Here is a 144,179-nt window from a genome sequence, read left to right on the forward strand (position 1 = left end):
CATTTATACTTTTACTCGAGTACGGGATCCTAATATACTTCTTCCACTTATTAGCTGCTGCAATATTATAGAGGAAAAACTTTTTTTTCAGTTAATTTAAGTAATAAGTCAATAAATTAAGTAATAAAAATGGGATTTGCATTCACTTATTTTGTTATTCCTAAAAAAATAATTGAATAATCTTTAAATAACTTTTATTAATTGAATGCATGATGTAGTCCACACTATTTGATATAATACATGATCATGTTGGAAAAAGGTGTAAACTACATAACTGCAAATAAAATGCATGGAATCAAATGATTAAAAAAATTAGTTTTTAAGTAACCACATGTGACATGCAGAAGTCAAAGGGCGATGTGGTGGAATGCAGTTATTTTGTGTAAAAGTGCGGCAACAACATAATGGCGAAGCCTCTCCCCTCCTCTGACAGCCCGGGCTCTGCAGGTGCGCTGGGCGGTAATCTCACCCCGCTGCTTTAAAGTGATAAATGAACGACAAAGCTCCGGAGCCGGTTTGTTCTCAGGGTCTCCGCGCGCCACGCAGGTGAATGGAGGAGTGCGGAGTGCGAGCTCTCTTGTTTGACGTCTCCATGGAGACCGCCCGAGCGGCGCCAGGCTGACAGGCGTCAAGGCGCGGATGAATGGGTGACGTCACCGCGCTGGCGCCTGCCAGTCTGCTCGGGCTTGTTTGGACAATCTGGGGGGAAGATTCGGAACAGAGCGATGCGATCTGAGTGTGCACACAAGGCTGAGCACACACTGCAGAAACATGTGAAGGAATCCGTGAAGCTGCTGCTCACACTGGGCTTCCTTCAGCACAAGGAACCAGGAAAAGGAGAGTCTGTGCTGCAAGAAAAAAAAGTGCAGTTTGTGAGCATAAAGGGAGCTTTGAGTTTAAAAAAAAGAAAAAAAGCAGAGATGTTGTCCTGGGAGAGAGAAGTGGTGTGGGAATTAGGTTCGCAGCATATTTTCTAAAACAATCAACAATCTGTCCTCAAATAAATTGAATAAGATGCCAATCTCTTTAGCATTCCACACTGTTATACAAAATACAGCTTTTTTTCCGACACAAACTTCATCATCCTGAACTAATTAAAGTTAACAAAAAGTGAATGTTTTCCCAGAATTGTTTGGCCACTCTATGCATCCAATTGTCTTATTTGACTGTACTATTGTCATCCACATCTGCAGCAATTGTGAGAGGCAAATCTGGGGCACGGTGGCAGCCTAATTATCATTAGCCATTCATCCTATTCATCCTGTCCCATCCCACACACATTCTCACAGTGCATACCCCGGCATTCACCACCCCTTAGCTGTCCCCAGGCTATCTACACCTGCAGAGTCCCCAAGCCATGGACAGCTGGATTCCCACATATTACCCATAAAAGACACACATTTGTTTCCATTTGTAACGCCATCCCTCAAACAGATTGTAAATCCCGATAACCAGGCGAGAGCTGTCATTGGCTCAGAGCGCTGTTGTGGACCGACCCATCAATACAAACGCTGCCGTCTCATTGGCCTGCTGTCTTCAAACAGGACGGATCTGGCACGCCCCCGACTGCTGCTCTGCTATAAAGACGAGGAGGCTTACCCATGTGGATGTTGCGAACTGTCAACATAATCTTGCCAAGATCTTTTAAGAGGAGGAGAAGCCTCATTGCTCAACTACTTTATTGCATTCCCTCGGCATCTTTGGAAACTACACTTTCTACACTAATCATGAAGGTTGTCGGATCTACCTGCGCCCTGAAGAGCAAGGTCGGCGGAGAGGAAATGGTGCGCTGCCTGTCCGAGCAGAGCTTGAGCATCGCCAAGTGCAAGATTCCGCTGCTGGACGAGCAGATGAGCGCCTTCCTTCATGACATGAACAGCTGCTACAGCAAATTAAAGGAGCTCGTGCCCACGCTGCCCACCAACAAGAAGGCCAGCAAAGTGGAGATCTTGCAGCACGTCATCGACTACATCTGGGACCTGCAGGTCGAGCTCGACGAGCCGGAGAAGAGCCGCCATCACGCCGCCAGCAGCGTCACGCGCACACCGCTGACCACTCTGAACGCAGAGATCGCTAGCATCGCAGTGGAGGTAAACATCTCTCCACATATACTGCAGAATAAACCCGAGAGTGGTTCAGTGTGATTGTTCGGTGTGTTTGAACGTCAGTACGCGTGCGTAAAAATGCCATGGCCGTGCGTAAACGTTGTTTTTACGCACCGGTTTGCTTCATATCCATGTAAAGCAGATGTACTAATCAACCATTGTTTTCCTTTCCCCCTCTGCAGAATGGATGCTCAGACGACAGGATTATGTGCCGCTAAGAGCTCGTGGAGCATCGCACCATCAACCCATAGCGCGCACCGCGAAGAACGAACAAGGCTATCTGATGTGACTTCTCAACCACATCTATTAAAAAATAAACCTTGAACTATGTAGGGACGTTTGAAACTCCCAATACTAGACGTTGTGTGGACATCCTCCGACGACGAGGATCTCTGTCACTCGAGGCTCTCGATTCATCAGAGGGCCCTGAGAGAATGAAGAAGAAGACCGGCGGTGTCCAGATATAGACTGGGTTAGCCGGGGGACCAAGACATGTTCAGTGCAACCAGCATCGCTCGTTGCTTGTAGAGTTTCTAAAGAAAGCTAATGTTTCTGTTACGCTCTTTGTATCTTTGTGTAAACCATGTAGAGATGTTCAACATTTTGTGAAAGATAAAAAAGTAAATTTCTCAGATTCCTGAGCGACAAAACTGTATTGTATATTACAATGCCACAGTATGTGAAAATATTGTTTTCTTACAATGTACCTTATTCGTGTTTTTATTAAAACAAGACAATTATTTTTGAACAAGACCTCATCTGTGTCCTGGTGTGTGTGTGTGTGTGAGAGAGAGAGAAAGAGAAAGTTATTAGTTGCTGCATCACAACAACTATCAGGAGATTCTCAGTTTTGATTTCTCTGAAAACACTAGATGTTGTGAAACATGACACAATCTGGTGGTTGTTATGGGCTGTTATAGACGTATTATTCCTGTGATTAATAGCAGACCTACCCATATTCATAGGAATGGCTTATCTTGACGCTGACTTGAGTACTAAGGGAGTGCGAAGTGGTTGTCAATAAAAAAAAGTGCTACACCTAGAAGGAGCTGTTAAGTCTTTGAAACATGAAACTAAAGCTGGAGGTCAATAAATGGCTCCCAGCCAGTTAAATTGGTAATTTGCCTCTCTATGGGTCGTTACCGTATCACATTACCAGAGGAAGTCTCACGTTAAATCGTCAAGTCTAAAGATCTTGACAAATTGAGGCGGTTTGAAATTAAGTTTAGGATTAAATAAAACAATCGCAGTCATGACAAAACGTGTGTTTTTTTCCAATTCTACATTCAATTTCCAAATGAATTAAGTAAATAAAACAAGATAACTGGTTTATTAGGCAGGACAAGCTGAAATGAATACGATTCAAAAGTTTGTTTAACTCCATAAAACAGCCATTTAAATATGGTGTTTCAATATGTTATCGTATAAATCAGCAGTTTCAGTCTCTCCCCCGGCACCGCAGGGGTTAAAATGGCTTTGGCGAAGCGATTCGTTATAAGATTTATTCTGTCTCCCTGGTGCAATGTTTTTCCCATTTCCCTGCGGTGCGATGCGCACAGCTGCAGCCCCGGCCTGGCCAGTGTGTGATTGTGTTTGTGTGATAGCTTTGTGCCAAGGGCAGGGGAGGGCGGCGGGGCCCAGACTGAGCGGCGCCTCGGCACACCTGGGGAAGTTCAGGTTAAATAGCTCCACATTCCTCAACACACAGCTGATTGAAACATTAACAAACAGTAATCCACGGGCCAGGCCGCAGATGGGCCGGGAACCACGCCAACACTCCGAGAGAGAGAGAGAGGGAGAGAGAGAGAGAGAGAGAGAGGGAGAGAGAGTAGAGATTCCCACAGTACAGTCGTATGTTCTAAATGTGCTATTAATATATAAACTTCTTTTTTTCCCTTTTTTTTTTATGGAACTCTAACATTGCCTGAGAAGTGCCCATACGTACTTCAACATACATCTTTAGCATATACAATTCTTTAATAGGTTCATTTATACTGAACAAATTATTCTCAGCGCTGAATTTTTAATCACACATAATTATCTACAAATCCCCTTTTTACGTAATCTGGCTGAGCTGTGGATAAAATGAAGACCAGGCTATTGTGGTCACCGTAAAACTCGATATTGTTTTACCATTAAATCCAATTAGGACCGTGTCTTGGATTTTTATATTCGCCCAATGCTTAATTATCATTATTACTTTAATCCCTCAGTCTATAAAAATGAATCAAACCTCATGTCCCTTCCTGCAACTCTCTTGTAGTCAGCGCCCTCGTGCGAGCAGGACGTGAATCTCAGGTTTATAAACATGTATGAGCTGCTGTGTGTGACGTTAGCGGACAACAGCGCCCTCTCGTGTTAACAGTGAAAGCATCTGTTTATATGATGTTGGGACTTCTGTGTGCCATGTCTCCCCTAAATATAATGTTAAGCTTTTAAACAATTGATATTTCAGATAAATTGTGAGCAGTTCCACTTTGTGTTTTCTTCTTTACAGCTCCATGAATCCTGTTGATGAACCCTGTGATCTGTAGGAATCACCAGATTAAACTATTAAACTGGCTCCATCTCAACCAGCTAAAAATGCTACAGATTAGGATTAATATTAACAAACCAATAATGTCTTGAACGGTCATAGAGGCAGATTGTCTAATTCTTCTCTTTGCTACTAATACTTCTGAGCTTTCGCTTGTGTAGAATTTTGAATACAGGCCTCTTACTTGTAATGGAATATATTTACAGTGCAGCACTCTGCCTCAGTATATTACATCTCTTCTGAAGTATATATACGCGGTATACGCTTCCTCCGCTGTCTGTGTTTGTAGGTCAGTGCATCACAGTATTTGGGCCTTCATGAGCATCTTCACCCGACAGCTTTGTTTAATCAGTGATTCTGTTGTCAACGTAATAAACTGGCTGATATTTACTGTTGCTAGAGTCAGGCTGGGTAAACTGCAGTCAAGAATCAGAAGACAATCAGAGAGCCAGGAGTCCAGGGTGTTTAAATAGAAATTTGTATTTACATCAATATCAACAACAGAAAAAATCTGTAATATACATCCTGTAAAATGACAGCTTATTTTACCTCCAAACAAAGAAAAACAAACCAAATGATCTCTTTTTGCACTTCATTCAAACTCTACAAAGTTCCTTTTTTCATGAAGTAACAAAAGATGGACATAAAAGTTGCTTCCTGATAGATAGAAGAGATATTGATATGTCTTGAAGTGGATTTCATTCCATTGGTATTTCTCTTTCACAGCAAAACATGCCGTGTTGTTTTTTCTTTTTTTTTTCTGGATGTAAAAACGTTGTGCTGCGGGGTTGAGTTTCCAGTCCTCTTTGCACCGATAGCCTCAGCCCCATGCTCCTTATGCTTTCAGTACACAACCATCAAATGCTTTTACAGATCTGTGATTTGTACCCATTCACCATCAGACTACGACAACACATGTCGTCAAAAATGTACACCAGAAACTATACAGAGATGTGGAAAAATATCTTTGGATTGCGCGTGTTGAGAAGGTAGATTCAGCGAGTTTAGAACAACAGTCAAAAGAAAACGGTGTGAATAAAAATACACTCGACAGACAGAGCTGGGGGGGGGGGAGGACCATTGCAAGGACCAAGCTTGTTGGTACACTGTGGAGTTTGTGTTCCCGTCTTCACCGTACTGCAGACAAAAAAAAAAACCCACACAGCTCACATCACACAGAGCCCAACAAAAAATCATATCATGTCATGTAATCGACCGTCCCGGCAGAATTCACTTCCGCACCACTTTCAGATAAAACCTCCCGACAGCGTGAAAGCTCGAAACCTTCAACTCATCAGATACTCGTCACAAGTGAAAGTGCCTCGCTTAAAACATGGAATAACATGACTTTTCAGAAAACTTTTAAAATACAGCATTCAGAAAAATGACAAAACGAAGGAAGGAAACCCCGAACACGCCTGCAATATTTGCAAGGAGCATCAAAAAAAAAAATCAACCAAATCAGTATTGACCTATGGGACACAAAAATACAACCAGGTCTCATACTTTGTGCAATAATGGGCCTTTAAAAAGCATGTTTGATATATTTTGTAGAATATTTACAATTCATATTCACAGAGGACATTTGAGACATCTAATACTGCAGTACCATTTGTTTGCTTATAACAGGTGTCATGATGCTCAGTTACAGTCTAAAGCATAGAGGCGAGAGTTATTGCTCCGATCTGCATAACATAGTTAACTGTGCTTATAGCTTCCGACGACTTCAAGAATGAGGCGCATTCCAAAGGAAAACGAAGAAGAAAAGAAACCCATCGTTGTGAAGGCATTGAATCTCTAGTAAGGCTGTAATGATGAAGAAATATTGCATCAATCATTGTTCCACACAGAAGCTTCCAGGTAAAGTGCAGCCACAGCTTGTTGTACCATAGTCACGTTCTGCAGCCCGGCCGTGACGCTGACTACTGCCGACAGCTCCAGGTCGTTCACGCTCACCCACACACGCTGACATTTTGGGGTTTTGTGCGTCACCTTAACAGGGGTACAGTATGTGAGGCGTCGGTTGTCCCTGTAGCCCGCTTCTTCCAGGAGGAGCAGTAAGTTGTGCACAGTCTCCTGCGTCATGTTTTATGCTGGAGAACTCCTACTACGTGTGTTTGTGTGTGTATGTGTGTGTATGTGTGTGTAGGTCCAGCTCTTCTCAGGGCTCAGACCGCTCCGCCACAGCTGAAAGGCTCCAGATTCTCTCATCAGCCACAGGTCTTCAGCAATACTTCTGCAGAGAGGAAAACAGTGAGATGTGCAAATTGTCCTGAGGATTGAAAAAACTGAATTTTCCTTCCCATGTCTATCATATCTCAAATGTATTTAAAAACATGAGCTGACCCTCACATAAGGCCACTTAACTCCTGTGACAATGTATTACCTACCTGATCAGGCCCCATTGGCATTCTGCCTATTCCCATGGGGTTCATGCCTAATTGGCCTTGCATCTGGCCTTGCATCTGGCCTTGCATCTGGCCCTGCCTCTGGCCTGGCATTTGGCCCATCTGACCCGCACCGGGTGCCCCGCTGACTGGCCCGGGTCCACCCATGGAGTTGTTCATCATCATGGGTCCAAACTGACCCTGGTTGCTCTGCTGGGTGAACTGTTGCTGGGGGTACGTGCTGGAAAACCAGAAAAAATAAAGTAAGTCATTTACCGTTGCAACTTTAAACGGGAAAATTATTTATTGAGTATTGTGCTAAAATGGTCATGCGTAACTACAAGCACTTGAATAATTGGTGACTCTACATAATGTAGTTGAAGGAAGCCTGCCGCTACATACCTGCTGCGTGGCATGCCGCCCTGTGGCCAGCCTTTCATGTCTCCTGACTGGTACATTGGCCCTCCCTGTGGATTGCCCTGCATCCCTGGCATCATGGCGGTCTGTGGAGGACCTCCCATTCGTCCTTGCATCATGTTTGCTGGCGGGCTGCTTCCTGGAGCCATGAAGGATGGGTCCCCCTGCTGGTTCATCCCTGCAACAACAACAAGAGAACAGAGAGAGTCACGAGTGTGACACTCGAATATGGAATATGGAGGAGGAAACTGTCTCAGTCAACTCACCATAGTTAGCTCCATAGTTATAGCCCTGCTGTCCAGGCTGGTTCATGGGGGGGCTTCCGATGGAGCCGTCCATGCCTCCGGGTGCTGTGACGTTTGGAGGGCTGAAGCCTCTCGCTGCTACCTGGCCCTGCCCCTGCTGCTGCTGCTGCTGCTGCTGCTGCTGCATCAGCATCATCATCCGCTGCCTTCTCATCTGCATGGTCATCATCTCCCTGCTGCGCTGAGCCATCATCTGGGCGTTGAGGAGACCGGGCTGCAGACCAACATCAATGTTTTGACCACAATCTCACAAATGGTGACCTGGCTGATGTTGTTAAAAAGCAAATGCACACTACATTAGATGTGAGGAAGTGCTGATCACGTACCTGACCAGCCATGCTTGCAGGCTGCATGCCGGCTTGCATGCCGGGCTGCATGCCGGGCTGCATAACGGGGTGCATGCCGGGCTGCATGCCGGGCTGCATGCCTGAATGCATTGCAGGGCTTCCTCCGGGGGCCTGTTCCATCTTCAAGACTTGTCGGGTCTGGTTCATAAACTGCCAGATGAGACAAGATTAAGCGTTAAATATGCCAGTCTGTTTGCCAATTTAAGACACAAGCTGACCTGCTCAATGTTTAACATAATAAGGATATTTGGGTCTGTGTGATCACCTGTTGTCCTTGCAGTCTCTGCTGCAGTTGCAGTCGGAGTGGCTTGGTGGCAGTAATCATGCGAGGTCGCATCATGTTTGCGCGGGGGTTGCCCATACCCGTCATGCCAGGGAAGCCCCCCGTCTGGCCCACTTGATTCATCATGGGGTTGAAGCCTCCAGGAGACTGGCCTTGCATCGTGTTGCCACCATAACCCGGCTGCATGCCCATAGAGGAGGGCCCTGGGGGCCCGGGGTAACCTTGGGTATACATGGGTTTTTGGTCCATGCCTAAGGAGGAGCCTGGCCCCGGGAAAGGCTCTGATGGTGGGCCCCGACCCTGGCCTCGATCCGGGCCCTGCTGGTGGCCTTCAGGTCTATGGTTCTAGGGTACAGAGAAGCTGCATGTCATTTACTGCAAACTAACATTAAGTCGTGGATTGAGACCCCACATACAAATCACATCAAACACAATTGTCTAATTAGAACAGCAGGGAGAATAATATAAAGTCATCTTCAACTCAATGTGCATTTAAATCAGGACCGCAGCAACCTGTTCACTTAAGTGTCGTATCATCTAATGGACAACTATACATGTAAAAATTGCATTGCATTTATAAGTTCACACATTCTGCTTCATTCGTGTTATAAATTAAAATGACTCTTTGAAGAACTGAAGTAAATTTGGGCTCATGCCCCATTGGTGCCAGCACTGGTAATGCGTTACTATTTCCAATACCAAATATTATGTTTACTGTAGTGAGTGCTGTACCTGGCCTACTATGTCAGGGATGCCTAGGGCTCGGTCTATCTCCTGCAGAGCAATGACATCAGTGGTATTGAGCAGAGAGTCCAGCTGGTCAAGAAGTGCCCGTTCATCACTCGGGCCCTCGCTGTTGATCCGGGGCCCCAGCAGCTCCTCCAGGGGGTGCCCAAACTGGTCCCTAACACGACAAACGACAGAGGAAATGTTAAATCACTTCAAGGAAACGAGACTTCAGTCACTAACACCATCAACACCATCTTCTGGGTTTAGTTTAGGGATAACCATAATCTGAGGGATAGTTTGGATGTTTTGAAGTGGGGTTGTATGAGGTACGAGTGAACAGTAGGTAATAAACTGACTATGGATGCATACCCCATTCAACCCCACTTCAAAACATCCAAACTTTCCCTTTAAAGTCCAAGTTGGCAAACATTCAGAGGGATAGAGTCGGGACCAGTGCAGGAGGTTTACCTGTTTGTTTTAGTCTTTGGCCTGTCCAGTCCCATTGCAGAGTCTGGCCAGGACGGGGACTGAGGTGGGGGCCCATGTCCACCAAACGGGCTCATGCCCATATTGGCTTCATTGGTACCTGCACAGATGAAGACGTGTAGCGTATGATCAATATAGAGTGGATACAATGAGTCAAATGATCCACCAGTCAGTTCCCAGAAAATGATTGCAATTCAGATAATTGCATTACTTTATCATATTAAGTACCAATTAAGTACAAGCACCAAACATTCACATGTTTCAGTTGCACACACCACATGAGACATACCCATATCCATGAGCTGCTGCTGCAGCATAGACCTGGTTTTCCCGGGTACACTGTTGGACCGGTTGATCATGGGTCCTCCCATTGGACCAGAGCGACCCATGCCAGGGTGGCCTGGTCCGGCCACGGGGCTGCCGCTGGACCTCGGCATCCCCCAGTCCCCTGGCCCCGACATGGGAGGCCGCTGGGGCATTACCATTCCTCTGCCCATACCTCCTGATCAACACACACACCGTGAACATTTAGTGTTTTCATCAGTAAGCTTAGCAACAAAATGAAAAGAAACAAATATCCCCATGCGGTCTACTCTTTGGGAAGTAGAAAGCCAGGCTGTGTTGGGCATGCTAAGAAATAAGTGTTTAAGTTACTTGTTGGGTTGCCCCGTGGTGGACACACACCCATGCCCCCTGGAAAGCCATTGGGAACGGGTCCAGGTCGAATCGGAGCATCGATCTTCTCTTGTTTGACCAAAGTGGGACAGGGGACATTCCGTCTCCCGGCCAGGCCTCCTCCTCCTACTGCTCCCTCTCCAGCCATGGGCTTGGCGTCCATGGACAAGGCTCTTTGATAGGCACTGCGCTGAGCTGGAGGCATGGGGCCTCTCTCCCCATCTGAAACACACACACAATACCAATGTTGGATTACATACCCTCACACATTTAGATTCTCAGACCAGGACTACCCCTGACGAGGAATCCTGTACAGTGCGATACCTCACGCAAGACTTAAAATGATCTGACATAACATGTAGGCTGTAATGCATACTCCTCTGTGTTTTTCCACAGTGAGCGAGATTTGATCATGATACTCAAATAGGCTGACTTACCATGTAAACTGTCGGGCACGTTTCCCTGTTTGTTTCCCGCTTCCTTCCCTGCTCTGGAGTCTGGTTCTGGGTAGAAGCCAGGGTTGTTCCTCGGGACACCCAGAATGGTCTCCAGGGTTTCCGCCTGAACCATCGAGACACAACGATCAGACAACAATGTTCTAGTCGGCATTTCAAACTACATCTAACAAACGTTTATTCTAACGCTTTACCTCATCTGATGGCTCCAACTTGACCTTCCCATCCAAGCAGTGGGGGTCAGAGCTGGTGACCCCTGACCCCTGAGCTCCTCTCCCCTCCAGCTCCTCCTGCTTTGGCTTGACATCACCACTTTCCTTGGAGTCGTCCTTATTGAGGAGGTAGTGAAGGAGGGCGTGGGGCTTCTCCTTCTTGGGGCTGTGCTGCTCCTGCTTTGATTCGGATCCCCTGACCCCTCCAGCGGCTGCAGGCCCAGGCTCCGGTGCCCCCGACTCCAGGCTGCTCTTCCCGGTGGCCTCGGCTGTGATGCGAGCCACCTCGTCGGGAGTGTTCCCGTTCTGCAGAAGCTTGTGTAGGATCTTGTGCTTCTCCTGCAGTGACTGGCTTGTTAAATGTCCTGCGGCGCCAGAGGAAGACACTGCGCCGGGTTGCCCACCCGTAGAGGAGGACACTCCCGTTGAGGAGGAGGGGCTGGTGACCCCGGCGGTTCCGTCTTTAGCCTCGGGCGTGGAGCCGGGCCCGGACCCTGGCGTGTGATTAGGCGGCACCAGCTCATCTGTAGGGGTGATGAGGAGCTGCAGAAGCTTCTTGTGGCACTTGGTGTCAGGGACCCGTCGGTTGGATTCTCCCCCGGTCGGTCCCGCCTCTCTGCTGGCCTGGCTGTCTGGCTTGTCAGGTGGGCCCTCGCTGGTGGGGGTGTGTGGATTCTGCTGAGACTGCTGCTCTCCTCCAGCTCCCAGTGAGCTGCCCGGGCTCTTGGAGTCGGAGTAGGCTGGGAGGCTTGGTTTGCAGGGTCCCCCTGCTGCATGGTTGGTGGAGTTGATGCTCGGGGAGCTGTCAGGCTTGTGAGGGGGGGGAGAGGTGAGGGGGGAGGGCATCGGATTGCCCACTCCCTCACTAATGGCTTGGAGGGCATTCAAGGAGCTGCTGGAGAAGGTGGTCCCTCCTCCAGAGTTACCAGGGTGACTGGAGCTCATGGGAGAGTTCATACCTGCAAAAGACACAACCAGATACATGTCACCTATTCCAATGTAATTACACAAGTGTCACAAAATGTGAGAGTTAGGAAGCTGTGATTTTGTTTGGTTCATACCTCCGGGAGAGAAGGGGCTGGCACCCATCTTGGGGCTTCCTCGAACTCTGGGTGAACCCATGACGTTGTGTGGGGGGCCATTAATACCCGGACTGGCCTGGGGGGGACTGGTCATTCCCATCCCGTACCCTCCACCTCCAGGTCCACCTCCATGGAACTGACCCATCTGCTGATGTTGGTGCTGCTGCTGCTGCTGCTGCTGTTGCTGCTGCTGCTGCTGCTGATGCTGCTGCTGATGCTGCTGCTGCTGCTGATGCTGATGCATGCCATTGTGGCCCATCTGATTCATGGGCCCCATTTGGTTCATGGGAGAGCTCATTGGATGCATGGAACTCATTTGATTCATCTGATTCATTTGACCCATGTTGTTCACCTGATGCATGGAGTTCATTTGATTCATCTGATGCATGGGATTCACCTGGTTCATGGGATTCATGCGGTTGCCCCCGGTGTACGGAGGCACTCCTCTTTGTGGCATGTTGCCCTGCTCAGCCATGCCGTAGCCCCTGTTCATGCCCATGCCCCCTCCTGGGCCCACGTTTATGGGTTGGTTGGGGTTGTTCACACCTATGTTTTGAGGCCTCATGCCTCCACCCTGGTTTCCACGATAACTATTCTGCTCCCTACAAGGGAAGACAGCAGATAACAAAAAATGTAAACAGAACAAACACAATGAGACAATCATCCAATGTAGGAGAAGTAATTCCTGAAAGTTGCACCTTTGTAGCAAGTGTGTGGAGAGGAAAGAGTGCGGTTCATTGGTGCTGGGATTTCTGCAGAGGTCGCTTCTGGTCTGGGCGGTGACTGGAGTACCATCACAGAGTGAGAAACGGTAGAGTGGGGTCTCCGCATGGCCAGTATGGAAAGCTAGAGTAGCATGCGCAACATAAAAAAGAAAACGCTTATAAACAGCTGTCCCAGGTTGTGGCAGGGACTTAAGCTGAATCTCCATACAGTTGGTTAATGCCTGCTGTTCTGTACTGTGAGTGCTGGGAATAGTCTGAGTTTTTCCCCCCATACAACCTATAGTCGCTAATGTTGGTAATAAATAAAACTGCCATGTAGCCTCCAGTGATCACCGTCTGAAAGCTGTTAATGTGAAGCTGACTGAATTAACTCAGCAATTACAGTTCGGTAAAGTGGATCGGAGGAGTAAGAAGAAAAAGAGCGTGGAACAAAACTCCAACCCACAGAGACTCGTACATTACACAGGAGTTACAACAGTACGGAAAAGTAAGTGGAGAGATTTAAAATATTGTGTTTTCTTCCTGCCACCCCATAAAGTCAAGAGTGTTATTCAATGCGTCTTACATATCCGGTAACGCTTGCTGTTGTACTAGAGATGACTCATTAATGCTTTGAGCCTCTTAATGATCTAGCACGGCCCGTGTCCCACATACCAAACGTCTTAACGAGGCGACTTGTGTTCTGGTACATTCCTTGTAGACTTTTGTCTGTGCAGCCTTCTTGACAATGCTCAAACCTGCCCACCTGATGACTTTAATAACAGCTCATGCCTTCGCCAACGTTCACTCCCAATGCGGAAATAAAGTTGCTGTGGCCTACACCTGCTAATGTAGCTGTGCCATTTGTGGTAGCGACTGAGTGGTAGTGACAAGGGAGGGTAAATGGTAGGGAGGGTCAGAATTGCATACCATCTTGATAGTGTCGTTTGTAGGACCACGGTTGTCCCTCGCTTCGATGGAGGAACATCTGCATGCAGCGCCTCACCAGGTCCTCCCAGCCTGTACGCATCGTGGTGCTGAGAGAGGTTTGCTGCTCAATTTCAATCAGCTTACCTGCAACAGAAGACGCACCGCTGGGATTACACAAAGGATAATGACCAGTGAACGTTAGATGCAGTGTGTGTGTGCCGAAGGGAATTAAGAATCTACGGTGTACATCGCTCAATATCTAAAGTGACATGGCTTGAAAGGTCACATTGTCATATCAGCACACGTAATGAGCACGAGTGGAGCATTTATATTTTAGTGTTGATTTTTTTTTTAAAGAAAGAAAAAAAGGGCAGAAGTACACAGAATCCCCAACAAAAACATTTCCAATGATAGCAACACATGTATACAACATGAATATTCTATTGGAATGTACTTGCATTTATTAGTCACAGCAGAGTGGAAACTTACCAGACAGTTCATGGCGTGTGCTAAACCTCTCCGTCCTCTCTACTGCAATGATGCGCCGTGCCACACAGATCATACATGACTGCAAATCTAAAAGCAAAGAGACAACGCAATGTTAAGTCCTCATTGGACTACGCTGGGGGGGGACAAACCGGACATGGAAAATCAGGTGCGTATAGTATTATTAGCAACATTTATGCACACATTGACCAATAAATGCAGTAGAAAGCATAGCCACACTGGCTTTTACCTTCTCCCTCCTCCATCATGGCCCGGGGCTGAGTGAGGGCAAAACACTGCATGGTCTCATAGCGCTGGCCCCCGGGCCTCTCTTCCGACAACCCATGACTCTGACCGTGAACAAAGTTCACCAGCATTCGACAGTTGAAGGTGTGGCTCTTCTGCCGGGGTGCCTCTCCACCCCACGATGCCCCATTTGGTGCTAATGAAGAGAAATAGGCAACAGGTGAACACAAGTTCAAATAGTCATACGCATGTATGTGTGTGTGAGAGAGTGACTGTGTTTGAGCGTACATCTAGGCATGTGTGATCTTAGATGCGTTTGAACCCATGACTCACCATTAGACTTGGGTAGATTCTTGTGAAACTCCTCCCTGTCCTCGTCGTGGATGATGTTGTACACGCTGGTGTTGATCAGCTCCTCCTGCTTGTACTGCAGGTACTGCGTCACGTTGTCCGACACAAACACGATGTTGCCCTCTCGGTTAACCACAAACAGAAAGCCGTCCAAGGCCTGAAGACAGCGGGGCCACACAAAGGAAGTGATGAATGGAAGAAGACGTATGAATAAAAATAAGAACGTTACATTTACCATATTTGGTTACTAATGTTTGCCCTTCTATAAACCAGCTGAGACATTTCTATCAACTGCAACTGAGCAATGATTAAAGAAGCACCGGGCAGCTAATAAGGGTTGTTTTTTTGCCCCACAGTGATTTTCCCCAAGCTGACCTGTAGGAGCAGCGGTCCCAGATGGTCCTTGTCAATGACCCCTTGACCAGTGGAAGACACGTCTGCCTTCTGGACATCGTCATCACTGCAAGAGCTCTTTCCTGAGGACAGATGAAGCACATAACACTCCTGATGAAGAGGATTGTCATTTTACAACAGCTTTCTATGTCTTTGGATTTGTTATATTTGGTACTTTGCATATTGCAAACAGTTTCCATGGTGTAACTCGGGTAGAACAGCTGCTGTTCAGAAGACCTTCCTTTTGAGAAGTGCACACGACCTGTTAAGATGTTGTTTTATTGTGTTTTTCCTGATCATACTGTTTTCACGACGTCCAGTTAGCTGTGGGAGCTGCTTCCTTAATACCAGGAAATAACATGCATTTGTTCCAGGCCAGCAGGTGGCAGCGTGAGTCACGGATGAATGACTAGCATGCCTTTCTATTTATAAAATCAGCATGTGTCTGGGGCTTTGTTAGATAGCTCTCTATATAGCAGAACCATCTGTGGCCAGAGACAACGAGCAAGACGACAAATAATATGACTCTGGATTTAATTTAATTTTTTCCCTGTTTGAGCAAACAGAGAGAGTAAAGCAAGGATTGACATAAAAAAGGAGACACGGAGACAAAGAGCAAAGATGCGTAAACACGGGGAGGGAAAAGGTGTGTTAAATGGACAACAGACAGAAAAGAGAAGAAGAAGAAGAAAACAGAGGCCCTCCATCATTCCCCTCCTGTCACTATGGCAACCTCGCGGCATAACAGCGGGGCCAGCAGTAGCCAGCTGTGACCCTCTGGATAGATTCCAATATGATTGCACTCTCTCTTCCTTACCCACTTAACCTCACAGATCTACTCTCAAGGCGAGCTCAAACAGTTGGAAGAAAATAGATATTCTTTTATCCAATCATGTCAACTGTGCAAAACAATTGGAAAAGGACCGACGGGTAGGAGCGATAAGAGGCCTGATTTCTGAGTCACCGGAGTCATTTGTCTCCCAGAGAGAAGCTCGGTCTGGCACTAACAGATACTCGCTGTCACTGACAGCCTTGAGCCGCGACCACCAAGGACTGGTCTCAATTACTGGTGTTCGTTTACCCCCAGCAATACGAAACAGCCAAACGGGCTGTCAGTGTGAAGCGGCCTGGCCGTGAACCAAACACTCCACTTCATCACCGGCATCATCTGTCCTGCAGCAGGGCGCTTCACAAGATCCGGTCTAACTCACTGTTTACTCCCCACAACAAATACAGGAAAAAAAACAAATACTATCTGAATAATAATAATATAAAATATGATAAATGATAATAATGTGTGAGTGTATGGGTGTACTTTGGTGGTACCTTGCTCTTTGATCTGTCTGATCTGCCTCACGGTCTCCTTGAGGATGGCACATTTGTCCGGCTTGACGTTAAAGCTGTCGATGTTGGAGAGGTTCGCAGAGATGAGCTCGGCCAGCTCCTCGATGTACTTGCTCTCCTGTTCCCTCCGACGCTTGTCACACCTGCCGGGGGGTTCAAGGGGATTAGACACGTTGCCGTATGGCCTCGGTTCGGATGCCTCCGATATTTTTGCGAGCAGCAGACACACGTGTGAACCAGGGGGGAGGGGGCATGTTTGGGTTGCCGGACATTGCTGACATTTACACCAAAAAACAGTGGCGGACAAAGTGGAACGTTGTGTGATCGATGCTTAACTGAAGCCACTGCACTCACCCTAAGCCCGGTGTGTCGCAGGTGGACAGTTTACGCTTGCGGTCGGCGCACAGCGGCTCCAACAAGTTGTCTCCTACGCCACTCATCTTCAGCGCATATCAGCACCTGAAAGCACAAAGCTGCACATCACATATACATGTAAACACACACACACACACACACACATATATACACACACGCATACAGGCGGTGCAACATGACCAGAGGGAATGAACCGAGAGAGAGTAGTTTTATATGCTCATATGTGTGTGGTGCAATCTATTAAAAGGATAAAGTTGTGGATTGGAAATCGCCCTCAGCTGTCGATGCTTTGCAAAGTTCACACTGAAATGACGTCAAATTCAGGCAAACGTAAAAGCTTAGTGTCAACTTATGGAAAGGGAGAAAAAAATAAATCAACAAAATCCCCGAGCTATTGAGGTTATAAGTGAAGTGATTCTTCAAGGGAAAGAGTAGATTGTGGATTCACACAGATTTATGAGGGTAGACCATCCAGTTAGTAAAGCAGCCCTGGTTCCTGCTTAGTGCTTGATGGGAGTGAAATCTCATCTGTTCCACTGCGAGGAGCGACTGATGATGATGTAGTGATTTGGAGCCTCGGGGGAGATGGGTCATCCTGCGTTCAGCCAGCCTGCCCGCTAGAACGACACCACTCTGCAAGCAGCAGCAGCAGCAGCAGCAGCACACGTACACACGTGCTTACAAACTGCTTACAGTACGCTTGCATGTACAGGCATGCCACAACACAGTCTGTGTGTGTGTGTGTGTGTGTGTGTGTGTGTGTGTGTGTGTGTGTGTGTGTGTGTGTGAGTAGCTACTGTCCCAGCAAGGCACATATCCACCAGCCTGCCTCTTTGTCTAACAGCTTGGAACAGCACTGTGGGAGAAAAATAAAAAATACACACACTGCTCGGGCTTGTGGAGCCCGGAGACAATCCAGGCGAGGCTCCACATTGCATTTCAGGGACAAGTAAAAATTATCCCTCTTCCGCATTCTCCATACTCGGCTACATCCGTTCTTTCTTTCAATAGCTTTGAACTGCCCCCCTCCCCCTCCCCATACCATACTAAGACAACCCCTCCCTTCTCTCCCTCCCTTCCCTGGGTGTAGCAGCACCGGGCTGTGGACCCTGCCCTTGTTTTCTTGCTCTGGCATTGCCCCGTGTCTGACCCTCTCAGAGTTCACGTTGGAGGAAACCTCTGAAGCCAGCCTCTAAGGGCACTGCTCTTTCCTATTCCCACCCAGAACCACACACACAGAGCTGTAGCGTGGGGCTGCACAACCAGATTGTTGCTACGACTCTGTCCTCGACTCTGCTGCACACACACACAAAATGCTCCTAAAACACACACACACACGCACACGCACACGCACACGAGTGAACTCATTCCACAGTGGAAAGCTATAGAATGGATGGGAGCCATTATGCAACTTCTGCTCGGCGACTGCAGGCTGGGACACGCAGCCCAGTCGCCCACCGCCACTACTCCTACAAGAGGAGCACCGAGTCTCAGACACACACACACACACACACACACACACACACACACACACACACACACACACACACACACACACACACACACACAGCGCCATAAATCTGCATTGCATGCTTCTCGTCTGTCCACCTTTCAGCACCCCTCTCTAAATCTGCCTGTCCTGCTCCGGCTGTGACTCTCACTGCCTTTCCCTTCTCTTCCTTCTCTTCCTTCCTTCCTTCCTTCGTGGTTTCTGTCCTAAGGCTCACCTCTGCAGCAGTGGAGAAAGATGACATCAGCCCCAAGTCCGCCTCACATCCTGAAGCGGACAAACAGCAGCGCTGGGTGCTTCTGGGGGCCTTTTTCTGAGAACAGGCAATGCATAGCACGGTTTCTACTTTGGTCGTGGGAAAACAATGTTGAAAACATCCGACACACAGCTTCACCAAAACAACCACGCTCTCGTGGGATTTAAAAGGCCGGACACAACTTACTGTGCCTTCTTAATTTCATAACAGTGCGTCTCATTAGTTCACCCACGTTGACATTTTCAAAAAGTTTGACACGACTGAAATCCGGGAACTTAAACACACACACACACACACACACACACACACACACACACACACACACACACACACACACACACACACACACCTACAGTAGAGTGAGAGATTGAGCAGCAGCCCACCAAAACCACAGCTGAGTCTCAACAGGCCTGGCAGCATGCCACTGACCTGAATCAGCTGCGTTTGACAATGTGAAACTTGCTACAGGGCCAAGACGAGATGTGTTGCACAAACAGCGGCCGCCGACGTGAGGAATACAACATCTCATAGTCAAAAATAAAATGGTTCTGAATCAGATTGTCCACTTGGGGCGTGTGTGTGTTTTCTACTTCCCCCACATGCTCAGCTTGACTAGTACAAGTCACCAGTACAAGCTCCATTCAGGGTCGAGTGCCACCTCAATGTCTCAACATCTCCTAAAAAACAGACGGATAAAAATCAAAACGACCATCAACTGGGGTGTCTTCTGAACGTCTGGACATCTCACCATGACTCTGTAATGGCACTGCTCCCTGTGAAAATAGCATGAGCTCTTTTTTGCTTTCACAGAAATTCATGGGGGAAACAACAACAACTGATTTCTAAAAATGCGCAGGAAGCCACAGCAGATCGCATCCTGTTTGTGTCCTCCCCTCAGCTCGCTCCACTGCGTCATCACTTCCCTTTCCTGGAAATGTGGCCACTCAGTCATCTACACATTTTCTGTTTCTCAGGCAGGGACCCCGCTCATCCTGAATCATTCCTGCTCACACCTGACTGTCCAAAGCTTAGCTTACTAACATCCTCACAAAAGGTCAAAACAAATGTAAACTCTGCTTGGTGAAATAGCTTTCCTCACATAATAGTTAGAACAAAGAAGCCATGTCACCTTCTTTCCCACATTTTATTTTAATATACAGTGCTTATAGACCCAACTAACTTAGAGAAGCATTTGTCTTGTGCTAGTAACCATTCTGTCAAAGCCTCCATAACCTTCCATACTTTAGTGCATTCCTATTCATAATCACAGTGAAGAAGGCCCTCTGGGGCTCCGTGTCTTCTCATCACAACAGTTGGAGCGACGGAGAGGAATCCCTCTTGAGCTCACGTCGGTGTAAAGTCTTTGCATTTCAAAATAGAAGTTACAATGTTATACTCAAAAATAATTACTTTTTGTTCATAATTTTCACGTCAAGGGATCCTTTTTTGTGTAACGTGTCTTGTGTGTTCTTTTTTTGTGTCGTTGCTTTCATCTCTTTTGACATGTCGAGGGACGAAAGATGCAAATTAGCGTAAGAAGGTTTAATCTGGAACGGTGCAGCACATTTATGTTTTAAACTGTACATGTAAATAAAATTCAAATAAATAAATGTCAGGAAACACAAAACTGGGAGGGGCTGACCTTCAGTGTTTGGGTACAAACTGTTCCCAAAACCAGTGACCTTTAGCACCATCATCCTACCGCCACAGATAAGCAGATGTCCTTTTCTTCATGAAATCTAATAATCACAAACAGATTCCTCATAATACAGAACAGCATGCGACTCTAAGATTCACTGTTCTCTAGGGACATATTAAACAATAATTACAGATTTAAAACCGTAAAGAAAAAAAATATATGTATTTTATAAATGTGTCAACTCCCTAAAAAATAAAATCCTATCATCATGCCTCCAATTAGGTTTAGTCTTAATAGTCACAACTCACAGTCGTCACAGCCTCACACAGCTAGCAGTTGCAATCATGCAACCTACTATGCTCACACAGAGAGTGTGTGTGTGTGTGTGTGAGATCCTCCACCACAGACCACTGATCACATCAGTCCTAAAGGCAGGGCTGCTACTGAGCTAATGCTGCAGCTGAATAATTTAACACAGAGAAAGAGAGAGAAGCGTTCCCTTTCTGTCAGCTGTCCAAACACACTTTAATAATTCTAAATCGACTCTTCCGAACAACAAAACAAACAATTCACAGAAACTAGCGTGAGAGAGAGCGACGCATGAATAATTCTGAGAATCTTTTTGTTTTGTTGTATCCTCAACTCTCATCCGCGTGTCCACTATTAGTGTTCGACTTTGTTGATCCCCAGAGTTTGTCTGTCAAGAGTACACACTACTACACACTGTGCATGCATGAGTGACTTCTGGTAGGGAAATGTAATTCAAACCAGAGGATATAAGCACTGGTACGAATATGGCCACAGCAGGGGGGGGGGGGGGCGGGGGAGTCAGGGCAGACTGAGTAGAATAAAGAGGGGGAGGAGGCAGGGAGAACAGGGAGGGGGAGGGGAGAAGAGAGGAGACAGCGCACCAACATAAATGGTGCTGGGGATCCATTAGAAAAATGTAGATACTGGTGGCACATTGAAACGGATCCTCAACTCCACTTGTTTACTACTTGTATTGAAATATATACAGTTTGTATTTGAAATTGCTAATTTAACAGATATAAACGATCTTGTCTATCTACACAATCTCTTGTACTACAAAGCCCTTTGACTGCTTTCTCGTATCTTCATTAAAAATATCCGCCAACATGGCGAACACTACCGATGGTGTGTTATAAATAAAACAAGTATTTAACCCTCTGAACCCAGAGCAGTTTCGCCTCGCTGTGGCCTTGATTCTTTACTGCAATAGATAAGTCCTCTCCACCTCTATGGGAACAGCACAACCATGGCTGGAGGTAGAGAGAACTCAAACATGTCTTTTGTGTAGTATAACTCAGTTACAATGTCAAAAATCGAAAAGAAATAGAAAAACAAGTTCAATTTCTTTGATAATGTATCTTACAAAAATTGGCAAACAATGTAATTTATATATCCAACATGATTTCGAGTTGCCACGAGTGTTACAAATGTTGTGGGTTCAATATATATATTGAACTATTTACATCTTTACAACCTCTACTTACAACCTCTCCTCAAAGCTCTGTGTTCAGTAGCCTGCAGTCCAAATTTCGCAGAATTTTTGTCATGTGACTGTTGGTCTCGTGGCCGAGGAACGCAGAATTTAATGTTTTTTTACAGGATGTGGTTCGAGTATTTGGTTTATTTGGGGAGAAATTGTATATGACACATGTAGGATAAAATGTTTTTGAGGAATTATCACAATTTTAAGTGTAGTTTCGGTTTGCTTTTCCTGATGGAAGCGTTGGTCACACATATGTGTTCAAGGACAAACCTGACTACATGAGGGAACACATGAGCAAGTCCCCCCCCCCCCCCCCACAAAAATGCCTCTTCTCTTACAGATACAATGCTAATGAGATTACTTAAAAAGTGGTACTGAAGGACACTGGGTTTTCTGCACTCTGTTGTATCAAAGCACTTCAGTTATTATTAATAAAAGAGCGTTATTTCGCTGCACAGGCTAAAAGGCCAGCATGGCAGCAGCGTCAGTCATTCAGGACCAGAATAGTGACGAGGACATTCCTGCCCTGTCTGAAATAAAGCCTGCAATCTGAGCTCCCTGAGACAATGAGTGGCAGGCCCAACAATAAACAGAGGCCCACCCAGCACAAAGACACACACAACTACGGACCCCCAAAAAACACACCCAAAAGCCCCAAACTCTCTTTATTAAAACTGTGTGTGTGCGATGTGGAAAGACAGCTACAAATATTGAGCTTCTGTCTTTTTAAAATCATGACTGACATGAGCTACTAGAAGCATTTAGCACCATTTACGTCCCTGTAAACACACACACACACACACACACACACACACACACACACACACACACACACACACACAGTAATAAAGCAACAAAAGGTATCCACTAGAGTTCGGGACATCAAGAGTAAAAAAGAAACAAGAGGGCCGAATTACTTCCTGTTTCGCTTCAAAGAACTTCTCCTCCTCCTGCTGAGCGTACAAGCAAAGCAGCTACCGGGTTAAATGCAACTGGAGCTCACACAAACTCGAGGCTCAGTGTTTTTGTTCAAGACCGAATCCTGTGGAACAGAGAAGCCATGTTTCTGATGAATCCGAATGCCTTTAGACTTGAGAACTGGGCCCACTCGGACTACGGTCATGAATAAAAAATGATGTCAAAATGACAAAATAGTACAAATTAAAATGATTGTATAGTATAGTTTTGATATATGATTCTGTATATTTGGATCACACAAGTGAAAGGCCCTCCCTTCCAGAACAACACCCTTTGTAGTAAATCTGAGTACTTGCATAATAATGCATGTCATCAGCTCTTCACACTTTCTTTCGGTGTTTTAGCAAAGCTAAAAAAAGTTTTCGGCGAAACCTGAAATAAAGGAATCTGACTGCTGTGATGTGAGCTACAGTTAAGCTCTCTGTCCACGTGATAGGACGAAGGGTTGCCTTTAAAACCGGTTTGACGTGTAACAGGCCGAAGAACGCGTCGTCTATCACGACCCACCTGTTGTAATGAAGCACTAAAATACTGTCCACAGTTAACGAGGAGTTAACGAGGAGCACCTTGTGAAGCTCGTTAACAACACTAATTAGTGATGTGCAGCTAAATCCATCACGTTTTCATGGTGGACTTTGAGGACGTGGCATAATGTGTGAGGGGCCTCCTGTGATGTTATGCTTACATCTGTTCCTTGAACCTTTGTGCTCTGAGAGGCATTCAAAAAAAAAGATTGGACAATAAATATTCAGTGGAGAGGTTAAGCAAAGGGTAATTAATAAATGGTCTTTCTTCATGTCTTAATGCCTAATGGGGAGATATACGACCGATATGCATGTACCAAGAGTACTCTGCTCCTCTGGCCCTCAGCGAGGAATAAAGGAGAAGGAATCTACTTCGGTTGAAATCAAATTGTCATTACAAGCAATAAAAAGAGGTGTCGTGCTCCCATAACGGACTTCTATTAGTCTGAGTGAATGAAAGCATCACACCTTGAAAAAGTGAATATCTTTTAAATGGTTTTAAAAGAAAAAGGTCAGAATGCCGAGAGGAAGTAACGTCAGTAAAATATGAAAAAGGCAATTAAAAAATGTGTCCCTTTTTGGCACTTTTTAAGATCCTTAATTAGTTCTTCTCGCGATGAATCAGATTTATTATTCAGATAAATTATTTTAAATGAGAGGATAAGATAGCGTCTGACACTTGTGAACTTTCAATGCTGTGAACTCCATGTTGGAACCAATATTTTTTATTTATTTGACCCCGCGAGATTGCAGGACAAAAAAACAAGGGAACCATGGGCGACATTACTGCTCTTGCTTCACATCATTTAGAACCACATTTCACTTTGTTCAGCAGCAATCCATCATCTTGACATTCATTTTGAGGGAAGATAACTTCCAGAGGCAATCATTTTCATCGAGTCAAATGCATCCTTGTTTAGTGAATATTGTTGTTTTTTTTGCTGTTTTCCTGCCAACATTACACATGATTTTAATCAAACATGGGCCACTGGGACTAAGCTGGAGCCAGAGGGTTTAATGGCACGATGTGGAGTGTCGCCACACAATGTGACTTAGAGACGGGGACGAGGAGGACACATGTTAAGCATGTGTGTACGTATAACTGTGGATTTTTAAAGAAAAGCGAAGCTGTAAATTGTTCAGAAAAAGTCTCTATTTGGGTGCTTCGGCAGCTGTGAAATTCCAGGAAGCAAGGTTAAAATAGCAGGCTGAAAACACGTTTTGTCTGCAGTGCGTCTGTTGGTAGAATAATATGTTTTAGTCTCTTTATTCCTACGGATACTTTTAACGCAAAAAATAGACTGAAACTCTCGCTCACAGAAGCTTACTGGAGTTTATGAAGCATCAGACTGTCTTTAAGGAAGCCTTTAAGGCTCAATTTGATCGACCAATCAAGGCCTAAAATGTGTGACGAACACATAAACGTGGTCTTCTATGTTCTATACAATTAAAAAGTTAAAAATAATCCAAGTCACACACGACCTTCTGCAGATGAAAAATAAATGTGGGGTTTATTATCAATCTATTAAACGCTGCGTCGCCATTTTCGTCAAGACATTTTCTCATTAAAGAAATTCACGAGGCCCCATATAAAAAAAAAACATTCGATGTATGAAAACACAAAACAGTTATATTTGACTTTGTGGCTTTTTCCTCAAACTTGTAGTGTACAAGATGCATTTTGATGAATGTAGTGAGGGAGAGAAAATAGTTCAAAGCAGAGAGAAACGGCCTTCATAGGATTGCTTTTTCCCTAGAAAAAAAAAACATCCCCCACCCATGCCCAGCATGCGCACACACACGCACACACACATCTCAGACAGGCTGTTTGTGCATCTCCACATTTTTTTCTCACACAAACTGCATCGTGTAGAAAAACCAGGGAAAATAAATGAAGGTGAAAACAAAGAGATGGCAGATTCCACTGTCTGTGTGTGTGTGTGTGTGTGTGTGTGTGTGTGTGTGTGTGTGTCACACATGCATATCCTACAACTATCCATCATTAATACGGACAAAGAACAGAAAAAGGGCCACACGGGCACAGATCCAACCAGCCAAATCTCAAACAACCTCTTCATTTTTCTACAAGCTCGACGCGTGTGTGAGTAAAAAGTGTGGCGATAAGAGCGAGGACGCGGCAACATCCAGAGAGAGACCGCGGCGACCGAACCAGACGCCGGCGGCAGCGACCATATGAAGGCTAATATTATGGAAATGAGTTCATTAATCAATGGCAACACAGCCTTTTATCTGGAGAGCCAGAGCGCCGGGGCCTGATCAGCCGCCATACTGCCCAGTCTGATAACACACACACACACACACACACACACACACACACACACACACACACACACACATATCTTCACTAGCAACGGATGGAGATGCAGAGTGAGGAGAAATCTCATGTAGCCTTGCATAATTCTGTGTGAAGATTTCTCCACCATTGTAATTACTTATAGGCAGTATTTTCTTTAAAAGACTGTGCCTGGTTTTACCTTTGCTTCTCAGAAGCAGTGCGTGTTTGTGTTGTAGTTTCAACTGTGAAACAAAAGGCAGATATTCATTTTCAGACCACAGCGAGGCTCTGACCATTTTCTCTCTTCCCTTCCTCCCTCCACCATTGCATGCCTTTCTCTCCTCCCTCTCTGTGCTCCCTCCCCCTATTCCTCCCCCTCCTCCCCCTCCGCCGTCCCTGTTGGATTGGTGGAGTAAACACAGGAAGAGAGCGGGCTCTGTTCCACCACGCCAGAGCTGTGGCTGGGCGTTCCCGCACAGCTCCTGCGCCAGGGTCAAAAGTTTACTGTGGTTTTCATTTCACCTTTCCTCAGCCAATCACAGCTCCACGCTGCGGCGCCTGAACTCTGACCCCAGCAAAGAATTCCACTCAAAAGATGGTCTGACGCCAGTTTCACAACTGCACCCCCCTCCCTCAACTTCTCCAATTTTTCCCTTTACTACTCCCTTTCCTTTCTTTCAACCGGCCAGTTTCATGTGTTGACAGAGTCTAGGTGAAAAAGATTCCAGAGAGCAGGAGCAGCGGAACTGTGTGTGGGGGGGTGGGGGTGGGGGGGGTTAATCCTCGAGTCCTCACAACCATGCTTTGCTAGAAAACTACCAGTACTTGCTTTCTTTTATCTCCCGTTTTGACAAACAGCTAATCACGGTGCAATAAAAAAAAAATTATGAATTACAGAATTTACCTTAAAATCTGACAATCACGAGGATCATTTTGCACAAAGTGGAGACCGTTTAGTTGACTACAACCCAAAACACGAGGAGCACTGCTGGGCTCGTATAAAAAACACACTGGAATCTGTTTTGGAATCAAATCAGAGTTGCTCGGTTCTGACTGGACACAGACGCACACATGTGTACTCTCACTCTCACACACACACACACACACACGTGCACACACGCTGAGCTATAATCTAACTGTGGGTTTGTTTTCGTCCTGGTGACACTGCACTCCGACCCATCTGCTGAGTGATTAAGCCAGCACTGCCAATCAAGTCCCTGGTACTGTACTCACGCTGACCGAGCCGGCACACGCTGGTCTTTGCTTCAAAACCTCTTTCTTAGTTTTTGAGCCACAAAAAAACAATAAAGAAAAGTTCAGGGTCGATGTTGTTGCAGACCCACACGCTGCTCCAAATGAAATGCTTTTCAAACTGTCAAACCAAAAGAAAACAAACTGCAGTCTACTGCTCATTTGGTGATGTCTTCATGGAGGGGCACGTACGGTGCCTTGAATCAAAAACGACCCCATGCTTGTTCGTAGGCCAACCATTTTATTAGTTTTAGTTAAGAGTTTTGTCAAACTGATGTTGGCACCTCACACGGTCGCAGAGCTAAATGGCTCCAGTTGCTGGAATCCTTGCTAGCTCTTCTATAGCCTTACGTTTTGTTTATTTGTAAAAAGTAAAAATACAAAAATTTAGAAAACTACTTTCAGAACATGTCCCTTTTCTACTGAATTATTGAGTAGCAGTACCAATAAATATTAGTTGTGAAAAGTGTCACTGACAAAACCCATTCCCAGGAGGAAACTCCTTCCTCGCTGTTCTTGGGCGTTAAAGTCAGTCTTCTGTTTCTATTGGTTTTTGCTCAAAGCCAGGCTTTGATAACACTGCATTACTGTGGAGCACTGTAGTGCAGCTCACGGTATGTTACTGCTGTGTTGAGGAGTAAAAATGAAATGATTTATGATAACCACCATTGTTATGTGTCCTCTTCGGGGTTGAAGTTGTTAAATGGAACCTGAACATGGACTAAACAGAAAGCATCAATGCTGTGCCAGATAAAAGTTTAATTCGTCTCTGGTCTAAAAGCTTAATGGTAACGTGTTGGCACATGTTGTTTGTAGCATTGCTGTGGAAGCTTGAACCCACTCTCCCTAGAGCAGCTGCATATACATCATTTCACTACACTGAACACATAAAATATGGTATCCTGTATTTTATAACTCATGTGTGAAGTTCACCATAACAACGGACTTCTTACCGGTGTGTACTGGCGTGGAAGCTTACATGTGAACCAGGTGACACAGTATGCAGGCTGCACTGCTAGTACTACTGCTAGTACATCTAGTACCAACAACACAACATCGAAACGCAACACCGTAAATACAATTGAACTTTGAAACATGCATCGGATCTTATTTAAGCTCATATTTTCAGAGATGGCTTCACTTAAAAAAGACTGTTTTGCACTTTATGCCTATTGAAGTATGAGTAAGAAATCTTCTCAATGTGGTTTTATTTTAAAATAAATAACAAATGAAAAGTATTTAAAGCTTATAAAACCAGGTGGGTTGACTTAATTTCACTGGACTGTATTTGCGCCACAAGACTGTGAAAACCAAACTCATAAATTGCTCGAAATTATGTTTCATCCAATTTTAAGGGGGAACCGGGTGGTATCAGTCGGTGGTGCTGTACTTCTATACGTCTCCAATTTAGTCACACCGCAGTCGTATGGAATCACTCGTTCCAGTGCAGCAATTAGATGAGCAAGCATGAGCACCCCGAGAAACCAGCCCATTGGAAACATGCAGATCTTTTGCCAAAAAGTAGAGCCACCTCCGCACAACAACATGGTTCGGACTGGTAATGGCCAACTTTCGTGAGTGTTGGTATAGAAAATACTGCAACGGTGCACAGTTTTATGTGAAGTGGCAATGTCAGGAGGCAACCTTTTGATTGCCTTAACGACAAGCAGCACACACACACAGGGGTGACGTCAGCAGAGCAGCAATGGTGAGAGGAACATTTTCCACTTGTTTTCCACAGCGAGGGAAAAAATCAGTCCAATTAAGAAAGAAATGTTGTGGAAAGAAACGGGATGGTAATAAATTATCTGACACATGCGCTGCCAGTGTTGAAAGGCTGTGGTGAATCTGGAGCCTTTCACGATGGGGGGGGGGGGGGGGGAGTCTGTCGTTCACAACTTGACTTCTCACTGAACTTAAGGCCGCAATTAAAATTAAAAAAAAAAAGTAGAAATCGCACGTTGAAAAATCGGAATGCTGTGAGCGAACGTCTGCATGCTCGCTGCTATTTGTGGTCATTTCTTTTAATGAAAAGGAGTGTTTTAAAATTGCAGGTGAGCTCCACGCAGCGCTCGCACGGTCACATATACGTGCACACACACACACACACACACACACACACATCCTCCTGCAGCTGGCAAACTGCGCCGCTGTGCCAGCCACAGCTGCCTCTCAATCCACACGGACCAAGAAACCACACCCCACTGCCACAGACATCCAACGTGGAACCGGTTCATCTCGGAGATGCACGGAGAGGAAGAGGAGCGCGACGTAAACAAAGGGATAAACACAACCAACCATCTAACATTGTTCTATTTCTCCAAAGCATCTTTTTGTTTTGGTTGCAAAGTAACTACTTTGCCCGTGCTAACACACCCTTTTTTAATTTGTGTGTATATAATGGAGGAAGAGTATACACAGCTGTAGACAGGGAGAAGATGGAGAGTGTCCATGTAACAAGTTGAGAAGTTTGTGTCCTTTCTCTTCCCCTCCTCACACAGCCTCTCTTTCTCCTTCTCTCTACGCTGAATAACAGACAGAGACAGCATCTGGTAGCAGTTATCTCACAAACCAAACTTTTTTTCACCCTTGTCTCTCCCCCTTAAAGCATTTTTTCTTTTTTTTTTATAAAGGGGGGCCCTAAAAAAAAAACACAAACAAGGTCTTGCTAACATTTTACAATGGTAACAAAACTAGGCCAGGGAGCTATACCCTCCCACTGGCTCGTTCAGGTGAACCCCTTTTATGAGCATTCTTCAGCTGGGGGGGAGCGAAAGTTAAAGGGGGAGTTGAAGTTAAAGAGGAAGGGCAAGGAGGGGGTAGGTTGGGGGGGGACAAAAGCTCTTGGCACCCCCGTTCCCTAATAAACTCTTGCCTTCGTCCAATCAAGGAGGACTGCAGAGAGTGAACTGTTCCAAATCCTCGCTGGTTATAAACTGGAATTGGGTGCAATGATTGCTTCAGGCTGCCCGTTTGGCTTTTCAGAAGTGTGCATGGCTCCCATATGGCTCAGCTAAGCCCAACACTCGGGTATTACCTCAGAGTTGAAAAAGAGGCGACCGGGGTGGGGTGGGGGGGATGAATGAGACGGGACTTCAAATGGAGTCAGAGTACAAACTGTCTGGCTTCCTCTGACCAGTGAACAACAATCTGGTTTTCGGGAGCTCTCCTCTCATATCGTCACTCTCACTCGTCTGGGCGAAGTAGCTGTAAATATTTTAGCAGTGGAAACATGACTGTCTTGTTGAGCAGCGTTTTCTATATTTAGCTCCACGCAGAGGTAGGCCTACCGGGGTGAGAAGTGCCACGCCGGCGATGGGGCTGTTCACTTTTGACAAAACACAAAGACGGATCGCCGTCACCGCGGGAGTGACCTTGAGACGGCGGGGGGGGGGGGGGGGGGGGGGGGGGGGGGCTGAACAGGATGTTTTACACAGCCCGAGCTGACCACAGGAAACTTTCTCAAACCTCGGTTGTAAACTGGGAAGTGTAAAGATCTACTCTCTCCCTAAATGACAAGTTATCCGTCAGAGGCAGTAACTCGACTAAGCTCCTACCTGTACTGCTGTCTAACACAAAGGGACTGCAGAGTCATATTTCAATTAAAGGGGAAACAATCAGGCTTTGCTTTCAGCTCCGTGTGTCATCAAGACACCGCTCACCCGCACAGCCGTTCATCTTAAACGGAACACACGGGCCCGTCACATGACCGACGGGCAAGTTACTCGAAACGAAACATTTTATCTCGGTCTCCCTGCCTCTCTTTAGGCACACGGACCTGACGAAACACTCAAAGAATGCCGTATATTCAGACATCGGCGACGCAAAAATGCAGCTTGACAAAGACAGATTAGAGACAGTTATTAAGAGGCAAGCGCTTCGCTTATTTTTCCTCCTTTTTTGATGACACCACCCAGTATTTAGAACTCAATGCAACCACATAGCAGCGACATTTACCCAAGATTTTAATTATTAAAAAAAAACACAGATCCAAATTCGTAAGAACTTCATTGAGAAGCATGATTTCTGATTCAGTGTACAGACTTCAGGAATCCAGTTTGAACACTACACTACAAATACATCTGGCTGGAGACGGCACTCAAAAAGGAGAACTGGACGCAGAGTCATAATGAACAAAGTCCAAACATTACCAGACTCAGGGAGCTACAAATGTCACTGAACACATCCAAATATTTCCAGATGTATTTTGTGACATGCCTGATCCCCAGATTTATTAGCTTCCTAAGAATGTTTGGATACTATCTCTGAAACTAAATATTTTCTTTTACACTTTTGTATTGTTGACAAGAATGCTAACGACGTCAAAAGCCAACGTCTATGAGTAATAACTAAATATCAGCAGTGGCACTAAACGTACGCTCATAGAATGATCAAATCAGGGAATCCGACATAACCACAGAATCTGCCACCAGAGAGAGACTTCTCCCAGTCCCATGAGAAAAAGTGATAAGTTAATGAATTATTGAGAGCTCGGGGGCTGACAGACAAAGAGCGAAGGCCATGCATCCCCGGTCACTTCTTCACCCCATCTGCAGTCAAAGAATCCCCCCCAAAGATTGATTCATTGTTAACGCAGCCTGACACCCTGTGTGAGGGAGAAAGAAAGTGGGAGATAAAAGGGACAGAGAATGGGGGGGGAACAAGGGGGCTCCATTTGAGAATATGAGCAGAAGCAGTTCATTGGACAGGTTCCCACAGTGGTCGTTCTACCACTCACAAAAAAAAAAAATGCCACATCGGTGGGCTTTGAGTAATGGCATTCCATCGGCCCCTCAAAATAAAGACAAGTTAGCTCTTCTGACGGCAGCATCGCTCTCCCTTGTTCTTTGCCATTTGCATCCCCACATTGTTATCTAATGAGTGGCCTGCATGAAATCATAAGAAGCAGGAACGTTCATCATTCAGCGGGCAGCCAGACCGTGTAGTAACGTGACAATTACACCTCAATGACCTCAGAAACTCTCAAATGTGCATTGAGCTGTTAATAGCCTGCAAGTATTGGCAGGGATGGCCCCGGGGCGATGAGAGAGAGAGAGAGAGCGACAGCACACCTAGACCTCAACCGTTTCACAGGAATGACTAACCTCTCCTCATTGTCTGCCTCCACATGTGCACGCTCTCCAAGGATGTTCTCCTAAACTGGCTCACAAAAACTGAGTGAATGCAAACCTGGACTCTACCTGAACCCTGTGAGTGATCGTGCTCCCCCTGCACCGAAACACATCCATCTCACCCTGCCTGCCTGTCTGTCTGTCTCACACACACACACACTTACATATGATTCATCAGCGGGTGAAAACACCAACATGTATCATACTGTGACTGGCCATTATATACCACCCATTTACAATCACGGTATACGTAATCTCATTTACAGTCGTGCAGATACATAACAGATGCTGTGGATTCTCCAGAGCAGCCACGCTGCTGCTGAGCCAAGTCACTTCAAGTTTGGTTCGTCAGCAGTGAGGAATACAAGGTGGTTAATGGTGACATCATGAATATGTATAAAATCAACAAGAAAATGTGACTTATTTAAAAAAAATAAAAAAAGAAGACAATTTTGTGCGTCTATCGTGTCATGTGACTTGACTACATTAGTATGTTGCTGTTTGTTTAGATGCTGCTACACTCTTGGTGTGAAATTAAAAAGGAAAAGAAAAACTATGTGACACACACACACACACACAATGCAGGTACATTACACCGTGTGTACCCTGCACTGCATTCACGGTGGAGGCTCGACAAAACGAGCAATAAACCTTTTAATAAACCATTTTTTTCTTGTTACACAAGCCTACTACTGCGGTGTAACGTTAGCTGTGAACACAGGAGACTCCTGCAGCTCTCCGTTGTACCGAAACTGTGGAGCAAGTCCGATACAAAAAATGAACAAAAAACAGCCATTCCGCTGTGATGTGGGATAATGATACACAACCATGCGGCTCTACAAAGTTCACATTGTGATTTTTAAAAACACCAACGAGTTCACTTCTATTAAGCAGAGATGAAGAGCTAACGTTCGGCTATCGCACCTCCAGCGAATCAGAGAGCCTGTGTCTCGTAAACTTTGTAGCGAGCCGATAATGGAGAAGAAGAAGAAAAACGATACAAATGGCGCAATAACAAGCGAGACTTGACGCAAAATGTTCGTCTTATTGCTACTTTAGGAGGACGATAATTCCACAACAGACATTCCATAACAAACGAGACAGTGGTGAGATGGTTCGTTGTATCACCCGTATATAGCTCAGAAAAAACCCCACAGCCTGCTCAGAAGCGGAGCAACACACACACACAACTGTCTCTGTGACAAATGTGCACGTTGAAAACACGCGCTACCGCCTGGGTTTTAAACTTGGTAATAAATAGAATCACAAACTAGTCGCAGAAAACTCACCGGCTTCGATGCTTTCATTGAGTAGAGCAGTTTCTTTTTTTTATGCCTCTACAAACTCTCCGCCATCTTCAGCAGGACCGTGTTTGTTTAAATGCGAAACACTCCCAGAAGCGGAGGGAGCCAGCTTGTAAGCGGAGCGCAGTGACTTCTGGGTAATGCAGTTGCTTTCCTGTGCGAGCCGCAACCCGAACTGCTTGACACGTTTCTGCAAACGAACTACACGCGCACCAATACCCGTAGGCGATATGAGCAGCCAGTGACTGATATTATTAGGGGAGAGATTTAAAACTTATTTATAGGCTGGCAGAAAAGCAGCTTCATGCAAATGACTTATCATACCCCTAGAGTATTACGTTATTATGTTATTCACTTTACATGCCATTACAATTTATATTTTTCCACATAAAATGTATATAGTATGTCATATGGCCTGCATTAAGCAGGAACAAATATAATTGCCAAATATGGATTCGCAATCATGACATATGGTCTCTATATTGTTAATCAGAATATCAGAGTATGCCTTTTAATACCTTGATGTTTCAGTTATAAAGTAACTGCCACTGACTCTAATCCCAACATGTGCAGCCTGATGTCCCACAGATTCTGGGTCCAGTGTCAATTATACTAATCGGAGTGAGTGCGGAGCCGCTGTGCCATATCGCCCCTTGAGTAGCAACAGAGGATGGAAGAAGCTGTCTCCATGGTGATCCAGGCACACAAGTTTTTAAATTTGACTACGAAGGAGAGAGTGAGGGCCAATGATGGAGGGAGAGCAGCAGGACGTTGGGGGGTTAAGGGAGTAAAGAAGAGACGAGTTCAAAACTATAGGTAATTAGCTCCTTACTTGTTCTTTCTTGCCTGAACTTTCTGCAATCCTCTGAAAAACTTTGAGGTGGTGGAAAAAAAAGAGAAAGGGTGTGTTTTGTTTTGGATAAAGCGTAGCTGCTGAGGAGGTTCATTACCAAAGTCACAGCATTTTATGTTGTGCAACCAATTCAAAAAAATTTAATCAGAAAAATCTATAGCAGACTAGTAGGACTACTCCCAAACGTGTTACAGCTGGTAGTGAAGGATAATAAGACATACAAGCATTTTCACCATATTGATGCAAAACATGATTACACATAGTTCATCCAGATCAGATTGTTTGCTAATGTTGTGTTCATGACATAATCAAATCACAAAAAGTAAAACATAAAAACCTTGTGCATTATTTGTTGGGTGTTTTTGGTCTGTTTGTATGTCCTCCTGAGCGAGGGAACCTCAATTACATTCCATGGAGACCCAAAGGGGGGCCCAGTGGCCCTCTGTTTGTGCCCCTTCCCCCACAAAACACGCCAAACTGACCTTCCCCCTCAATGAGTGTGAGACACTTTATCCCATCCCCCCCCCCCTCACTACGCAGCCTCTCTACTTTGAAAGGACAGGAGATAACAGTTTGAAAGGACAGGAGATAGCCCCATAATCATTAATGCATTCAGATTAGTTTACCTGCAAACAGCTAACAGCATGCCTTTCTTTCTTTCTTTTCATCAAGCCTGTTCCCATCCCCCAAATCCGCAACAATAGATGCATAAAGCAGAAACACATCTTGCACAACATTATCAGCTATAACACAAGTTATGACTAAACATGACAGACGACAATAAAGAGTGTGAAATATAAAATCTAGGTTGACAAAAAGTGCACTTTCCATGATCTTGTGTCTAAAAATGTGAACGAGTTCAAAAGTTCAGTAAAACACATTGATTGTCTCATCAGTTGCTGGTGGAATTTTAATTGTTTTATCAAAAACAAAAACATGAAAGGGGTATAATCTATATGCAAATCGTTGATATATTTCCTCTGGCTTCTCTATTGTAAATAACTTTAAGACTTTTCAAATCAAGTCCCTTAAACTCAGTTGAAGACACAGAAAAAGAGAGAGAGAGAGAGTAGTCTATATTTTCCTTTTTGGTAACCAGATAATGATTGTGAGCCATATCATATAATCACGTATTTGTTTGTGGGAATTGAAAAACAACAACAACAAAAACCATTGACTTTGTCTCTTTTAAGATGCCCTACATGGCAACTTGAAAGTGTTTCATTGCCTCCAAAACCACAAGTCAGTAAGTCATGGGCTCATGTCTAATTCTCAACCAATGGATAAAAGAAACCTTTATCTGTAATAATAATAATGAAATATTGATACTGATAAATGAGAAAAGAGTGTTAAAGATATGAAAACAGTCTCCTAAAACCACATATACATATATTGTATTCAAGGCCTTGAATCCAAGAAAGACTTAAAGCTCTTCAATGTCTGATCGGAGCGGTCACCGTCTCGCTATAGGGCGCCATCTTGGGGACTGCGGGGCTCGTTGCCGGTCGACAACTTCTTAAGCTCACCGTCTGCAGACTGACTGGACACCAAACGGTAACTCCTAGTGGAGACAGACAAAGGGTGACATAATGTTTACAGTTACAACCTGGTAAGGCTTCTTTTTTTACATGTGTGGTGCCACCAGAGTAATTTTATTTCCTCGTTAAAACATCCAGTAAATGATCCTTAGACGACACATATGAACCTGTTTTGTGTGTTTTGTGCAGAAGCTCGTGGCTAATTACAAACAGCATATTAAGGTTCTATTACAACTCAGGTATGTTAATGTTACCATTAACTGGTGTGAAACGCTTCCCAATTACATAAAGTAACCTTGGTTGAGAGTAAGAAACGCAACTTTGATGCTAGTTTATCAAGTTAATAAGCTTAGCCACATTTTTTCACTTTAGCTACAATTTAGCTAGTTAGCTAGCAGCAGAGACTAGCTAAACCAAGCAAGTCTTACCTTTTTGTAGTTTAACAGTTAGTTAGACGTTGTACTAAAATAAATATCCTTTACTTTGCTGACAACCCACACAGACTGCCCAAGGCCATTTCACACCAGTTAAATGAGGATTTGCTTTTTACAGTAATATTAAATATTTAACAGGTAGTTCAAACTGTTATTAAAACTACAGGATGACTCCATTGATCCAGGCTTCACCCTTTATAACCCATCACACATTCTATTCTCTCATGCATTCCCCTCTTGTATCAATCTGTGGGCCTTTTTAAACTAATGTTACCAAATGGGCTCCTTGGTAAATTTATTTATTCGGTGGTTCTTTGATATGAAAACTTTTGAGAATCTCTGGGTTAGTGTGTACTGAGCTGTTATGAAGTTTTGCCACAAGAGGCCGCTGCTGTCTTTCTTCCTGTAGAAAGAGAAGCCAACAGTGCAGGCAGGTTCCTCTCAACAGCCAAGTCTTAGAAAAAGCAAAGTATACTTATCATTACTGTCAAGTGAAACAAACAGCATATGATGTTTTACCGACAGAGAAGCAATACTAAGTCTCCCCCTAAATCTAATTTACCCAATATATAAGGGATCATCTTAACGTTTCCTGCTATGATGCATGCCATGAATTAACAACAGCATGCTTTATGTCTGCATGAAGTGATAGATAACCTATCATATCAGATAATCGGTCAAAAATGACTTTAATAGCTTATTTTTAACAAAATGATTTGGTGAGAATATATTGCAAAAGCGTTGCTAACATTTGCCAACATGACACTTCCTCCTTGTCTTTTGTGAAATTATTTTTCAAAAGTAAAGTTCTGATCTGTAATAATGTTGATGTAAGATCACATTTTCTAAAGATATACACGAGGCAAACAAAAGAGAAAACAAGAAGCCTCTAAAATGGCAAAAAAAAATTGCAACAAATGTAGGCGATCTGTGCGTACAATATATTCTGAGGTACCATACAAGTCATTTAAAATCGAGTTGAATAATGCCCCGTGGCGGAACGGTATACCAGAAACTGAAAGTCACTGTTTCTTTAACAGTAGAACAGTGGCCTATGTGGAAACACCTTGGTAACATGTGACCACACAAGTTCAAGAGCCAGTGTCAGGCAAATCACATGACTGTAACTTAGTTGTTGTTAAACCTTTATAGGCCAAAGAAACAGAGTATACATTTCACCTATTGCCTGTTTACACTTTGCTTTTATTCATATAGCAGGTTGTATCTTGCCCATTGACGGTTGCTTGAGTTTGAGGGTGGGAACTAGTGAGGCAAATTCCTCCTTAGGAGCCACGGGCCTGTTCTTTGTGTGCACATCTGCTGACTACCCCTCATAGCTGCACCTACTTTATAGCAAGTTTAGGAAGCAATAACAGCTGTATACAGTCTTCTTGATAGCTGAAAGTTGTGCAGAGGCTGACTATTCTTGCTCCGGGCCTAGCTCCTCTTGCTCTGAGCACTGCGTTTTTTAGCTTGCCCGTGCTAAACAAAAGACAAGCAACCAGGAAATGCACTAGCCAATCAGCAGCCGCCTTACATGTTGCCAGCACGCGTGGCCAGTCTCAGTGTGCCTTACATCGGAGCAGTGAGTCGGACAGCTTGGAGAGCCGTGGCTGTGCTGTGAGCAGGGTGAAGGGCTGACAGGGCTGTCCTCCATGTTTTAACAAGCATTGACATATCACACAGAGTTTGTAGCCATGCATCCACAGAGGTAAGCCCTATTTTCATTCTTTTACACACACACACACACAACACTGTTGATAAGGCACCAGCCACTGTGTGTGGTCCGTGCCTGAGCAATAATACAGGTTTGTCTGACAGACTGGGGGAGGGGGAAGAGTGTTTGTCACCCCACAGCACAGGAGTGGAGCTTGGAAGGAGAGCATAGCATGGCACAGTGCAACATATACTGCCTCTGCTAACTGGTTTGGCCGCCTGGACACACACAGTAGGGGGCCCACAGGTCAAGTGTGAGGTCATTTTAGATTCATAGGATACTAACTGCAACCTGCTTTCTTTTCTCAAGATCTAAAAGAGGATTGAGTTTGTGTGGCTGCCCACTGGCCTCTGCCGTCAAGATGGCAGGCCTGGTGAGGGACCCGGGCAGGATGGGAGAGACAGGGAGCAGAGCAGAGGGGAGTCCCCCGAGGAATTAGCAGATGGTAAAGTGACAGCGCAGCAAGTTTAATTTAGGCCTCAATCTGGCACCACGGCAAGGCAGGTCGTTAATTGTTTGCCAGACCAACATGGCAATGAAGAAAACGATAGTAGGGTCACCTAGTTGTCTTCATTTTTCCCACACTCACCTAAAACCCACTTCACCTCACCTTGATTAGGTTTCTTTTACTGGGTGAATAAAAAAAAAAAAAGAAGCTTTTCACCGGCCTAAACCTGTAAGCTGCTCACCAGTTTTCTAAAATACCAATTATCGGCGGACTAAATATGCCGTAGCAGCTTATTTATCCCCGGGTTGGAGGGAATTGCCCGAGCCTAATGGTGTGCACTGCCTCCCAGTGTTGTTCTCTGCTGCCGAGTGTCAGCCATTTTAGAGAGCTTCCCCTTTCTGTCCCTCTGCTCCAAGCACACTGAGTATTTGTATGTGAGACAGAAGGAAAGAAGAGGGGAAGGACTTCCTCTGAAAAGGCTCTGCATAGAAACCTCATCTCATCCAGAGAGGCTTGACAGCCTGTTTGAAGTCGACAAGGTTGGATTGAATTATGTTTATATATATATAGATGTTGGTGTTTGGTTTTCTGTGTGCATGAATCAGATAAAGAATTTCTTTAATGATCAAAATTGTTATTTTATTCTTGAACATTTTGATATTCTCCAGGTTGTTTTTGTCATTATTAGTGGAGGATGTGTGATAAAGGCTCTGTTGTGAATACAACCAGGAGAACTATGGCCTGGATGTAATGGCGCACATAATGTTGCTTGACCAGAGTTCAGAAGCAGGCTGCATTGACTGAGACTGAAAATCCCCCTCCTCAGTGTTTTGTGAATGGTGCTTGGTAATTCGTCTAATCCCTTCATTCCACTGTGGTGTAGACCGACACTCACTGCCTCTTCAGTTGGGTGTCTGCCTTTTGAAAATATCCACCAGTTGACCTTCTTGGACCTGCGTAGATAATGTAGTTGGCCTTGATGTGTGTGTGTGTGTCTGTGGCACATACTTGCGTTGCCCTGAATCTGTACCAATGTTGAGTTCTATAGTGATTAAATGAGAGGCACACATTTGGTCAAACAGATTCACCTTCCCACAGAAAGATGGGACAATGTACAGCCACGCTCTCAGTTGTATGTGCATGTTTTTGCCGGCTTACTCTTGCTCACACTTGAATCTCCAGGCAGATATTGATTATGATACAGTATATGGTGAAGAAGCATTGCAGAGAGAGGGAGGGAGGGAAGGAGGGGGGGGGGGGGGGGGTTGTGCCGTCCATGCTGTCTGGGAGGCCTGTGACATTTTCAGTCCTTTCTTTGTGTCCAGCATTAGGCCCATGCTGCATATCAACATGCTGGGGCACATAATAAGCTGCATGTGGTCTTTTACAGCAGATTCGACTGGTGCCGTGTGTGTGTACGTGCCGTGTGTGTGGTGTGCAGAATGGTCAGAGGGAGAGAGAGGGGGAGAGAGAGAGAGAGACAGAGTGTGTGTTCAAAATGGATGCCACACACATACACCGGCTGAGAGCACAGCAGCGAGAGAGGGAATCTGATCCTCTCCCTGTCAGGAGCTGCGTCTTCCATGTCTGATAAAAGACACACGGCCGGTGTGTGTCTGCACGGGCTTTTCAACAGAGTGACAGACTCGGGTTTTCTGGTTGTGTTGTTTTTTTAAGCAACAGTGAGGAGCAGTCCTCTCTGCATTGCAGCACTGTGGCTGAGGAGAGCGGGGAGAAGAGAAGCCCGTGTGGCACACCGAGCCGAGCGCCCAATCAGCCTCCTCCGTGTGGCGCTCGAGCCAATCGGCAGCCTGCAGCCGAGGTTAAAGATTGACAATTGCAGGAGAGAGCAGCAGGGAGAGAGAAGGCCTTCTGGGAAACCTGGACCCATCGTTTCCCCTCATCCCCCCTACGCCCTCAATAATTGAAAAAAAGATTAAAAGAATAGGCTGAAGAATCTGTATGTGAGTAAGGAAGAAAAAAACAAAACAGGTATGCTTGTTGAATTTCCTACGTTGAAGCATGGATGTTGTGGCAATGGTGGGTGTGGAAAGGGTTGTGTGTAGGTTATAATAGGCTGTTTGTGTGCTCTGTGGTCTTTGGTTCAGAAATGTCGTTGTCAGGATTGAGTGGTATTGATTTGTGTCCTTGTGCCTGTCCCATGTCTCTCTCTTTGTCTTCTGCTGCTGTGTTTCCTGCCCTGGACGTGACAGGATGTTAGATTGTATGAGGCTGTCCAGACAGGTTAGAGGAGGAGGCCAGTGAAGCCATTTCACTGCACACTGTCTCTGCAGATGTGCTGTGTTCCTGTCTGATATGTTCATCCTTCTTGTAGTGATGGAGGAGCAGGAGGTGTAGGGGGGGGGGGGGGGGTCTTAGTGAACAAGATTACTGAAACGGAAGCAGTATATTTTTGTTTTCAGTCAATGCCTGACTGTTCTTCACGCAAAACATTCAAACGGGGCTTTCCTCGGGAGTGGGTGAAATAGAAATTGGCAGAATTGAAGCCAATCCGACCGACGAGGCCGGTGCATCTGCTGTGGCATCAGAGAAAATGGCAATCACAAGAACAGGATCGACAACAGGGCGAACCAAGGTGAATCGTGTTGAACTGATACTGAGAAAAAAAACCTGTTGGGCAGACTTTGAATAGAAGGTGGTTCACAGCACATTGTGGCTTGCTTCTCTATAAGGACTCGGGCTGCGATTGTGCAATCCCCTGTGATATGCTGCCTGTTATCAGGTCACATGATCAATGACTATTATGTGGTTGTTTTAAAAAAACAGCAGGGAACACTTCATTTACATGCGTTTCACTTTCCGGATGTCAGAAGGTTTTCGGCCACTGCAGATTCTTTTGTTCTGTGTTTGTCATGTTTACTATTTATAGATCTGTGGTGCCTGCTGTTTAGGATTGGGAATGCCCTGCACATCGAGCTGCATTTGTCTCAGGACCGGTCGTCTTTTGCTTTAATTGAGTTTAAAATGTTGTCAACATTTAGAAGACACCAAGTTGTGGTCTAGTTCTACTTCAGAGCTGTTTTTAAGCCTTTGATGTATGGTTTGAGTGACACCATTGCTATGTTATCAGTATTGTCTATGCAGTATGGCGCTGTCAAAATATCTGATCTTACTACACAATTATTGTGGCCAAAAGATTTCACAATAAAGGTAATATCGGGATTTTTTTGGCAAAGGAATTACACTCAAACTATGCGTTTCGTGAGGTGGAGAGAGAGTCTGTAACTATAACTGTACAAAATTAGGTGCTGCCTTGTTTACACAACATCATATGTATATTTTTTTACATGATCTCAATATTACATTTTTTAAACATTTTGGTTATTGGCGATACCGGTCTATCGCGACACTTCTAATACATTACTTGTCTGGCATAAGGTATTCTGGAGACTCTTTATAGTTGTCGTCATGCAGCAGTAGTTCTTTTATTTTGTGGTAATTGTTTGGATGTGTTTATTGAAATCATGAAACCTTCAGCAGAGTAGAAAATGTTGAAAACAGTGTTTTTGTCAACCGCACACAGTCGACATTTCTCAGTATTTCACCGTCCCGGACAATAAATGTGATCATTCACGGACACGATCTAGCACCCCGTTACTGGCGATAACTTCATTCACTGCCTTTATATCTGTAAGCCTTTGAAACCTATGCTATAAGCACAGCACTTTGTCAGATGTAGTGGTTTGAATTTTAACAGAGGCTTTATGATGCTTCTGGTACCAACTGAGCGCCAAAATCGAACCAGAATTATATTAATGTCGAGAGACATTAATATAAGACATTAAGAAAATTGACCTTTCTCGTACAGAATAACCTCATTGTAGTAGGAAGGGGGATTGCATTAAGAAGTGGGTGAGCCTGTTTAATAACAAACTTTTGAAGAAATGTATTACAGTCATAAGACTGAAAAACTGAGCATTTACATGTAGCACACAGCTGGAGGTCACTAATGATCGTTTGGATTTTACCAGACACAATCAGTTGTGTTTGGTAAAATAAAATGCTCAGATTTGGCCTTAGATGAGGAAACGTAACACTATTTGTGACTATTTTCAACTAGCCGTCAATGGCGGTTTAGCTTGCTAGGCTAATAGGCTATTATGTTGAAACGTACCTCTTAACAACGTGGTGTCCCAAAGAACGATTTCAAACAACATCCTTAACTTTATGATAATAACATTAGTAATGTATACGAGACATCTTCAGCTGTAGGTTGTGTTTGACTGGTAACCCTTTGATCTGTTCTGCATCAGCGTGGCAGAGGAAGAGGAGAAGACTGAGATCACAACAGAAGGAATGGAGATCTCAACGCGATCGAAGGGTAAGAACATACAGAGCTTAACGCGTTTGTTTGTGGCGAGAGTGCAGGAAAACGCTGGTGTGTCGCCTCTGGTATTAAAGTAGTGCGCCCTGACTGTTTTCGTGTAATTTTTGACCTCTTTGTGTGCAGTTTCAGACACGGGGCCAACAGAACGGACGACCCAAAAGCGAAAGATGCCGAGTCCCTCTCACTCATCGAATGGTCACTCCTCTGCTGAAACATCCCCCTGCCCTGTGAAGAAGAAGAAGAAACCAGGTGCTGTTAGCAGCAGCAAACACCAGGTAACAGTCACGAGAAAGAGGATTTAAACCAGCTACCACTCTCAACCTCATCCATCGACTGCCTTTTGATATTCAGACAACAACTTCTCAAAGTTTTTCATCAAGAGGTAGAGCTCTAGGCCCAAAATATATACAGTTTATGCAGTTGCTTAAAGGGCCAGTTCAGTCAAATCACTAAAAGTTGTTCTGCTCTTACCCCCAATGTGGAGAGTTTTGTTTTTACCTGCTGAAGGTCTGAGACGTCTGCGACTGAGATGTCTGCTGTCACCATCGACCATGAGACTCTGTGATGCTCGCTGCATCCAAAAAGATTCAATTCAAATGTGTTATTTTCAGTGATTACAACTGAATCATATTAAGTACTATAACATATTTAACATTGTTTGTTGTCTTTTGGGTTAGTTTAACCCCCAGATTAGATTTACAAATATTTCTTTCAGTTTCCTGCTTATTTTTTGTAATTGTGTTGTGTTTTTTATATTGTGGACATGTTGGGATACCAAATCCTGTTAAATTCAGTGTAAAACAATCTACTTTTATATTGTTAGTCATAACTGCGATATAAAAAAAGAATCAAAATATAGAAGCTGTCACATTCAGCCGCTCAAATTCAGTGAATGATAATCGTAGGTGATACAATCTATAGCATAGGTATCGGTGCTAATAAAGGCCATGTGTGATCAGTAATTCATAATCTGTCAGTATTTTAATCCAGGGTAGGTTCACTGCATGTTCTTTAGTAGGGATACTCTACATCAACACACACCTGGAAGCTGCAACAGCTGGAAGCTATAACTGTTGGCCGCTCCGTTGGAGCAGACAGGGGTTCTTTCAATAAATTCATTTAATTTCTTGTAAAAAAGAAAGAGGGAGATGTTGTGTACGTAGACAGTTCTTCTGAAATGAGCCCCTTTTGTCATAAACTTTCTCACCAGTGTTGGGTCAAAGCGATATTGTGTCCTGCTTTGTATTGTTGCTAAACATGACGGTGCATTATCTTGTGATAGCCTCCTGAGGCAGCCGTGGTTTTGTCCTTTTTACTGACCGTGATCGGTTGGATTTCTTGGTAGTTTGTGGCTGTTTGACATTTGAAAAATGGAAAATATTCTCATGTAACTGAAACTCTTTGCACTGTGACACACGTTTGATTTCTGCTGTTGTAAGTCGGACACTATCAGTGGCGAAATATTGTGATATTATTCCAATATATTAGGGGTTACCTTGTGATTTCCACCTCTCATGGAGATCTAAATATCTAAGTATTTCCTTGCACTATAGCCTATTAGCATGTTATGTCACTGTGTCTTACAGTGTTATGTTTAGGATTGTCTGCTCATATGAATCCATATTGTTGTACATTCTTATGTAATTGTTCAATCACATTGGATACTACTGGTACGAGTAACTTGGTGTATTTTCTGAGGTCTGATAGAAAGCTATCGGTGCACCTCCAATTTTAACCAATGTTTTTCTGAGAATGTGCTAAATGCATGCTGAGCTTGCTTTGTGTGTGAAGCAGTTCACAAGTGCACAGTGGGTAAATGATTGCTAGTATCTTACACTTGACGCATTAAGTTGACCTTCGTAAATGATTCGTAGCAGCTGGAACTATGTGAACCCTTGCCAGTTTAATCCAGGCTGTCCACACTGTTTACCCGTGTGCACATCGGTGATGGTTGTGTTCTAAAACCAGATAGTGTGTAACACACGTGTGCCTCTTTTCTTTTTTGATGCTGTGCATGTCTGCTTGGCTTTAATCTCTGGCTCTGATTTTGACCTTCCCCAACTTTGTCTTTCTTTTTTCGCCCGCATTCCAGTCAGAACTAAGACACGGCCCCTTTTACTACGTGAAGCAGCCAGCACTCACCACAGACCCTGTTGATGTTGTACCGCAGGACGGCAGGAATGACTTCTACTGCTGGCTGTGCCACCGCGAGGGCCAGGTGCTCTGCTGTGAGCTCTGCCCCAGGGTTTACCACGCCAAGTGCCTCAAACTACCAGCCGAGCCCGAGGGCGACTGGTTCTGTCCGGAGTGTGAGGTACTCGCCCACTTGTGCACACGTGCAGTGTAGGGTTGTTGTAAACCATATTTCACAGCCTTTAGTCAAAAACCTGTGGTGATATTTGTTTAATTACGGAGGGCCTCTCAGTACGTTTGGACGTAAGTGAGAAAATGTTGAGACCACGAACATTCTGTGCAATTGTGGGATGAAGAACAAAGTTTTCAAATATTTTCCTCTTGATGTCTTTCAGAAAATAACAGTTGCTGAGTGTATAGAAACTCAGAGCAAAGCCATGATGATGCTAACTATAGAGCAGCTGTCTTACCTACTAAAGTTTGCCCTTCAGAAGATGAAACAGCCAGGTGTAAGTACTCTGGTCCCTCTGTCTTTCTAGGGAATTCATGCTACCAAACTGATTGCATTGTGTTGTGGCAGACGGTCTAATTACAGATGGGGTACACTGTTTATTCTCAGTGCTGCCTTTTTCTAATTGTACATTCAGATGTATCACCTAGATATTGGCATGTGCTCTTTTTCTGGCCAGTCCTAATTTTTTAGATTGCTTACGCAACCATCATATTTCCATCAGTCGTGCCAGATGTTAAGATCTACACCCCGAAGATCTGCCTCTCAGTCCAGCATGATAAATTATTGATTTGCATGTGCAAAATTGTTTTTAATAACAGAACTAACAATCGTAGTCAATGTGCTATATTGGGCCTGTCATGGCTGGAAACCATGAAGGTAAACATGCTCGCTGGTGGTGAGGATACAGCTGCCCCTCTCACTCTCTTTCAGGATCATCCCCGCTTGTCATCTCGCTCCCCCCATGCAGCTTCCACGCAGAGAAAGACTTTTAATTGGGTAATCAATTACAACACTAACAAGACCCCATCATGATTTCTTCCTCCACTGGTTTTCCAGCTTTTGTTTGAAGCGGCTTTTAGATTTTTTAAATTTGTAGTAGTAGCATGGTGGTAGCATGTGCAGTCGAGGGGAAGGTTGTGCAGTGAGAGTTTATTTTCCTTCATGTTTCTTTTCTCTCCACTCAATCCTACAGACCGAACCCTTCCAGAAACCTGTCTCTCTCGAACAGCATCCAGATTACGCAGAGTACATTTTTCACGCGATGGATCTTTGCACACTTGAGAAGGTAAACCACAAGCTATCACATATTCTTCTCTGATAGTATGAATGTAACACTGTTAAAAAGTTTGTCAGTCGGGCACCATCTTGTCTTTTTGCACCGCAGAATATTAAAAAGAAGATGTACGGCTGCACCGAGGCCTTCTTGGCAGATGCAAAATGGATTTTGCACAACTGTATTATATACAATGGAGGTATGTTTCATTGTGTGGAAATAACATTTAAGAATAATCCAGCTGTTTAAATCAATGTCATGCTTTTGATAAAGAAAACATACAATGGCATGAATAATGTAATTGATCAATGAAATCAACGGTGTTCCACTGTTGATTCTCAGATGTCAGTTAATTATTTTGTGAGTTTTTAATTACAATATCCTTAGAATGATTAATTTGGAGAACAGAATTTTGTCAAATGATTATCAATAATATAACAATAATATTGGCTTATGTGTATTTAAATAGTTTAACATAAATGTATGTCCTTGTTTCAGGCAATCACAAACTCACGGCTACAGCCAAAGTCATAGTTAAGATCTGTGAACATGAGGTGGGTATAAAGAAAATACCTTTATATTTACGTTGATTGATTTGAAACACTAGACGTGACAGCTGAAACCTCTGATTCTTTAATTGCAGATGAATGAGATTGAAGTTTGTCCCGAGTGTTATCTGTCTGCTTGCCAAAAGAGAGACAACTGGTTCTGTGAGCCTTGTGTAAGCTAGTTGAGTGACTTGAAGTTTCTGTTGATGATTTCACCCGATTGTTTACCGTTTTTAGCATAGATCCCTAATATACAACCACTCAGTTCCAGTGTTTTACTGTGTGTCTGCAGAGTAACCCTCACCCTCTAGTGTGGGCCAAACTGAAAGGATTTCCATTCTGGCCCGCTAAAGCTCTGCGTGACAAAGATGGACAAGTGGATGCTCGCTTTTTTGGTCAGCATGACAGGTATCAGCCCTCCGTGCTTCAGTTACTCAGTTGCTTCGGCACATTGTCACACTTCGTTCATGATGTGAATCTTTATCCCTTTTAGGGCTTGGGTGCCTTTAAACAATTGCTACCTCATGTCCAAAGAGATTCCATTCTCCGTGAAGAAGACCAAGAGCATCTTCAACAGTGCCATGCAAGAGATGGAGGTCTATGTGGAGAACATGAGGAAGAAGTTCGGAGTGTTTAACTATGCCCCCTTCAGGACACCGTACACCCCCGACAACAACTTCCAGATGCTGCTGGATCCCTCCAACCCGTCATCCACCCCGCTCAAACCCGAGAAACAGGAGAAGATCAAGCTGAGCTTTGATATGACGGCATCACCCAAGATCTCTTTGGCCAGGACCATGCTGTCTGGGGCCGGGGTGGGAGGGAGCGCAGGAGGCCGGCGACTCCCCCTCGGTGATATGCCTCGCTCCCCCATGAGCACCAACTCCTCTGCCCACACTGGTTCGGATGGGGAAACGGAGACAGCGGACAAGTCCCAGACAAAGGCTCCAAACAGCCAGTACAGTACCGGAGAAGAGTCCATGGACTGTACAGGTACTTCACCAGGTGCATTCCAGTGTAGCAACTAGTATGTATGTGTCTAATGGCAGGGGGCTTCATTTAACAGTGAATGTCTCTTTACAGCATCGCCTGGCCATCCTCGACCTTGTCCCGCAGGCAGTTCCTTAGACAGCCCTAAACCATTCCACTCTCAAGCTCCTGGCGCTCCCAAGCAGGAGAAGACACCACCGACAGGAAGCATACTGAACCTCAATCTAGGTGAATCTTTTATGGCAATTACGTAATACGCATGAAAGAGTAATGATGTCCATTCTCTGTGAGCAAAATACAGGTCACCATTGGACACGATTCTGCTAGAAATAAAGTCTTTCTCTTGTGCAGATGTGGCCGTTTGGAACTATTTTCTGTTGTATCCTCACAGATCGGAGTAAAGCAGAAATGGACCTGAAGGAGCTTAGTGAAACGGTTCAACAGAAACAAGGAGCCACACCGGTCCTCACCTCTCCAAAAAGACAGATCAAGAGCCGTTTCCAGCTGAACTTGGACAAAACCATCGAGAGTTGCAAGGCACAGTTGGGTCAGTGGAGTATGCATGGAAGTATTTCTGTTGAGGATAGTCAGCAGAATCATTGCCCGACTGGAAAAGTCGCTGAACAGAACACATCTTGGGAAGTGAATATGTGATGATGTGTGATATATCCCTCCTTTCACTTTGTTTTGCAGGCATAGATGAGATATCCGTCGATGTGTATAAAGGTGTGGAACACAGTGACTCAGAGGACTCTGATAAATCGGACTCCAGTGACAGTGAGTATGCCAGTGATGAGGAGCAAATAACCAAGGATGGTCAGGATGCAGCATCCAGTGATGAGGCCCAGAAGGATTCTACCAAAAGTAAAGCCAAAGACCAACCTTCCCCGAGCCAAGAGGAGGGCAAAGCTGACTCGCACGTGGCGTCCGAGACTACAGCAGGCGACGCCACTGCAACAGCATCAGATGCCTCGACTAATGAGAAAATGAGCACAGATTCGGAAAAAGAGAGCCCAGAAAAGACTAAAGCACCTCCAGCATCACCTAGTCTCAGGGAGAAGGCTCAGGCGAAAGAAGAGGCAAAGCAGCCTGTGCCGGTGGAGGACTCTGACTCAGAGAGAGAGCTGGTTATTGACCTCGGAGAGGAACAGGGAGGCAAGGACAGGAAGAGGAGCAGGAAAGACAACGCCACTGTTAAAGACTCTTCTGCTGGTAAAACTGAAGGTGAGAGTTCTACGTTTTTGTGTTGATCCCACAAGAAATAATCAAACACACAGAATATAATGTCTATTTTTAGCGCATGTAAAAGTGGAAAGATCACCAACTTTGTACAGGTGGAAACTGGTAAATAGTGTACTTTCCCTTGTAGGGAAAACCCTGACCCCGTCGACACTACCGTCTCAAAACAGTACAGCTCCGTCCACTCCCTCCAGCGTTTCCACACAGTCCCCCATGGCCATTCCTGTCACCATGGTCTCCTTCACTACTCCCTCACCCGCAACCATAAGCCTCGCGAACGTGTCCAGTGCCACCGCAACACCCCCCTCTTCCTCCTCCTCAGCCTCCACCACGCCGCCGTTGAAGAAACAGCGTCCTCTGCTGCCCAGAGAGACGGCGCCGGTGGTGCAGAGAGCCGTGGTGTGGAATCCCACTGCCAAGTTTCAGACCTCCTCGCAGAAGTGGCACATGCAGAAGGTGCAGCGTCAGCAACAGAACCAGCAACCTGCGGCGACCACGGAGGCGTCGTCGCCTCCCAGGCAAGGCCAGGCTCAAGCGCTGACCCAGGCACAGGCCACTGGGAACGGCTCGACGGCAGTGTCCTCATCTTCATCACAGCAGTCTTCTCAAAGCACACGCTATCAGACCAGACAGGCTGTTAAAGGTAGATATCAAGTATGACTTAACACAGTGTGTGGGCCGGTATATGTCGAAATACCTCCATGTATGGTGTTTCGAAAAAGATTACAATTTACCCTCTACAGAAACAATGTGCTCAGCTAAATACGATCATATAATCAGTTTTTCCATAATGTGTCTGATGAATAGTGTTTTCTTATTCCAGCTGTTCAACAGAAAGACACTCCCCTCAGCATATCCACGTCGGCCATCACCCTGGTATCCAGTAGCCCATCTTCTGTTGCCACGATGGCAGCGTCAAGTTTAGGCACAGCTGCTACGTCTTCACCCGCGGTAACAGACCTGTATATCCCCACTGCCTCAGCGGACGTAGCTGCAGACATTGCCAAGTACACGAATAAAGTTAGTATAAGTTTACATTTGCTTTGTGAGTGTCAAATCCACTGGACTTCAGCACCGACTGAACATTCTCTCGCCAAATAACTTAGATGAAAACGAGCCCTGAGAGCAGTTTGGTGTATTTCTCTTGGGGTGAAATGTACAAATTATAGGTGTCTATAATAATAAGAGATTTAGTTGATACCAGTTACTTATGCTTTCAAACTGCATATTTGACATAAAATAACATATGCAAACCTTGAAGATGACAAGTAATAATAAAACCAGATAAGTGTTGGTAGTTCACAGTACTTTTTTCTTAAATCAGAATATTATGTTCTACTCTTTTCAGATAATGGATGCAATCAAAGGTACAATGACTGAAATCTACAATGACCTCTCTAAGAGTACTTCAGGCAATACAATAGCAGAGGTAGGTGTTTGCTCTTTGCCCCGTAGAGACGAAATACTCTTCAGATCATAATAGTGGCTTTGCATGTGACCCTTTACTGAACCTAACCCGTGGGTTTTTAATGCAGATAAGACGACTGAGAATCGAAATAGAAAAACTACAGTGGCTGCATCAACAAGAGCTGTCAGAGATGAAGCACAATCTCGGTGAGAACTTCGTCGATCAGCGAAATACTAAACGCGTGGTCTTCATCGCCTAAAACTGTGCAATGAGTTTCGCTCGTGTTTTGATCACGTTCATGTGTGCTTCAATGTAGAGCTGACAATGGCAGAGATGAGGCAAAGTCTGGAGCAGGAGAGAGAGAGGTTGGTGACGGAGGTGAAGAAACAGATGGAGGTGGAGAAGCAGCAAGCAGTGGATGAGACGAAGAAGAAACAGTGGTGCGCCAACTGCAGGAAAGAGGCCATCTTCTACTGCTGCTGGAACACCAGCTACTGTGATTACCCGTGTCAGCAAGCCCACTGGCCAGAACACATGAAGTCCTGCACTCAGTCAGGTAACAGCACAAGCTGTTTTTTTGTTTCTTCTATTCTTACGGCAGCTCGTAACCCTGCAAGTCTCCAATCCTTTGCTCGCCTGCATAATCACCAGCCACTTGACACCTGACAATTTCCATAGATGTGATGTATATTTTTCGCTTCTGTTCTATTCGTAGCCACAGCCCCACAGCAAGAGCCTGAGGCTGAGTCGACAGCCGACCTCCCAAACAAAGGTTTAGGGCAGACTAGCAGTGGCCCCAACTCTCTGAGAGACACGCCGGTCTCTGCACCACCAGACAAAGACTGTGATACGGAGAAGAGCTCTGACACCGTTGCTGTCACTTTGTCCTGAACAAGTTTACCGTACTTGAAAATGTAAATGTATATAGATTTTTTTTTTTTTTTCACGATAAGGACATGTCTTATGTAAATCGTTCTGTTCAAGCAGCTGTTAGGGGAGCAATCTAAATTATTTTTATTTATATATTTTTGTTGCCTTTCAGGGCTCACATACTGCCCCCAGTGCACAGTGGTCTTTACATTGTAAATGTGGAATCAAGACTGACAGCAGATAGTTAGTAACCACTAGAGGGGGCAGTTTAAAAAGTGTATACTGCATATTCACGCACTGCTTTGCAGTCTATAGAGAGCTGTCAGTATAAAGATCTTAAAAGCATGCCTGAGTGTCTCAAAACATACATCTAGTGTAAATGACAACAGTTAAATAGTTTAAGACTGCAAAAATGTAACCCATGCTAATGGACCACCCAGATTTAGACTAGACTGTTGACAGAAATGTCTGTAAATTCCTTATTTTGTATTCTATGTTAATTTATTTGTTATTCTAATGTTGCCTGCTGTATACTGCAAAGAAAATAACAAATACAAACATTTTAAACAAGTTGTTTCTATTGTTACACTGTGGTTTAATTAGTTATGAAGCAGTCTGCAATAAGTTAGCAAAGTCTCAACCCTAGGTTTAGTCTGTAAGTTGGTTTTAAACGGAGAGCTTCATTTCTGAAACAGATGATACAACTTGAATCTTGAGAAGCTGTTGTTCCATCTTAAGTTTTATCTCATAGTCGTCTTAGAAGAACTTGTTCATGTGTTGGAATTATTTTGGTATATGTAGATTTCATAAGACCATATATTATCAGCTTCATGCCGACTATGTTCTTAACTCTTTAATAGCTGAAATTTCAAGACTATGCATGTCAGGAGTCCTGAGGAGGAGGTTTATCAGGATGTTAAATACTGACTTATGAGAGGTCCAACTTGTGCGCCTCATATCAGAAGCACAGCCGCAGACGGAAGTTAGGAATTCTGACTTTTGTGAATTTGCCTAATTTAATCTTACAACTGCAACTTCTTACTCATAAGGTCGAATTGTTACCTAACAGACACATTTAAAAACACAAAAAAACTGACCTATAGTACAATAGTATGTTCAAATGTATTTAGTATATTGTCTGCTATATAACGAATTGAAGTGATCGAAATTAAGGCAAATTCCCATTCAAGTCAAGGTTGTTTCCATTAAAGTAAAGTAAATCTCTATATTAGGGTATTTAAAGTGTCCAACATACCTTGAGATTATCCTAAAAATGCTAGAAATCGGTGTATTTATTAACTTGTATCTGGTAAACCTGTGCATAGAAGCCAAACTCAGTATTGTTACCCGTGCCTGCTCAGTTGCCCTCCTGACCAGTGGGGGCGCTGTGGACATATTGAGCGTGTTCTCTAAACCGTCAGCCATCTGCCGCAGTCAGTTAACGCTAGCTTAGATCCAGCGGGAATGGAAAATGGAGGACTGACCGAAGAGCGAGGGCATATCATCGGTATTTCTAGCATGTAGGTGGGTAGAATGCAAAAATCTAATATTTTAGTGCTACTGATGATTTTTTTTGCGTGGGTACAACACTGTCTCCGTTGTGTTGCTGTTGCAGGCGTTGTCCTACTCCAGGGGTTTGAGGCTATGTTGTAACGTTACGCTGCGCCTGACATTAGCATTAGCTTGTAACGTTAACTTGTGTAAATTACAGCCAAACTACGCCATTAATTCTGACTCGGGTCATTCGCTTTGGTTAGTCTTACATAGCTCTTGCTACAGAACGATATCCCTCATTGTACGTGTTTAGTAGTGGACGTTATGTGCTTATATGTCGCGGGTTAACGTTAGCTTAACATTGTGTAGCTACAGGTCGAGTTTCCCGTTAGCTTGCCCATGCTCGTGGTGGCTAACAGCGTTAGCCTTGTTAGCTGGCTAGGAGTGTGCACGTTTTGTAACGCTCAGTTTATCGCAATATTGCACCATAAACGACGAGAAAAGAAGTGCCGATACATTAAAATGCGTGTTATCTTTACACGTGGAGTGTGTCCATCCAATAATGCAACACAATATAGGCCCCTGTGCTTGTGGTTTAACGGGACATTAAGCTAACGGTCGAGCGTTGTTTAGCAGGTTGGCTCTGCGTCGTGTGCACAGGAGGTAACGTAATAGTCTGTTGTCGCCTGATGTCGCCAATATAGTCCGAATTGTTTCATGCATAGTAACAGGATACGTTTGTGAAAACAGTGTGTGATTGTGATTAAATATGTTTTATTACTAACGTTATAATATGCGCACCAAGGCCCGCGTGAAGCCTCCCTTACTGGACCTCAATACGCCACTTACAAACCGTGTCAACATGTTACATCGCTGAATCTGTACACGTTATAAAGTGGATTTCTCCTTGTTTGTCTGCTATACTCTTGGTGTTACATCTGATGCTCGTCCCGCGCCCCTCCCACCTCTCATGGCAACAGTTCTCCTGTCATTCACGTGGCACGGTGTCGTGACACCAGTGGGAGAATCCTGATTAATCACTTTCTGTTTTTGGTTGGATTGTTTGGATGCTCACGGTGCAGTGTGTGTGCGCAAGGCTAATTTAAAAGCAGATATAATCTCAGAATTGTACATGCAGGCTTGTAACTATTAGTATATTAATGTTTTCTGTTATTACAAAATTTTCTTTGAAGTTTCTTAATTGCTGTCAACAAATTGTTGCACATTCTGGTTCTTTTAACCGTTTGCAGTTACTTTAAAAAAAACACTGTGTTCGGTTACGTTTTTGTGTCCAAATTCCCATCTGTTTGGTGTATTTTTTTTTTTTTTTACGTTAATCATATAAAGTTAAACCTTAAATTAAGCAGTTGTGGAATTGATAAATGTCCCAGTTCAATGAACATCACATCTTGTTCTTGACCTCACTGCATGTTAACTTGTGTTTTCCACTCTCTGGCAGATCCGTTCACCTTGTACCAAGACCGATGATTACTGGTGCACGGCCTTTGTTTTGTTTGAAAAACAGCTCTGTTACTCATCACTGCTGAACCACAGGTAAAGACATCGGCTATTTTCATTATCTGTTCTTAAATTAAAGGATGGCAAGTTTGGCCCTGGACGATCCTAGGTGAAGTAAAGTTAACTTGATTCTCATTTTCAATAAGACTAAACAGGATTAATTAACCAATCACAATCAACCGTAACCATTTCTAAATTGTGTTGGGCCACAATATATTTAGTTTTAGACTTTTGTTTCCTCAATATTAAAATGGTGTTCTGGTTTTCATCCCAATTTTTGGTCTATATACTCCAAAAATCCAAATGGCAAAAACGAACGCCTGTGATTTCAGTAAAACTAATATCGTAATGTTCTTAAAAAAAAGAAGATATCTGTATTCTACAACCTTAAATTGCAGCATTAGACTATTGAGGGTATACATGTGATGTGACTTTAAACACAAGTTGCTGTTGTCAGTCTGCATGAGTAACAAACATGCGACACTCAGCATACGTCCTCATACACTCACATGGAAAATACTGCCATAATAATACAAAAAGGGCTTTCAAACCTGACCACAGACTGAATATCCTACAATGTCCTTGCACACTTGAATAGGTGCGCGTACAGCGAAATAAAATCCCATATGCATAAGGATACATTTCTTTTCATTTATATAGAACAGACTGTAGTGCAAATGTCAAAAACAGACACACTCCTCTTGCTGGGGACTTTATTTATTTAAGATACACAGAATAATATGAAATATTTTGTGTGCATTAGGAGGTATTTCAATTAGTTCCACCGTGGCCAGTTAATATCTGTTGAACTAGAGCTCTATGGTGCCAATACACTTTAGCATATAAAGTATATTTACATTTATGTTAAGAAGTGGAGCAATCCCAGCACTGCCTAATTGATAAATACCCGGCAGCCCTCAATGTTTTCCATATTATAGAAATTAAATGAGTGATTCATAGCTGGTCTTTTGTGCTCTTCTTTTAATTGTAGACTATCTGTTTGAAAGTAGTGATTGACTCCATCATCTATGGAGGAGAATGCGAGCCCTGAGCTCTCTCTAGGTCCTGAGCCAGAGCAGAGCCAGGACCCTATGGATACCTGCTCTCAAGGTACCTTGGCTGAGCTTCTTTTCCCCTCACAATAAAAGGGCGGGGACATTGCAGTCACACTGGGCACAGTTTTGGTTCTATGAACTTTAAATGATTTTAAATGTGGGTGAAAATGTAGGGCAATCATTTTCGAATTTGATTTGTTTGTATGCTTGATCACAAAACAATTAGTAGTCTCTTGGCTCTGTTATGTTGCATGCCATCTGTTTTGCCCACAGCTTTTTATTTAGATTGTTTGTTCACAGGGTTTGGAGACGGGGATACAGAGCCGATTCCAACAGAAAGCGAGAATGTGGCCAAAGAGACATTAGAGGAGCCAGATAATAAATCCTCCAAAGCCAACAGTGAAGTAAAGAAGACTTGGTCTTTCCGACAGTCCACTGTGGCAAAGCGAGAGATGCCTGTGGAGGCAGCAACCGACAGCCATGATAACCGCTGTCCCGTACGCCGCAGTGGCAGGCAGCCGAAGCGCACCGACAAACTAGAGGAATTCCTCTCGACGGCCAAAAGAGGGCAAAGAAGGAGCGCCCCTCCTAGTCTGGAGAGCGGAGATCCTCCTTCCCAAACACCAACTGATGCAGAGACCGCCTCGGAGGCCAGCTTCGATGGTAACGCCGACACCAAGGCACTAGACGACAAGGTGGAGTCCCCAGAGAGGAGGACCAGAAGTGGCGCAAGGAAGCAGGTCCAAAGGAAAAGTCGACGCGGCCGACAGACCCGAGGAGGAGGAGGAGGAGGTGGTGGTGGAGTGACGGTCAAAAATGAGGGGAGCTCCGAGAATGAGGAGGACAGCAGAGACGATGCTAAGAAAGACCAGTTAATGGATAAAGACGAGGAGAAAAAAGACGAAGAGACTTCTCCCGGTCCAGAAGATTTAGGGAGCACGACTGCAGAACCGCCTCAGCCAGAGCAGGACTCTGAGAGGAAAGAGGACGTGGAGGAGACGAACGAACATGCAGATGAAAATGACAAAGCGGAGACCGAGGAGGAGACCGACGATGAGACTGACGAGGAGAGCACAGACAAGCCTGCAGCAGTGTTGGTCAAACGTGGACCAATAAGAACATACATCAATAAAAAGAGGGTGGCTAATAAGAGCACTGCCCCTGTTAAAGGTCCTGCTGCTGCTGCTGCTGCTGCTGCTGCTGTCGCCGCTCCTGTCAAGAGGGAGGCCAAAGCTACCCAAGCTGCTGGAATGACACAAGAAGACAATGATGATGAAAATGACTCCTCAACATCTTCCTCCTCCTCATCGTCGTCATCATCATCCATTGATTCAGACGAGGGAGGTTACGACCCCAATGCCCTTTACTGCATCTGTCGCCAGAAACACAACAAAAGGTATCGTATCGTTTTGAACCGTTGTTGGTGTTAATGTGATCACAGTGACTGCGGTGTCTAGTTTTAAAGGACCAGTGCGTAGGATTTAGTGGCCTCTAGCGTAGAGGTTACAGAGGGTGTTTCGCTCTCAACGTGAAGGGCTCGTTCTAAGCTGACAAACACCACAATTCTTAGTTTCAGTTGATTATACGCAAATGAAAACACATTAATGAACATATATTCCGTTTCTGCCTCCAGATCCCCCTAAATCTAACACACACTGGTCCTTTTTAACGGTGCTATACATGAGATTTGGAGTTTAACATGACTAGGGCTGAGCCCGCGGCTCACAGCTACCGGTGCTAACAGTGCAAGCGACGGCAAAAGTGCCGGCAGAGCTAACGGTGTTTACCCTGAGGGCAGGTGCAACGCGCATGCAACGACAGACGGCGGTATCACCCGTCACCGCCATATGAGCGAAGTGCAGAGCGGCGGCCATTAGCTAGCCAGTGGGGCACACTCACATGCACTAAAAGCACATGCGGCCGGCCGGCCAATGTCAACAAAGCAAGAAGAAGCTTGGATTACAACAAACACTGAGTGAAAATGATTTAATTCTCTGCTCAGGACACCGTTACTCCCACGATGTCTTTACATAGCAAGTAGCTGTTAGCTGCTATATTTATGCTCTGAATCCCTTATATTGCACCTTTTTAAAGGGTTAATAATGAAATTAGATTTTAATGAGCATATCATTGCACTTTAAACTCTACATAGCTTTGATTTTATGTCCCCTCCTTGTTGTCGGCTACAGCCACCGTTTGATTCCACGACGAGAGTTTTTGTTCAGCTTGACTTTGAAGAAATGTGGCTCTATGAATGTTCTGTGAATGTTCTGTGAATGTTCTGTGAATGTTCTGTGAATGTTCTGTGAATGTTTTGTGAATGTTCTATGAATGTTCTGTGCTCACCAGGTTCATGATCTGTTGTGACCGGTGCGAGGAGTGGTTCCACGGAGACTGCGTGGGCATCACGGAGGCTCGCGGGCGCCTCATGGAGAGAAATGGCGAAGACTACATCTGCCCTAATTGCACCGCCAAGAAGAACCAGGTGGTGAGACCCGCCACAACCATCCTCTCTGCATGTACAGACATCGGGAAGACCATAGCAACGACTCTCGCTTTTTCTGCCGAGAAAACTAACCCCAACGGGGCAGACGTCGGTCTGTTGGCTGCTCAGGCTGTGGCGGCCCCCTCCACTCCTGGAGCTGAAGAGAAGGCAACAGAGGACATGGGCATCAAAGGCCGGATAGAGAAAGCTACCAATCCAACCGGGAAGAAGAAGATAAAGATCTTTCAGCCGGTAGGTTACAACTGATCTCAACTTAAAGGCTTTGAACTGCGTTAAGAGTCAAGCCATTAAATCGTTGACGTATTTGCTCCGCTTATTGTTTTGTCAGTGCATGTTTACTGTTTATTTACTGCTTATCTTCCTGGGGTCCAAAGTACAGGACAAAACATAATAAATGATGTAAAACACATAGTTAACACGGTACAGTCAGATACAAAGTACAGTCAAAAACTAGGATGTATAGTATCATTACAGCCTATATTATTCATTGAATTCATAACTTGTGTCAACAAAGGCAATGAAGTTCTAGTCATATGTGGCATGTCGAGTGCTGTCTCGATAAGTTAATATGATGCCATTGTTAAATATTTGATGCTGTAAACAGTTCATACTTTAACCAAATTGAAGTCCATTTCACCACAGTTACTGTTAAAGGGCTTAAATGTGTAGTTTAAAAGTACATTTTCATTAATTCGCCAATCTCTGACTTGGAGTACAGTATGCGTCATGACTCCAAACTGTTAATGTGTGGCTGAACAATTTTGAAAGAATATCTAATTGCGATTATTTATTCTGATACTGCAATTGCGATATTAGAGGGAAGGATAATTTATACATCACCATTTTCATTAGAAAAACAAATAAAAATGGTATGTTTTTTTTTATGTGGGATCTGTACCAAACAATTATGCTTTCTTAAGTCTGTTGAATATGATGTGTAAGCAGGGACTTTTCTGCATAGGCTATATTCCGATTTCACTTAATTGTGCAGAGCTGTGACTGTGATTTGAGTCTTTCTGTGTTTAGAGAATGCAGATTAGGTCCCAAAAAGTAGCTTCAGATTCTAAATAAATGAAAGGTTTGGCGATGGCATCAGGCAGCCTATCGCAACTTGACACTTATTACTTAACACACTTTTTAAAATCCCTGTTATCAGTAGAATGAGTGTTAAATTCAGTAAGCTGGTATTGTTAAAATTGAGATTGCTCGTCATCAGCTGTTACTTTTATTGTGTGCTGACTTGGAGCAGGCCCTACAGCAGCCAGCCCAACCAAAAGCAGACCAGAAAGCGGCACCGACCGTGGAAAAGAAGGCGGCGACCACAGCAGAGCCGAAAGCACTGCCGGACACGGAGGAGAAAGTGGCGTCGAACGTGGAGGTGAAAACCACGCCGACGGCGGAGGCGTTGAAGGCCAACGAGGACTCCTCCCTCCCCAAATGTATCGGGCCCGGCTGTGAGAACAACGCCCAGCCGGACTCCGTCTACTGCGGCAGCGGCTGCATCCTGAGACACGCTGCGGCGGCCATGAAGTCCATCACCGACGTCAAAGAGCCCAATCAGAAGGACACGGCTCAGAAAACCAAGTCCGCACCAAAGGTAACTTGGACCACTTGAAATATTCCCTTTTGCCTGTCGTGGCTGTGTAGGGTAGCAGAGTTATAACAGTGGAGCTCTGTGTCATAGTGGTGTAGAGATTAGACTTATTGATCTTATGTCTTTGTCACCTTTGAGGGGCTTTTTGTTTGTTGTAATGGAATGTTTTGTTGTAATGGTGGCTGGTTTCAACCAACATTAATGAGTTCACATCAATCATTACCTCATTATTAACACTCCCACGGTTATTACGGTCATATTTTGAACTTTAAAAGGGTGTTAATCCCACTGTGGGATTTGTCTCTACTAGTTTCCTTGCTCTGGATTCTGATCATGTTACAAGAGTCTACATCTTTGACTAAAGTGGTTCAGAAGGATTTACTGTTGCTCTAAAATGAAGTGAAATTGCGTAACAAACGGTAACTGGCAGCTGCTACTTTCTGATGTCATCTTGATGGTTAAGAGGCACACTTTAAGAGTGGGTCAGCAGCCTAAATTCTGTGTTAATATAGGCTGTTTGGTAATAGGACGCTGCCTCACAGCTAACGATGGGATCACAATGGTAAGCTGTATGTATTGGGGCCTGGCAGTGGAAGCAGGTCAAGTTCAATGGATCAGATCAAAGGCTCATGGGAACGACTGAGTGATCACTTCCACTGGATTGCGAAAGCATGCATGCAGATTAAAGGCGTCGAGAAATGTGTTTAGACATCCCATAACTCAATGAAACAAAATGTTTTGCTTTACAAGTTCATTTACTTTTATTAGTGATGAGATGACATGTTGTAGCCCATTAGAGCTATTGATGATCCACAGTCACAGAATACGTGGTGACTTTATGAAGTGAGAATCTGTTTTCATGGGTTGTATAAGTGAATCATTATGACAATGACGGGCGATAAGCCTGTTTTTCTTAAAAACGAAATGAATATTGCTCCTAATGCCTAGTCTGCATTTCTTATGTCCTGTATAATTCATATTTATATTCTAGTTAATGGTGACAGTGCAGAGGGGAAATATCAACTGTATAGGACAGCCTTTATAATAACTATAATAAGTATTCTTGCTTTTACTGTTTTGTATAGTTTAATTTTGTGCTCTTTTATTAGCCTAATTTTGCCTCAGCTACCGCATCAAATCCCCACAGGAGTCAACCGTCCCCTGTGCAGTCAGAGCTGGATTTATAACCGTGTGGTTTCATTACTTTGAAAACCCCAAATGGACTTCTGGGATTGAACCTTCAAGCGATAAACAATGAAGTACTCTAAACGAGCATATCTTACCCTGCATGCATTGCGATCTTTAAGTATTTCAGGTCACGTGTACATTCAGGGAAACGATCTTCATACGGTGTAAACTTGATGAACTGCTATTGGCCTTGACGGTGTTGAGCTTGCTTTGTTGTACAGGTCCCTAAAGTCCATGTTGTCTGCCATTAAAATGGACCTGCCTGGAAAAATGTAGTAAACGGTGTACGTTATTCATAGAAACATGCTACATGCAGAGCGGTGTCTGCACTAATACTATTAATTTACTTTGAATTGTACTATGCACACTATGTGATCAGTGGTTAGAACGGCCAAAAACTGAGAGCAGGTAAACCGAAGAGCGTAAGAGTTAATTGGTGTTTGTTTAGCACGGACATATTTTCCTTCATTGAGGGATTCTTGTATTTCTGTATTTTGCCTGTAATGTTGTCAAACGTTGCCCGCTGAGTGCGTCTACTAAAAGGCCTGAATGTGTGTTTCTTCCTGTCCGCCCAGAGGAACGTCGGTGGTGGGAGGAAGCCGCAGAAGAAAGCCCAGGAGGAGTCGGAGAGCGAGGAAGACCACAGTGCTGATGAGGACGAGGAGGATGATGACGAGGACGAGGAGGATGATGATGATGATGACGAGGACTGCGAAGATGAGCACGCTGAGGAACACCCGCCCCCGCCGGCCACTGCATCCTGGTCCAGCGACCATAATTACATTGCAGTAACACCAGAAAAGACTACACCCATATCACCAACAGTGTTAAACAAAAAGTGTATGTATCTCTTTGAATGTCTGGGGCTGTTGTTGAAACATTATTTTTGTGCCATTATAAATGCGGTTCATGTGGCGCTAACGTAACTTAGCAGTGATCCGTACATATAGTGCTCCGGAGATGACCTCCGCTGTTTGCTAGATCAAAAGAAAAAGAAGGTATTTTGCAAAGTGTTGTGGTTTTGATAATGTAAAGGTTTTGTCACTCAATGAAATGTTGGCAGCTGAGAAAAAAAAGGTAAGTGCTATTTGTGGCTATGGGTAAGTATTTAATAATTCGGAACATTTATTTTTGACAGGTCGCACTCATCAAGATCCATTTAATAGCTTCATTAGGTACTAAGCATGGGAACACCATCGCATAACGTCTTCTACGGCTACGATGTCACCAGTTAGCTCAGCTTTCAACAGACAGCCTGCAGGGAGCATCTAATACAAGATGCTTAAGAATTATGGGAAATGTAGTAGCCAGCTTTATTTACCTTTTTTTTTTTTTGGGATATTGTCCCACGCTATGGACTAAAAGTAAGGATATCTAGGCCTCTGCTGCATCAAATGTGATCATTCCTTTTTAATAGGACTCTCCCACAACTTTTTGTGAGTGCAACACTCACATCGCTGGAGAGCCTCTTTTGAATACCTCATAGTTAGAATGCAGAGCTGCAGATGGAGACGTATACAGGATCACATGGTAGCGATAAAAGAAGGGCCAAAATCTCAAACTCTGACCTCTCGTGCTCGGCCATGAGGCGTCTAGATGTGATGGGTGGACCAGTGTGTGATTTTCTTGTTGCCCACACAAGTCTCCACTTTCTGGGTTCATCACCTCAGCTGTTGACCCATTAGAAAAGGTCCTCTCCTCCATTTCTCCAGCAGGTAGGTGTCCCAGAATCTGCCCATTTGAATGTGGACTAATGAAGTTACCAGTTCATATTGAGCTGCTCTTGTATTCTTCCCCACCCCACCCATAATTTTGTGGGTAACAGGCTGACTTCAAAGTTTTTGATTCATATTGAATATGATACTACTCGTGGGAAACTGGCTTTGAAATAAAAGGTGATATAACAGATTTTAGGATGCCTTGATTGATTATGTGAGCAATGTTGGCTTGCTGTAGGATATCCTGACCGGTTCAGCTCAAACAAAACACACACAACTGATAAATCTACACACACACTTCGGAGACTTGACACTCAAGAGCCCCCCCCCCAGATGGCGAACAGCCGAGAAAAAAAAAAAAGAATGGAGCTCTGCCACAGGGACCAGACCACCCGGAGATACTGCAGTGAAGTTCAGAAGGGAAGTCGGAGACCTGGGCCGTGCACACACATTCAGAAGAACCATACTCCAGTTTTCCACACACACATCTTGCACCCGATGAGATCTGATGTATATTGAGAGGAAAGTTTGTTGCAATGAAATGTGGACATGTTGGATTCACCTCTCCTTTTTTATAAGGGGTCACTGAAGGCATTCTAAGGACCTTAATTGATAAGATATCAAGCGTCTAAATGCCTCTCGTGTCAGGACGACCAGTGATTGTTGTGTGATCAACAGGAGGAAATTCTGGCTCATTGATCTGTTCTGATTGTTGTGACGGTCTTCAGAAGATGGTTTGACTTTGTTTGCTTTGGGTCACAGTCCTGTCCTGCACAACATAGTTGTGTTTTATGCATTGGTGTGGGTGTATCGTTTGTGTTTGAGGGGTTGGTGCTTGTTCTAAGGCAGCTTTAACATGCAACTTGGACACAATAGACGACGAATTAGCAAGACATATTTGATAAGTGTGTGATGTCATACAGGTGTTGGTGCAACTTGGTCGATATAATTCTTCTTTATATAGTTTGAAGAAATGTATTACTCATTTGTACCTGCTTAATTTACTGAAATGAAAGAACCATTATTAAGATTTGGATGTAGTCGGAGCTCGTCGTTTCATCAGCTATGGTGAGGGTTTGTAGTTAAACTGATAGAAATGTTTAAATTCACAGTTTGAGAAGGAGGGAGTTATGAATATCTAGCTGGTTCGTTTTCAGGAAGTTTAACAGAGTTTTCACAAGACATCAGTTCTCCCTCTCTCCTGTTCGGATCTCTGTGCACTGAGAAGTAGGGTTCGGTAAGCTGAGCGATAAATACTATTGCCATTAAATAACAAGTGGGAAGAATGTATTTCTTTCTCAAATGGACCTGCATAAACAGCACAATCTATCTGCCATCCACTGTTACAAATAAACAAGGGCCTTTTAACTGCCCGGTTGTCAACTTTGTGTTTATTTCAGAATGTGTATTGCGGTGTATTCAGCTTGTACACAGTTACTGATGTGTGACGTTCATTTTTTGATCAACTATGAAGTTGGGGTCATCGCGAAACAATGCAGTCTCTTGAGTTATAGACCCAAATTCATGATAATCTGCTGTGTTCAAATACTGTCGCTCTACATGTCGTGTTGTAAATGATGCCATATTTTTTTTAATGTGTGATCTGTGTTCTCTGTTTCCAGCCCCCCCTAAAGAAGAGAAGCCGAGTGAGAAGGAGCAGAAAGAGAAGGATCCAGCCCCGGCTCCTGAGAATCCTCCACCAGCATCCGCAGCACCAGTCAAAGGAAACAAGAAGTCCCCGACTGCTAAAGCAGCCAAGGTTCCCCCGAAGGCCAAGAAGCCTTCCCTTCAGACCACCAGCTCGAAGGTGTCCAAGAAACCCGCGACGCCCCCGAGTAAAACTGCAGCGAAGTCCAAGAAACAAGGCCAGACGCCGATCCATAAGCCGTCTCGCTACCCTCCTGGTCCGATCCACGTCACGGGAGCTCTCAGAGTCACCAAGTCCAACTTTACCATTCCTAAGAAGGCTCCGCAACAAAAGGAGGTTCCATCCCCCACCAAGGCCTCCCCATCCACCACCAAGGCCTCCCCATCCACCACCAAGTCCTCCCCATCCTCCACCAAGGCCTCCCCATCCTCCAGAGTCCCTCCAACTCCGGTTTCTACCGCTCCCTCCGGCCACTCCTCATCCTCCAGACCTCCACATTCGGCCGCTTCAGCACCCCCTGCGTCCCCGATGCCGCCGCCCCCCAACAACCAGATGAGGACGAACATCCGCCGCTCGCTGACGGACATCATCTATAAGAGGTAAGAGTCCCACGAAAACCTAGTCCAGGATACTTGTTTCAAAAATACTCTCTGTGAATCTTTGGCACCTTTTTTAAACCGTTTCTTACCACCAGGGTGAGCGACAGCGACGATCTGAAGAAGACCGAGGCTGAGGTGGCGAGGCTGTCGGTCGCCATTGAGAAGGAAATGTTCAACCTCTGTCTTAACACTGACAGCCGGTACAAGAACAAATACAGGTCCCTCATGTTCAACCTGAAAGATCCCAAAAACAAAGTGAGTCAGCATAAACATGCATGCACTCATATTTTCCAGTCAAGTGTTTGCAGAGTTCTGTATGTTGAGGGGGGATGCCTACAGCCCGACGAGCTTTAGGTTGATGTCCCTCATGCTGAGATGTTCAACTCACTGTGTGTTGTGCTTTCCTCAGGGCTTGTTCTACAGGGTGGTGGGTGGTGAGGTCAGTCCCTTCAGACTGGTGAGACTAAGTGCGGAAGAGTTGCTTTCCAAAGAGATATCCGAGTGGAAGAAGCCCGACGCTGCAGAGGTAAATGTTACTTCCCTTTAGCTGAAACACCGAGCACAGGGTCAACTTCAGCTTTAAAGAGCTCACTGTTGAGAGTTTTGGGAGTAAACTGTTCTCCAGGATGCATACAATTGCTACAGCATATATGGTTGTCCCCTTGCAGGCCCAGTCTCCCAGTGCCAGGGCCCATTCCAAACTGGGCAACATGGAGGATGCTCCGCCAACGTCTGATACGGATGTATGTATCTCTGCCACTACTTCTGCCTCTCGCATGGCTTCTGCTGCAGTAAGTGGTGGCATGCTGTCTTTCTCTAGCTTTCACACTTTTCCTTTTTTATCTTTGCATGAGGTGCTTAGGAACAAACTGTTACACATGTCTGACAAAGTAAAGACTGTAGCCAAGATATCGCAGGTTCGTCATCTTGCCAACTATCCTGTTTTTCCAATGCTGTTACTTTCTGACTGAAGCTTTGTCTTTCTCTCTTCATTGTTAGGCATTAAACCTACTCGCACCTACTACAAAATACAGAGTTGTACTTATTAGTAATCCAGAATTCTGTGTGTTATGGGAATGACCATCCAGTTCACTTAAGTGTTGACGGAGGTCTTTTCTGTGTCCACAGGACCAAGATGAGACTTGCGCCACTCCTTCTGCTTCGGCTCAGCCCACTGCCGCGGAGGGGAACGGTGGCAGCGGCATGCTAGACATCTTCGGTACCATGCTCAAAGACACCACTTCTCAACACAGGACCCACCTGTTTGACCTCAACTGTAAAATATGCACAGGTATATGAGACACGCAAGACAAGACAAGTGTCAGGTTAGAAGTCATCCGGTGATTGAGTTTGTTTTACAGATATAAAGATAACTCTTTTAATCTTGCCCTCTAGGTCAGAAGACAGAAGATGAGCCTGCAGCTAAGAAAGCCAGACTGACCAAGAAGCCTGAAACTCGGCCTGCCAGACAAGAGCAGCATTTGTCGAGGTCGGGGGATGTCTCTCCTGCGGGCCATGCTCAGGTCCCCACAGCTCACCAGCACCAAGACCCCTTAGCCTACCCAATCCCTCCGTCCTACCCGACTAACATGGAGCCAGCCGTGCCAGAATCGCAGCAGCAGCAGCTGGAGCTCAACATGCTGGCACTTCCGGCACAGGCCCCCGCACCCATCAACCCCACCATGTCCTCTGTCAGCATCACCCGCAGAGACCCGCGCATGGCGAGGCACAGCTCCGCTGTGACTGTCACCTACCCTGCTCCGGAAAAGCCCATCAACAACTCGGCAGAACTCCTCCCAGCTCCTGTCATCACTCTGGTGGAAGTTGCACCCAAGGCGCTGCTGCCGATGCCCCCAGCTCCACCGCCTTTAGTAGCTGCGTCCAAAACGGCAAAAACAAGGTGCTCAATCTCATCAGGCTTTTATAAATCTACATTAAAACATGTGTTCGCGATACCTTTTTACATTGAATGCTAAAATTGCAAGTATATACGTAGATTGGTGGTGCTACAGTAGAGTATGATAGGGCAGCTCTACAGCTCATTGTTCTCCATCTTTCTGATTAGCCTGAGACTTGGATTTTGGGTTTTCTCTAAAACGAAGACTGTTTCTGGTTTTTACAGTACATCTGAGCCTCCTCCTGCTGGTGAGACAGCAATCTTCCTCCACGGTCAAGAGAAGATTTGGAAAGGATTAATCAACATGCAGTCTGTGGCCAAGTTTGTGACCAAGGCGTATCTGGTGTCTGGTGCCTTTGAGCACCTGAAGGAGGTTAGCAATTTACTTCATTTCAAACTTTAATTCAAAAACTTTACGCATACATAAAAGCAAAGAGTGTCATGCTTAGTGTTGTCAATGTTGTGCAGGATTTGCCGGACACCATTCATGTCGGAGGACGGATATCTCCAAGCACAGTGTGGGATTACGTCGGGAAACTCAAAACCTCGCTCTCCAAGGTTTGTTCGGGGGGGCAAAAAAATAATTTGTGTAAAAGTGTTTTCTTTAAAGGCCTTTCCATCACTCACTCACATACTGGTTTTTGCTCTCTTTGTGTTCGCAGGAGCTGTGTCTGATCCGTTTCCACCCAGCCACAGAGGAAGAGGAGGCGGCCTACGTCTCTCTGTTCTGTTACTTTAGCAGCAGGAAACGGTTCGGTGTGGTGGCGAACAACAACCGTCGTATCAAAGACCTCTATCTCATCCCACTGAGCTCCACGGACCCATTACCCTCCAAACTCTTACCGTTTGATGGGCCAGGTAAGCGTTCACAAGGAAACACAAATATACCTTTTTTTGGTGACATGAGTGTAATTTTATTTATTTAAATTGTGTTGTTTTTTGTCTTTGTACCTGCGGTGAGTATATTTAGTGTAAGTTCTGTTGATGGACTCAGGTTGAAATGAGAGCTTGTTGATTCATGGGTTTGTACTGTAGGGGGCACTCATATTCCTTGTTGAGTTCCACACTTCTGTGCATACAACAGCTGCTGTGTATCTGACTCTGTATCACAAGTTTCTAATAAAGGAAGTTTGCATCGCAGGTTGGTGCCATCTGAGTCCAGTCTCAGCCTGTTGTTTGTTAAGACTTGGCTCCTACATAAACATAATTGAACAACTGTGTAATCGAAAAAATTACAATGGCGTAACGTCAATCATTTTATACCACACTGGTGTTCATATGGTAGCATGCTGCACCACTGGTGCTTAAGATGTCCTAATAAATGAAGCACAAGCGCTTAATGTAAACTTTGCAACCAGTGATTGTGCAACACTGTGAACAGTACCCGCATTGCTATTACAGCTGTGGTAAGTAAAAAGGTTGTACGTCTGACATATTGTGCCCCAGAAAGAGAATATTAGATGCAAGAGGGTTTTTCCTTTTATTAATTGAGTAGCTTCAGAAAAACTAAATTGGACCCCTTGATTTTGTCTGATGTTTCTGTGACCAGGCTGGTTATGATCCTATATCAAATTTTCATGTATGCACCTGACAGTAGAATGACCAGAATTAAATTACAGTTTACATGTTGCGGCCTTTTCTTGCAGTCATGTTTTAGCCATTTCCAGATCCAATCTAGTGATGTCAGTGAATGATTTAGTGATTTCATTTGTTCATTTTAACTCTTGGTTACATCTGACAGGACATCTACAAAATAATCACTTCAAACACAAACACAATATAATAACTAATGGTTCTTTGCAGCTGGCGCTCATTTACTAATGTCAGCATATTTTTTTAAGTTTAATGACTACCAACTAAACTGCAGTACTACACATTTCTACCATTGCCATTTGTCGTATAAAAGGATATACTTGAGAGAACTTTGGTTTTATATCTGATAACGCCTTTTGTGCTACTAATTATTTAAAATGTATTGGGGGGGGGGGGGGGGATTTAGAGGCTCTCATTTCACCTGTTTTTGTGTCTTCACTGCGCAAGTCAGAAATACTCAGTCAACTTTTGTTTTAGTAGTTTAATAGAAAGAATGTCCGTCTGTTTTGTTAAATTGTATCTGTTAGTTCACATGCAAATGATTTAAAATATTCTTGTTTGATTTGTCCCTTTTGCAGGGCTTGAACCAGCTCGTCCCAACCTCCTCTTGGGGCTGCTGATCTGCCAGAAGGACAGAAAGCGTTCCGGTGCTCCATTGGAAAGTGAGGAAAAACGGTCCAAGACTCAAACCAAAGAAGCCGATGACACTGGTCTTCCAAAGCCATTTCCTTCAGTCAGAACAGAAAGAAACACACGGCAGAGTATTGAAATCCCCCTCAGCACAACTCCTCCCGGGTCACCTCCACCCAACTCCTCTGAGACCTCAAGCAGCAGTGTGGCAACCTCCTCGGTCCTTTCCTTTTTTCCCTCTTTCAAAGCTACAAGTACATCCACGACCACCGGCAGGGACTCCCCATCCTCATCCAGCTCTGTTGCTTCCTCTGCAGCAACTCCTCTTCAGACCATCCTCAAAACTCTTTTTGGGAAGAAAAAGCATGACACGGAAACGTCAAACTCTCCGTCTGACCAGGGTGGTGAACTCTCTGTCCAGAGCACTACAATGCTAGACCCTATTGTGCAGCAGTTTGCACAGATTTCTAAAGAGAAACAGGTGGAGGAGGATGAAGATGACAGACCGTATGATCCAGAAGAGGAGTATGACCCCAGTAGGGGCTACAATGGGCCTAAGAAGCCTGTTGAGTTAGTAAGCAAACCTGAAATCTCTAAGCAGTCTGATATGGTTACAAATGAAGGTGATGATGTGGCGTATGACCCAGAGGATGACTCAATTTTTGACGATGTCAAACCGGTAGTACCAGGTCAAGTTCAGGTTGCAACTGAATCTATAACTGATCCACAAAAAATCTTGGAGAGCCTTAAACAGATCGGGGAACAGGCATTCCAGAAACAGGGAGAACAGCCAACGTCTTCTACGGGGACACTTGCTGCCTCATTGACACTTTCAGACACACTCCTAACTCAAACTACCCAATCTCTTTTGGCCAATACTCAGCTCCTGCAGCTTGGCAAAAAGGTTGAGGAACTAGTGAAGTCTTCATCGGTTTCTCCCTTGATCAGCCAGAACAGAGATCCCCGACAGAGCAGGGATCCTCGCCAGGCTGCGTCCGGCAAGAAACTGACTGATGAACCTGAGGATCAAGAGGAGACGCCTGCTCCGTTGGTGGATTCGACTCCTTTCTTACAAACTGTGGTTCAGGAACATCAGCTGTCTAATGTAACTGAACTCCCAGACTCCTCACAAGGCCCAGATACATCCCTGCCTCATGAGGAAGTTAAAAGTGAGACGCTACCCTTCCTGCAGTCGGATGAGGCGGATGTAGCAATTCCGTTATTAGGAGAGGAGGTGGAACCTGATATGGAGGTCAACTACATGGATGACACGGAAGTGAAATCTGAGGAAGCTGAGCCGATCAAAATAGAAACTGAGATGGACATGTATAGTATTTGGCCGAATGCTGCCAGTATTTTAAAAGCTAATGAAGACTCCGATTATGAGGAGAATAGTCAAGATGCATCAACCGCTAGTTATTATGATGAGCCAACAAACACAATACCTTTGACAATCCCAGTACTCACTCAGAGCACAGCAATGGTTGACACTCCCAAATCGCTAGAGCCTTATCACATGCCGCGTCACATGTCGGCGTCAGTCTATGACAGCGAGTATAGACCTCCAGCTGACATTCCCCCACCATCCAACTTCCCCCCACACCATCTGATGCAGGGACAAAACCTGATAAGACCTCCTCCGATGTCTATGCCTCCACCAATGCAAGGTCTTCCTCCAATGTCAGGCCCCCCTCCTATGCAGGGACCCCCTCCGTCCATGCATGTTCCTCCCCTTGTACGTGGTCCTCTCCCCATGCAGGTTGACAACAGCCAGCAATACGGTCCGCCTTCGACTGCATACGCTCCCTATCAGAACCAGTGGCCAGGCTCCCAACCACCACCGCAGCAGCCTCCTCCTGGACCACCTCCCCAGAATATCATGCCACTCAGAGGACCACCACCATTCTCTCCAATGGCCCAGAGGGGCCCTGCTCCTCAAATGTTCAACCCCTCCATTCCCCCACAGCACATTGGACAGCAAGGCCTCCCTCCAGGCCTTCCACCACCTCCTTCTTTTGATGGACAGAACAGTTTACCTCCACAAAGATTCACTGGTCCTCCACCACCATTTAATTTCCCTGCAAACAGAGGTCCTCCACCTTTCACGGGGCCACCTCCCAGTCACTTTGAAAACAGACTCCCTCCTCCGTCCCACTTCCCAGGGCCCAGGGGTCCCCCGCCATCGCAGTACGGTGACCATGGGGCTCAACCCCCGATTGTAGACCAACCTCGAGGCCCTGCAGAACACTACAACAGAGACAATTCTAACTCTTTCAAGCTAAGTGTGGACCAGAATCCAAACCCTCTCCATATTTTTAAAGACAATCATGGTCCCCTGCCAGTTCCAGCATACCGAGGACCTCCATCTAATCAGTATGAGGACAGAAGAGGCCCACCTTCTAGCAGCGAGATGAGTGGACAGCACTTCAATCCACATAACCAATACGAGAGCTCCAGACCACACTCCTCACCACCACATCGAGGATCGTTTGATGAGCACCGAGGTCCTCTCCCTCCGGAGAATAGACCCCACCCTTCACAGCGTTTTGGCGGATCAGAGCGATACCGCTTAGATAGGCATTCTGATGAGGCTAGACCTGTTCGTCACAGTGGGCCCCTACTGCCAACTCCTCCAGAGGCTCCCATAGGTCCCCCAAGTCGCATGGGAGCCCATAGTCCTGATATGCACCGGGACGAACCCTGGCGCCGCCACTCTCCTGAAATGAGGAGGAGGAGCAGCACCACCCGAGAGGAATCAGACCCACGCATCGGAGATCTCTTCAGTCGCTTTGAAGGAGGGCACAGAGAACCTGCTCCTGGTCCTTCTCAACCCTCTGAAGAGAGACAGAGGGAGCTGTCCGAGGACTGCCGGAGAGAAAGAGAGCGGGAAGTCCCCCACGCCGGGAGGCCATCATGGGACAGGGAACAAGGCAAGCGGTGGAGCAGAGAGAGAGAGTGGGATAGAACCAGAGAAAGGGACCGCGATCTGGAGCGAAGCCGGGGCAGAGATCGCGATCCGGAGCGAATCCGAGAAAGAGACCGCGATCCTGAGCGAATCCGTGAAAGAGATCGCGATCCTGAGCGTAGCCGAGAAAAAGAGCGCGATCTTGAGCGTAGCCGAGAAAAAGACCGTGATCCTGAGCGAACCAGAGAAAGAGATCGCGATCCGGAGCGAACCAGAGAAAGAGATCCCGATCCGGAGCGAACCAGAGAAAGAGATCCCGATCCGGAGCGAACCAGAGAAAGAGATCGCGATCCGGAGCGAACCAGAGAAAGACATCCCGATCCGGAGCGAACCAGAGAAAGACATTCCGATCCGGAGCAAACTAGAGAAAGAGATCCCGATCCGGAGCGAACCAGAGAAAGACATCCCGATCCGGAGCGAACCAGAGAAAGACATCCCGATCCGGAGCGAACCAGAGAAAGACATCCCGATCCGGAGCGAACCAGAGAAAGACATCCCGATCCGGAGCGAACCAGAGAAAAACATCCCGATCCGGAGCGAACCAGAGAAAGAGATCGCGATCCGGAGCGAACCAGAGAGAGAGATCGCGATCCGGAGCGTCCTCGAGAAAGAGATCAAGATTCGGAGCGTCTTCCAGAAAGAGATCACGATCGTAGCCGCGAGAAAGACCGCGATCCAGTGCGTGGCCGAGAAAGGGACCGCGATCTGGAGCGCACCCGAGAAAGAGATCGCGATCCGGAGCGCACTCGAGAAAGAGATCGCGATCCAGAGCGTGGCCGAGAGAGAGACCGCAGCAGAGCGAAGGAGGGCGAGAGGCACCGGGAGACGGAGGGAGAGCGACATAGGGATCAAGACACAGATAAGAGGAAAGACCGGGAGAGAGACAGAGTCAGGGATTCTGACAGGAGGGATTCTGACCGCGATAGAGGGAAAAACCGGGATCGAGAACGGGAACGAGACAGGAGACGGGACAGATCCCGAAGCAGAGAACGAGACAGGGACAGAGACCGTGGGAAAGACCGGGCCAGAGACAAGGAAAGGGAGAAAGATAGGGACAAGGACAAAGACAAGGATCGTCGGGACAAGAGCAGAAGCAGAGAAAAGCGAGAGGAGAAAAAAGACAGTAAAAATGATACAACCAGGAAGGGAGAGAAAACTGCAGAAAATGACAAGAACATGTCCTAGTCTGTTTTATGGACACTACATAATGGTTTTGAGACACTTCAATCTATCACCAGTTGTATCACTGTAAATGTAGATGAGCAGTATTTCGTTAAAGTTCCACATTTGTGTTCGTACTAGAAAAAAAAACATTGATAATGTTTGTATTCTTTTTGTCACTTAAAGGTTTCTAACTTCGTTTTATCACATTTGAAAAACAAAAAAAACGAGGGTCATCTAAGTTGCTTGTCTACTAAATGTATTAAGTAGGCTACTGAATCCTATTATGAACCTTTCTCCTGTCCAGGCAGGTTTTTTTTTAAGAGCATAATGTAACCGAGTAACGCACCATTTGCAATATGTAAATATGAATGTATTTGTGTATATACTGATGTTTTTAATCATACTTTTCTAAGTAGAGAAAATAAAAGCCATATATCTGAGATGGATAATGTGACGGTTAAGGAAACACTGTTTACACACAGATGTGTGTTTATATGTCCAGCAGCATTGAACTTAAAGGCTCCAACTATCTACAGTATACATCCCATCTATGGTTGTTCATGAAATGTCCTGATTTTGTTTGAGCTCGACCAATTAAACACGGTTGATGAAATGCGTGCGTCTGTTGTCATAACATTTTTTTAAATGGTAAAATGTGAATTTGCTTAGCTTTCACATTGTGATTGGATAGTGCAAGTTCTTCGTTTCATGTCAAATGCTTTATGCCAAAAACACCAGGATGTTCTACTGTATCCAATCGCATTTTGCAGTATGCAATCCAGCCTGGTTTTCTGACCCACAATCCTTTGCACAGCAGATATATGAGCAAGAGGATTCAAGGTCGAGGTGTAATGACAAGGTAGTAGGTCCTAATTAAATGCATACTGCATAGTTTGTAAAGCTGCAGTATGTACAAAAAGAATGCAACTTGTAACACAGCTCAGAGCAGTTCTTGGTTGTAAGGTGTCACATGACATCCAGTTAGACCAATGGCAATTGGTCTAGGCTGTTGCAGCACCGCCAATATAATTAGCTGCTCAGGAGACGTATAATATGTAATCTTACGTCTGAAAGGTGGAGAAACCTGGTGAGGGGAAGACATAAATATTTCTAAAACCAAATCCTTTATCAGGATTAATACATGAAAAAAAAGTTTATCCCTGCTCCTAAATCATTAGGTCACTTTACTGCAGTTAAGCAGAAACAAGTCCCCCAAACACAGAACTGATGGTAGAATCTACCTTCTCTTTCAGGTACTACCAGTACACAACCACTGTTTGACATTGTTTTTTGCTATCTGTATTTTAGTGTTATGTGAATCTAATCCTAGTAAAATGCATAATGCTACTACTTTAGGAACAAATGCAAGGGTGAGAGATCAGGAAAACAGGATGTGACCCTACAGATATGAAAACAGAATTCATCAGACAATAGAATCGGACAATTGTTTACAGTTTATTAACCACAAACTGGTGAGCAATTCCTTCAAATTCATTTGCCCTACTTATCCACACCCTGACAGAAGCCCTTTTATTACAATTTACCTTTTTACAGGTCAGAATATTGCTTATTTTTCTTTGTGAAATTCAAGATTAAAGAGAGAGAGAGAGAGAGAATGAAACTGAATAAAACAAGAATAAAACAAGAATAGAAGTCCAGAAACCTAATTGTGAGAATTAAAGTAAACAAAATAATTTGCATACATAATTGCACAATAAACCACTGCATAGACTACTGAGGAAGATCAGCCAGTATTTGCATCGGTCTCTACATCGCTGGATAATAATGAATCATCACTGCCCCCTGTCTAGTCTGCCTTTGCAGCTTTGAATCTCTGTGACATTCTCTTCAGGGCTGGATATTTAATCTGCACAAGGCGTGTCCCAAATCCAAACTACAAACTAGAAAAAAAAACATGTTTGTGTCTATTTGTGAAGCGGTCTGATTGACAACCAATATCATGTATCGAATCATTTCCTCTTCCTGTATCTGTGACGATCTGTATGCCGTACATGCTGTATAGTAAGAGTATACATTAGCAGATTATGCTGTCTCAGCTTAATTTTCTCCATCCTGGCTTTCGTCTTCATTGTACAGACTCACACGATTCAGGTCGAGCTCACAAGCCTCTTTCCTGCCTTCCATTCCCTGCTGTGACCATGTCGTTTGAATCTTCTTGGGGCACCATACAAACTCCTCTTTACGGTCATAGCGAAAATAGGCAAACTTGATGAGACTCCTGCGTTCTCTCTTATCGAGGACGGCGAACACAAAGTAGTTGAGAACACTGATCTTGACATCTGGGAGTTGCCCGTGGACGAGCGTCTCCTCCAGGAAGAAGCGGACCAGGGGGGCTTGATAGTGACGGTACCCAAGGGTTCCCAGGCACTTCAGGATGCGGGTGATGCGCAGGTTGTTATGCAATCGGCTGTCCAATGACAAACAGTAAAAAGGCAAAAAAAAAGAAAAAGAAAGACGTTTCTTAGATGCTTTTGTTACTTCTAGTGAACAATTTGTTTGATTAAAAATCACCTGTTGAGGTTGTTGAATCGGTCTCTCCAGTTAAATGCTCTCTTGACTTCTCCGGTTTCTTCGTCACACAACTCGATACCGTAGAAGTCCAACATGAGCTTGTACGACTTCACCAGGTTCGCCTTCGCGGTGTCGCTTTGACAAAACTCCTGAAGAAGAAAAGGAGACCACCTTGTCAGAATATGTGAAGAATTTCTTTTTGAGATTTGAACTCGCTAGCTCTTAGCAGTTTACCGTTATTTCTTCTTTTGTCAGTGTACTGGCCTCATAGTTCATCCCTGGTTCCTGCAGTGGGAACAACCTTTGAGAGAGACAAATTACTGGTATGAACAGGAAGTAATCATTTTAAATTACACCTGTGATTATAGAGTAACTTACCACTGAATGTAGGAGTGTACAGACTCCAGGCTGTTATACTGGCCATACCAGTCTGTGTGGAAACCGCCTATATAGACACCTGATGACAAATACAAAGAACCACAAGGAAATCCATTAGTAGATAGATGTTGGAATAGTTTTACAGATTGAGATGAATCCAGACCAGATGTTCCTGCTGTACAAGATTATGTTTTGTCTTTCCTTACTTTTCTATCGTCATCATTGCTGCTCTCTAGTGAAATACCAAACTGTTTTACTTCTTCAATGCTCTAAAAGTTATTCAAATGTAACAACGTGAGATGCTCACAGACTTGTCCTGTGATGAGTGGGGACATGCAGACACCACAGCTTGAATTAATCCTTATTCTTAGTTTAAAAAGACTTGGTTTTTCAGATGCAGATTTATAATGCAGGACACTTGATTTGACAAATGTAGAGCTTGCTTGAGTCATGTGCTTGTAACTGCCGGCCTACCGTCAGGTACTGAGCACTTCACTCCGAGGTAGAACTGCAGATTAGGCTTGGCGTCCTACTCAACAGAAAAGAGAGTTGCACTTACATTTTTTAAATCTCAGAAATAACCACGTCATATGATAAGTCACAGAGACACACAATCACCATTTGTGTACTTACAGATACTTGATTCCTGCGTTGCTGCCTGACCGGAGACTGTAGGGAAAGATAAAAGAAAAACAATTACACATGGGACAGTGTGTGTGTGTGTGTGTGTGTGTGTGTGTGTGTGTGTGTGTGTGTGTGTGTGTGTGTGTACTTACAGGGTAGTCATGCCTGTAGTTCTGCATGTCTTTTGCGGCGTTTTCAAATCTGTCGAACATGTACTGGTACACAGAAAATAAACGAAGGTCAGTTCAGTTTAAACTCAAGACATTCAATGGTTATAGGAGGCCTAACAATGAACACTGCAGTAAATATTGCCAAGTCACCTTTGCCCCCCCCCCAAAAAAAGTGTTTAATAAACAGTCTTAAAATGACAGTGAAGTAATACCCCACATGAGTAGAAGGAGATTATATTATATATAAAACAGATTACATATAAAACTAAATAAGGTCACAATTAGATCAATAAAGACGCATCAAACAGGAAGTGATACCAGTGCAGGCCTAAAATTAGAAAAAGCAGCAGGCCTCTGGTTCACTCACATTATACACTGCTGGTCGTTTGGTCCTCGTGACCTTTCCCCTCTGAGGCTCCTCGGTCTCCCATGTCGAGTCATAACCACAGTACAACTCGTCCGTGGGTTCAACTCGATACTCGTCGCCGTCAAACTCATCGCCGTCTTCCTCAAACCTCGGCCGCTTGCAGGTGAGCTCCCGGTGGGAGTCCGCGGTCCTCTCTCTGCAGGCAGCCTCATGTTGACCCTCAGGGCTGTGAGACTCCTCGTCCTGGTCTGAGAAACGTCTCTCCGTAGGTCTGTCTTCGGCGTTTACTCCGAGCTCCCCTTGGCTTCCGGTGTCCTTTCGCCAGGGTATGCGTAAAAATAAATATTCGCATATAGGATTGAATATTCTTTTCGTGAAGCGCCAACAGAAACACAGTGTGCGCCGAACCCACCCATACGCAGAATAAAGCAGGTTGAAGTTAAACATGGCCATGAAGAGCCGGACGAGCAGTTTGACTAAGTAACACAGCAGCGACACACTCTTCATCTGTCCACGGGTGGACGAGCTGTAGCTAGTTTCACTTTCATTTTCTCTGAACTTCTCTTTGCGTAAAACAGAAACTTTGTGGACATCTGACTAACACCCACCAGCGGCAGGTTCAGGCTGCTGGCTTATGGGAGAAATGGCTACAGTGAAATAAACAGAAATACTTAGAGACGTATCCATGTCTTATTGTTGGTATTTTGCTGGTTAACGTGTGAAAAGTGAATGCTTTAAACCAGAGGTCTTCAACAGGGGGTCCGCGAAATTTTTGGTTGATTAGACAATTACATTTTTTTTTTCTCTAAACATGAATCTGTCCATTATTTGAATAGTTCAGTATTGTTATTGTATGCAAGATAACAGGTATGTTTATGCATGGCAGTGGCACTAATAGGCCATCACTCATTTTTGTTTCCACATTTATGTTTAAAATGAAAACATCAGTTTGAATAGCTTGTATGCATGATTATCATGCAATTGACAGACAATGTTGATATTGGCATTGGTATCAGCTGACAAGGTATGTTTATAAAAGGCAGTGGCAAGGCCACCCTACTCACTGTACCATGCACATGTTTAAAATAAAAACATGAATATATGAACCTGTGTATTGTTTGAATAGCTTAGTATTGAATGCACAATAAAGAGGTATGTTTATACATGGCACTAGGCCCAGTTTAATATAAAACACAATTTTATACAATATATATAGTCGGGGGTCCCTGCTCCATCTCTCTATCAGTTTGGGGGTCCTTGGCCTGTAAAACGTTGAAGACCCCTGCTTTAAACGTTACAGACGTTAAGAGCCGTTACGTAACAGAGACGTCCAAATAACTTTCACAAGTCTAAAACAGGGAGGACATCAGGAGGGCTGGTCTCACTGACAGAGGTAACGAGTACTGGGACTCAAGCAACACTCAAATCTGAGCACACATCTTTGTATTAAATGGGAACAAGCGAAAAGTAGCAGGACAAAGGGTTCAACAATTAGCCTTAATGCGGAACACTTGTCAACCACTTGAGCCTGTGTGGCTGAACATCAAGAGAAGGCAGTCAGGAAGCACGAAGCAGCACAATGACAGTACACAAAATACTGCAAAATACTGTCGATAATGAAACCTCGTATAAAGTATTAACAGGGCGACTGTGGTTAAGTGGAGAGCAGGGCCGTCCTTCAATCAGAGGATCGGCGGTTCGTTCCCCGGCTCATGTCGATGTGTCCTTGAGCAAGACACTTAACCCCAAAAATTGCCATAGCTGTGCCTACGGTATAGAAATGTGATAGAATCTGAATTGTAAATCGCTTTGGATTATAATGTGTAACCTTACGTCTGAAAGGTGGAGAAACCTGGTGAGGGGAAGACATAAATATTTCTAGAACCAAATCCTTTATTGCACTTACATTTTTTACATTTACAGTTCTTACATTTTTTAAATCTCAGAAATAACCACGTCATATGATAAGTCACATAGACACACAATCACCATTTGTGTACTTACAGAAAATGTGTTCCTGCGTTGCTGCCTGACCGGAGACTGTAGGGAAAGATAAAAGAAAAACACTTAAAAAGTGTTTAATAAACAGTCTTAAAATGACAGTGAAGTAATACCCCACATGAGTAGAAGGAGATTATATTATATATAAAACAGATTACATATAAAACTAAATAAGGTCACAATTAGATCAATAAAGACGCATCAAACAGGAAGTGATACCAGTGCAGGCCTAAAACTAGAAAAAGCAGCAGGCCTCTGGTTCACTCACATTATACACTGCTGGTCGTTTGGTCCTCGTGACCTTTCCCCTCTGAGGCTCCTCGGTCTCCCATCTCGAGTCATAACCACAGTACAACTCGTCCGTGGGTTCAACTCGATACTCGTCACTGTCAAACTCATCGTCGTCTTCCTCAAACCTCGGCCGCTTGCAGGTGAGCTCCCGGTGGGAGTCCGCGGTCCTCTCTCTGCAGGCAGCCTCATGTTGACCCTCAGGGCTGTGAGACTCCTCGTCCTGGTCTGAGAAACGTCTCTCCGTAGGTCTGTCTTCGGCGTTTACTCCGAGCTCCCCTTGGCTTCCGGTGTCCTTTCGCCAGGGTATGCGTAAAAATAAATATTCGGATATAGGATTGAATATTCTTTTCGTGAAGCGCCAACAGAAACACAGTGTGCGCCGAACCCACCCATACGCAGAATAAAGCAGGTTGAAGTTAAACATGGCCATGAAGAGCCGGACGAGCAGTTTGACTAAGTAACACAGCAGCGACACACTCTTCATCTGTCCACGGGTGGACGAGCTGTAGCTAGTTTCACTTTCATTTCCTCTGAACTTCTCTTTGCGTAAAACAGAAACTTTGTGGACATCTGACTAACACCCACCAGCGGCAGGTTCAGGCTGCTGGCTTATGGGAGAAATGGCTACAGTGAAATAAACAGAAATACTTAGAGACGTATCCATGTCTTATTGTTGGTATTTTGATGGTTAACATGTGTGAAAAGTGAATGCTTTAAACTTTACAGACGTTAAGAGCTGTATTCCAGTTGTTTAGCAACATAAACAGCTGCCACGCTGTAGTTATTCTACTTCAATGCTGTTAAAACATATATATATATATATATATATATATGTATATATATATATATATATATGTATATATACTGTATATATATAATATATATGTATGTATATATAATATATATATGTATGTGTGTATGTGTATATATATATATTTATGTGTGTATATTTGTATATATGTGTATCTATACTGTATATGTGTGTATATATATATCAAAACACTCCGAAGGGGTGGATCCACAACAGCGCTCTCTGATGTAACCTTTCACCTTTCACCTTTCCTTCCCTTGCTACCTGTTCTTGACATGAAAAAGGTCTCTGACCGAAAGCTCGCTTTATAAAAAGATTTTTGCACAATTTTGAATTTTCTCCCCATTAAGCTTAATAATCAATAGTTCCAGCTCCTCAGCTCAGTCTGATACCGGGTGAACGGTGTTCTTATCTCTTCTCAGGCAACATTCAAAAGCACCGTCATTTCCTGATGAAAAATCATTGTCGTTATGTCATTTCAGCAGGACAGTCATTGCAAACACAAGAGGTATGTTTTAAACCTCGAGAAATATGAGCGTTCATGAGCTCATTCCTCTGTCACTGTGAAACTTACCTTAAAGCTCCGTTCATTTACACATGCATCATTTTGTAATTATAATGTGGGCCTAAGCAAGGCATTTTATTGAGATATATTTGGATAATTCAAGAATATGTTAATGACTTACAATATTTAAAATCATTTTGAAAACATCCTTTAATGTATAAAAAGGTTAGTTTTCAAGGATGAGGTTTTGAACCCCTTAAATTATGTAAACAAACTATTGAAAATACCTTTATATATTACAAGCCATCAAAATGAACCCCACATTTGAGGTGAAGCCATGAATTTGCTCGTTAAATGATACACAATACACAAAAAAAGGGTTACTTGTCCTTTTGTCATTTATCAAGGAATATATCTTTTTTTTAATTAATCCTTTTTTCAAATTCACGGATAAAAGAAAGGATCTCTGGCTAGCCATACAAAACTCCTTGATTTAGATATTTGGTGTATTTTCAGGGGTACATTTAGAACTACATCTTGTTGTTACAGTACATGAGTCCACACTGTCAGGAAAATCACATATGAGCCTTCCAAATGTTGTTTAAACACAGATTTGTATTATTTAAATTGATTATCTGTGTGCATGTACACCTACTACTTGGGTCTCATTTATGGAAAGTAAAAAAAAATAGACTTCAGCGGCTCTAGTTGTATTTGAGTCTGAACATGTTTTCTAATTGTCCCTCTATCACTTATGCAACAATTACGTGAGTGTTCTGACCTTTGGTAAGTGCTTATCATTTAATTAGAAAAGAGCATAAAACTGCAAGGGGCCTGTATGTCATTGCCTCTTTTCCATCTGGGCTAATATTTAAATGTGAAACTTTACATTATCCAGCCGTCCAATACGATATCAAAATAATACATCTGTTCACCATAACAAGATTTTTTTGTAAAAGACATTCAATGTGGTCCACTCACCAGGACATTCACAGGAAGAAATGACCCTGGTGCCAAAACACAGACCTCTATGACCTCAAACAGTAAATGTCACTATGACTATAATTCAAAACACACAAAGGCTGCAGTCAGCTACAATTTACTGTCATTTGAGAAAACAGTGATGCACATGAAAAAATAAATACAGCACTCCATCTTCACACCAGGTTCCTCAAGCTGAAAGAGGCCCCTCTCCCTTAAGGTGACGGAGACTAATGGAAGACCACGTCCATGCCCTTTTGGCTAATAAGGCTCAAAGGACTGCTCACATTAGCTGCAAAGTTCAAGCCTGTTTCCCTCTATGACACAAATGACTTGACACCCAAAAGATACTCGCCTGCAAGCTCACATAAAGCCTTTTTTAATTCATTTTTTATTAAATAGGCTTTGAAAAGATGCTGCGTTTTTGTATTTAGGACCAAAACAGACAAGAGTCTCTGTAATATATGATCATCATAACGACCGTAATCTCCACTGTCACCCGCTGTTATCAGTGTAAAGATAGTATCATGTTTGCAGTATATTCCCCCGCCTCATTTTCTACGGGAATAGCACTTGGACATGATGAGTGTCTCGACTACATGTCAGTGGGCATCCTGCTCTTAATGTCTTCCTGTGGAAGATAAAGGGATGTATGAAATGTCCTGTAGAGCAGAGAGATATGAGATGAGCACATCAGATAATGCAGCATCATTACTTCATGGCTGGAGAGTTGTTTAACCACGGGATTCATATTAAATAAATAGTCCCTTGTCCTTTGCAGTGATTGCACAGTAGCCTATATTGCTGAATGGGGGGGGGGGGGGGGTGCAGCAGGAATGAGTCCGAAAACACGGAAATGAGCATTTTAGCACTTCCGGTTCCCTCGTCATGAAGTCAATGGGGTTTTTTAAATGGGCTTTTGGTTTGATGCCTGAATTTCTTTGGTTAACATAAGCTTAAAGTGATAGTTCATAATTAAAAATACATTTCTTTGCTCTTAGCTGAAGTGCTATCGCCGCCATACAGATGTCTACCTTCTCTCGAATAAAGTCTTGTGGCGCTCAAAGCGCTAAAAAACAACATTTGAAAAACTCAACAGTCTCCTACCAGAAATCATGACTATAGGTTACTCAAGATAATTTCAGAAACAACGCGCTTCGAGCGCCACAAGTCGAGGGCCATAGTCCCGTTACATTTGAGAGGAGACGTCTCCACGGACGATATCTCCAAAACTAGGCAACTCGCATCCAAACAATCTAGATTTATAGCACCGGTAAGAGGAAAAATATGTATTTTTGAATTTGGGCTGAACTGTCCCTTTAAGAGAATTGAATGTTTTGTTCTACAATATAAAATGTGTCAGTAAATACCCCCTCTTGTGCATTTTGAAGCTTTTACGTGTCTTAAAAAAGGCAGTTGCTAACAAGTGGCTAAATGAGACACTAGTCCGCCTTTGGCTTAGTGGTGGTGACACAAGCCCATATCTTTTTTTCTGCATTTATGCGAAGAAAAATCATAATAGTGGTTTCATTGTGAAGGTTATGTTGCTGAACAAAAAAGCTTAACATATATACATATATCAAAATCCAATAGAAAATCCCATTGGCATTTTGTCAAGGCAACCGATGCAATGCTTCTGGGTTCTACAAAATACTTTGTCGCCAATCCTATTGATGTGACTCTTTCTTCTGTGGGTCTATTTGTTTCCTGCAAACGATGTGAAATCTACATAAAGAAGTGATGGTGAATAATACTGCTGTAAGCACCGTGTGTTCTCATTAAGTGGACTTTGGCAAGGCTATTATCTCCCAGGGACTCCTCTCAAAAGGAGTTAATTGCTCTCAGCGCCAGTGGAAAAAATCGAGACTTGTCTGCATGCTACACTGTTAACATCTGCTCGGCAATAGATTCATTTGTATTTACTAAAGCGGGATGAGGTCCATGCGCTGTCTCTGGAAGATAAAAACACAGCGCAGAGATAGCCATATGTTTTCTATGGAATGGAGGCAATAAATGTGGATTCAAATGACAGATCTCGGGCTCTTTACGGCCTGGTTTAGTGCATGAATGGGTCCCACAAATTGGAATGTCTTCCTGAAATAGATGGGAACTTCATGCAAGATATGAAACTGAAATATCTTGCAGCATTGAGCTACAGCAGTCAGCCTATTTTCTGGTTTCTCTGCTGTGACGCTGAGCGAAACAAAGCAGCAGATGCCACCGAGAGCCTCCATGAACCAGGCCTCTGTGTGTCTTCACGGATACAGACACTCAGATGGTCTCTACTGTCGGTCTGTCTTTGCTCCGTCTGTGTGGTGGACTTAGTTAATGACGAAGGCTTGCTGAATCACTCAGGGACTAAGTGTGCGCGATAAAGGTCAGCGCCGCCACCAGGTAATGCTTCATCGCTCAGAGTAATACTTTAGCCGAGCGTTTATTGTGAATACTCCGCACATGAACGCTTCACAGGGCAAAATAATCAAGGGAGTAGAGTCTGGAAAGCACAGCTGTTTCTGCTGTGCTTCTCTGCGGCAGCCACAGCAGACACAACCCGCACACACACACACGCACACACACACACACACACACACACGCACACACACCACAAACACACAGAGACACTCTTGACACTTGTGGATCCCAAACCTCTCCAAACACAGGATCAGTGATTAACAGTTGGTCGAGTCAGCCTGAAAAGTTTGCAGCATAAATACTTTACAACATATGCACAATATTTATATAAAGGGGGACAGAAAGGGACGATAATGGAGAACTAACACATTTTATTTGACTGTGGCTGCCTTGTAAATTTATAGAAAAGGAAAACATTTGTTTGAATTAACAGTGCAAGAGGAGTAAAGTGGTGGAAAAATCTCTCTAGGCTTCTATAGCCAGCTGGCACTGATTTATTTTTGCTTACTGAAGTCCATTAACATTTTTACGCTTTATTTCTTTCTGTAAAAGCTCTCTGCAAATTCATAAGTACTGACAATGCTTGTGTTGAGAATACCAAGAATATAATGTCACGGACACCACGGTCCTTTTAGATGCCCATGCAATCAAATTACTAAATAGTTTTACTTATTTATTTAGTTATTTATGCAATATTTTGTTAAAAACAAAGATGAAGTACAGTACCTTGAAAAACAATTTAGAATTTTTTTTTTCTATTTCACTTTACCAAATTTGACTATTTTGTGTCTGTCCATTATATTAAAGCCAAATAAAATAGGATTTTAATTCCAGTTTTGTAATGCGGGGGGGGGGGGGTTGTTGAATACTTTTGCACGGCACTGTATTGTGTTGTGATGTCACAAAATCGTACTCGTGCATGTACATCTTCAAAGTCAGGGTTTAAGGTGAGCGCAGTTCCCTCTTCTTCGTGCACACTCGTCATTTTGCGCGGTGAGGGTCAACCATCAAAGTGACGTAACAGTAAGCGCAACGCACTTTGCGTGGAGAGGAACGGACTTCTGTAGACCCGGGTCCACGTGTGAGTGAGTTCACCTGGACCCCCCCCCCCCCCCCCCCCCCTCCACCCCCCCCCCCCCCTCCACCCCCCCCCCCACCCCCCCCCCCTCCACCCCCCCCCCCCCCCTCCACCCCCCCCCCCCACCCCCCCCCCTCCACCCCCCACCCCCGCTCCGCGCGCACTCCGGAGTTGAGGATGAAGACGCAGAACATCAGGACCGTCTCTCTCATCCTCTCTATTGTTTGCTACCTACTCATAGGAGCCGCCGTCTTTGACGCGCTGGAGTCGGACAGCGAGAGTTCCAGGAAAAGGGCGCTGGAGCAGAAGCTGGACGAGCTGAAGAAGAAGTTCGGCTTCACGGAGGAGGACTACGGAGCCATCGAAAGACTGGTCCTCCAGTCGGAGCCGCACCGCGCCGGGAGGCAGTGGAAGTTCGCCGGCTCTTTTTATTTTGCCATCACTGTTATCACAACAATTGGTAATTATGATTTCTCTATACCCGCTTCTTATCTGAAAAAAACCAAACATAGGACAAGAAGCGTGTTTGTGTTTGTCCGCTCTGTTTAAAGGTGGAGCCCTGATATAGGGCCCCTAAGGGGCCACTTATTAGAGGAGCAGATTGAAACTTTAAAGGGCTGCGATGCACTGTGAGGTGTTACATGATGCAACATTCAAGTTGTGTGTGATTTTGCAAAGAGGAACTGAACTTTGCCCTTGCCGTTTAACGACTTCCCATCGATTAGCACCTTGTAAACAATGAACGACATCCCAGGGACATTTACGGTCCCTTAAAGGGATATTCCACCCAAAAATCTGTTCTTGTGAAACATTACCCCCAGTAGGGTTGCAAGTTAAAACGTAGTGAACAAAGATTCACACTGGTTACAATGAATTCTAATAGTGACCAGTTTTCACATTGGGTTCAAAATATCAAAACATTATAATTCCTCAAAACTTCTCACACAATATGTTTCGCTTCTCTTCTTTACATGCGTACGTTGGAAAAAAATACACTGTTTCCGTCCTAAACCTCAAACTTGAGAATAGCCACTTGTGACAGTAATATAGTTGTAATACGTTCAGTGTAACAGGGTCCTGAGTGAGGATTGAGATGGTAGGCCTTTTTAATGTAGACCTATTAAGCCACGTTTTGATGAAGATATAACTGGAACAGTGAGCATATGGAGAGTAAAGTACATTATACTAATTTTGATATGTTTCTGTGGACTTTTCAATACTTTTTCCCACAGAGAACTGGTCACAGTCTCTGTGCTGTATAGATTACGAGATTTATCTCCTTGACTGTTCTTTTGTTTGTTTGTTGCGTAATGCATCTAATGCTAATGGCACAACAGCAGCTGAATTTCCTTTTGAAATACCTGGCAAAATATTGACCCCCAAGAACTTCCGTTCAATTAAATGATCCCGCATGAAATAAGGACACGATGTTCTGATGAGGAGTTCAGATGAATGATGATCAGACTGATCATAAACTGTAAACAGTGTATGGGAATGCAGTTAGTAGTTTGGTGGCGTGATAATGTACTAAACATGGTGTTAAAATGTGCTAGAAAAATCCCTTCTCCAATCAATAAAAGTTGAACAAGTGGGAACATCTGACAGTGTGAGTCCGCTAAAACAGGAACCGCTAGAAGTGAATGGAGGACGGAGCAAATATTGGTAGGACACCAGGTGTAACTTCGCCGCACCATTAGGGTGGGAGACGCTACACATTTCCTACCTTACACTCTTCTTTAAAGCTGCATTCATCACGTTTTGGCCAGTAGGGGGCAGAAAAACATCAAAACACACAGACCGTTGTTAGTCTTTCTCCACCAGCTACAGTTGGTGCTAGCTTTGGAAATGCCTGTCTGGGGAAAAAAACGAGTTTGGTGTTAAACTCTCAGTGATTGTGTCACAATGAGCAGGTTCACATTAAGCAGAGGCGTGTGATGATATGAAAATATTGATTCATGGAGGTTTAACCATGGAAGCAGCTACATGTAATAAATCAAACTTGCTCAGTGTTTAAGACCTACTTTGACACTTGGTGGTGACTGTGAATCCTTCTAGACATTAAACAGTAGTACTCGACATTATGTGACCTGCAATATGCTGTGACTTTGTAGGTTATGGCCACGCTGCTCCACGCACTGACGCTGGCAAGGCCTTCTGTATGTTTTACGCAGTCTTGGGCATCCCTCTGACCCTGGTCATGTTCCAGAGCCTGGGCGAGAGGATCAACACTGTTGTCCGCTACCTCCTGCGCAGAGCCAAGCGGGGCCTGGGTTTACGGAAGACCGAGGTGTCCATGGGGAACATGGTCCTGGTGGGTCTGCTGTCGTGCATGAGCACCCTGGGCATCGGAGCCGCGGCCTTTTCCCACTTCGAGGACTGGACCTTCTTTAATGCCTACTACTACTGCTTCGTCACGCTCACTACCATCGGATTTGGGGACTTTGTGGCCCTGCAGAAGACAAATGCCCTCCAGAAGCGACCACCCTATGTGGCATTCAGCTTCATGTACATCTTGGTGGGGCTGACGGTCATTGGGGCTTTTCTTAACCTGGTGGTCCTGAGGTTTCTCACTGTCAGCACGGAGGAGCCTGACACGAGGCCTGAAGCCGTGGTAGAGGAGCAGGCAACGCAGCCTAAGGACACGCAGGGGGATGGGGAGGTGTCGGGGGAGGAGGAGGAGGCAGAAACTGCTGGTGTCAGCTATAAAGACGACGGCGAAGACGGACACAGCAGCCTGTGCAACCTGAGCCTTCCCATGGAGGCGGGCACCAGCTGTGTGAATCTCCTCGCCTCTCCCCTCGAGGAGCGCAGACATGTTTTATCTGAGCACCCAAAGCTCTCAGAACCCAGCAGACTCAGGGCCTTGTTCTCCTGCGTGTGCTGTGGCCCGGACATTTACGAGAGCCCCTCCCCGCCTCGCAGCGACCAGGCGGGCGGCCACAGCAACCCCGTCTTTTACAACTCCATCTCCTACAGGGTGGACCGTGCCTCTTGCAGCTCCTGCACCGCGTCGTCACAGGCCTCCCCGAGCAGCGTCGCTCTCTGTCTGGGCAAGAACCGTCCTCACACCAGGAGGAAGTCGTTATAACTCTCTGGACCTTTTGACTCAGTGGCCTTTTCTTCTGGACTTTTTATACACACCACAGACCTCTGATTTTCTGCTCGATGGCTTTCGTAGTTGTGAATGTAGCATTGAATGTAGCAATGTAGCATATCATGAAAATGCTTTACAGTTTATAATATATTTTTTCACGTGAACTATTATTGTAAAGAGAAATATGTTAAAGAAAATGATTAAAGTATGTGTTACCCATGTTTTCCACTATTACTGTCTCAAAAAGCCGTGTTATGTAAATCTGCAGGAAATGTGTGTAAATGTCCCTGAGAAAGGTTATCGGCATTCATACTTTAAGGGTCATACTTTCTGCCGTGTTGTCACCTGTGACCTTCAGTTATTTCCACTGTGTAATTATCAGCGTCTCCCGTTAGAAACGTACACTCCGTCGCTCCGGCTGGTTCCCGTGGTAACATTTCCATCCTCATTGCTCAGTGCAGTGGAAAACTGGACACTGACACGTACGGTACAGTGAGCGGTGATTGTCTGAAGGCGGCATCCAGTCCAGGCCGCGTTCTCTGTGATGAATGAGTGTGTCAACAAAGCATGGAATATGAGCAGTCGCACTAGAAAGTCGCAAATTAGAAATGTCTCCAAATGAGTGTTTAATTGCCTTTTTTAGATGTGTGGTTGAATCACACAATGCTATTATTCACACTAGATTCTTAATTCTAACCATGAGACAAGGAAATTGTGAATTTAATCAGACTTTTTAGATTTAAAAAAAACGTTCTTTTTTCGTTTCATGCTACTCAGCCTGTGAAAATGGCCTCTGTGGCTTTGGAGGAGCTTTGTAAGGTCTGAGATAAAAACATGATGACATCATCAGCTGATTACATCATTAGAGTTGACTTGAACTGGGCTTGAGGTTAGAAAATGGGAAAAGGTGGGCATTAATTAACCAGGCAGGGATCAAATCAAAATAATGCTATTGGTTGCATTATTGGAAATGTAGGCTGCGCTGTTTTTGGGGCTAGACGAACAATCAGGAAATCTTGGCATCTTCAGTTTGTGACTTACCTAACGTTCCTGAAATGCAATATTAAAATTGTGTGTCAGTGACCCGTTAAATCTCTGATTTGTAGCTTAGTGTTTAATCTGGCACAAGAGAAAATAAGAAGACTGTTAATTGTTCACAGTTTGATCTCGGGTCTTCAAAACACATTTTAACAGTTGTAGTCATATTTGCAGAATCACATTAACATTTCTTTTCTTTCCACTTAAATCAGCAGGGTAGACACATTGTTGAGAGCAGCAGCTCTCAGGTTCTTGACCTCAATTACAACAACTGTGCTGGTTGTTATTGTAACAATCAAATCACAAACCAATTTACACCTCACATTTGATGCACCGTGAAGAAGAACCAGTGGTTAAGGGACTGTCCATTAACACGAGGAGCCATATTCCTGCATTGTAGGCATCTACATCTGCCCTGATGAAGAACACCACTGACAATAAGTCACTGAAGCTCGACGGCTCATTTTAAAATCAGAAGAGGTTGCCTACTGCCAACTCCCCAAGATGGCTTCATTTGCAATTATTATCTGCTTCTGTTAATATTTCAGTAATCTGCATCTGACCTGTACTTTGACCTCCCTGTGGAGGGTCAACTGGAGGATCACTTAAGTTTTGCATTTCATTATATTATTAACAGGAACCTCTAGTGGTAACCAGCAGTGACTTGCGTTTAATTTCCTCCTGCTCCCAGCTCTGACACTAGGGGGCAGCATTGGTCTATGTGAACACCAGGAGGACTTCTGCAACACAGGCAGTCCTGTTTGCTTTGTCTTCGCATGATAAAGTGATGATGAATTATTTTGGAATTTATGGAACCACAAGAATAGCAGTAATGTAAAAACGCCTTATATTCTCATATGTGTGTGTGTTTCAGCACACAGGAGATGGGACTTTGTCCTCAGAGGTGCGTGCTGGCACCTTTGCATAAGGAATTAAAGCATGAACTCTGACTTCAGCGGGAATAGATGTTCGGATGCTGGATACGCGAGCACAAGCTTTTTCAGTCAAGCGTGAAGACGCGTGTGAGCTTCCACTATCAACCAGAAAGGATAGGCCTGAACAACCAACACAAAGATCACTATTTTGTAAACGATGAAAGCTGGTCTCTAATTTCCATAATTACCCCATTACTATTGCAGATAGTGCTTCACTTTATTCTGTTGTGAGGCATAATATGCCACCTCATATCTGTGACTGTTGCTTAAAAAGTTTGTACACAGGCCTATTTGCAAAAAACCCCAACACAGAAGAGGCATATGATAGTGTAAAATGAATTTCACATGCAGAAAGAGTGGCTTTACTTTGACACAAAGACCTGTGTATGTTGTTACAGGTGGTGAGCTGAGGGTGGTGGTAGTGATCTCTTTAAAACAGCCATATCCTGTCGGCGAGTCTACTTTCCACGCACACACACACAACCATCTGTTCACATTTACAGAAAAGCAGTCCTGTGGGAAGTCTGGTCATTTTGATATTATGTTCTTGCTTTCTTTAATGATGAATCTTCACACAGGTTCCTCGGTATAGCTCTGCTGAGGTTGCCGAACATTATGCTCAGCTCTGTGGGAGAGAAAGTGACTGAAAATCTATAAACTTGTAATTCAAAATGTTAAAGCCCACGCAGCAATGCTCGAGTTCATTAAAAACAACAACAATAACCTTCAGTTTACCTCACTGTTCATTGATTACAGTGTTGAATTCATCACCAAAGCATTGCACGCATGTTTATCCTCTGCTGTATCATAGCTGTTCAGGGCCGAGAGAGTGGGGGAATAATTGATTATATTGTTAAAGATTTTTCTTTGTGAACACACCCTGTTAAGTCATTACCGTCCTGTGTTGAGGGGCCTTTCATGTGCAGTTGCATGGTAAGGGATACCAGAATAAATAGGAAACAAGCTGTCGGTTTGAGCAGAGTGCAACTCTTCTCTTTGTAAAGGGTAAATAATACATTTTATATGGCAGAAATAGGGGGCAGGACGTTCATAATACAAGCCGCATGCATATTAAGTATTCATGAATGTATAAATAAACTGAACCAATAGCGGGTGCCATGTTTTGATTATGGAGAAATATGTTGGTGTGCGCTGCATTCACAGTCTTTCAAGAGGAACTCGGAGATTATTCCTGGATGTTTATCAGGGTGCAAACGCAGATTCTCCGTGGCTCACAGTGAAAACAATGAAAGATTAAGGAACCAAAAACAAGTGTCGTATTTATTCAGATTGATTAAATAAGTAGAAATTAGGATTCAGTTGGAGAGCATTGAGAAAACAGACATTAATAGGAGTTCATTGGTTGGGTAATTGCTCATTAGTTTTAATTTCCAGCCAATTTGCTGCTGGTGTCGAACAGTGTAATAAAGGCTGTTTTTACTCCGTGGTTGTCTTCTCCAATCAGATGCTGTGTTTGACTCTGTGTCTCTTTGCCATTTTGTGTCAAAAGGATCCCGCTGCTTGATCACTTGTAGTTTAATTTAGTATAATATATATATAAACGAGAGGTTGAATCACCCTCTAATTGATGGGCCTACATCTCTGCAATAATGACATCCCAATTTGATAACAGTTATCATAAGTAAAGTGAATAAAACCACTTTCTGTGTTTGTTCATGATGTCCATGTCACCTCCCAGCAAGGAGACCCAAGCCTTCATGTAACCACATTAGTGTGCTTTGGGTGTTTGACTTACTAGTCAAACAAGACACTCTCAAACACTCCCTCCTTTTTCCATTTTAAGGTAAAATGCTCCACTGAATTTATGTCCTATAGAAGTGTTTTCACAGGTATGTTTGGCAGTGGTTGGTCCAGACTGAAATATCAAACTACTGGGTTTATCGTAATATAATTTTGCAGAGCACGTGCATCAATGATTCTTCTTCTAGCGCCACCCTGAGGTTGACATTTGTGGTTCAGAGCGGACGGTCACCTCCGGGTCTGAAAAGTAGAGCCAATGTGGAGGTGCCTTAAAGACAGATTGCATAGAAGTCTATGAGAAAATGACCCTACTCCTCACTTGATTTACTACCTCAGTAAACATTGTAAACATGAGTTTATGGTCTCGAGTCTTCTTCAATAAATCATTTAGTAAATTATGGTCCCATTTAAAATAGACCATAAAGCAGAGTATGCTTTAGGGCAAGGCTACCCTGTCAGTGACAGGTCGCTACCACGGCGTTGTTTTTGTCTTACAACTCTAACCTTTCACAGTGTGTTTCAGTTTATGAAAGTTAACTGTAACATTTTGGTTGCTTACAATTGTCTTAATCAGTTTTTGTTTGTACTTATCTCTCCCTCTTATGTCAGTTTTGGTTACAAAAAACCAAGACAGACAAAATGCCAAACTCAAGGCTTCTAAACTGTAACCATGGGTGATGTCACGGTGACTGCCTCCACTTCTTAGTCTATGGTTCAAAGTGAAATGACTTGACATTTACTGGATGGATTGAGGAAAGATTTGCTACAAATATTCAAGCACCCCTCAGGATGAAATGCAAAGACATGCAAATTTCTTCAAAACTAATGACATTCTCAAGCTCAGCTGTTCTTTGTGTTGAGTGCTAAAAAGCCAAAGTTAGCATGCTAACAGGTTAAACTAAGATGGTGAACATGGTAAACATTATATCTGCTACACCTCAGCCGGTTAGCAGTCAATGTTGACATGCTGATGTTAGCATTTAGCCTCACGCAGCAACTAGGGGGTCTGTGGGGGACTCTAGGGGGGACTCTTGTTTGTCACATAATGGGGAATTTGAAGCAAAGCTGTATAAGGCACGACAGCGCTACCTAATAAAGCCGCCTAAAAGGAGAGTGGCCTCTTTGAGCCAAATCATTCCCAGTGATTGAGTCTGTACAATTACCAAGGTTGGCTGTTATCCATTTCCTCCTCAGTTGCACCATTTAACAAGACAACAGCTTCTCCGAGCACACGGCTTCCTGTCTAAACAGTGGCTCGGAGATGGAGGGAGAGATGGAAGAAAGAGAGATGGGAGGAGGTGGTGAAGTGAGGTTCTCATTCTCCTTTGACAGTATATCTCTGCCCATAAAGCAAGGCTGCGACCAGTGGCAGATTAATGTCTGTGTGAACGTGTCTTCATTTGGGTCTGAGTGCCCCTCAGTTCGAGGACAGATGTGAGGTGGGACAAAGTCTTATCGTGACAGAGAAGGTACACAAGAGTCTCAGCAATGTTAAACTACACAGATGTCCAGTTTGAAGAGGTACGTCATCGCGAGATGAGGACAGTTGTCTATTCGACTGAATCTGTGGCTGGTATCCTCCCATTGTCGTACAGGTCACACTTATCTGCTGTCCGGCAGCGGCGCCATATTTTTTCTCATTATGTGCAGCTCTATATGGAACTTGCACAAATGTGTTTCCTCCTGTAATCAGTAAGACCGATTCAGAAGTTGCTGTCGGGGCAGAATTTGAATGAGTGAGATAAGGCCACAGAGAAAAGTGCAACACAATGGCCCTCAGTCGAGTTGGATAACAAATGCATCCTTTTTTATTTTTAGACATACTGTGCAGGGAAGAGAGGGAAAGAGGAAGATATAAAGAATAGTTCCCAGTGGAGATATGACATCCGATTTATTCATAGTTCTTCAGCTCGGAACTGTAAAAGATTGACAGCAAAGTGATTTGCCACATCTGTTAATCTTCCTAAATGAGCAAGTAGTCAGATCTTTGCTACGGCCTCTGCACTAAATAATTCACAATACTGCACTTCAGTTTAATTCCATTTTCATCTCTTTTTTCCCCTGTCAGGAGCCTAAAATCATTGCTACTGTATCTCGAGGCAACTCTGTATATTTTTTCCATATAGAGCCTTGCTCATTAGGGGGGCAGACGTTTGGGAGTGGATGATAACATTAAAGAGAAACAATGACAAGAGGGATAATCTTTTTAGCCATTTAAGTCGCCGTCCACACGGTGACATAAAAGTGATGCGGTTTACTGTGGCAGATTTTCCTGCATGTGTTCTTCCATTAGGACCTTATTGAGTCTCACAACCAATTAAAATAATCTTATATTTCAGCAGAACATTCAATCGTCCACCAACGAATACGAATACGTTTTACCTGCACTGAGAAGATCAGCGATGACCACAGCAGCGTCTGATCCCGGGGCGGATGAAATGGTTCCTTTTGAACAATCACTGCTGTTTATCGCACCACCATTTCCCGCCTCCAACACTCTATTACTATTTTATTTTCATTTTCTGATATAATGATTTTAATATTCCATTGACTGCGCCTTTTGCTGGTCTGCTGAGCAGGAAGCAGACGTTTCCATCAGCAGAGCTGCGTCTGGCATTCATCATCAAAGGTCTGCCCAGGAAACCGACAGCTTTACACTCATCTGCATCTGCTTGGTATGCCAACTGAGTGAACATCCGCACCGTCCTACCCACACTGTTATTTCTGATTAGCATATAATGCATCAATTACTTCACTTTCACTAAACAGACAAGCTACCGCAAGTTTTCGTTTCCAAGGCAACTATGAAGAGTGCTGGTGGCAGCAGTAAATTAGTTTGGCAGTGGAAGTTTGGATATGCGAAGCCAAATATTGGATAACACGATTGTTGTCCGTCACGGATGATCTCAACATATGGAATGTGATAAGTGAGTGTTCCTGAGGACTAAGTGGCTTAACTAAACATAAATCGGTGGATAAGGTCCTGAACTCAAACAGGTTGTCACAGAAAAATGAAACACACACCTAAGATAATATTAGACACCGTCATGACATTTCCACATTTAAAAATGTGAGTGTTTAGCACCTTGTATACACTGTCATACAACACATCCATCCCATTTTGACAGTTTAACAAAAGATGTCACTCGCAGGTTGTCATTATTCCTTCATGCTGTCTAAGATAAAAACATGCGGTATATAATGACTCTATTTAAGTGCCTCCCATATGGGACATTATGTCAGTTACAGGCACTTCTTATCGCGTTACCATAATATTGCTGCTATTAAAAGATCAGAAATAAATGTAAAGTTCTGACTCCAGTTCATAAACTCTCCCGCTCATTCAAAGTAATCGGAGGGTGTTTTGTTTGTTTTCTCATTTTTTTCTCATAATAGTAAAACCAATTTATGGAAGCGTTTATCTTTGATTGAACAACAACTTCAAATAAAAGAGAAGAACTGTGTAGTATGAGCACAGTGGTGGAACAAAGGGGGAAAAAATTATCTTAAACTCTATTAAAATGAATCAAGCCTCTCAGGGATTGGTATTGTGATTAACCAGTTCTCTTGAAGGACATCATACAAAAACGCCAGTTCATAGTGTTTTTGTACTGATGGTGTCCATTAGACTTCAATTCATTTTTATAATAGTTTTTTTTGAAGTGGACTTGGAACAGCAGGATTTAAATGGGCTTGCCAAAATGTGAATATATGTGACGCTGGGAGTAATCAGATTAGCAGGTAAATGAGATTGCACAACGTTTTATTCTGATTTGTGTTTCTTTTATGTGCTTCCTTTGTGTTTAAATCTCTGAGGTGAGCTGTCTCCGGGGGAACATGGGAACCGCTGTACATACAATTCATTCGAGCACCTGCAGTCTCGCTCCAATCATACCTCTCCTTGCAGTTCCCTTCAACCCCCTGAAGGATGTCTTTGTTTTGCCGGTTAGGGAGCGCTGGATGATGGCCACACACACTTCAGCTAGAAGACCAGAATACAAGACACCGTGTTGGTAAGTGTCCACATTCACTGAATTTCTATAAGCTCCTGCTTTTGCCATGAAAAATGTACAAAACGATAAAGACTCACACAGAATGGGATCCAGCCTTGTAGAGTTTATGTGTTTATTATGGTAATGAGGGCTTGTATTGGTGGTGTGTTATGGTGTATACTATGAGGGCTTGTCTTTCTGTATGACGGGCCAAAGAATGGCAATTATGAATGTTCAAAGTCCCCAATAGATGATTCCTGGTTGGTTTTGGTCACCCCCCTGATTTCCTCTATCACCACCATAAAGTCAAAATGTCAACACGATATCCTATAATATAAATGATCAGATTGCCATTGAATTTACTGAGCACATTTTAGTTTCCAATGAATAGAAATCTTTTGATTTATATGACTTCTTGACCCTCTTCTTCTGGCAGGATTAATTTCAGAATTTGAAATGACACTACCAGGCAAGTGTCGGGATCATTTCTTTTTAAATTTTGTGTGCATGTATTAGTAATTTGCGCCGGAACTAAAGTTAAAGGTGGTTCCCCTCTTCATATTCATATACTAGGCTGTAGCATGTGTCATTTAAAATACAGTTGTTATGCTTCTTCAACTGGTTGGTTTCTGGGGCTCCAAAATGATTCTGCCACGTGTTTGCCTGTAGTCGTGACAGGTCCCTGAAGTTGACCCAATGCTCAGAGAGTGAGAGGAAGAGGGAGAGGAAGAAGCTCTCTTTTTTGCCCCAGGGCCCTCTTGTAGGTTTGCAGCCATGTTTATTATGTATCGAAAGTGTCCTTCACTCGACAAATTCTCAAATATTGATTTCACCTGTATTTGATGTTAATATGTCAGCCACAATTCAGCACAACCAAACTCATAAAAAGACAGCGTCTGATGTGATTTACGAATAAAACAACCAAACCAGACAGCCCGGGCGATCGATTCGGAATGACATATGAACCGCAAATCTACCGCTTCTATTGTTGCATGATGCCTCAGCTGTGTGAGTCACACTGGCTGTGCATGCCTCCCACTTGAGCATCAATCTTGTATCTTAAGTCTCTTGTTTTCTCTCCACCACCGAACCGTGAGACATCTGAATTAAAGATGGGCCCACGACACACCATCGCTCACCGTCCCCAAAACGGCTCCGCCACCTGCAGAGATCCTCCAAGTCACTCACTCTCTCTAACAGGAAGACGGACGAACCCACAAGAAACTCAAGAAAGCTGAGATCTTGTCATTTAGGGCTGAGGATGCTGACTTTGTGTTTTTAAATGTGTGGCTAAGAGATATTTTTTTATGTTTTGCATAATGGCATTTGAATTTGACACTAACACATGTAGTCTTGTGGAGGAGGCGAGAGTAAGAATAAGAATCAGGTCTTGTTTAGCACAAGGTCAGTGCCCAGCTATTATCTGTTATAACTACAGAGAGGAATGTGTGAACGTGTCAGGGGAAAACAATACAGAGAACCTGATTGTTATGGAAAATTACTTGTTATATAATAGCTTCTTTGACACGCCACATAATTGCTATTCAGAACACACAAAACACCAGTTGTTCACCAGGTGCAAGTCATTAAGAGATAAAAAAACATCTTACACTTTGAAACACCAAAGAAATGCAAGCATGCCTCGGTTTCGGTTTTGTCTCGTGGTTTAGCTGTCTTTCTTTGCAGCCTTTTGATTAGCTGCGCTGCATCGGAGAGCGCTAAACATCAGATTTAAGGCCACTGCGGATTTGTTAATCAAAATTATAATTTTATTTTATATCCAAATCACTTGAAATGTATTTTATAGAGGGGCTAAATTCCAAATTCTGACCATATCTATAACTGAGGGATTGCCTCCACACGGGTTTCAACATGGCGACAGCTAGCTCCCAGCAGGGCTAATAGTGCTAACAGTACAAACAACAGCAACAGTGCTGACAGAACTAACAGTGTTAACGTGGGTTAGGATGGCGTTGTCTGCGGTAAACACTGTATGAGCGCAGTGTTGAGCAGCGTCCATTGGCTAGCTAATGGGGCACACCCACGGAGGGGGGGTTCTCAAAGTCAAAGAAGGATCCTTCAATGGCTGAATTTCAAGGATGCTTCGTCATCCAGTCACGCCGAAGGATTGTTCAATGAGTTCCGAGTATCCTTCAAAATTCTTCCGAGGACTGAGTCCTCAGGGCTTTTAAAACACCCACAATCCTTTGCGCACGATGCATTTCCTTTCCCTCGATTAGGAAACAGGCGGAATATTTGAGTAAACTTTTAATTATTTCACCTCAGCAGTCTGCCAACATCACATTTGAGGTGAGAAAGTTGCTGAATCTTCACTCATATTAGATCTAAAGGGCTAGTAATTTAAAAGTTTGTTCAGACTTTTGTCGCACAGCGGCAGACTTGTTCAGCGAACTCGGAATAGCACTGAGCAACAGCAGAGAGAGGCAGGGGGGTCCAGCAAGCATATTTTCACATCTAACTGTGAATTTGTTTTGACCAGACCAGGGTTGGAAGTCTGGTGGCTTTGAGGAGAGCTTACAGCTAATGTAGTTCAATCAAGAGGGAATTAATTGAAAACAGGCTTTATGAGTAATTCAATTAATTAATAATAAATGTTTGTCTATATCATGATGACATTATTTTAAGGGGTGGTGATGCCATGAGCTGAACAGGAATATCTCCCCGATGGAGTCTAGACAGTGCTGGAGGTGAAGGGGTGAAGAGCAATGGCTGAACATCTGGATGGATGTGATGTGGAGCGGGAATTCTGATGAGCTCACTGGAAGGACCCATCGGTGATTAAATCTGGAGGTGAATGAGGTGGAGGGAGGGTTGCATGAATCCAACACTGAAATGACAGTTGATGGCAGCAGAGAAAAGAACAGTTTCAAAAATTGACGGCAACTAGATGACTGAGGTCACAGAGGTCGCGGCTAAATCTGATTGGTGTAACTGCAAGAGTGACCGCCCTCAGTCAGCTGATTGAGTTGGAAAAGAAAGAGAGAGAAATATGTAAGTAAATAAATAGAATAGCATAAAGACTTTATCATTGAACTTCCGCTAAGCTTCATTTGGATTTTGAATCAACTTGAAATCCCATGAAATGTTGAATGAATCCCTCGTGTTGATCTGTTATGATTTCACACAGATGATCAGATTAAGTGGACAATTTTCACTTATTGAGTTGATCAAGTGCTGAGCTGCTTTTGTGTGTTTCTCCAGTTTAGCTACAGACAATCAGAGGACTGTTGAGGCAATGTGTGTGTTCCCCGTCCGTCTGTTTCAAGCTGCTATAAGCAATCATTTTTATCATAATGTATCAATGACAATGTGAAAGGGCTCACTCTTAGTTATAAACCTTCAGAGAATCATCACCCAAATCTGCAACTCCCCATGCCTTTACGTAGCTTTATAGTAAGTTTCAGCTCATTGTTTTCGTTCATTCTCACCGCTCTCATTCACTACCTTCTACATTAACTGCTCAGCACCAGCGCATTTAGCGGCTACAGAGCCAGATATTTCCCTCAGGAGTTGGTAGAGACCAAAAATGAAAGGAACAGAGAGTGAATATTGGAGGTGACCATATAAACACAACTCCAAAAGAATGATAATGACTGTCAATCACTCAATTGTCCATTTGATGTTCCCACAACTGGACCTTTTTTTTGTCATTGTGATGAAATCCAGCTCAACTGTTTTAAAACCCAACGTCTTAGCCGGGGAATAAGATGATCCAATTTAATGCTGTACTAATTATTATTATCATTAGAGGAAAAATGGCAATTTGTAATGCAAAGCAGCTCTCACCAGGGTCATTTCAGTAGCAGCCGCCACCTTTTTTTCGGCAACCAACTTTATAACGCCACTGTATGCTACCTGCCCAGCAACGGCAGACAACAACTAACACATCATTTAGCCATTGAAGAAGAAACAGAGTGAAGAGAGAGAGAGAGACTTTAATTCAGGGAGACAGAAACACAAGTCGAAATGAATAACGACGCTGCTCCGTGTCTGCTGGATGTGTATATTAGTAACTGTTTGCTAACAAGTTCGTCATATCAACAGACGGACTTTATGAAGAGGATGAACTACCTACATAAAGGGCTCATTCTAAGCTCACGAAAACTCACCGATTTCTAGTTTCAGGTGCACTAATGCCCAAATGAAAACATAGTTATGCATATTATATTACATTCCTGCTAGTAGATCCCCTTAAATCCCACACAGTGGACATTTAAAAGAATATAGCACTAAAGTACAATGGTGAACTCAAATCGCTCACAGGCTTCTCTTCATTTATGTTGACCGCAGTTTCATTTAATTCAAATGTTTCGGAATCATAAGCAACGGGGTAACTTCACCAGTCAGCAGCCACTAATGTACATCCCTATTGCTTTGCAGAATATCCTGCTTACTGCTGTGTTATGTAGCTAAAGGTTCTGTTACTGAAGTTGCTGTTTGTGTGTGTGTGTGTGTGTGTGTGTCACCTGCAGCTCAGTGGAGCTGTGTATTCCTTGGAGAGGTGATTAAACAGAGTTGAGAGCCAGAGGTCTCTCTCTGTTGGAGTCCAGCAGAATACGTATATGCCGCTGTTCTGCTTGATATCAACCACACGTCCCACATACATGCTGACTCACTGTCTATACATGTTTATTACCAGCACAGCACAGACATTTGCTCGACCACCTGTGGAATATGAGCTGACAATCTGTTTACTTGACTCCTCGGGACATCTGTTGATCGTTTATGAGTGGTCAGGGCTACTGCGGCGCTTATCTCAGAAAAGCAAGCACCGCTTAAACGAAGATCGCAAATGGCGGCAGCGTCACGCTTCACAAATGGTTGCCGCTGATACATTTGCGATCCCAGAAATTCGTATTCTTACACTGGCACAATTCAGAAATGGCAAAAATCCTTTTTTTTTATCACTTTTGAATCAACACAACGGTCTGTCTCCTTCTCGCATTACTGACTTACTACAGTGCTGCATCTTGTCAGCGGGTCACTGAGGTCATCCGGCCAGGACTAGTTTCGTGTATCAAACTCCAGACTTTAAGACCATCAAAGGCAATCGCTCTTTTGAGGTTGTAACTCCCAGACTTTGGAACTCACTCCCACTGGACTGTAGACACTTTTAATAAACAGCTCACAGCCTATGTAGACTGGCTTTTGTTCAAGTTTATAGCTTGTTGAAGAACACTTTGTGGTTGTTTTAAATCTCATTGTCTTACTACGTTATATGCACTTTAATCTTATAACTGTGAAGCGCTTTGCGATATCTGCTAATAAAAGGCGCCATATACATATATATATATATATATATATATATATATACATATATATATATATATATATATATATATATATATATATACATATATATATATATATATATATATATATATATATATATATATATATATATATAGTCTTTGCTCCTTTAGTTGGGTCTGATGTTGCAAAGAGGTGTTGCCAGTGATTAAAGTCTGTTTTTCCGATAATCCCACTATCACTAGATCAGTCTTCTTGTTTACTTCTGTGGTATTTAGAGGAACAGTCCTATGTAAGGGGATGTAGTGTGTGTGTGTGTTATTTTTTTTATAGAACAGCTGTCAGATGCTGACTCTTACAAGCAATTGAACTCCAGGCCCTCATGAATCAATGCCAAGAAATACTTGTTTTAAAGTGTCTTGGCCAGAATTCACATCTACAAGAAGTGAAAATGCAGAGCAGATTTATTGGGGGTGGTAAAAAAGAAAAGAAAGAACATTCTATATTTCAGCCAGAACCACAATCCCAATCTGAAAATTAAACAGGGCACATAAATTTAGACTACGCTGTAAAGCCTTTTTACAGGAAGGTTGAGGTGGCGTTGCTCCATTCCTGCTGCTTTTTCATCTCACAGGTTTAGTTTTTAACAGCGCATCTAAAAAAAGCAAAACACACTTTCCTTATAGAATTTAATGGCAAGAGATGCTGACCATCACTTATCTTGTCTTATGATCAAATGCTTCCCGCTCACCAGTGCCAGCTGAGTGTTAAGAAAGGTGTGTGCTAACAGCCTTCAGAAGCAGAGCTGTGAGCTAAATGCAGCCTTTCTTCTTGGCTTTTATCTTACAGATTTACACCAGGTGCTGAATATGTACAAATAATCAAAAGCCAGTTTTTGTACCTTGGTACAGTGTGTTCACAATATGAAAAACGACTTGCAGATGGTTGTTTGAGATATTTAGGCAATCCACTGCCTACACATAATGTTTGGGTTATTTTGCCAAAGTTATATTATTTCACATTAGTATGTATCAGTGGCGGACTCAGGCTGTCAGAGGGGCAGGGGTGAAAAGAAATAAAAAGGACCAGCGTGTAGAAGGTTTTCTAGCATGTATGGCAGCCAGTGGCACTGCATCATGTTTTCTCCATTTAAAGGCCCCCATTAGTGCACTGCATGCTGTTTTCTCCACGGGAAGGGCACCCTAGAGGGCACTTCATCATACACAAGTGCGTTTTTTTTGCTGCGTATCTGTCGAACATGCAGCCCTCCTGCCAAGTCCACCAGAGTTGAATATGGTATTCCAGAAAAAAAATCACGCTTTAAAAAAGACGGCATTAAAGTAAATGTAAATTGGCTAAAACAAGCAAACACTGTATAGTAGTAAGCGTTCTACTTCCAAGAAATAACAAAAAACACTCAAGCCATTGAGTCAAAAGGCACAGAGTGAGTGAGAAATCAATTAAAAATGTAAAAACCTAAATAATTAATAATTAACTAATGCCGAATGACTGAAAACACGGAACTAAATAAACCATAATCAAGCTAGGATAAGGCTGTGCCCGCAACTTGTCTTTTTTACATCAAACCAAAAGCATTATGCCGCTAAATAACCCCACCAAGCTCATTTATCAGTGGTTCATAAATGTAAATACTAGTAAATGAATAATAAATAAAATACTGTGTTGTTTATCACCCTGAGGAATAACTGCTCAACAAAAGAACTGAGCTTAATACTTATTGTGGGCAATTCATATGACAATGTTCAAACGTGTGTTTGTGTGTACAGAACCAGACCTATTTTATTCAACGCAATTAATAATTTAGGGTTTAATAACAGCTCAAAGGTACAGTGTGTGGGATTTAGTGGCATCTAGTGGTGACGGTGCAGATTGCCTCTCTGCTCACCCCTCCTTTTCCAAGCATGAAGGAGCACTAAGGTGGCCTTCAAGTAATGTCAACACACGAAAGGCTCTCGGTAGAGCCAGTGTTTGTTTTGTCTGTTCTGGGCTACTGTAGAAACATGGCGGTGCAACATGCAGACGCTGGGAAGAGGACTCACAACCAATGTAGATATAAAGTGCTCATTCTAAGCTAACGAAAACACAATGATTCTTAGTTTTCAGGTGATTATACACCAATGAAAACATACGAATGAATACATATATTATATTCCTTCCCTTCTAGATCCCAGTTTACAGTGAAATGTGTCGCTCTAGTAGCTCTGTGATGTGGTGACTTGCAGAGCTGGTTGGCAAACTACTGAAGCTGGCAAGCTAACCGCTAATGTGCAAGCCAGCTGGGAATATGGGGCTATTGTAAATCATTCACAATAGCTCTCCGAGGTAGAAAGCTTGCTAACTCCCATTTAGAAAGCTATTAACTCAGTTAACAAGCCAATAAGTTCACACATGTAATTCAAGAGGCTTATTTGTACCATTGACTCAGTCTCATAACAGTCTGTAAAGTATTTATCTTTCGTGTAGTTAAATAAGCGATTCTGCTGTTTTGGACTCTCAGGCTCCATGTTTTCCATAAGGTCAGTGAAGATGGTTTACTGGTCACGGCAATTCCACTGCAATCAAATTTAAATGCAGGTGTAACCAGGCCTTACTGTTTTTGTACTAGAACAAACAGTGTGAGTGTTCCTTTTTAAACTACTCTGAAACTGTTTTACATTCGAAAGGCAGACAGTTTTATGTAGTTTATTTGTCTGCAGTCTATCATGGCCAACAACCATCCACAAAGCTGCAGCTCCATGTATGCAGCAGGTACAAAGTGGTTCGGCGCAGCAGCTGCACTTCAGAAAGCACTTCAAGTTGAGTCCATTAAATTCAAAGACAATTATGTGGTAAAAAGTCACTTGAAAAGGTTTTTTGGAAATAAGAATTCCGATGTGCCTGAGAAGTACTGAGCTTTGCCCTTCACACTGTGGGTAACGCTTTCCAAAAAGCAGCGGATTCCAAAGTCAGCCTTGAATTAACTGCTAACAATATGTTTGCTCCCCATGCGAATCATTTCCTCTACAACACTCGCATAAACACAAACTGAAGAGTTGGCAGGTGTGGATTTTAGATGTGCATGGCAGCCTGAAACTGGAGCACGAACAAACTGACCGAAAAGGCAAACAGCAGGTGTAGATGAGGAAAAAAAACGTCATCATGCCCATTTGAATGATTGACTTGGACGTCATTCAATATATATTGACATAACTGTGAAAAAGCAGTAGGCTAAGTGTGTTCAAGAACAGTGTTGTTAAAGATGTTTAAGTCCCAGTTCTTACATAGGTGATACATTGCCGCTGCACTGTTCTCCGCCCTCAGGAGAAATGTCTTATTACGGGATAGATGCAGGGTGGCAGTACTTTTGAAACAGCTCCTGAAACAGCTACCACTGTGGTTCAGTTGTTTCTGACGTATGTGAAATGTGGAAGTAGTGCTATCTCAGTGGCCCAGTGCAAAGTGCAGCACTGCGAGGTTGCATACAGCAATTCTCCCTGTAACCCCATTGTGACTGGCAGACATGGGGACGCCGCCGCTCCCCGCTGGCTGTGCCGCAGATGATGAATGATGCCATGCTGAACTAGTTTAAGAGGAGCATCACACGATCGCTCATTTCAAAAGGCACTGCTTCACACAGCGGCCTGGGGAACAGCATGGAAAGTAATATCCATCAACAGCCAGCCAAGCAGCAGCGCTATCAGCAAACACAATTTAGAGCTCAGAAACATTATTGTTTTTCTCTTCCTCCTCTGTTCGACTCAGTGCAACGATGAACTGGCTGAGTGATGCTCATTTGATGAATATGATGCTGCTGTCACGATAGCATGAACCTGGTCATTATTGGGAGGAATTGAGTTTGGATGAAAAGACGTTCTGTAAAAACAAAAGGAGAAAAAAAAAATATTTTTTCATCTGCCTCATATTGGTGTCGGCCTCGTGAAGAATATTTCTTATGTCTCCAATTTTGTATGAAAGTTGTCTCCACAATATTACGGCCAGGAGGAGCTTGAAGTGCACTTCATGAAACAAATGAGAAAATCATGAAATGAATAAAGCATTTTAAAGAAACGACATGGCAAACTACAAAACAAAACACCTAATCACAGAACTAATGAACAGCTTTAATAAACAAACCACGTTTTATTGAAACACTAACATTTCATAAACTTGAAAGTATCGGTAAAAAAACGTTCTACTGCTGACTACATACGGGGAGGGTCTGAAGTAGGAGAGAAGGCATACAGGTGGTGATAAAGAAAGTTGTGTGTGTTACATTCCTGTCTCCTCATTAACGTTGTTATGTTTATTTTTGGTATACTCACCTTTGACCTTCGTTTCAGATACTTCACTTCCTGCCCTTGTGTCCCACATAGAAATAGAATAAGAGTAAAACGGACATCCCCATTCAAATCAACGTAGCCTGGATGCGGCAGCCATTTTTATTTGTACTTTTGCCATTGCAACCTTGTGGCGGGCTAACTTCTGTATGAACTAAACCGACTTACGGCAAGTCGCTGACACACTGATGCGGTTTTGTTAGCTAACTAGCGGACAGCTGGCTAGTTAGCTGTCTTGCTAGTTTCACACTGCTTCAATGCTACACTGGTTACAGAAAATGACCGAACAGCGGGCTGGTGGTCAATGGTTCCTCTGCCTCACTCCCTGCAGCTCCGGAGCTGCATCCGCTCTCTCTACGGCCCCACTGATGTGTGCTGTCACAACAACAACTAACAACAATCTCCATTTTCTTACTAGTGAAACGACCAGGGAAAACAGTTAAATTTACGTTCCACGGCTAGTCTATTCTATGGTTCCCCACGGGTAATGAGGGAGAGGTGATCACCACCTACCCCTGATCACTCTCCCCTCTCTCTCATTACCCTTCCTCCCCTGTGTATTCAGTCTTTGTGCCCATGTCTGTTTCTCATAGTTAGCGTTTCAGCCTTTTGTACCTTGTGTGATTTAGACCTTGTTTCCTTTTATTTAGATTCCGGCGAGTGTTTTGGGATACCTTTTGCCCGTGTACTGAACCCTGTTAGTAAGTAAAGACTTCTTTCTGCCCTGAGTTAGAGTCTTTCTATTGTCCGGTGTCTGTTGGCACCAGTGTGATAATGTATCCTGTACATGCACACATGGCGGGTTATTGTATTGCAATATAATGGTCATTTATCTGAACAGCAATCAGAATATTTTTTTGGTACTATTATGAGCACCAATTTTACTTTAGTGTTTGTTTAGCGTTTCCACTATGCAAAGGCTTTTGAACACATTTTTGCCCTTTGAGCGATTTGTGCCTCCCCTATTTGGCTTCCATGCTGCCACAGAGAAGTGCTCCTTTCTTACGTCTGTTGCAGATGATTTTTTTCTAAAGCCTGCCATGTATTCTAATCCGCGATTGCGAAAGACTGTTTTGTGATGGCTGGTTTGAATAGACTTCATTGGCCCTGTCAGCCAGGAAAATAATGAGCAGCTACACGGAGGTTCAGCCACAGTAAACATGCCAGTCTTAAAGGAAGAGGACGATATTTTGGGAAATGCGCTTATGTGCTTTCTTTGCTGAGAGTTAGATGAAAAGATTGATGCCACACTTATATCTGTGTGTTAAATGTGACGCTACAAGCCAAAGCCTGTTTTCTCTCTGGAAACGGAGAGAAAATCTTGGCTCTGACCAAAGGCAGCAAAATCTGCCTATCCACCAAGAAATAGTTAAACCTGTAAAACCACAACATGTTGTGAAAACAGTACATGACTTAGAGATGTTAGTGGGTAACTTTCGACAGACCAAATCTAGCTGTTTCTCCCTGTTTCCAATCTTTATGCTAAGCTAAGCTAACTGTCTGCTGTCTAGCTGTATATTCATGGCGCAGACATGAGCGTTGGTATCAACTTCTCACTTCACAAGAAAGAAAATGTGTATTTCCAAAAATATTGAAATCCAACATCTAACAGGGCTTAACTGTGTTTTTATTTGCCATTTTAAAGGAGTTAGGAGTTCTGTGATCATTGCAGAGAACTGTAATGACTGCATTAATGCAACGGAGAGTGGGATCTAATGTGTACAAGATGAAGATGTTCAATACTTCATATGTATTGGGATAATAAGACACTTTACTGTTCTATTTCACACTGAAATTCCCCTCTAATGGGTCTCTTTACGCTTCACTTATCTCCTTATCCCTACTGGAAATTTGCATCTATATGCTCAGTTTAATCAGATGGAGCCCATTTTGCTCGATATCAGGGGTCATGTTCTCTCTTTTTCTCATTTATTTTTCTGCAGTAATCATGATGTGATGGGCAACTAGGGGGTCTCCTCTGCTTTGATGATGAGATGGAGAAAAATCAGTCAAACCACTGGACAGTCTCTGGTGTCCTCCAGGCTGATTCTCCACACTTTGCCTCTCGTTCAAAAGCATCCGTCCTTTTCCACATCTAACGTCTCCTGTGTTACGAAACAGGTTAGTTTGTGTGTCATCTCATCGCCGTATATGTTTAAGGACTTTTAAGACGTTTTAATCGTGTTTGGTCAGGTTAGAAACCTTTTATTTATTGTCACTGTGACATCTGTGCCTTAACATAACCGTTTGACTATGTTTTGTGTGAAATGCAACGAGGCAAAGTGTGGTTGAGTGAGTGAGTTTCATGACTGCACTAAAGTAATGCAGTAAAACAGGATGCAATTATATTTTTATGAGGTTAAATAGTCAAAAGTGTTTATATAATGTAGGTCGACAGTATGTATTGTTGTTAATATTTTGTTTATGTATGCAGTAAAACGATAGATAGGTCAACAGGCTGGCTTAATACATCAGTATTAATATCAGTATTAAAGTCACTGAGAGAGAACATTCAGGAAGCTTTTCATAGAGATAACTGAATGCGAGTTGTGATTCACAAAGCCTTACAGCAATATTTGATAAGTTAACTATCACTGTTGAACAGATTTGCATGTATTTAGAAGCTGTAAGATGTCAGCTATCTCAGCCGTTTGATATGTGAACCCCCTCATAACTAGACGTGAAAAGGAAGGTTCAACGGTGAGAGAAAAGGAGGTGAGTTTTGTTTAGTTAAGACAGAGAACAGCATTCCAAATAAAAACAATTGACGTCTCCTGTCTTTTTTTCCTGCAGGACACATCATCGCTCCTCTACTCCTGCTTCAGGCCTGTAACAAATGCACACGTGTGCCTGTTTGCAAACTTATATCCTGCCATAAAAAAAACCTTGAGCTTGGACCCATTATATTATTACCACTTACGCAGCAGGTATGCCTGCAGCCAGACGGTCATATGTGTTAACCTCACCGCATCTTTCCCCCGGACGCTGCCCTCACCCTTCAGATTTGTCAGAGGCACCTGAGCGAAGTTTGCTGGGTGCAATTTGACTCTGGGCCTTTTGAAGGGAAGGTGTGACTCCTGCTATTCTTCTGTTTCACACAGCTTGATTTCATGCAGGCGTCACCCTCTAACGGCGCATACAGTGTGAAACCTAAATGACGCCATCTCCTGCTGTGACCATGTCAACAGGTTGCTACAAATAGTTCTGGGGTTCTCATTTCCTGATAACAGGCCCTCTGAGAGGTAAAATGCGTTGATGAGTTTGTTCATTATTTGTCTGCATTACTCATAGCAGCAGTTAAAGTGAGGCTAAGCCCGACATAATTAAGTGTATCTTGATTAATGCTGCTCTCCTGCTGAAAGGGGCTGAAATGTTGTTCGCTTGGTTTCATAACGGCTGATTTATCTAATTGTATGTACATTTTGGGATGGTGTAAATAAATTGCGTAGCAAGAAATGAAGTAAACGTAACAAAAGTGATAATTCAGAAACAAAGCGTCAACCGTTATCTCACAGTAATTTACACATCCAGTACATTGATGGGTTCTGCGTTAATAACGTACTTGCCCGAAAGCAAGAAATATAATAACTCCAGATGTAGGTGTGATGCTTTTTATTATTAGCTCTCTGATGAAGAGAGCTGTTAATTTCAGCTGCATATTAATCAGATGCTGCTGCCTTACAGTGAGGACACCACCATGTGATTGAAAGGAGGATGAGGAGAGGACAAAGAGATTTGAAGCTGTGCATGAGCCAAGGATGCACAACTCATGGCTGGTTTCAGTGCCTGTCAATGAGTTATTGAAATTGCTTTGAAATTTTCCCTCTCTGTCCCGTCTCACCGCAGCATTAATCCCAGGATCCACCCACTCATTTCACCCACAGCACTGAAGAGTTGTTTCAAATAGAATTTCATGTTTCTGTATTCACCGTCAGCACAGTTAGTTCTTGGCAGAAGTTGTATATAATTTTATCTTTGTTTTTGTTGATATCTTTTTAGTAAATGTGAGTAGTTTAAAAGGTGGTAAATAAAAAATTCAGAGCAAACCTATATGATGGGGAGATTGCCTCCACACGGCTCTCAACATGGCGACTGCTGAGCTGGTGACTTACGGGTGGCAACAGGACGAACAGTGCAAACAGCAGCAACAGTGCAGACAGAGCTAACAGTGTTAACCTGGGGGTGAACCGTTGCTCCTTTGTGACAACGCTGTGGGATGGTGTTATGAGCAGTAACCGCTCTATGAGCGCTGTGCAGAGCGGCGGCAAACAGCTAGCCAGTGGGACATGACAGAGGGACTCACATGCACTAACATGCACACACGATCGGACCAGCTAAGTAAACAAACTGTCCTGTCTCGTTCATGTCTCCTCAGTTATGTTTTTCTTACTTGATAATGTATCAGTGTTTCCTGTGTTACTTTGCTTTACTTACCTCTCCCCTCGTTTCAGGTCAATTCACTTCCTGCCTTTGTGTTTTTTTTCCACCACTGTGATTGTCTGCCCTGCCCCTGATTGATACCACCTGTGTCTAATCACCTACACCTCCCAGGTGTATTCAAACCCTGTGTTCCCCTGTCGCTGTGCCAGTTCGTCTTTGTCCACGGTGTCAAACGCTCCAGTGATTTCCTTGTGTTTCATGTTCCTGCTTTTGATATCTCTGCCTGTTTTTTTTCCTCTACCATATTTTTGCCTGTTCTGACTGCCTACCCGTGTACCGCAGCTCTTCTGACACCCTATCCTGTGTCCTGGTGGTGCTATTGAGTCCTGCCTTTTCCCTGTGGTTCACCAGTCGTAACACAGAGAGGTTCGGATTACAACACACACAGAGAGGGAGAGCGACTTAATTCTCTGCTCAGATAGCCTTTACTTCGCTAAATCTTTTCATAACAAAGAGTTGTTTGTTGCTATATTAATGCTCATGTATTTCAAATGTCGCACCTTTTAAATGTCACAGACCGGCTTGCAAGTGTTGGATGCATATGGATTTTTAACAACATAGTTCAATCAGAAGCGACTTAATTGAAAACAGGCTTCAATAAATTAATTAATTCCACATCGCGCATAATGGGAAAGTTGGAGAAATATGAGAGAAGTCTTGCGACCTGACCCCATCGTGACGTTACTCTTTTAATTGGTGATGCCATGAGCTGAACGGGAATATCTCCCCGATGGAGTCTAGACACCGCTGGTGGTGGTGGTGGTGAAGAGCAATGGCTGAAGATCTGGACGGATGTGATGTGGAGCGGGAATTCTGATGAGCTCAGTGGGTGATGAAATCCGGAGGTGAATGGGTTGGAGGAAGGTTGCATGAAATAACATCTGAGGGCAACTAGATGATTGTCTCACGGAGGCTGTGGGTGAATCTGATTGTTATAACTGAAAGACTGACCGCCCTCAGTCAGCTGATTGAGTTGAAAAGGAAAAAGAGAGAGAGAGAGAGAGAGACTGTAAATAAATTGAGTAAGAAAGACTTGATGCATGATGACCGTCTTCTTGGTTGCACTTCCGCTCAGCTTCATTTGGATGTTGAACTATCATGATGTCCCATGAAGTGCTGAATCAATCCCTCAACCTTATCTGTTATGATTTCACCCAGATGATCAGATTAAGTTGACAATTTTCAAAGGAGCAGTCTGATACCTAAAATAGCTGCAGCAGCCTTACCAGCACTCACAAGAATGTGTTTGGATTTTTTTGTTTTTATATCTCAGTGTAAACATCTCAAATGATCTGTGAATATTCATATTCACGCTTAACATACCGTAAGTTCAACACACAGATGTCACGGTCACGGAAATCCAAACAGGATTTTTTTTACATGAATTGCAGCGACTTATTTATAAACACTTTTCTCTATCTGTCTCATTTAGATGGTAAGACCTCTGAAAACATAATTTCACAGCTCATGGGGTTTTATTTCAGCGCTGCACTCGTGTTACCTCGTTCGTCATGGTTCTCGCTGATCTCATTTTTCAAAATGACATCAAAACAGTGCTTTGTGCTCCGTGCTAATAATCAGATCTCCAGTTGTTTGTATTGCTTTATGCACACAATGAAACCTGCACATCGTGATTGTATGTGATGACTGTGTGTGTGAGCGCCATCGTTCATCGTCAGATCAGGAAGGAGGCAATCCTGTGTGAAGATTTGCTATATTAATGGCCTCTGTGTCTGAGTCGCAGGCGCTCGCATAAAGTTCAATGCCTCTGCATGTGCCTGTGTTTTAAAAAATGTAGGGATATGAGGGAGATGGAGATGGAGAGAGATAGAACAAGCGAGAGCATTAAAGGGCGGGAGATGGAGGGAGACGAGAATGGTTGCGCTGTAATCCTTGTCGTCTTGGCAGCGAAGTTCAGTGTTTGAACAGAGAGTGATGAGGCGGGGCACAAACCTCCAGGATGGATCTCTGAGATTAAAGTGCCCCGATTGCTGCTCTCACATCACATCCCCTACCATCAGGGGGGAATTCATTTACTCACACAGAAAGACGGGGCAACTGAGAGAGCGGAGGAGAACTGACATAAAATGGAGAGCAAAAGCCTGTCTGGAGGCTTCGTAGGAATTGAAAGCAGTGGAAGTCTCTGAGGGTCTGTGGTTTTGCGTAGAGACGACACACTGAGGGGAGACACAGCAGCGAAATATACTGTATGTAGGCTATACTGACTTCTGGGAATCAGTTTTCTTTCCTCTTTGGACCAAAAAGTCAAACTCAGCTGCTATTGGAGGAAAATAAAACGAGCAAATGAACTTCAAGTTCAACGTACAACACCTTTATATAGTATCACTTCCCTGCACAGTTGAAACTTTATATTGCAAATAGAGACGGATGCACATCAAAACAACCAGCACAGAGGATGGTGCACTCAGAGCTGCACTAGCTCTTCTTGGAGACGCAAAATAGGGTAAATCATCACAACCCTAGTTCTTTAAGGTACTTTGATGAGCAGGCCCAAGTGAAATATGCTTTGACATTCGTCCAGATTTGTTGTTTGTTGCATTTGATCGTTCGTATGCCTCAAGATTGAAAAAGACAACACTTATTTCCACCATGCACCCAAGATGTTAAGACCAAACACAAGACATACAACATAAAACTCAGCTTTAAAAATCACAAAAAGGAACACCCACATCAAAACACTTAAGTACAACAAGGACAATCTGGTGGGTGAAGTAAAAATTAAATTAAATTAATATAAATCTGTGACCTTATTCCATAAAATAACCTGACTGACTTATATAAGGCCATCTGGTGTTTCCAGCAACAAGTAGATGTGTGATGGAAGGCTGTTCTACAACATGACGCCTGTGTAAAAAAAAAAAAAAAAAAGAGCTTTTGGCAACATTATTACCCAAGACACTTACATGGACATACACTGGCCCTGTCATTATAGCTACTAAGCATTCCCATTAATATTACAGCAACCTGAGCTGTACTGGCAGCGGTCCTTCTAAATTCATCCCCACCAACATGAGTTTTAAGGGATGCATTTTATAAATACCAAGCACTATCATTTTAGTCTTCAAACCACCACTACCAACCAGAGCAGGCAAAAACAACATGATACAGTGATGGTACGAGAAGATTTATGAAGAGAAAAGTCAAAAAGTCTTGTTCTGCAGCCTTGTTAAGTTTGCGAGGTCGTGGTCATGGTTAGGAGAAACCAATGTTCAATGTCGGTTGCACAGTTTTTGGCACGGTTTTTATTCTGGTTGTTTTGACATCCACTCAGGTTGGAGATGAAGCTGAAGTGCGTCTTCAGAAACTAAAAATAAGTGTCGATAGGATGTTTTTGCTGGCCTCACCGTGGCTGACACAATAGCTTGTCCAGATTGGCTGCCCAGCTGCCCAGCAATGGACAGGCATGTTAGGATGGTCCTGAACCGTCTTGAGCTCCTCCTTTCATGCTGCAACCTCCTGCAATCTGCTGACCTTTCATCTCAAACCTCCCAGTTTGGGCCTATAAGAGGCTCTCCACTACAACCCCCTAAGTGAGCTCCCTTTGGTCCAGTTTTCCCTTCATGGTTTAGAGTTTGAGTCTCAGAGAGCATGTGTAGCTTATCAAATTTCCAATTTTCATATGAACGTCATGCTTTTAATGAAATAAATAAACCTATTGAAATCATGTTATAGAAGCTGGTGAATCATTCTCGGAATTCTGCCAGCCACAACAACCCAAAAGGCATCGCTCACCCTGCCCTTTGCTGTCTGGGGTTTGCCAGAGCAACCTGAAGGAGGTTGGAAAATGCAAACTTTAATATTAAACTTCCCATTTTTCTTCGCCTTACCTATGATACGAGGTTGAGCTAATTAATGGTGGACATATAGGCATTAAACAGACTTAAACATTCACATTTTCAACAGAAATATAAAGTTTTCAGTGCATGCAATACAACGTGACACAGCACTGCTGTTACTTTCACCAAAATGGAGGATAAAATGTTGATTTAGTGGGATAACGTTCCAGAGCTGTACGATTTTTCACCGTGCAGTGTTTTGGAATCTGATCCGCTCAAACCATTAGCCAGGGCTAACAGAGCTACAGCATCTTATGTTAATACCAGTGGCGGGCCGTGCATTTTATACCTGGGCCTTCACTGCTGTCCTGCAGCTGAAACACAGCTACGGTTATTATTTGTTTCGTGTAAAAATAAAGCCAACACCTATAGATACACTATCTGCCGAGAGTGCGTCTCCTCTCTGCTCTGACTGCAGCTGGGACTGCAGCGCGAGGCTTCTGTGGGCGGCGGCGGAGGGGCTCACGGCAGCTCCCGCTGCTCGTTCACGACAGTGCAGAACGTACGTGCTTTAGCGTCAAAACACCAGAAAATTCTCCAATAACACCAGAACAAGTCGCTAGATTTGTCACTAGTAGCTTTTGACAAAAAAAAGTCTCCATGAGGGTTTGGAAAGTCGCCAGATTTAGTGAGAAAGTCGCCAAGTTGCCAGCACTGGCACCTGCTAAATATGTCCCCAGTGCAACATTGGATGTAACAATGGTTCCTATCACATATTAAACCAAACAAAAATCTTCATTAAAAACAAGTTGTACAAATAATAATATATAAACAAGCATATTAAAGCTACTGCAGATGTAAAAACAAATGCATTTAACTTACCAGAGCTGCTGTTCACTTTTTAAAGACAAAGTGCATCCTCCTTTCTTTGTTAACAAAGAGTTTAATCTCACGGTTGTTCAGTACATCCGTGCGTTTTAGTTTTAGTTTAGGCAGCAGATATTGGGATTGTCACCGCCCAACATGTCAGGCTAGCCCACTGACCAATCACGTATGGCTAGGACAGCTAGCAGGCTCTGGCACGTCAAAGAATACGCCCAACATGTCAAACTAAAGATCTGATTGGTTGAAGAATATGACAATCAACAATATCGTCCCCATTCACTTAAACTGCAAAGGGATGCACTTGAGAGTCTGCAGGCCTCGGGCCTCTCTTCTTACCTAGAGACACAGAGGTGAAATCTGATTGGATGAAAGCTCTACTTAAAACAAGCTGCACTGGAAGCAGAGCAACTGAGGAAGACAGTAGCTGTGCAATGAGAAAATAAGATAATGGGAAAAATATTTTTATAAATTATAATACATGTAGTGTATTTAAGAAAAATTATAAAATAACAAAATAGATATAGCTTTGTGATTCTGTTTAGGCCAGCAGAGAAGGCCTTGCAGGCCCTGACGGCCCACCACTGGTTAATACTCATTCGGCGTAGAAGAAAGCAACATATCCAGAGTGATGTGATTCAATTATAGTCAAAGGCAGTTTCACTGATGTTGTTTTCATTGCCTGTGTTTTATCAGCACACTGCTGACTGCCAATATTTGTGTCATTGAGGCACAAATCCTTCATGGTCAAGTACACTAAAGCGGTGACACTGTGTTTTAATTCACAGGCTACTAATCTTATTTAAATGGAGTGGATTATATTATCTGTCTCCGTTTTTCATTTGGTAGATTCGTTAGACTTAATTCCAGGCCCCATGTGCTGTTCGAACAGCCTGTTGCAGAACAAGGCACGTCGTGGTTTGCATGGGACACTTGGGGGGCAGCATTAGATGTTACCAGGTCATATTTATTGGGGTTTACAGTACATGGGCAATTGTATTTACATTGCTATCTTCAGATATTTAATTAAAAGTCATGTAACAGCTTTGACGTTAACTACGGCTTTCTTAGGGGGGGCCGAATATTTCAGCTTGAGGGAAGAAATTTCCCCTTTGTTCACCATGTTAGCATGCTGGCATTTGCTAATTAGCACAAAGCGCAAAAAAAGTATCGGACAAAAGTTTGACTTGATGATGGCCCTAAATGTAAAAGTCATCGGATCACCAAAGTCATTAGAATTTATCCTGTGGGGACGATGACCGTCATGACAATCCATCACATACATAGATGGGATTTCACCAAAGTGGTGGTCTGGCAGCTCAACATTTCCATCTCTGGACCCACGCTGCTACTGTGGCTAATAACAGCACACAGCAGAATAACAATTCATATTTACAACATTTCCTTCTTCTTGTATCATCTTGCTTTGCAGCTGCTTTGTTACAGTCAGATATTCTTGGCCCTTTCGCCTCAGGCACATACATCAGGAGGTTACTGCCAAAGGGGGTGCCTGTTAATGACAGTGTCTCAATTAGACAGAGCCACCGCTCCCAATTTGCTTTCTGCCCAAGCAGTGGATGAAGCACACACAGAGTGGCAGAGCGAAAGCTAAGTTGGACAAGATGTAGTCAGTGCCAGGCAGGTTATGTCTGCAGGATCTTCCTCTGCTCATCAGCAAACAAACGAACCAAGCTTGAAGTTGCCAGCTCTAATTTTCCTGTTTTTGCATCACCTCAGATGCAGCTTTTTGTTTGGACTGAGGAAGCAGTAGTGCAATAGTTAAGGATGAAAATGCAATAATGAGCAGTGCTTGCGTGTAAACTGAGATATTTTTTTTTTAGGAAAGAGTTTGTGTTTTGTTTCCTGATGCTGGAGACAGATTGTGTTTCGGAAGCATATTATTACACATATGGTTACTTTAAAGATACAATCCTACTCTGTGGTACAATGGCCCCCAGAACCGGAAATAATTGCCCCGGCTCACTGTTTATGTTTGTTAAGCTCAACCGGGGATGAAAACTCATATGGCTGAGGGGGATAGTATATTAGTGTGTGAGTCTGGGACCCTCATATGATAACCTGACTTAAACCTGTATTCTGTATTCCTTATCCTGCGTTTGGTTCGTAAGGGAACACACAGGGAAAACTGTATGGCAATATATATATAAATATATATATATATATATATATATATATATATATATATATATATATATAAAACAAAACAAAAACAAACAGGGCATGAACCTGACTACATTAAGTAAAATTTGTCTGAAGAGGAAGTCCAACCTGGACATTGATCACAAAGTCTCTCAAGCACCTTTGTCTGAGTCACAGCCAGCATGCTGGAATTTGCTCTCAGCTCTTTGATCAACAGCAGTTCAATTGCCTTTTTGCGAGCACGCCACATATTTTGTTTGGAGCATGCTGTTGGTCACACATTCTCTCCAACAACTATGCAGCCTCTGAGAAGATTAAATGTTGTGGCCCCCACTGTGCTGCATTGATTGCAGCGTTTGGTGTATAGGCTGGCGTGACCTGCGATAGTGCTGAAAAGCCCACTTCTGGCTGCATAATCAATCTCCTGTACATTTTCTTTTGAATGTAATTGACTGAGTTTCCCTGGATGGGCAATTCTGGGAGGGGGGTGAAGAGGGTGCAGTTTCACACCACTGGCCCTCATGAATCCCAATCTATTGATCATACTGCTGCATGGGGAAGCCAAATCTGGGCCAGCTGCCTTGTCAGCAGTCTCTCTCTTGGCTCTTAGAGGAAAAACCACTGAGGGAATACAACCAAGAAATAATAAGAAAAACATCAATGGGACTACTTTTTTCCTTACTTTAAACGGTCGTTTTAACTTGACTTGTTTAATTTTGAAGTGAAGATTTAAGATCTTCAAGGAACATTTTGATCACTGGATTGTAGACTTCAGAGTGTACATTCATTTAGTTTGTGAGGTGATTAACGGATCTGTTTATCAATTAATTGTAGACGTCTTTGTAAAATAGTAGCCAGCATTCTGTGGGTGTGTCTCTGATAATATGTTTCCCGATGATTGATGCCGTTGAAGGTTCACGCCGTAGCACACCGAGACATGCAGAAATGCCACTGGAGCCATTTAACAAACGGTTAGTAAGCGGTGAGTTTCACTTCAGTGGTTAAGTCATTTCATCAAATTCCCACAAAACTGTCAATGCAAGAAATATGTGAAATTTCTCTGCAAAAGAGGCAAAACACTTGCATCATTCCAAGTCATTAATTTTGCTGAGATGTGTGTGCATAAGGAGCCGTTTTCATGTTTGAGTGATGGCTCTGGAGCAGCGGCAGCGGTTGAAGTGTGGAGTAAATAAACTGCTAAAATACACGGTCAATATACATTTTCAAAAAAGACTGACGATGTGAAAGTTGTTTGAAGAAGAAAATTATGTGTGTTTGTGGACGTGTTTACTTCTCATGGGTGCATGTATTGATGACAGCAAAAATGTTCTCAGTGAAAGTCATTAGCATCATCTCTGGAGACGTTAACTCAAATGCATGTGTTCCTCAATGGAAGAGTAATGACAGTGAGTTATTAAGGTAACAACACCAACCCATGTAAGAAGATTTCCAACTTGAAATTTAATATTTCATCAACATTAAAATGCAATGGCTTGTGCATAAACCAGAGGCATTGCCTTCATTCTGTAGAAAGTATTAACACATGAATATCTGGCTGATTAAGTATTCTAATGATCACTGCTGCCGTCAAAGAAATGAAATAACACTGATTCAATGCTGTCCATTTAAACCTTAATTTTATTTTTCACTTATTTTCTTTATATTACACCAGGCCAGACGATCCTGTTCGCATTGAGCCCAGTCACATGAAAGAGCTGAGTAAAGCCACCATTCATGACTTACTGACTGGATATCACAAGTTGCTTTGAGTCCTTTTCAGAAACTCTTTTACACGCTCATCACTTGAGTTGTGCAGCTTAAACTTTTAAATGAACATGGAAAATAAGAACGAATACACCATCAAACCTTTGGTTATTTTAATGTAATTTTAAAAAGCAGCTACAGGAAACTCAAAACGGTAAACTTGTGACCAATCTTGTAAACTTGGAACTATCAGCTCACAGAAATGTCATCACTTTCTGTTACTTGCTCCCATGTATTTCTGTATTTTTAGCAACTTTGGGGCTGTGCAACAAGCTGTAAACACAAACGTGACATAATAATAATCTCTTTATAAAGTGGTTTAGCATTTATTTGGAGTTGTGTTTTTGGCCACCTTGCAATATTGACTCCTTTTATCTCTGTTTTTGGGCTCCACCCATTGCTGTGTAAAATTCGTATCTGTCTCTTTGCTCCTCTGTGTTGACTAGCCATTTGCTAACCAGTTCCATTTAGCTGTTGTATGCTATTCAGTACTGGGCAGGCAGTTTATAGCGGGTCAGAGGTTGTTTGCTGCAGAAAGTTGGCTGTTGCTGCTGAAATGTCACCAGTGAGAGCTGTGAGGCCCGAACCAAAATAGTAAGATAAAAGATACGAAAACCAGTGATGGTGATGGAAGTATTCAGATCTCTTACTTAAGTAAAATACTACACTGTAAAAAAAACATGGTTAAAAGTATTCAAGTAAAAGTCCTGCATTAAAAATCACACTTAAGTAAAAGTACAAATGTATTGGCATCTAAAAAAGTACTCATCATGCAGAATGGCCCATTTCAGATGCGTGAATATTATATTACTGGATTATAATTAGTGATGCATTAACGTGAATATCACTTTCATGTTGTTGCCGGTAAAGGTTGGGATTAAGTTAGTTACTTTATATACTGCTGGGTAGTTTACGTTTCAATAATATATCATATTGATTTATATTTTGTATGAATAATCTAAATCTGCAAAGTAACTATCTATTAAAAACCTTGATCTTGTTGTGTACATTACTTATTTGTGTTCCGGATCACTGCGAACTGTTTTCATTGTCTTTCTGCTCTACTTGCAGCGCGTTTCAGTATTTGCATGTGATCTGTTAATTTGTGTTGAGCCCTCAGGGCCACAGTACGACGGATCGGAGGGGACCAGCGGAGGGTTTGTCAACAACCCTTTTTCACACAACACATTTTCCACTGTTAATATGTAAATATGAATCACTTCAGCTTATAATGTGTTCATCTTTATTAGCAGTCTCCAACACTGGGTTTTTAACACATATAACGTGACCCGTCTGCAGTATTTCCTCACACAAAAGTTCAGGCGACACAACTCTCACCTGGGCGAACTTATGACTCGCGGTCGTTAATATTAAAATATTATAAAAAATATTAAAAAGTGACGCGTTAGTATTAACGTGTCACTTTTTATGCCTTCATGTAGCGTTCACTTCAAGGACATTTGGTGGAGTTTTGTTCCATAAAAATTCCAAGTAGCTAATTTAAACGGACATATAAAAAGGACATTATGGAAACACACCGCAGCGAGATATTTCAGCCAACAGTGGATGCAAGACCAAGACTTAGTCGACGGTGGGACTTTGTGAAGCTCAGTAACAGGTGAGTTAAATATCCTTTTAAATAATTATCTGTAGCCTACATTACCTAGACACTCTTTTACAGCCGCATATGGTAGACGTGTGATGTAAAACAGCTCGTTTGTTTGTCCCTTTCTATCTTCATACTCCGTTACAAACTTTTCATTTAGTTTCCTGTCAGTTGAGGTCAGTGAGAGCGCATCTGTTCATGACTGTGAGTTTTTATGCGCGTGCCATGTTTGCATAAATCGCCCTAGCAATCAAGCCTTTTTTGGATTCGTTGTTTGTTTGTGACCTTAAGGTAGATTGCATTGTTTCGTGTGGTTTTTCTATGATATTATTTGCATCTAAAATGAAACGCCCACACTTTGTCCTGGCATCTGGACTGCAGAATAAACAATGGTGCTTGTTAGCTGCTCTTTGAGGTGTACAGATATGGAAAGAATTAGACGTCAGTGTGTTTGTGATATATCTATATATATTAAATTGTTCTCTATACTACCCCCTTTGTACTTAAGAAAATGAAGAATCAGAGGATTTTCTTATCTCCTCCTTACTGCCATTCACAGCAGCCTGGTCCTGATATCGCTTCCCCCTTCTTCTGTTTTGTATGCTAGCGGTCTGACAGCGACTTTCCTCGGCTCGCCACAAGAAAACAAATCTGCTGTCAGTTTGACAGCAGCCGATGTAAGAGAAAAGCAAAGTGAAAGGTTTGTCAGGGCCGGTCAAATTATTTCTCCTGTCCTGATGCACTTTCTGACAGATAAGCTGTCCTGACACACTCCCCCCCCCCCCCCCCTACTCAGCTCACCTTTGTCCTCCCCAGTCTCCATGGAAACACTCTGAAACACTGTGATTGATTGAAAAGTGCAAGCAGAAGAATAATGTCAAGAACTTGTTGCCTGACAGAGGTCTCCATCAGTGGCAGATTTAAACACAGGTCCTCCATCTGTCGTGGAGGGACTGCAGACATCAGCGGAGTCGGTCTTCCTTGGTGTTTCCATTGTGCGCGGTGTTATGAAGTTCAGCCGAGCGCTGACAAACAATCGGTGAAAGGAGACGGACAGAAGCGACGAATTTTACACAGGAGTTGAGCCTCAGTGGTGACATTTTGAAAATGCTTGTTTTGTTGTTGATTGGTGCACTCGCCCAGCCTGTAAGACCTCTGCGCCTGTGTCTGCAGAGATGTCAACACCACTAACAACGTCAAGCTTGCCGGGCCGAAGCTAAAGAAAACCCATCCAGCTTCATTAGACCTGGCGACTGGGAATAAAATTGGTAATATCAGTAAGGAAGTCTCCAGGACTGATGTCTGGCACGCCGGGCTTGAAACTGGGGTCGTAAATGTAATCAGTGTTTACAGTTTTGTGGTAAAACTGCTCCTCCAGGATCCATTTGCTCTGAGTGAAGTTAACGTGCCGCTGGTACTTTAAAACCATAATTCACTTTTACTGGGGCTACGCAAAGAAGAGTCATTTGTCATTTATTTATCATGTGACACACATGCAAAGGGATTACTTAGCCGGGCTTCAGAGTCCACTCTCTTCCTGCTCCGACTCCTCTATCCCTCATCCCTCCACTCCCACCGCCTTCTCTCCTGTCACCAGAGCTGTGCTCATATCCATTACATGGCTCCACTCCTGTGATAAATCTGTCTGTCAGCAAGACATCATAATCAAATTGTTCCAGAGGTCATTTAACATTGCAGAGGAGGGACTTCGCTTTAGCCCTTGGAGGATCCGGGCTCAAATACAATTTATGTGTCAGAGATGAATCGCGGAATGAACCATTTGCGGGGAAAATGAACTATCTTGCAGACTGAAATAGCCTTGTTATGGCCAACTGTGTCATTTTATCTGCCAACTTCCATCACTGGTGTTTAGGTGCTATTCCACTCTGCCTGTGATTTAAATAATAAGAAATAATAGATAAGACAGTTGCTGATGACAGAGCTGAGCTGGGGGTGTGGAATACCAGATGAGGCTCCCTTTCCCTCAACACTATTGCCAATATGTAACTGTAAATAATCCATTCAGTAGAAAACCTTTCATGTACACATCTTTGAAACTGTACTTTTGCATCCAATCAGGATGGGCCTAAATTATTCTTATGTGCCAGCCTTAGACTGAGATGAATTATGTAATGCAATCCAGTGGTTCCGCCCTGCAAAATGCATCGTGTACTTGTCGAGTTTGTTGCTCCAGCGTGTTGCAAGATACTGATGGTGGTCTTGTTGAATGAGGGGGCCAACGCAAGTTACCATATTTGGACTGCGGAGGAATGACGTAGAGTAGCCGTATACGGTTCTGGTGGCGGTCAACCTGTCAACACAGTGAACCAGCCCTGAAGCATAATGGGACCATAATTTATGAAATCATAGATTTTTTTAAATAATTCTTGCATGATATTTAAATATTGTTGTTACAATCAGAACCATAACCGGACAACGCTGCACATGCGTTGGTGCGTTTGCATACGTGTGCACACAGGCATTGTTTTTTGAAACACTGGCGAGGCAAATTACGTTGTTGGACTGTGCGGTGAAAAGTTGACTACGCCGTCAACATCACAAACAAATGGGGCGACTGTGGCTCACTTAACCTCAAATGGCTCCCGAATACTGTGCCTTCGCTGTATGTTTGAATGGTTCGGAAGTCCTGATGGGCAGGTGGCACCTTGCATGGCAGCCCCTGCCGTCAGTGGATGGATGGGTGAATGCCATGTAGTGTTCAAGCGCTTTGAAAAGAAAAGCACATTTACCATTTATTGCAAATGGATTCAACTGACAAAGAACCAGATGAACGTGAATGAAAAACAGAAAAGAAATGTGTGAAGTCTTGCTTCACCTCCCAGCAGCTTTTGAGCTGGACGGAAAATTACACTGCAAAGCATGTACATCAAACACATGACATGTCACATGTTCAGTGTTAAGCTGACGTATAACTGCATAGTAGCATATCTTAATTGCTCAAATATTAAGGCAAACTAAAAATGGCATCCATATTTTCAGTTTCGGCAACCAAAAGCTGATGCCTGGTAATGCTAATAACATTTAGTGTTGAGCCCTGCTGACACTGCTGATCTGAGTTGGGTCTGGATGGCCATACACAGTATACAAAACCTATATGGACTGTGATAAAGTATATTTTTTTGTGGTTGTATTCCTATAGAGGGTATCAACCTATTCTTTATTTAAACCTTTTAGCCTTACTCTTCTGCTCGAGTCTCACGCATTAAGTGTGGCAGTACGGATCAAGCTTAATTATGAGTTACTACTGCAGAATTCCCCTCTCTTCCTTTCTCCTTAATGCTGAAAATTACAAGTAAAAAAAAAAAAAAAGCCCTTACTAATCAGTAAGCTGTGCGTTGCCAAGAGCTTCTGAAGTAATGAAAATGTACCTGCAGACTCCGTCAGGGCTTTTAAGCCCATTTTCAACCACAGATATTTTCATTTATCTGAGCAGACGATCAGAGCCTCATCGGGAACTTGTATTGTATGATAATGTTGTTAAATAAAGTGGCACAATGGCTCCACGGCTAATTTCAAAAGTTCACCCGATGATTATTGTGTTTGGCTTTTGAAATTAAAAATTAGAAGGTTTGGATTTAAATCGGTTCAAAAATATCTAACACGGATGTAATTCTTTTTTCGTGATTAAGCGTTTAAAGCAAAGCATGCAACTTGCAAAGACAATCTTAGTTTTATTTAACAGGTTGGCTTACAAACATTCCCATCCTGTTTGTTTCTTGCCTATTCTTAAGCTCTTGAACTCTCTTTTTAAAAAGGAACTACTGTCCCCTGTTGTTCCTGTTTTTAGGGGTCATCATGCCCACAATATAATGTTGATGATGAACATGAACTTAAAAACATGGGCTGACTCTGTATTTGTTGGTAATCACTGTTCATTCTTGCTGTAGGACAGTTCTGTACAACTTCAAAACAGAAGTAAAAACTTCCAATGAGGGCACCGTGAGTGTGGGTTACTGAAGGAACAGTCCTTCCAACATCAAGGCCCGTGTCATACTTGTTTTTGAAGTGAAATAAACATTTACAGATGAATAATTGATTTTATCTGTATTATTTGGGGGGAAGGAATATGGGAATATGCATGCTTTTGGTTCTTCAAAGACATACCTAATGCATAAGTAATGCTTTCCACTTTCAAGTGTAAAGTCCCACTTTTGCCTCAGGTATTTCATTTCTCTGTGTTTGTATCACCCTCTCCATTCTCCACAAACACAAATCAGAATGAAATGAGGAGAGGAAAGACATGGAAATGCACATCAAAGACACGATCGTACGACACATGAAGAATCAGATGGAACTGAGGCACTTCTCCTCATTAAATGTTGCAGGCTTTCCATGTTTTGGCAGCCGAGTCTCCTCAACCATCAGTCCATTGCAGCGACAATGTTACCAATAACCCACACGCTGCTCCTCGCGGGTCATGTACAGTTATTCCACTGCAATGACAACGTGTGATTACGCGAAAAATGCTGTCCGCTCCCTTGTGGCCCGAGAACAGGTCAGCAGGTACCATGATGGCGGTAATTCTGTTGAGAAGATTAGATTCAGGCTGCTTGACCCTGCGGCAAGGCTTAGCTCTCAGCGTTGCTCATCTGTTTGGACATTAATTGGCTCCCGCGGTTCAGGAATAGTGTTTCGGAACAGAACAGCGGCGAGGGGGAAAAATCGCAATAGTAATAAATCGAGCGTGGTCTTTTCCTAATCAATGTTATCCTGAAGGCCAAACTTGGAGTTACAGGAAGCAAGAAAACAATGGCCAGGTACAAGAGTGAAGTGTAGATGGGATGGAGGCTATTAGAGAGGGAGGGGGGCCATCTGCGACCATGCTGGTGACAGAAACATATCAATCTGCTAAAGTGTACATACTCTAGCAACAATTTAGCAGCAGTAAATCTTCGGCAGGTGTCTTTGAATACACTTAGCCTAGATATTGTAGGCATATGGCATTTAACATAAAAAAAAATGTATTTTCTACAACAGAAAAAAACGATCTGTGCTTCTTTAAAAAGGCTTTGTTCTCTTCGTCTGCATGTTTCCTTTCAAACTGAATTATTGTGCTGTTCTTTTGTGATGTGTTAATTCATGTGTTGTCTCGCGCTAAAATTGTGTCATAAACGCACAACCTTTTATCCGTTATTCTTATAATTACTCTAATTGAGTAATTGTTTGACTTGAATTTCTAGTTCCTGATTTAGTTTCTGAGTTAAGTTTCGTAGGAAAACGCAGGATATCATACGAACGGCTGTATGAGGATACGTTGTTCTTCCAAATAGACACAAGACTTACTCACGGGTTGATTTTATATTAATGTGTTCCACTGTTCTACATAGTGTCAACAACATAGTATATTAATAAATGATGTCCTTATGTGACAATGTGTGTCAATATCATTTACCGGTCTACCGCTTTTTGTTTCCTTGAAGGAATGACAACACAAAGAGGGATATTTTTTTACTAAATAGTTTTTATATTTTTAGATTTCTATAAAGCAGATTGCTAAAAAAAAATAGATATAGAAGGGATTTGGTGTGTCACATGTGGGAGTGCTGTTTTAAGACAGACTTGAAAAAAAAAGTGAACTTAACCTTTAATTTGAGGCTAACTGTTCAGGGTTGAGGTTTGAGATTATGTTCGATAGGTTCAGGGTAAGGGTCATGGTTAGGCGTGGTAAGGGGCTAGGAAATCAATGAAGAGTCCCTGTAAGCATAGCGAGAGTGTGTTTAGGTGTGTGTCTTTTAAAAAGACTATTTTGAAGAATGCTGTTGATTGGACAGTGTCTGTCAACACTGAGCGCCTGCATTGACTTCTGTCACATCAGGGTTGGCTCCGGTCCTCTGGGAGCGTGCCGCGATCCACTTGGTCGATTATTTAGCTCTCCCAGCGAAGCGCACATCTTGCCAACATGAGCAGCCGAGCAGAATTTATATGGGCTGAATGTCTCTGACGGCCGCCAAAGAGTCCTGTACACTGTCAATCACTTGAGACCACTTTATGAATGACAGTCTGGTCCTCAGACCTTTAGGAACAAATATCTAAATATCACACCTTCACAGTGTTATCATTGCATTAATTCACATTGGAATATTTAATTGGGGAGCGCCACAAACCTGCAGTCCCAGGCAACGAGCCAACAGCTCCATCATTTTACAAGCTGACTTGATTTGTTAAAAGCAGACGGCTGAAGTAACTGTGACGCAGCTGACCGGCCTGATGTAGCCTGCTTCAACTTCAGCACCATGGACAGATCTTTAAAAAACGAGCTTCAGCTTTCTGTAGACTGAACACATTCTTAAATCTAAAGCAACATCCTAATCAAAACGCCCCAATAGGCAGAATTCTGTTTGTTACAAATCAAGCGGTCATAGATTCTTGCTAAAAGAACGACTTCCCTTTCATTATGAGACATTTGATAAAACATTGCCAGAACTTTATATTCATGACCTCAGTCGTACTTTTCCTGCTCAGCAAAATGATTGATAATTCTGGGATGACATTATATAATTGTATAGTTGCAAAGATTAGTCGATATGCATAAAACGATTCTGTAACTATTTAGATGAGTGATTGATCATTTAAGTCCATTGTAATGGTCTCAGCTTCTGAAATGTGAGAATATTTACGGTAGTAAAACGATCTTGCGTTACAGACTACACAAGGCATTTGACAACATCACCTTGGGCTCAAGGAAATTGTGTTCATTTTCATAGTTTTCTGATGCATTCTAGACCAAATGATCAATACATCAACCAGAAAAAAAAAATGTTTTGGCAGATTAATCGATAGCATGGAGAGTCGTTAGTTGCAGCCCTATGTTCAAAATGTTTATTCATGGGAATGTACATGAGGGTGTTTGTCCAGAACATTAAAATACCATGAAGCTGCTGAAGTGATGCTCATCCTATCGTAATGGGGGTTTAATGGGACCTGTCCCTGACCTGTGATCATACTGCTGGAACCTTACTAATATCATAGAATGATACCGTCTTGCAGTAACATTCAACATCATTACACTCAAGTAAAGAGCCAATCTGCTGAGGACAATGCTTCCTCACACAGTCAGAGAAATATATCTATGGAGAGTCTTGTAATTATGCTTGCTTATTCACCATTCAAGGTCATTTTGTCCTAAATGATGTTAAGCCAATTCAATGAATTGGCTTTTGTTACAAAATACATTTCGTGAATAGCAGCTATGTGGCATGCAAAAATGTGGGCACCCCTAATCAAAATGCCTCTTACAATGAATATCTAAGTGAACAGAAGCTATCCTGACCTCTAAAAGTTGAACATTTAGTCACATTTTAAAACTTACTATATATATATATGTTTCTTTTTTTTACAGATTGAGAAGGATTAAAAAAAAGGTACGACAGGTTCCTGGTACGACAATGATTAGTTGAACATAATTCCAGGGCTGAAATATTTATTCTGAAGTAACTCCAAGCATCCGGCTGTTCTGTTGGTGGTTCAGAACCAACAGTTATTCAAGCATCGGCAGAATCAAGATTGTTCATTTCCACCAACAAGGAGAGAAGGCTACAAAAGAACCCTCAACGTTTCAAACTACCGGAAACATTATCAGAAAATGGAAGGTAACTGGAACAGTTGAAGTCGAGGGACCTGGAAGAGCAACAAGAATGTCAGATTGAATGACCGGAGACCCACACATCACAACAACAGAGACACAGTTCTAGTTGTTCTTGTTGTACAATACAAACTGCTTTAAACAACAAAGACCTGTATGGCAGAGTTGAAAGAAAAAAGAGCCTTTCTACGACCTGCAAAAGAAAACATTCGGAAACCTGTTTGGTTTGGACTGATGTTAACAAAATAGACATTTTTGATCACATCCGAAGAAGGTGTTTTTGGAGGAAAAAAGGGCAAAGCAAAGAACACTTTGGGGGCAAAGGAAACTTTGTGCAGGTGAAAGGAAGAATGGATTCCAACAAATACAAAGACATTTTGAGGCCTAATTTCCAAAGGTCAATCCATTTGAAATTGTAGAGAGGTAAGGTATTTCAGCAAGACAATAATTCAAAGCATACCTCAAAATCAACCATGAAGTTTTGACAAAGAATGATAAAGGTTTTGTTTGGTATTCTACCAGTAAGAATGAGGGAGAGTTCCAGAAGCAAGAATTGAAAGACTCTTAGGTGGCTACAGGAAGCGTTTGCAAGCTCTTAATTGGCGTTTTTTGACATTTTTTTTTAACAGGCCTAAGAACCTGCCTTTTTGTTATGTCCACACAGCGACAACTAGCAACAATCTAAGTTCTTAGGATGCTGTTTTGAAAGACTTTTTTAGCTCCTATTTTACGCAAGTATACTGTGATTGGTCGAACACACGTGCAAATGCAGCAACGGCAACCAATATTTTGAAGAAAGAAAACCACGGTTGCTCTGTAAACACCAGACTACTCAAATCACAAATGAGGGGCTCCCAGCTAGCCCACTTGTTGGAGCGGGCGCCCCATGTACCAAGGCCTTTCCAGTCTATCTCTCAAATTAAAGCTAAACATTGGCCAAAACATAATCTTAAAACAAAAAAACCCTACTAAAAATGGAAGAAAACACGTCAAAATCACCAACAGTGCAGTCCAGCTAGTTCATGAGCATACACCTACTGAGCCAAAGAACAAGTAAGAGCGGCTGCTCAGTGACCTAACCCGGTAGCACCACAGCAACGGCACAAAGCAAACACACTGAGCCAAAAGGATATTTTAATCGTATATGATTGTGGCATGTAAAAGAGTAGCTCATGTATTCTTATATTACAAAAAAAGAAAGGCTCAGAGAGCTTGTAGTGTACGTAGCAAACCCGCTGGTTGCCTACAGAGGGGAAGTTACAAAGTACTAACTGACGGTACTCACATGTGTCATGTTTAACTTTGGACCATTGAGCTTCTGTTCACTTAGATATTCATTGTAAAAGTCATTTAGATTAGGGGTGCCCAAATTTCTGCACACCACTGTATTTGCTTGAGTAGTGAGTTCTTGAGGAAAATGATTGTTTTTCGAAAAATCATTTAGATATTAGCGAAACTTCTTCTCGGCTCTAGAGCCGATTGTTGGGAATTTGTTGCCTGCTGAGGCTGCATGAATACAAGTTTATTTTCACCGGGAGTGCTCTCCTCATCTTCATCCTGCAAGACATATATTTAAATGCAATCGATAGGATAATATTTGTTTGCAGACATTGTCAGAATTGAAAGTGATTGATAGTGATTGGACGGGGGCAGAGTATGCTTTGGCTTATTGAATGTATTACCGCGAGGCAGAGAACCTATCACCTGTCTAATAGAAAGGCATGTCTGCTTGTCATTGCTCACAGACAGCCCGGTGCAAATCAATGGATTCAGGGCTTTGCAGTGAGCAGTGCATGACAAAAAAATAGAACAAAACATCAGCAATGCATCACACAATTCTTTTTTAAATATTGCAGGGTCCAGCAGCATGTAGGTAGGGCTGATCAAATAGCATATTAGTAGTGAAGAGCAGAGGATAACACAAACCTCAGAGGTCTTGAGTAATTCCTTCCATTTAATTCTGATGCTGTTGGCTGGAGAACAATGGTTTCTGCGTAGCTGCGAGACATTGGGAGAGCAGCAGAGTCGCGAGCGGTGCGAGACGTCTCGGGTGATGACCCTCGACGAGCTTTCCAGCTATTGGCCTAATGAGGCCTGGTTCACTGGTGTCTTATCCTTATTACTTTTTGTTATAATGAGGGTCAGGCTGTTGGGCCATTCAGCTCTGATCACACTTATTAGGAACCAAGAGAGGGAGAGACGGTGAAAGAAGAAAAATACAGAGTTAGTTCACAGAAGAGAAGAGGTTTTTTTCTTCTGTTGTCTGGATATAAGATACCCCGAATGCATCTTGTGGATTCTGTTTGATTTTGTTTTGTATCAGCAATTAACAGAGGGAAGCAACTGATACACAAGAAGCCTCTGATAATTACGCTAGCGTCTGTTGTGTAGTTCCAGCTCAGACTGTGTTTCCCGATAGCGTTAGATTGGACCGGATAAAAGAAGAAAAGGGTGAAAAAACAATGAAGAGAGCTCTGCTGTTAAAAGGTCCCTTGTGGCGAAAAGCACATACAAAGTAATTATGAAATTACTGTGCTTAACACAATATGTCACCCCACTCCACTGCACAGGTCGTTATGGTCTTCGGGAATTAATTGGGCCAAATGATCACTAATGAGTATCACGGAGTATGAAAGTATCTTACAGAGATCGAAAATGATCAAAGCGAAAGCAGGAATCGAAGGAGCAAACCAGCTCATGAAAGCCGAAGAAGACGACCACGACTTCCAATTAAAAAAATACCGTTTCTTTTTTATGCAAAAAAATGTTTACTTAAAAAGATAAAACGACCTTGAGGGCCGACTTTCGAATGTTCCCCGTCGTATAAGCCGTGCATTCAAACATGCGTGAATGTACATTAGCTGCATCCACTCCCGCTCTGCTCTCAGCCCACACATCCCCAGCGCCGCTCTGAAAGCTTTTATCAATGCCACTTGATCCTGAGGAAGGTGAAAGAAGAAGCAGCAGTGGAGAGGGACTTTGTGGTCTTGGAAGGAAGGGGGACTGATACCCTCACTTTGAAAACCTGAGATCAAAACAAACTCCCCTCTCCTACATATGCTACCAACCCATGCATTATGTAACATGTTGGAAGTTCAATAGTGTTTGGCTTATGCTGGAATGAGTGCACGTTGAAAAGACAAATGAAGCAGTTAGAATTGCACTCAGGTTCAAATAGGTGAAAAAAAAGGAGACTATTTCAAGAAAGGCGTCCGATGGATGGCATACAAAGTGCATGAAGAATATTAGACAGGTGATGTAGAAGAGGATGGAGTGGAGAAGGTGCTGAAGCTGCTTCGCTTTCAAACTACAAAAGCCGTCTGAGTACAAAGTAATTCAGCTTTGTTTCCATTTGGTAGTAAAGGCAGAGGCATATGGTTAGGCAGCTGGCTGCCTTCATTAACGTGTGGAGGTGGCATGGAGCACATGGTGACAGGGTGAATTTAGGGAAGTCTGCTCTGTATCTTTGTCATGATGGGGTAATTACACTCTAATTACAACATATAAATAGTTAAATGTCTCATGATCTACTGAAATAACGATCCTATACTTCCTTTAAACCTGCATTAAGGCATCCCTTTGTCCACCTTGAGGCAGCGTAAGCTGGTTTTACTGTACAAATGATCAAATTATCACTTTTATTATCACTTTCAAAAGTTTATTGACACATTCGGCAAATACAGAGCAGTTTAAGCTTTCATTTGTGAGTCTATCCTTCTGATGTTAGCTCTAACTGTTTTGCTCTCCGCCAACTCCTGGGGGAAATATCTGCTTTAGCGGCTGAACGCTCCATTGTGTCCACTAGCTCGTTGCTAACTTTCTCCCATCTGCTGTTTTGTGCTGGTCAGGTAGGGTACAGTGGGTTTATCCGAGATTATTATTTCGCGGTATTTTGACCTTCTTCATCTACAAATAAAATGAGAAGATTTTAGAAAGATGAATGAAAATGTTACATGTGCAAGGCCAAGCACCGACCGTAGCTGCAGTGAACGGCTTTGACCGTAATGCGACATAATTGAAAGGTAGCTCTGAAGAAAACCTCATTGTGACCATTTAGGGGCTCATCTGGAAATTTTTGTTAAAAGCATAATTGGACATGCAATTGGACTCTGGATTGAATTGCTTTCAGGTGATCCAGCGATCCAAAATCCAATCTAGTGCAGAATACAAATGCAGTGTAAAGTGGTGATAATCTTTGTTATTACTTGTTTCTATACATCTGTAATTACATCTTATGTACTGAAGTTAAGTTACAATGTGCGGCACATTGTAAAATATACAGTCGATGTCACAACATCCAATGTGGAGGAATCCGATGCAAACGCAAAGTATTTCAGAGTGAGAATAGCTTTGTGTGGAGCTCGGTTTGCCTCTTGGTGTTGTGTGACCTGCGGCCTGCCTTATTGATTGAGTGTTCATTAGGTAGGTGTCTGGAGTATTTGAGCGATGAAAGAGGAGCAGGTTTTGTTTGTTCATAAAAACCTGGAGATTCCTGAGCAGCCACTGCCTGGCATATTGGAGAGAGGCAGTATGTTTAATGTTGACTAACAAAGAAAAAAGGAGAGAGAGAGAGAGAGAGAAAAGAGAGAGAGAGAGAGAGAGACTGAATCATGGACGGCGAGTGGAGGTAGCAGCCTGAGGCCAGCGCATCCTGATGTCTCCTCTTTAAAGCAGGGAAATGAAATGGGAGAAGCGATGGAGGAGAGATGCCACTCGTCAGCTGCGGCCCTGCCATCTTCTTATCACCAGCAGCAGCCTGTGGCCGGAGGGGCCCCCACGCAGATGAGGACTGTGGTGGTGCTGAGACCACAGGGCACCCAGCGAAGCACGCTCAGGGTATGAATGATGTATGACGGGGCTGAGCTGACTCGATTCAAAACCGGCTCAAACTGCTGCAAATCAAGGTCCTGCGAGGTTAAGAGTTTTAAACCAGCTAGGCTCAGGCAGCGTATGGCTAGTGTTTCAGAGAGGTCAAGGGTTAATTGCCTTTCCAGCCGTCTCTGGGGTGGACTGTTGTGTGCTGTGGCTGAATTGTATTTCGCGAAGACCGTACACTAACTCCGTCTCCCTTTCTCTTCCCCTCGCTCTCGCTTTCTGCATTGCAGACCATAGTGGTGTGGGAGGATATTACCACTGGCATGGCAATGGCGAGGTGACCAATTTCAAAACACATCTGTTCAATTATACCGGAAAACCTCGAGATAATTAACTCGCTTCCCCCTGGCTTCTGCTGAATTACTATTGATTGCAGCAACTTTAGGAGCCAGCCTCAGCTCTTCTCTGCAGTATTGTGTATGTAGAGAGATTATAGAGTCATAAACTCATCGCTTGTGTTTCTCCAGCTTCACAATCGGCCGACTTTGTAAAGCTCAATGCGTACATGAAATTATTCATAGCCGATTTTATGAAGGAGAGAGAAAGAGATGAATGGGAGAAGTTTAAAAGAGTACAATGTAACACACAGATATATATAGATAGATGCATTACGTTTTGTAATTTTAAAAAACCAAACTATTCCTCCGTACACATCTATGTCTTAACTACATGTTAAGCAGGTAAAGCAGCATGAAAGCCTTAGTGATGCATTTCAAGTGCGTTTCCACTGGCCCGGTTGCTATATCAGCCTCCCTTCAATGATGTTAATAATGGCCGATAAGTTTGAAATGCAGTGCTGACGGTGAGGGAATGGGCATGGTGGAGTATTCAAAGGCAGGGTTTTTGAGACTGAACATGAGAGCCGTCCCTTTTCAAACATCCCCAAAAGTAGATTTTAATGCGACACATCACACAGAGTCATCAAACATGGGTTTGCTTCAAGCGCGGAGTATTTTCAGCAACATAATATTTGATTTGGTCGCATCGATTCGTCCCTGTTCAGCGGCTGCACAAGTACACGATATTCTTGAAAGTAACTATTAAAAAAACAAATACAAACGTCCTCTATGTAGAAAAAGAGAACAGGGTACTCTTTACTGACATTTCTATTGCATTAATGCAAGGCTGGAGGCAAGATCAGCAGTAAAATAAATGCTGCGTCATTAATTCCAAAATGTAATGACGAATTTCAAACTCTGTCAGTCTTTCAACTCATTAAGGAGAGGGAGAGAGAGAGAGAGAGAGAGAGAGAGAGAGAGAGAGAGAGAGAGAGAGAGAGAGAGAGAGAGCATTCATCCATTTCTTGCAAGAACTAAAACTCTTGCCATTCCCCATACAGTGGAAGCTGCCTGATAAAGAAAATCCCCGGATAGAGGTTTTCATCAGCGGAGTGTCGTCATGCTGCACAACTGCTCTCCATTCCCGGCTCTACAGAAAATCAATTTGCACCCTTCAGAATTAACTGTGTCCAATTCCCACGGATATGTTTATTTCATTCACTCCAAATGAGATTATGGACCAACAGAGTGACCCTGAAAACATCCGTAGCAAATCCATTTCTTGATGCCTGGCAGAGTCTGTGTGTTGCTCTCAAGGTGGAGCATGAAAGCACTGAACGTACTGTGTTTCATTGTGTGGGGATTTCAATGAGAACCAAAGAGAACGTTTTAAGATGACAGGTTCTCACACAGCCGTCACATAATCCCTTGTTTGTATGATGTGTCTTCTTTTGTGTTTTAGGTTCTGTTGTTGTGTATGTGTTTTTTTCCCATCTTGCTGGCAGCAATGCATCATGGGATGTCACAGATTGGTGACTGCATTCAGTACGATCTCTACCTGACATCAATACCCAATTGAAAGCCAATAGAGTCAACCTGCATAGCAGCTGTTATCCATCCTGCTGGTTAGATCCTGATTTAAATAATTAACCAATTTCCACTCTGCAACTTAACACTAAATATTGTACAATAGTAGCAACTAAATTCTAAGTTCAGTACTGTCACGACCTGGCTCCGACAGCCATGACCCAATCATGGAGACGCAGACAGTTTGCCAAAAAGCACAGAGTTTATTAACCATAAACAATAGGTCCACCTAAAAAGGTGGCTGGAACAAGCCGTTCTCCTTCCTCCACGGAGTGATAGGAGAGCCGCCGCCAGGTTGCCAGGAAGGCAGAGCTTTATACGGGAAGCGCACCGGGCCCAGGTGCCTCCACTTAGGCGATCACCACCTCTGGTACCTGCTGTCTTAAAGGAACATACATAAGTAACCCAGATAGGGAACCGTCACAAGTACATTTAAGAACACTTGACAGGTTAGCATAATACCTGCTCCAACAGTCAGTTATTAGGCTTTTGTGCAGCATAAAGGGAGAACTATTCCATCTAACAAATGCATAGAACAGCTGAAAGGTAATAACTGACCGTTATATTTGTTGGGACGACAAGTCTCCCTGCGAAATTAGGATAATGACTAGCAGGCAGAATGAGAGTGACTATGCCTCTAGCTATTCAGGGTGTGAAAAACACTCCCACCGTTCCAGGAGCAGTGCAAACTACAGTCCCCAGTGATACCTCTGCTGCTTAGGTGCCAAGAGTGCTTCTACTCACATTGTTGTACGTGGGTATGTGTTTTATTTCCGTTAATATGGCCAGTGGCCAATCATAATCAGAAAACATCAGAAACCGCGAAGCAAGTTTGACAGAGCCAGGCTTTCTTTGCCTCTGCTGGCTCGACAAAGCCTAAAGCCTATTCACACAAGACGAATCCTTTCTAACCATAACCGGTCTGGAGGGTCCCCGGCGGCCTCTCTGCGGATTATAATACAGCCGACTCAGCCTAAACACTGTAAAATGTACAGCGTTAAAAATCTTCGTAGATAACATCCTCTGCGCTTAATACTTTGGTGTGCACCCTTCGCTTTTGGAAACGTAGCACAAGCGAGGAGAGGCAGGAAGCTTTTGAGCGACATTGCGCTCCACAGCTACCAAAGCTGAGAGTAGCCCTCTGTAGTTCTTCCTCGTACCAAATTGCCGGATTACAGAACAACAGATTATTTGCTGCTGCACCCCAGAGACACAGAGGACATCAGTAACAACTACAGGTGTTTTTCACACTACAAACCTAACTCGGATAGGCAGAGATAAGGTCCGAACCTGCGATTCCATAGAAGGCTTTGTTTAGATCAACAGTGGGCAAATGGTCAAAGAACACTACAAACGTATCCTGTCGTTCAGTAAGAGCAAGAACTACCTTGCCAATACAAGCAAACGGTATTGTTGCTCAGATTTTCTGCATCACCAACTTAACGCATGTAAGTTCTTGTGGCGATGCATAGTTTGCGCTTCTGCATGGCTTCATTTTGTGGCATTCGTAACGTCTCAACTTCTCAACAAGTTTTATACATATATGTATGGAGATACATATTCCCCCAGCTGAGAATCTGTATCATATTGTCAGGAAAAGCCAACAAATCTCTTCAGTCCTTCGACACTCTCTCCCTCCTAAGTGAACCTCTTACAATTCTGGCATCTAGGTCCAGGTTCGCTTTTTATAGCCAATTTCAATCAGAAACTCGGAACATAAACTGTAGGTTAAAAGAGAGCCACCTTCGTGACATTGAACACTCTGGCTTTCGGCTCAACGCACCTCGATAAACCACGAATCTCGCTTCCAGATACACCCTTCAGGTCTCGGATTTCCGTGAAATTTGCTGCGGAAACATTCAAAAATAGAATAAAAAAGGAATAAGTTCAACACCGCTGGAGTCACCAGTAAGTCAACTATTTTCTTCCGCGGATGAATTGCTTTCCAATTATAAAATGACCTGTACGGGAACGAAACAGACGCCAGAAGTCCATCGAAGCTGCAGCTTCTGAAGATTACAGTCCGAACTGCCACAGAGAACCAGAACAGGGCCACGGATCAATTCCTACTTCATTGGACACCAATTTAAAGCCACTCAGATTGATTCACTTGGCTGCAGGGGTAGGTCCAGGGGCCCTTGTAATGAGATTCATGCTGCTTCTCCCTATCTAAAGCCAGCACTGATATCCCGGACACATTTATCCTCCACACTCACTCACACGTCATTTGCCGTTGCGTCATTGCATTGGACGCCGCGTTTCTTCACGAAAAGCAGTTAAGCAGGAATGCTGACAAATATTTTCGTTACATTGTGTTCGAGCCGACTGCGTGTTCTCCAAGAGAGAAAGTAGAATTCTTAGTCATCATTAATGATAATCTATGTGTTATTCTGAAGGCGAGTGAGTGGTCTGTTCTTCTTTGATGCATTCTGAATTGATATTCAGCAGCCATAAACATGCACACGCTCAATCCGGAGACCAAATCATTTCTAAGTGAACAAATTTATGTGAAAGAAAACAATTAGTTCTTAGATCTAACTTGTGACGGTGACTCAAATGATGCAGAGCGCACAGTGTGTGTGTGTGTGTGTGGTGTGTGAGTAACCCTCAGATTCGGAAAGCATCCTTTCTACAATCGTAGAGGTTGTCAAATGTCTGGAATTGTTTGCGTGTGTGTGTGTGTGTGTGTGTGTATGTATGTGTGTGATTACTGAGACCTGCTGAGAGCACCCCGGTGCACCCAGAGGGGTGGCAGGGGACAGATGGCAGGGAGGGACGAGAGTGGAGGTTGCCAAGCAGCATTAGTCACACCCATTACTCACAGACTCTGCGCTGGCAGACAACAAGTGACTGTGCCCCTGACGTCTACATAGCAGGAAATTCTCATTAACAATTTGCTCAGGAAGGAACAATGGGGGAGCAATTAGAGACGGGCGAAGAGGCATTAGAAAGACAGAGAGGAAGGAGTGAGACCTCCTCTCTCGCCGTCGCTGGATGCATCATCATCATCATCACCGTCATCATCACCGTCATCACTCCTTGGCATGACATCAGTTTGGCTTCCCCGGAGTCTTTCTGCGTAAAATAACAAAAAGCGTGTAAGCTGCCGCCATCGTGCAGAACTGTCATGTCGGGACAGATTTGAGATGCTGAAATGTTTCCCGCGCATGCCACGCGGTGTTGACCCCCCCGCAGACGTGCGATCTAGGCCAGGCGTTCACTTTCCCCTTTTAGAAGCCTGCTAATGAAGTCACAAACAGGCCGACCCGGTGGGACGTGCTCGGCCCTCCGCCGCGAGAAGACTTGAGGACTAATTGGCAGCACCCTTGTTTCTAGCGTAATTGCACTTATCTAGCGATTCACCTTCGAGGGTCATTTGGAGGCTCCGGATTAATTGAGCAGAGCGTTGCAGAGCGGAGGAGAGAGAGAGGAGCCAAGCGGAGCAGATATTTGGCCCATTACGCTGATCGCCAAAAAAACTTTTCTCGCGGTCGGACACGTGCGCTCACACGGGACACTTTCAATCAGTCCGCCTTAATCGCTCCTCCGCTGTGACTAACAAATGCTCGCAACCGTTTTTTCTTTTTATAGAATTCTTAGTGATGATTATTTCACGGCCCTACTCCCACCAGCCCGCTCTAGTGGGTCAGATACACCGCTTTAAGAGCGTGAGGGAGTAATGGTGATGCTTTTAGCCCACTCATGTTCAAGGGAGTATGCGAAAATCAAGCTGCAGAGAAAGGCCGAGAGAAATGTTTCAGGTAGGATGTAAACTGTGACTGAGGCAGCGCGTCTGAGAGGGCAGCATAGCGCTACATGCTGTGTGTCCTGTGTAGAAATTCACATTTCTCATCACAGCAAGGGCACACACACACACACACACACACACACACACACACACACACACACACACACACACACAATGAAACTCGGAGCTTGGGGAAATGGCTATTGTGTGTGTTTTGGCTTGGTTTAATGACATACCAGTAACGGCTGGAATTCATTTTCAAGGTCACTTGTCATGTTGGAGTTTATCTGTGTCGGTGACACTCTGGCCTCGCCAAGGACGTGTTATGAGAAAATGGGCCCCTGCACGCAGAAATGTTAAAGGTACCCCTCTACTAGGAGCAAGACACCCAGACATGTGTAGTCGTTTTGGCATCTCTTTGTAGTGTTTTTATTCTCTCTTGTATTTGTCTCTTTCGGTGACTTTTGGCAGGTGAGCCATACTCTCAGACGCTGCTGTTGGTTTCAGAAAACAGCTGCTGACCTTCAGTATTAAGTTCACTCTGGAGATGAAGAAATACGGTCTGACTCCCGTCCGAAGCTTCCCGCCGCAGCAGATCCACGCTGACATTCCTCTGCACCGATGTTGTAGGAAATACAACCGGGCATAGTGTAGGGAAGCATGACAGAGAGCCTGAAAGGCAGGTTCTATTTTCCCGAAGCAGAGCTACTTGGCTCCCCTGACTAATGTCACTCTATTTTAATGAAACGTTACTGCCTCAGTATGCCGTGCAGCTGTAATATGAAAGGGGAAATGAACCTGGTAAATTTGGTTGGCGGATATTCAATATTAAAAGACTTGATATCGATCATAAACAGAAATAAACCCCAACAAAGACCGCCACAGTTTTAATTAAGCTCTGTGACTTTCCAACCCGATTGGTGGGATCAGCTCCTCACTTTTGATGACTCAGCAGGTCATAACACACTCCCGTGAGGTGACCACGACAAAAGCTCGCCGCAAGTAGACCGTGTTGCACGCCGTCAGCGTGACCCTCGGAATGTAGCGACCTGAACGTCATCGCTGTCCTTTGTTCAGTCGCGTGTGTTTTAAGCCGGGAGTGCATCGCTACTGTCGAACAAACCCAGGGGCTTAACCTTCTCTAAATGCTTTCAGATTGATGCATCTACTCGAATTCTCCCTTTTTTCGGATCTTTGTTGTTTGTTCGTACAACTGGATTAGGCTGGTGTCTCTGCCTTTCGAGGGGGGGGGGGGGGGGTGTTGATGGGCCTGACCTTTTATTTTACGTGCTCCGCCATGCATGGCGCACCAGTAGAGAGAACGCTTGTCAACATCCGGTGTGTGAGAACAATATGTTTGTGTGCACGCTGTAATCTCTTACTAAAACATCCGTAGCGTTCTCATAAAGAAAGAGGCAGACAGATGAAAAGGGCATATTTGTGTTCTGCCTCTTTTTGCAGCAGGAAAAAAAACAAAAACTGTAGAGCAGAGAGAGAGAGAGAGAGGATGAAAGAGGGAATGAGAGAGGGAGAGAGAGGAGAGAGAGACAAAATGTCAACATGATAAATCCAACCTTTACAAGCAGTCTCTGCTCTGAGTGAGCTCGTGTCCCAGAATTAATAATCAGATATATCAAATTGTTTTGGAATAATTAATTCACCATGGTCTGTCATATATTCCCACTGTGGGGTCTATAAATCCTGCTTTTAAAATAAAAAAAGTTATGGCTAATATATATTAGTGAGATGCCGGGGGGGGGGGGGGGGGGGGGCTTTTTTATTAGCAGAGAGGATGGCGTTTGTTGAACAAGCCTCGCCAGAGCTCAGCGTGTGTCAGGCCCACGTGAAGGAGAGATCAATCTCTCCGACTTGTGTGGAGCCTCTGATGGATGGGGGGGGGGCCGAGTCCACTGGCCCGCCACAGTCCACCGGAGCACAGGGAGACCAGATGCAGAAAACCAACATCAGCAGAGCTGTCAGCCGACCGCTCTCATCCACACTCTCCCTCAACCAATCCAAAAACTGCCCCCCTGATACCCGGGAGAATTGAGGGACATATTTTCCTACATTCAAGAAAACACACTGGTGAAACCTGAATGTTTTTGTGCAGGTTAAAGGTCACGGATGGAGCGTCCAGTTAATATATTTGTGGTTACCTGGAACTGAATCTCACCAGTGATTTTTAGTTTGAGCTGGTGCAGCAAATGCACTGGCTTTATGGTCACATGGCTTTTGATTTTACGTTGGGTCCTCTGCAGTCTACTAAGTGGTCACATTGAAGAGGTCTGGCCATTGTAATATTCAGCTGAGTTTCACTGATCCAGTTCCACAGTATTAATCTTCCACTAAACTTCTCTTTCTATTGTGAAGTTTTAGGAAGAGCTTTACTTGAGCAACACGCCTGTTAATTCCAGTTCATTAGAGGCATTATTGTGCACTTGAAGCAGGAACCTGTTCCTATTTTAATCTGCACACATTTTGATGATCTATTTGTAAAGAGAAGTCTCTACAACCTAACCCAATTAGAAAAACCCAACACATTTCACTTGGGTACACACACATTGATTTTTGATTTCTACATTTAATCGGTTGGTGAATAACTTTGCAAACTAATGTAATTCATTGATAATGCTTTGCTAATCACTGGTTTGATTTCTGAATTGGATATCAGTAAATGAACTGCTCTGTGTTCATGTAAGATTCAGCGCTCTGTAGGTCCTCCATAGTTTTAAAGAGCAGGATCTATACGCAGCTTAATGAGTGTTCACTGCGCCGCTCAGCAGGGGGCAAAGATTGATGGCTCGAGATAAAGGCAATCTTATTACATGGCCATTAATAAAACATCATTCATTAAGTGCAGTGATTAAGGTCCCATCGGTATTGTTGACTTCAACTGACACTTAATCAATACAGTCAGGGGATTTCAAACTTCAGAAGATATTCGCTGTTAATTGTAACCTTTTGCAACTACAGGAAACCATCAATATGAATGAGCGAATCACTCCTACACGCCACCTCTCCTTCTGGTTTACACTTCAGATGTTGCTTATTAAGAGCGTCGCAAGGGAGCGACGAGTCACTGCAGGTATTGTTTCACACAGGAACTGCGCTCACAGACTTCTTTGTCCTTTTATACGAAGAACAGGAGCTCAGGTTGGTGGTGAAGTTTAAGAAGTTACATCTCAGTGGTGTCTCTTCGGGCTGACTTTCAGAGGTGATCATTTCCTGCGGCAGATGAAGTCGTAAACGCAGCTTGCCTAACGGCACGTGGGAGGGATGGAGGTTACCGCGAGAGAATAGTTCAGGAAAACACCATGGGCGGATAAGAAGGACAGATTAAGAGATTACCCATTTTTATAACGCAGCACATTCTTCTGACTTCAAACCACCAGTTTCTTTTTTTTATTTTTATTTTTTTACCGGGGAGGATAAAAAAAAAATATATATATATCGTATTCAGCTCTATCACTGAAATACGTTTGTGCTTGACGGAATAGAATTTCCAAGGAGCTGAAGTGAATTTGAATTGAAGGTAATTTTATGGTTGACATAGCAATTTTTAGGCAGCGAGTATCTGGTCTGAAGGTGACGGCGCCGCAGAGACAGAGACAGGCTTTCACAGGATCCACTGTTGGTCACGTCTGGAATTATGTGTGTACGTGTGTGTGTGTGTCAAATATGTTTCAGTGTATGCATGTGTGTGTTTGGATGAGGAAAGTGAGAAGAATCAATAGTGTGCACACTGAAGAGAGCTGCTCTCAATAACCACTGCGAATAGCCACGCTCATGTCTTATGATGGACAAAGTAAGCACAGGTCGGTGCATTCGTAGTCACTGCCGGTAACATCTACAGTGTTGTGACTGTGTCGAAAAAATATTTTAGATTACACTTGCCATAATAAGCCTCTTTGTGTCAGGCTCATAGCAGATGCTGCAGTTCCTTTGTCTGTGCCGAACAGATGACAAGATAAAGCCGAGCGAATGAAAGCTACAGGAAGTGATGTCACCAGCGATAAGCAATAACAAGGACGCCATCAGACACCGAGCTACATAATTTGTGTCTCCATCTTTAGAAATGACTTTCTCTCTCTTTTTGTCCCTGCTCTCTTCCCATAGCGCCTCTTATCTTACAGCAATAATTAAACCCACAAGGGGAGTATTTTATGATGGACATATAAACCTATTTAAAATGGAATTAAAGATGTTATCACGCGGACTAGATAGAATGAAATGCTCTGGGGAATTAAAATCACCGGGCTCCTCTCGCCGGCTCTCTCCGCTTGAATTAAAAGGAAACAAGCCCCCCCCCATGCTGAAGATTACACAAACCATTTGACTTGTTGCTCTCGGGAACTTCGGTGTCCACGACCGGCGCGATGAAAGATGAGTCTTTCATTGTGGCGCCATTCATCATCCATTTATGCATAAGCAAGGTGTGCTCCGGAGAATGATGGACTCTGACATTACGCCGCAAATGATCCTTAAAATCGCTCAGATTGAGAACTTTCATGCTGAATTTTCCAAAGCCAATGGAGGGGTAATTTTCATAATCACTCAACGTGAGGCATTTATTTAGTAGATGGGTAAAACAGGACACGAAGCCCCAGAACAGCCTGTCTCCATTTTATTTTCAGCCATGCCTTTTTTTTAATACTAGATCCCACATAAACAGACCTCTCCATCCTGGCCTATTACTACCACTGGGTCATGGTAACCCCTCACGAAACTTGGTAGGCTCTGCTCCATTACCCTCTTTGAACACTAATGACACTGAGAGTTCCTCTCAGATGCACAATAATGCAGTGCTGGGAGAGGGCGGGAGGCGGTGTGTTATAGAGATAACCAGTATCTCATTAACGGGAGCACATTCAGTTCTGCTGCTCTACCAGTCGGGGCTGAAAAATAAGGGGGAGTGGGTTTTTATTGCAGCGAAACCACGCAAGCATTAAAGACTAAAATAGGATTAGCGGTGGCTAATGAGTCCATGTGACCTTTGACTTTCATATTCTGCAAAAGGTAGAAGTTGCAACTCAAGCAGGTCTCGAGTTTGAGACTGCCAACTTTAGCAATACATTTATTATGCACATTAAATGCCGCAAACAGCAATTACACGAGGAAACAGTGGAGGTGAAAGTATCTGTAAAGACACTTGATTCTATTGTCTCTACTAAGATGCAATCTGATATAAAGTAATCTGTCCACTTGGCTCACTTGATGGCGTCTTATCCCTCATGGAGGCAATTTGCAGTGTCTCTGGGCTTCACATTTCCCCGACATTAACTGCACGATTAAAAACTCATTTCAGCTGTAATTCCACAGTTAAGCACCTTTTCCTCTCCCGTGTTAGATTCTCATAATCCTCCCAGTGACGTATGCCGCCTCTCTCTCAGAAGCCGTTCCAACCTGCCGCCGCACCAAATGTTTTAATTAAAGGAAGAAAAAGTGTGCCTGGGAAATCAGACACCTCGAACTAAAGTTGAGAAATGTGCTTTTTTCGAAGGCACCGTAACAGAAAGCTAACAAAGAGACGATGCCTGGTTGTACAGTTCAATACCTATTTAGCTCCACATTTGCATCAGAAGAGTTGACACCCATTAGGGACAAAATAACGCGCTGCACTTTGCACAAAAGGACCGAGGCATCAAATATTCATGGGAACCAGTCCGCACTGGTGTTCTTTTAAACATTTTTCTTCGAGCAGACGCCCCTCTTCGCTGGTTCATAATTTAGTTTGAGGTTGGCTGACGCTCATCCTCGAGGCCTCGCTGAACACTATTGACATAAAAAAAAACTCCAAAGTTTACTTTGGAGTTTAAAAGCACACGCTGTGCTGTTGGGGGAATCTGGAAACTGGCAGGCCCCCCTCCGGCAGCTCCAGCGCATAGCCTCAGCAGACAGGGCTATCAATATCTTCGACTTCTTTCACCATCTGATATGTTGTTTATTGTCAAGTCTGGAACATCGCTGGATCCCCCTCCCTTGTACGTCTGCACTTGAAGATTCATTGAACTCTCCGAGACAGTGTGAAGTGTATCGCATCATCACAGGAGCCTGAGAGACTGTGTCGGTGACCTTGGGAGTGCACTGGATCCTATTTCTCAGTTTGTGTCAAAGTAGGGTGCTGTGATAGGAGCGCTGATCATGGTGGTCACGACGAGGCGGGGGCAGGCTTGAGGACCATGAGGAGGGAGTTAGAGCCCCCGACAGAGTGCTGCTGCTCAATTCTTCA

General features: G+C 43.5%; 6 protein-coding genes across 19 annotated transcripts; 4 read left to right on the forward strand and 2 right to left on the reverse strand.

The window, feature by feature from the left end:
- The first annotated feature begins 1,601 nt into the window (after nucleotides 1–1,601).
- id1 (inhibitor of DNA binding 1, HLH protein) lies at nucleotides 1,602–2,858 on the forward strand. Its single transcript, XM_076096118.1, is given in 4 exon segments — nucleotides 1,602–1,643; nucleotides 1,645–1,696; nucleotides 1,699–2,090; nucleotides 2,288–2,858. Coding segments are annotated over 4 exon segments (522 nt in total). The 3' UTR covers nucleotides 2,324–2,858.
- A 2,244-nt stretch (nucleotides 2,859–5,102) lies between these two features.
- ncoa3 (nuclear receptor coactivator 3) lies at nucleotides 5,103–33,333 on the reverse strand. The gene is made up of 22 exons (XM_076095718.1): nucleotides 33,237–33,333; nucleotides 16,828–16,932; nucleotides 16,456–16,616; nucleotides 15,112–15,212; nucleotides 14,719–14,893; nucleotides 14,390–14,581; nucleotides 14,143–14,229; nucleotides 13,654–13,797; nucleotides 12,718–12,865; nucleotides 11,999–12,621; nucleotides 10,920–11,896; nucleotides 10,708–10,831; nucleotides 10,250–10,492; nucleotides 9,885–10,097; nucleotides 9,578–9,695; nucleotides 9,113–9,284; nucleotides 8,363–8,725; nucleotides 8,077–8,247; nucleotides 7,712–7,964; nucleotides 7,431–7,623; nucleotides 7,032–7,269; nucleotides 5,103–6,877 (listed from the first exon to the last, which is right to left on the reverse strand). Exons 2-22 carry the CDS (start codon nucleotides 16,911–16,913, stop codon nucleotides 6,866–6,868), a joined length of 4,794 nt encoding a protein of 1,597 aa, XP_075951833.1. The 5' UTR covers nucleotides 16,914–16,932; nucleotides 33,237–33,333; the 3' UTR covers nucleotides 5,103–6,865.
- A 2,296-nt stretch (nucleotides 33,334–35,629) lies between these two features.
- On the forward strand, nucleotides 35,630–51,633 carry zmynd8 (zinc finger, MYND-type containing 8). 10 transcript variants are annotated; one of them, XM_076095786.1, is made up of 21 exons: nucleotides 35,630–35,713; nucleotides 42,516–42,583; nucleotides 42,713–42,864; nucleotides 44,682–44,903; nucleotides 45,118–45,231; nucleotides 45,666–45,731; nucleotides 45,928–46,020; nucleotides 46,120–46,207; nucleotides 46,507–46,562; nucleotides 46,652–46,729; nucleotides 46,849–46,964; nucleotides 47,050–47,561; nucleotides 47,640–47,774; nucleotides 47,938–48,093; nucleotides 48,240–48,770; nucleotides 48,916–49,428; nucleotides 49,609–49,805; nucleotides 50,134–50,214; nucleotides 50,321–50,399; nucleotides 50,510–50,749; nucleotides 50,909–51,633. In XM_076095786.1, the coding sequence occupies exons 1-21, from the start codon at nucleotides 35,694–35,696 to the stop codon at nucleotides 51,082–51,084; spliced, it is 3,693 nt and encodes a 1,230-aa protein (XP_075951901.1). In that variant the 5' UTR covers nucleotides 35,630–35,693; the 3' UTR covers nucleotides 51,085–51,633. The 10 variants fall into 10 exon arrangements, with proteins under 10 accessions (XP_075951901.1, XP_075951903.1, XP_075951909.1 ...); XM_076095788.1 differs by having other exon boundaries at nucleotides 47,050–47,549; XM_076095787.1 differs by lacking the exon at nucleotides 35,630–35,713 and adding an exon at nucleotides 37,631–37,787.
- An 848-nt stretch (nucleotides 51,634–52,481) lies between these two features.
- dido1 (death inducer-obliterator 1) lies at nucleotides 52,482–73,245 on the forward strand. 5 transcript variants are annotated; one of them, XM_076095969.1, is made up of 17 exons: nucleotides 52,482–52,587; nucleotides 54,017–54,111; nucleotides 55,067–55,185; nucleotides 55,431–56,526; nucleotides 57,480–57,867; nucleotides 58,886–59,233; nucleotides 60,994–61,258; nucleotides 63,759–64,383; nucleotides 64,479–64,638; nucleotides 64,793–64,909; nucleotides 65,052–65,174; nucleotides 65,512–65,674; nucleotides 65,779–66,283; nucleotides 66,506–66,653; nucleotides 66,749–66,838; nucleotides 66,943–67,138; nucleotides 68,452–73,245. In XM_076095969.1, the coding sequence occupies exons 3-17, from the start codon at nucleotides 55,104–55,106 to the stop codon at nucleotides 72,651–72,653; spliced, it is 8,508 nt and encodes a 2,835-aa protein (XP_075952084.1). In that variant the 5' UTR covers nucleotides 52,482–52,587; nucleotides 54,017–54,111; nucleotides 55,067–55,103; the 3' UTR covers nucleotides 72,654–73,245. The 5 variants fall into 5 exon arrangements, with proteins under 5 accessions (XP_075952084.1, XP_075952086.1, XP_075952088.1 ...); XM_076095971.1 differs by having other exon boundaries at nucleotides 65,052–65,126; XM_076095970.1 differs by having other exon boundaries at nucleotides 52,484–52,583.
- Nucleotides 73,246–74,074: 829 nt separating this feature from the next.
- LOC142954760 (uncharacterized) lies at nucleotides 74,075–79,517 on the reverse strand. The gene is made up of 10 exons (XM_076095975.1): nucleotides 78,973–79,517; nucleotides 78,708–78,743; nucleotides 76,704–77,018; nucleotides 76,319–76,381; nucleotides 76,176–76,211; nucleotides 76,017–76,071; nucleotides 75,543–75,621; nucleotides 75,399–75,465; nucleotides 75,165–75,313; nucleotides 74,075–75,060 (listed from the first exon to the last, which is right to left on the reverse strand). Exons 1-10 carry the CDS (start codon nucleotides 79,477–79,479, stop codon nucleotides 74,691–74,693), a joined length of 1,677 nt encoding a protein of 558 aa, XP_075952090.1. The 5' UTR covers nucleotides 79,480–79,517; the 3' UTR covers nucleotides 74,075–74,690.
- A 5,442-nt stretch (nucleotides 79,518–84,959) lies between these two features.
- Nucleotides 84,960–88,095, forward strand: LOC142955008 (potassium channel subfamily K member 15-like). The gene is made up of 2 exons (XM_076096390.1): nucleotides 84,960–85,242; nucleotides 86,954–88,095. The coding sequence occupies exons 1-2, from the start codon at nucleotides 84,960–84,962 to the stop codon at nucleotides 87,868–87,870; spliced, it is 1,200 nt and encodes a 399-aa protein (XP_075952505.1). The 3' UTR covers nucleotides 87,871–88,095.
- Nucleotides 88,096–144,179: the final 56,084 nt, after the last annotated feature.

This window comes from Anarhichas minor, unplaced genomic scaffold (assembly GCF_050575085.1).
Source record: "Anarhichas minor isolate MPS153535 unplaced genomic scaffold, ASM5057508v1 ptg000021l, whole genome shotgun sequence".
Classification (NCBI taxonomy): Eukaryota; Metazoa; Chordata; class Actinopteri; order Perciformes; family Anarhichadidae; genus Anarhichas; species Anarhichas minor.

Coding starts and splice junctions, on each gene's coding strand:
- ncoa3 (XM_076095718.1), bottom strand. CDS start 16,913: ATGAGTGGCGTAGGAGACAACTTGTTGGAGCCGCTGTGCGCCGACCGC. Junction 8,726..9,112: donor TCCCTGACATAGTAGGCCAG/GTACAGCACTCA, acceptor TCTGTACCCTAG/AACCATAGACCTGAAGGCCA. Junction 7,965..8,076: donor CTGCAAGCATGGCTGGTCAG/GTACGTGATCAG, acceptor GTTGGTCTGCAG/CCCGGTCTCCTCAACGCCCA.
- zmynd8 (XM_076095786.1), top strand. CDS start 35,694: ATGTTTACAGTTACAACCTG. Junction 46,021..46,119: donor ATCTTTGCACACTTGAGAAG/GTAAACCACAAG, acceptor TTTGCACCGCAG/AATATTAAAAAGAAGATGTA. Junction 46,208..46,506: donor CTGTATTATATACAATGGAG/GTATGTTTCATT, acceptor TCCTTGTTTCAG/GCAATCACAAACTCACGGCT.
- dido1 (XM_076095969.1), top strand. CDS start 55,104: ATGGAGGAGAATGCGAGCCCTGAGCTCTCTCTAGGTCCTGAGCCAGAG. Junction 55,186..55,430: donor TATGGATACCTGCTCTCAAG/GTACCTTGGCTG, acceptor GTTTGTTCACAG/GGTTTGGAGACGGGGATACA. Junction 59,234..60,993: donor AAACCAAGTCCGCACCAAAG/GTAACTTGGACC, acceptor CTGTCCGCCCAG/AGGAACGTCGGTGGTGGGAG.
- LOC142954760 (XM_076095975.1), bottom strand. CDS start 79,479: ATGAAGAGTGTGTCGCTGCTGTGTTACTTAGTCAAACTGCTCGTCCGG. Junction 76,382..76,703: donor AACGACCAGCAGTGTATAAT/GTGAGTGAACCA, acceptor TCTGTGTACCAG/TACATGTTCGACAGATTTGA. Junction 75,466..75,542: donor GTACACTCCTACATTCAGTG/GTAAGTTACTCT, acceptor TCTCTCTCAAAG/GTTGTTCCCACTGCAGGAAC.
- LOC142955008 (XM_076096390.1), top strand. CDS start 84,960: ATGAAGACGCAGAACATCAGGACCGTCTCTCTCATCCTCTCTATTGTT. Junction 85,243..86,953: donor CACTGTTATCACAACAATTG/GTAATTATGATT, acceptor TGTTTTACGCAG/TCTTGGGCATCCCTCTGACC.